The sequence below is a fragment of the Ictalurus furcatus genome, chromosome 15, assembly GCF_023375685.1.
Source record: "Ictalurus furcatus strain D&B chromosome 15, Billie_1.0, whole genome shotgun sequence".
NCBI classification, from domain to species: domain Eukaryota; kingdom Metazoa; phylum Chordata; class Actinopteri; order Siluriformes; family Ictaluridae; genus Ictalurus; species Ictalurus furcatus.
In genome coordinates this window covers 15,667,091-15,771,397 of record NC_071269.1, presented here as the reverse complement: position 1 = coordinate 15,771,397, position 104,307 = coordinate 15,667,091, and the positions used below count along the sequence as shown (strand labels likewise).

Sequence of the window (104,307 nt, the reverse complement as noted above, 5' to 3'; positions counted from 1 at the left end):
TAATGAATCTAATCTGGCTTTAGCTCATTTCTGTCAGTCACTGACTACACCTAAAAAATGTTATTGAGAGTATGGGATGTGAAAGCTTGATCTAGTCATATGACAGGAAACAGTCCTCAAGTGCAATGATCCAGGCATGAAGAGGATTACCACACCAAGAAAGTTTTGCTCAGAGACCGATGCAGACTCAAAAACAGAATGTTGAATGTCAAAAAAACAATCACTTCCTTTTAATTCCAAATATTTTATCAAATGTATATTTATTACCCTTAGCAGTTCACTCACATTACTATAAAGAATACTTTTTTAATCCAAACGAGGTTTTTCTCAATGCCCTTAGAGGTAACTTTTTGTCATAATGGAGAACACTTGAGCACGTAATGAATACAAAGTACTTGTAAGAAATTATTATATAAATTTTCATCCCATACCATTTTGACAAGGTGGTAATTTTGCTATAATTTACATGGAAATAATATAAAATGTATCTTTTTTTTTTATTAAAAATCCCCATTTACATAATTACAATCAAATTTGCAATTTTTATTAGTTAAAAATTATGCTTTTTATTGATTTATTATCAGTTGCTCTTTCCAGTTTCAGGGTAATCTGGCAAGTTTTTTTCTTTTTTTTCTTAACAGGTCTTCAGGCTGACAGTTAGGAGGAATAAGTAGTCAATCCCTCACATTAGAAACACAGCAGATTTGACTGACATTGACAGAAGTCCTGAGTTAATGTGGTAGGCTAAACAAATCCTAATGTTCTGAATGAATTGATTTTGTCATTACTAGCAAGTGTTATAGCCAGAGACTTTTTCTCTGATGAAATTTCTGATGTCTGTAACATTGCTTTCCAGCTTCGCCAGCTCATCCCGCTGCTGTTGCATTCTCTGCTCATTCTTCTGCAGTTTTCGCTCCAGCTCTACAAAACACAAAACAGCACAAGATTATTGCAGTTTACACAGAAAAGAGGGTCATGTCTAATTAAAAATAGATCCCTTTGGTGTTTGTAAAGAAAATGTGACGTGTGCACAACCTGATTGCAAAGATCCGAGTAGCCTAGCAAACTGATGCTACTTATGCTACTATAATCTGACTGTAGAATCAATCAAGATTTTTTTTTTAGGGATCGTATTGACGTTAGCTAAAATCTTATCCATTTATTATTATTATGGATTACCACTAAAAGCAGTGCCCTAAAGTGCAATGGCTGGATATACAGTTGAGGTCATAAATTTACATATGCCATGCAGAATCTGCAAAATGTTAATAATTAAAAAAAAAGAGGGATCATAAAGATTGTATTTAGATTTTTATTTATTACTGCCCTAAATAAGCTATATCAGCCATCTTTTAACAGTGAGGGCAAAATGAGGGACTCATACAAAATTATTACAAAAGGTACAAACATTCACTGATGCTCAAGAAGGCAACATGATACATTAAGAGCCAGGGGGTGTAAACTTTTGAACAGGATGATCACCATAAATTGTTATTTTGTTTAAAGATCTTATATTTTACATTTAGTACTGCCCTTCAGAAGCTACATGAGATATTTACATGTTTCCCAGAAGACAAAATAATAACAAATTACACCGGTTATCCTGTTTAGAAGTTTACACCCTACTGGCTCTTAATGTATCGCGTTGCCTTCTTGAGCATCAGTAAATGGTTCCACCTTATGTAATAATTTTATAGTGTACGAGTTCCTCAGTTGTCCTCAGTGTGAAAAGATGGATCTCAACATCATATAGTCACTGTTGGAAAGGGGTTGAATATGCAGAAGATGATGGAAAAGCAAGTAAAGTGCAGGACCTGGAGGATTTTTCTGAAGAACAGTGGGCAGTTTAACTGTTCAGGACAAACAAGGGACTCATGAAGAACTATCACAAAACATAAAAACAGTCGTTTCATCCAGGGTTACGACACACAGTATTAAGAATCAAGTGTAACTAAACTTCAGAACTGGCTCATTCAGTTATTGTGTCTTGTGGACTATATGTAAACATCTTTTATGTGAAACAGCTTATTCAGGGCAGTACTAAATGAAAAACATAATGCAAAAAAAGATTTTATATATATATATATATATATATATATATATATATATATATATATATATTTATATATATACAAACACACACACACACACACACACACATATATATATAGTGTTTATACTAGAAAGTCTAGTTGATGATTACAACTTTGTTGTTTGTGGGCACATTCAAGAGGTACTGTTTAATGATTACATCAAGGACATTGTGGTACTGAAAGCTGAGGTAACAGCCAGTGAGAGGCCATAAACACATTTGTTAGCTGTACAAAGTTAGCTAGTTTCTGTATGTAGATTTTAGGCAAGCTGCTTATTTTTTTTAAAGCAATATAGATTAGGCACATAAGCTAACTAGCAATCTAAACTTCTTAAATTCTTAGTTAGCATGCCAACTTCACTGTTATAACACTTAGCTACATAGCTCAGTAATTGACCGCTAACTGTCTTCTTTTCGCTCAGAAAGGTGTTCGATTCAGTGGTATGCAGTAAAAATGAACGTGTCTATCAAAACTTTTCCGATTCGGACACCCAACAGAATTTGCGCAAACAAATTCTGACTTGCTCTTAACAATCATTAGAGTCTCCCATTATGTTTTATGCAACCAGGAGGCATGGCTGATGTCAGAGTTACGTGTCTCACTCAAGGGTCTGTATAGACGTACTTTTAAGTGTTTCCATGTCCTTGTTGGCTTTCCTGAGAAGATCCTCGGCCTCGTTCTTCATGTCCACTGCTTTCTGGGTAATATTGCTTGGTGCCGGTCCTCCCAAAGAATCAATCTGATCTTTTAGTTCCTTATAACGACTCTCAACATGTGACAAATCCTGGTACAAACACATACACAAAAAAAAAATATAACAAGCATGTATAGTACCTCAGCCCAAGGTATAGAGATAGAAAATGTAAAGTCATAATTGTGCTTAACAAACGTACCTCTGTTAGTTCAGAGGCAGCCTGAGTGGCATTCTCTGATACCGCCTTGGCTTCCTGTGCCTGCTGTCTGTTTTGTTCTGTCTTATTTTTCAAAAAATCCACTTCTTGGGATAAATTAGCCAAACGCATCATCATATCCATAAGGTTGGCTTCTAAATTTGAGAGTTTGTCTTCCACCTGGTCAAAATGTGTTGATAAGGACAAAATATAAGAGATATGAGAAAGAAATAAAGTAACATTACAAATATTGATGTGACAATATAATTACTGTCATTACAACCTGCCAATTAAGTGCAGTCATACACGAATGAAACACACATACGCACAAACACATACACATGCAATGCATGTACACAAACTTAAGCTTCCAGCATACCATTGTAGTAACGCTCTGTGTGCTGTTGAGGTTTTCCAAGGCTTTCTCTATTGCCGTCATTGCCTTCTCTATGGCCTCCTGAGTAGTGTTCATTGCCTCTTTAGTCTTGTTAATAACATCACCAATTTTCCCTGCATTTTCCCTACACAAACAAAACCACAAGTCACTTAATGTGTCAAAAATAGCATTTTCAAAGACATCAGGCCTTATTTTCACAATGCATACACTAAAAGAAAAATATTGTCCTATGGGTCCAAATGTAGCTATGGGCTCACAGACCACTTTATTAGGAAAACCAGTACACATACACATTCATGTAATTACCCAATGAACCAATTACATGGCAGTAGCACAGTGCAAAAATTATGATGATGCTGAACAAGAGCTGGATAGGAAGAACAGGAATCAGAGGCTACAAAAAACAGTACAAGATTTAAAAAAAACAAAACAAAACGGATGATGTTTTTCCAATCTGTCCATTTTGGATGAGCCTGTGCCCACTGTAACCTCAGATTCTTGTTCTTGGTTGACAAAAGTGGAACCCGGTGTGGTCTTCTGCGGTTTTAGCCCATCCGCCTCAAGGTTCGCATGTTGCATCTGTTTACCATAGTTGTAAAGATTGATTATTTAAATTACTATAACCTTCTTGTCAGCACAAATCATTCTTGCCATTCTCTTCTCCTCTAACCTCTATCAATGAGGTATTTCCACTTGCACAACTGCCACTCACTGGATGTTCTTTGTTTTTCGCACCATTTGTATAAACTCTGGAGACTGTTGTATGTGAAATCCCCAGGAGATTAGCAGTTTCTGAAATTCTCAAACCAAAACACATGCCAAAGTCACAAAGATCACATATACGGAAAATAATGAACTTAAGCTCTTGACCTGTATCTGCATGATTTTATGTATTGCACTGCTGCCATGTGATTAGCTGACTGGATCCTTGCATAGATCTTATTAAAGTGTCTGCTGAGTGTATAATTTAATAATAGTAAATTAAATGTAACTGTTTCAGACATTTCACTGATTCTATGCAGTTCCACACATAATGGCATGTTAACGATTATTCACATTTAGGAGCTATGTGAAGAAGGCTATTTATATTAAATTGGGGTGTCATAAATCGTGTACATCCATAAAAAAAGAAAGTTATGAGAGTGGGATAGACCTTTTCCACCTTCACTTGATGTCACTTCCACCTATGCTAAAAGTAGCGCTTGACAGACAGAAACATAAACACAATTTTGGACTAAATTAAGTTTGAAAATTCCACTGCTCACAGATTTTCAATGTCACATGATCTAGGAATCACTCTGAGCATACCAGTGCAGGCAAATTAACTTCTGACCATGAATATAGCAAAATTGGTGAGAACAGGTGAGAAAATTGGCTTGTATCCAACTAAATGAGCTAAATGAGTGTTATACCACTAAGCACCAAAATTGAGAGATGTGTGTCCTTTTCTTCATGTGGATCTCACTTACTGTTCATTGGTGGCTCTATCGAGCAGGTGCTTGGCTTTGGCCAGCTGCTCAGCGGAGTAGTTGAAGACTCCATCCACGTCGGTGAGGTTGGCAATGGTGTCTTTTATCTGCAGAACTATGCTGTCCAGTTCAGTCCGATTGACTGGCAGCGTGATGGCCAAAACCTGCTGTGCCACTTTCTCTATGCTCTCTGGATCTGCTCCTTCCTCTGAAAACAACAAATAGTCACATCTATACTTTCAATCACACCACTACATGTGTGACTGAAAAGAGATCATTTAGCAGATATGTATGAATATCCAGTTACTCATAAAAGATGAAGAAGAGACATTCTAATGACATTATCATGTCACTTCACAGAGAGTAACCTGATGAAGCACCAACCAGTTAAAAAGTCTCTGATCGTCTGGATGAAATCTTTCAGTTTCTTATTGGATTTTTCAAACAACTCTTTCTTCTTCTGAGCTTTGTCCAGAGTGTTCATCGCCTGGGCCTTCACATTCTCAGTGAGTGTAGCAATGTCCTGGAGCTGGGATGAGGATTTTAAAAAGATTGCGTTTGAAAGAATATGGACACAAAATCTGGACAGGTTTTTAAAAAGGGCTGGGATGTGATGATCTCTTGATGGGAAAATGTTTGAAATACATTCAGTTGAATATGAAAAACTAGACACATTCACTTGTTGTACCACATAAACAACAAACATCAAGACAGTGTTGATTTATAATTGGAGGACATTGGGCTTCCCTAACTGTTTAGCAAGTAAAACTGGACTGAGAACAGATCGAACACGAACACATCAGTATATAGTCAATAGGTTGCTCTGCCTCTTTTTTGTAACACAGTGTAATGCCATCACAAATAGCAAGAGATGAAAAATAAAACTGTAATATCACATCCATGCTTCTAACCATAATACTAACAGATTCTAATAAGGATGCTTATGTTTCTTCACTCACTTGAGGCCTTGAGGAATGGAAATATTTCCTGCTGTCCATTTTTTTTAGCACCTGTCCATCCAGGGTCATGGGGAGCTTGGAGCCTATTCCAGGGAACACGGGGTACATTGTGGGAGGCAGGGTGCCAACCCATCGCAGGGCAAAATCATACAATTTGGAAATACCAATCAGCCTACAACACGTCTTTGGACTGGGGGAGGAAAACCCTGAGGAAACCCCCAAAGCTCAGGGAGAACATGCCCAACCCCCAAAGGTGCGAGGCAAATGTGCCATTTAGCCACTCTGCCCACCTTTCTAGCAACTAATTGTAGTGTAGTGACATCAAATTGATACCTTCATGCAAATACAGCCCTTTTTGTCTAAATCTAAAACGCAAACAGACTTAAAACTGACAGAACATAAAAAGAGAGATGTTTTGAACCAGGTACAAGCATTGTTTCTCTCAATGAGAGTCCACAAACACACTTTTGAACATATACACACACCTTTTTGGCCATGTTCATGAGGTCCTCGCTGACAGCTGTCAGGTTCTTGCTGAGATCATTGGCTTTCTCCAGCGCCCTGATTGACTCGCCAACAGTGCCGTTGCAGTGTGGCCCTCCACACACTAGTTTATCATCACTGTCCTTACAACCAACACCTCCACAAGGGCTGTCTGGACATGAACCATCAGCGCTCATATTGCCACTGCTGCCACACACCTGAGAAATGAGCACAAGGAATTTGCAAAGGTGTAATGCACCAAATATCTGTCCTAGTACCTACAGTACATCACAGTAGTACACCATATATGTTATAGCTAGTACTTCAGCATGAGTGTGTCCTTACAAATGAATTATCTACCTTTTGGCTCAGTTGATGGACTTTTCCATCCATGTTTTCTGCTTTCTTTTTGAGCTCCGACAAGGACTTCTTCTGAGCTGTGACATTGCGCATAAACTTGTCCTTTCTCTGGTCCAGCAGGGCCTCGGTCATGTTGCGTGTGTCTTGAGACTGCTCCACAGGACTCTGAGCCCCATAAACAGAAGCATTGCACCTCTGCTCAGCGTCCAAAGACTCTTGGTAGTATTTCCGCACTTCGTTTAGCAGACCTGGGCAGCCAGGGAGAAAGTATTTCAAAATTGTCTCAATATTGCAAAAGATTAGTGGGCTGATATAAAAGCGTGCATTGCCTTAACACATTATTATAAAACGCTTTCTTAATGTCATGCGATAGGAGTGATCCCGTTGTGTGCGCAGGCATGTCAGAAAAAAATCCCTCTCTATGGGTTTACCTGTAATTTCAACACTAACAGAGTTCTCCAGTTCTCTACGCCAATGAGTAAAGGTGGTGTTCAGATCCCTGAACTCTCGCTCAAGTGCTGTCAAATTGTGTTTTAGGATGTTGTTATGCTCTGTCGTCACGTTCAGTTCTCTCTCTGCATCCATCAAACGGCCGTCAGTGACAGCTATCTCAACCCTGCACCATTAAAAGATTACGATTTAGGCCCTTCATTCAATACAACTAGAAATGCTGAATGTGGCTGCCATGTTGCGCTGTAGAGGAGTGCCCTCTAGTGGTCAGTGTGACTGTATTACCTCAAGTCGTCAATGGCCTGGTTGATCAGCTGATAAATCCTGTCTCCTTCTCCATCCTGGAGCAGCTTCTGGATCTCAGCCAGCTTCCGCTCCAGCTCATGGATGCGGGTGTCGGCAACTCCGGGCACCTCGCCCATCTCCAGGATCTTGGTTATAATGAAGCGGATTCTGTCCATGTCGTGTTTGACTTGGCATACAATGTCGTCCCAAAGCTGGAAGCAGGGGTGGCAAGGAACACACTTGGGGAAATGTCCGGTAAAACCACGGTCGCACCTGTCACAATGTTGGCCTGCTGCCCACCCTTTGCACTCACATGCCCCTGTGATACGGTCACATTGACCTGTCACTGATCCCTGCCAGTGACACTTACACTCTGCCCAAAAACGAAAAAAGCAAGAGTTAAAAGCAGCCTTGACCCAAATTAACACAGCCTGTACTGCTGTGAAAACAGGTATGTTTGTTGACGTTTTCAAAAACTCTTACCCTCACAGTACACTGCTGGATCACCCCAGTGGAACGGCTCACACTCGGTGCATTGCTTGCCCCCAAAACCTTGCCGGCAGTGACACTGCCCGCTGATCTATGCACATGTGAGAAGGAAAGACATTGCTATGAGTGATCAATCCCCTCCCTTAATTTGTGTGAAATTTAGAATCTGAATATGTCCATCTCTAATCCAGTGTACCATGTTTAAATGACTAGCAGATGTGTTTATAGGCATACCAAGTTGCAATGTGAGCTAAAGCTGTTCTGTGGATGGCATTCACAGGCCTCACAGCCATCATCCATGCCCAGGTTCCAGTGGTTGGCAGCACACTGGTCACAGTTATTGCCAACAACGTTAGGCCTGCAGGGACATGCACCGGTCTGTTTGTCACAGTAACACACCTCATCAAGGCAGTACTCCTGGTCTGTTCCCAATCTCATACATGTACACACTGATGGGCAGAGGCACACAAGTCAAACACATGAGACAGTATACAAGGTGTTGTCGTTATCATTTAATACCCAGACCGCAATACTAAAGCAGATTTACACAGCTCAGTTGCAAGAGAATAACCGTAAAGCAAAGTCATCAGAGAATATTTGGTTACACTTACACCTACAATCCCTGGCCAGGGCGTTGCCATAGTAGCCAGGCTTGCACTCCGAACATGAAGGTCCATCTGTGTTGTAAAGGCACTTCAAGCACTGGCCTGTGTGGGGGTCACATGATTCAGGGTCTTCAGCCACAATGTTCCTGTTACACTCACATGGCCGACACTCTCCTTCTTCTTGCTCCGGGTGGCCATAGTAACCTGGAGCACAGCGGTCACAGCGATGTCCTGAGAGATACAATGCCACGTTAGTAACAAAATATCAATAACTAGTCTTTCAATATGTAGAGCTGAAGATTAAATGATATATTTCATATAATGACAACGCAAATGCTTTAAGAGAAGTAATGAAATTTCTAGAATGTTGGATAGGAAACTAAAAGCTATGACATTAAACTATAATAAATTAATACATGCATACTGGAAGCAGTGTTTTGGAATTGACTGGTTGACTGATGAAGAAATACACCATATGCCCAAAAGTTTGTGGGAACCTGACCATAATGTTCATATGTGCTTTTTGAATATCCCATTCCAGATTTAGTTCCCTTTTGCCATGGAATTTTAAAACGTGGCTGTGGGAATTTGTTCATCTAGCCACAAGAGCCTTAGTGAGGTCCGGAACTGATGTCAGGCGAGAAGGTCAGGGTGGTGTTCCAGTTTATCCTAAAGGTGTTCAGTGGGGTTGATGTCAGGGCTTTATGCAGGCCACTCAAATTCTTTCATGCCATGTCCTTATGGAGCTCGCTTTGTGCAAAGGGGCATTGTCATGCTAGAACATGTTTGGGCTCCTTAGTTTCAGTGAAGGGAAATTGTAGTGCTACATCCCACAAATACATCCTATACAACTTGGGGCAACAGGTTGGGGAAGGCACACATATGGGTATGATGGTATGCTGTCCACAAACTTCTGGCCATATAGTGTATTAGTGTAACGTGCGGTTATTGAAGGCAGGGTGGAAGTGTGTTAAGTCAGTTTGGTATTTATGTGGTGTGTAACGCAACTGATCTGGCTAGGCCTTTACTTCATGTTTCTGTTGACATTTTTTGGCAAATAAATTAACTCTGCCCCACCTAGAAAGCTGATCAGCTCTGCCATTTTTCTTTAAAAGGCACTACACAAGGCTTTTGTGTGGGATGAAGGGTAAAGCGTGTTTAATGCAAAATTATAAACCATTCATGTAATTTTGAATTAGGTGCTTGTTGGAAATGAAGGGAATGACTGTTGAATGACATCTCAGCTGGAAGAACAGTTCTGCAACTGACTGCTTAACCAAAAGCTCAGCTGATTGATTAATTTACTAATTCATTCATTCCGACACTGAAATCTTAGCTAATGAAACTGACCTGCGTATCCTGGCTTGCAGTGGCAGATGATCTGCTTGGAGGAATGTTGCATGTGGCAAGAATCTGCATTTGAATGTCCACTGCCTGGGTTACCTGGGCACGGACAAGGTCGGCAATGTTCTCCTGAACCCAGCACAGGGTTACCGTGATACCCATTCATGCACCTAAAGTAGTGTAATATGCTGTGTTATCTGTGCTGCATCAAATCAACACATTCTCAATTGGTGATGAATGTTATGACTAACCTCTCACACTGATGGCCTGCTGTGTTGTCTCTGCAGTCAAGGCATGCGCCAGTGTGCGGATCACAGGTCTCTGAGTGTCCATTACAATGGCACGGTCTGCAGTTAGGGAAGCCCCATTGACCAGGCTGGCATTCAGAGCACTGCCGCCCAAAGGCCCCGGTGTTGCAAGGGCACTGCCCTGTAACTGGGTCACACTGCTGAGCATCAGAGCCATCGAGGTGGCAGTTACAGGCTGAAGGAAATACAGAGGAATTTAAAAAAAAAGAAGTGTCACATACTACTAAGTTTACCACTGACGAATCTCTAGCAGGCAACGTACCAGTGCAGCCGTAGGGTCCAAATCCATATGTTCTCGGTGCACACTGGTTACAGTTACGGCCAATTATGTTGGGTTTACACTGACACTGACCTCCAATCTTTTTACAGTCGACATTCAGTGAACCCTGAGGGTCACACTGACAAGCTATATAGGGACAAAATAGTAAAGATGCAGTTACATCAAGCTACAATGTGATTTTTAACATAATGATTTACTGTATGTTGCATATTTGTATAATTTCTTTGTGATGATAATTTTCAGGGCCTTAACTAATACTACAATAACTAATGGCCTTAATTAAACTTAACTAAAGGCCACAAAAGCCTTGGATTTTGAGTCATGGTGCCTAAAAACTCACGTAATGCTCCATTATGCATGAGAGAGGAGATGCTGCAGATCAATTTGATGCATATATCAGCCAGAATCGGCATTGGCGCAACCATAAAGGAGTCCAGACACATGTAGCGCATCATTTCCTCTCGCCGCTGCACAGCCAGGGGATCGTTACCCATGAACCCTGGCAACTCCTCATACCGGGGGATTAATACAAGCTAGAGAGGACAGATGAGATACAAAGATGGAACGTCACTCAGAGAGGAATATACAGAGACATACAAGGGTCAGGGTAAGGTGAGCAGAAAATGAGTAAATTTTATTTTAATAAACCGATAACGTTTGCTTTATAACTTCAGTATATTTTGAAATGACCTTAACTTAAAGTTTGAAACTGATGAAGGCGAATCTTATTTCTCAGTAAGCAAGAGTCATTCTACCCTAATTTTAGTAAAAAAAAAAAACTTTTTCAATTTAAAATATTATTTTTCAGTAACTCCAGCATGTCTTATTTAGTGTTTCTTAAAGCGAATTTAATTCGCACCCTCACACGAGGATATGTTTAACAGCACCACAAGATGGCGACCTGCTACTATAGAATTATTAGGCAATGACATACGCACATTTTAATAACTCACAGATTAATAACTCACAGATTAATAAACATGCAAAGTTTCGTAAATTTCGTATAGGTGTCATTCTACTGTGGTGCAAAACAATAGACTTTTAATTTTTTAATAGAAAAAAAAAGCTCTTTTCTATTACGCATTGCATGTTCCACTGAAAATTTAAACATTTTCTAATAGAACTTCTAAATCTCTACTGAAATTAACAGGACACGAGCTTGTCCAGTCTTAAAAACTATTTTTGGAAATAGTTGCTTAATTTTTACAAATATTTTATATGATTTTTTTTTTCATGTAAATACCGAAATACACAAAAGTCTTTCTGCACTAAAGCTACACCCCGTTTTGTTTTTTTCAGCCTAATGATGGCCTCCTTCACTTGCACTGACACCTCAATGGATCGCATATTGAGAGTACCCATGAACACTCGGAATCAACTCCAGACCATTTAATCTCCTTAATTTGTCATGAAATAACGAAGAAACAGGCCATGAAAGCCATGAAAGTTGTCCAATTACTTTTGAGCCTGTGAAAATGGAGGGACTCTGTAAAAAAAGGTCTGTAATTCCTAAACAGTTCTCCCTGTGTTACTACAAAACACCTACAAAATACTAAAATGCAACGCTAGATTTCTACTACTTCTATTACTACTAGGGGCAGTGGTGGCTTGGCAATTAAGGCTCTGGGTTACTGATCTGAAGGTCGGGGGTTCAAGCCCAACGCTGCCAAGCTGCCACTGTTGGGCCCTTGAGCAAGGCCCTTAACCCTCTCTGCTCCAGGGGCGCTGTATCATGGCTGACCCTGCACTCTGACCCCAGCTTCCTGATAGGCTGGGTATGCGAAGAAAACAATTTCACTGTGCTCTATTGTACATGTGACCAATAAAGATGAGTACTTACTGTACTCATCTTAAAATAAGTGATTAGCAATTTTGGGCATTTTGGCATTTTATTACCATGTTTGTTTCAGTAGTGAAATTCAGTGTATTTTGTAAACCATAATGTTACAAATTATAGAGAAAAAGAGCCGGCTGTGGACAAGAAAATAGGCCAGAGAGCAGACCAGAATGACTGCATGAACATACAGTAGGCAGTGAGAATTATTAGTGCTGTCGAAAAATGTAGTAAAACTCTGCAAGTACATCAAAAGATTTTAGTTTATCCTTAATCAATTTATAATTTTTGATACTGTCCAATAGAAAGATAAAAAAATTGTCAAAGAAGAATTATTTTCAGACTTTACCAAGCCTGAACTTGTGCCACTTGTGTAGAATGACCCGTATACATCAAGCACTTTAGATCTCTAAACCAATGTTCTGAAAAGGTACTAATTAATGAATAGTGAGCAGTGAGTGTGTATCCTAACCGAGTCAGCGAGGATGTGAGCAGTGAGGTGTCTGTGAGAGACTGCATGGCGCTGAAAGCGGATGGCCACCCCATAGCGGTTGCTGGGCTCGAAGCAGAAAGGCTGGGGCATGAGGATGTGCCTGTGAGAAGTTCAGCACTGTTAGTAAATGCATAATGTTCATTCATACCCAGTGGTACAGGTGTCTTATCATGTGTAGTCTACAAACCAGAAACAATTGGAAGAGGTCTCTGTCTTTGTATCTTCCTTATCTAGACTATACAAGATTGGCCTTGGACAACAGTTGAGCAAAAACGACTAAGCAGACTTTGAGCATGAGAATCATGATCATAAAATTCATGGAGATGAGAGATTACTAAGCGCTTTAGGTAAGGGCCTTGCACAATGCAACACAAGCTTAATAACAGAAGAAGCATATATTCAAATGATTGTTGAGATAATGTTGTAGAGACTTAAAGCCTGTATGAATGACAACTCTAAACGATTCAATTTAGCTTGAAGTTGTTGTTCATATCAAGTGAACCTTAACCTCAGTGACCAAATGGAAATCCTTCAAGTCTTTTACTTATATAAAATATAACATAATAATATAGTGTTGGATAATATAATATAATATATATATGTGTATATATATATATATATGTCCCCCTCCAAGGTGAAAACTGTTCCTTTCATTTCATGACATTCTTATGGGTACATTACATTTACAGCATTTGAAAGAATGCAACTTACAATTATAAATTTTTTTACACAACTGAGCCGTTGAGGGTTAAGGGCCTTGCTCAAGGACCCTTTGGTGGGATTTGAAATCATGACCTTCCAATCAGAAGTCCAACGTCCTAACCACTGAGCTACCACTTACCACTGGTGGGGACACATATCAGTGACAAGTGGACTTAATTTATGAGTGGAATGAGAAAAAATGCTAAAAAAAAAAACCCCCACAGCATATGATCTGTACAATTATTAGTTCAATAAGTGCAATGTGCTCATGCATTTTAGGTGGATAACAGACAGTAGTAAAAGCACAATATACCATCAACCAACGATTAGCTCTTACCCAATGAAACGTAATCAAACAAAGTAAGGGAAGAGCTCAATTAACTTCTGAGATGAGTTTTTTTTTTTGGAGCCACTGTGCTCCATTGTCAGCTTATCCTAATTGGTTCTGCCTGAGCGTCACACCAGCAGGACACAGCAGCAGTAATAGCCATGCTCTAGTGATCCAATCACATCCGGACCAGAGGAAATTACAGCGTACTGCGCACTTTGATCAGGTCTCACACATGCCTTCACTTTCACACTACTCACTATCAGCATGAACAGGTTGTGGATCTATGCTTCAGTAAAAAAAAAAACAGAATTAGTTCTTAGTAATTTCAACATTGTTTATATAGTGCTTTTGCCCCATGGCAGCTCTGGCCACATATTGACATGCTAAGTCGGTAGTGTAGGGTATCAGTGCACAAACATAGATAAGGTCTAGTAATGTCGGAGTGTTTAAACCAACTTCACAAATGTTCTGAATATTTAGTACATCTCATGAGTAAGAGCTTTACATTAGAGTTCTATTTCTAATAGAATATCTATTTATAGATGCAAAAACTTGTTTCAGGGACTGAAATTGTATTATTAACTTTATTTACCATGTTGACTACAGCGGTGTTTTGGGAAACAGAAGTCACCTTCAAAAATTCCAATCTTCAGTTCACTAGTCCTGTTTTTAATTCAGTCAGTGTGTGAATAAAGGATTTTCAGCCTCTCACTAAGTTTAATTTCCTCTAAAGGCTTTGCCAGGATCCTGGTTCTGAATCAGTGATCTGATCGGCTATATTATAACACCACTCACAAGCACTCAGCTGTGCTGAAATATCCGGAAATCCTCAAAGAGCAATGCCAGAGTTGGACCTGGTTAACAGTGACAGTCAACTTGATCCTCTGTGTAGAGTAAAAAATGTCTAGCAACCATAGACTCAATCATTACAAAAATATTATACAACAGTGCTGCTGAATTCTTGATTCTGATTGGTCAGAAAGTGTTGATTAGTTTTCTACTACAGCAGTTCTGACATTTTCCCAAGTGCTTAGAGAGGAAATTATAATCAAATATTTTTAGTCTCCCACACACACTAGACAGGACAAGACCATGCCTATAACTTTCTTTAAGACTATCACCTTCTATAAAAAAGAAAGCAAACAAACAAACAAATACAACAAAATAAAAGATACTACATATCCTACACACATAGTTGGACTTTATTCTACATATTTTAGTAAAAAGCTCACAAAAGTTTTACCCATAGACACTCACACATAGTTTGTGAGCTTGCTTAACTTGTCGGTCTTTCTTTTTTGTTAAATATACATTCTGATGCATCATCTTTTTGATAATCATTGTAAAACAAGAAGCTGATAAAAACTTATGCTTGTGAAATTGCTGGTTATTTAATCTAGGTCACAGCTGACTGACAGCAGGGCGGGGAACTCCCACTAAGTCCCTTCAGTTTAGCGACCGTGTGGTAACACGTTTTAACATCTCATACATACTGTATATATACAGGGGCATGACTGTAATATTATATCTTCATAATGTTAAGAGTGGAAAGTCCAAAACAAGGTATGTGCTTTATCTTTTTACAGACTTTTGACATCTTAGCTCGGTAACTTGAAGAATTAGTAGGGCTGGTGATGTCACTGTCCGATATTCATTCAATTTCAAAGATGCATTTCAAAAATGGAAAGTGTCCTCTTGTGGATATATTATATCAAAAATACTCTGTATGTATAACCTTGCAATAAAGGTAAAATTTGAAGGCAAAATTATGAACACTATATATTGGATATACGTGTGTAAATGTCTGGTTGAGCTGCCTGTTAAAGGGCTTATGCACTCATTCTAATACTTTATTGTTACCATACAGTAATAACAACTCATTCACAGGGATTTATATGCCGGACGCGCCACAGAATCAAAGCATAATAATAAATGGATAAAATTATGTGGTGTTATTTAATTAAGAAAAAACATATGCTCGTTGATAAGTTGAAGTTTACTGTAAAGAGATGTTTATTTGACATTTATGGAAGGAGTCTCCAGTGCTTTGTAACATTCAGTAAGTTGCCACTTTAACTTAAACTATAAGTTAACTAGAAAAGGATAAAAGTATGAAGTGTTGTTTATTAGTAAATTCAGATTCTTTTTTTGGAAGATTGTTGTAGTAAAAGAGGAATAAGTCACTTAGCGACGTGCTGTTTTGGAAAATAACCACACTGTCCCACTGTGTTTTAGTCACACATATTCCTACACACACTTTTTAAATCATTAATATTAAATCCTACACACAATATTAAATCATGTGTATATAAAAGTGATGTTACCTCTTGTTGTGTAGTAGTGTGACAGTGTAGAGCTGCTCAGTGGGAAGCAGGTTCCCGCAGCGAGTACTGGTGGACAGTAACACAGATGTGACACTCACAATGGCCTCCCAGTCCTCTGTAGACTGTGTACAACAAGTGAGTATAAAAACTTTTTTTAATAAAAAGTAATAAAAAATACTGATAATCAGTTGATAGTGTATAACATAGAAAACAATGTAATAATAATAATAATAATAATAATAATAATAAATAATAATAATAATAAATAAATGTAAGTTAAATCATCATGTGAACATTACCACATAAATTGTTGTTAAGCAGCACATTAATTACAATATTAGGAGGGAAACCATGACATCAGCAGTATACTAAAGTCAGGCTTGCCTAGTAGGTTACCAACACAAAGCAATTTCAGCTACACAAAGCAAAAAAATTGGAGCTGCGAAAGGTGCAATTTATTCTTCATGTACATTTGAAATATAACTGAATTATACCGCAGTTACTACCTTGATTCTTCTCACGCATTCTGCATACAGTAGTGAGTACACCCCTCACATTTTTGTAAATATTTGATTATATCTTTTCATGTGACAACACAAGAAATGACACTTTGCTACAATGTAAAGTAGTGAGTGTACAGCTTGTGTAACAGTGTAAATTTTCTGTCCCCTCAAAATAACTCAACACACAGCCATTAATGTCTAAACCGCTGGCAACAAAAGTGAGTACACCCCTAAGTGAAAATGTCCAAATTGGGCCCAAAGTGTCAATATTTTGTGCAGCCACCATTATTTTCCAGCACTGCCTTAACCCTCATGGGCATGGAGTTCACCAGAGCTTCACAGGTTGCCACTGGAGTCCTCTTCCACTCCTCCATAATGACATCACAGAGCTGGTGGATGTTAGAGACCTTGTGCTCCGCCACCTTCCGTTTGAGGATGCCCCACAGATGCTCAATAGGGTTTATGTCTGGAGACATGCTTGGCCAGTCCATCACCTTCACACTCAGCTTCTTTAGCAAGGCAGTGGTCGTCTTGGAGGTGTGTTTGGGGTCGTTATCATGCTGGAATACATGCTGGGATCATGCTCTGCTTCAGTATGTCACAGTACATGTTGGCATTCATGGTTCCCTCAATGAACTGTAGCTCCCAGCACTCATGCAGCCCAAGACCATGACACTCCCACCACCATGCTTGACTGTAGGCAAGACACACTTGTCTTTGTACTCCTCACCTGGTTGCCGCCACACACTCTTGACACACACTCTTGACACTGAACCAAATAAGTTTATCTTGGTCTCATCAGACCACAGGACATGGTTCCAGTAATCCAAGTCCTTAGTCTGCTTGTCTTCAGCAAACTGTTTGCGGGCTTTCTTGTGCATCATCTTTAGAAGAGGCTTCCTTCTGGGACGACAGCCATGCAGACCAATTTGATGCAGTGTGCGGCGTATGGTCTGGGCACTGACAGGCTGACCCCTCCCCACCCCTTCAACCTCTGCAGCAATGCTGGCAGCACTCATACGTCTATTTCCCAAAGACAACCTCTGGATATGACACTGAGCACGTGCACTCAACTTCTTTGGTCGACCATGGCGAGGCCTGTTCTGAGTGGAACCTGTCCTGTTAAACCGCTGTATGGTCTTGGCCACCGTGCTGCAGCTCAATGTCAGGGTCTTGGCAATCTTCTTATAGCCTAGGCCATCTTTATGTAGAGCAACAATTCTTTTTTTCAGATCCTCAGAGAGTTCTTTACCATGAGGTACCATGTTGAACTTCCAGTGACCAGTATGAGGGAGTGTGAGAGCGATGACACCAAATTTAACACACCTGCTCCCCATTTACACCTGAGACCTTGTAACACTAACAAGTCACATGACACCGGGGAGGGAAAATGGCTAATTGGGCCCAATTTGGACATTTTCACCTAGGGGTGTACTCACTTTTATTGCCAGCGGTTTAGACATTAATGGCTGTGTGTTGAGTTATTTTGAGGGGACAGAAAATTTACACTGTTACACAAGCTGTACACTCACTACTTTACATTGTAGCAAAGTGTCATTTCTTCAGTGTTGTCACCTGAAAAGATATAATCAAATATTTACAAAAATGTGAGGGGTGTACTCACTTTTGTGACATACTGTATCAACTCTTCTAATATATACACATCCAGATCACGTATAGTTAGAAAGACTTTCAAAGAGAGTCTAAAATCACAGCTACACACCTCCGGTTCATAGCGAATCATGATATCATACTCCATGGCATACGGGATGTCTTCGATGGTAAACACAAGGCCAGCGCCATCTTTAACTCGAGCAAAGCCTGGCCCGGTCCAGGTGACCATCTGATCTGTATATCTCTCTCTGTGTGCAATGGTCACATCGGGCTACAGAAAAACACCCAAAAAATGAACACACAAGCGAAATAAGACAACAACCTCCAAATGTTCAGAGGAGAAGAAGAGGGATGAGGACGCACGGTCTGCTGAAGCTGCCGGATGCGTCTCAGAGCCGCCCTCTGCTGCTGGGTGATGTGCCGATGGCGTCTGTATCTCCTCAGCAAGTTACCGAGATGCTGTGTGCAGTCACTTACAGCCAGAGGGCGAGGATTCCCCTAAAGACAGACAAAATAAAGCAGAACATGGAGGTTGCATCTATCAATATGATTGTTTCATTCGTTCATCCTGAGTAACCGCTTTATCCTGGTTTGAGTCATGCTGGATCTGGAGTCTATCCCAGGTACACTGGGCATGAGACAGAAATACACCCTGGAGGAGACGCAAGTGCATACACATTCACATCTAGGACTAGTTTCGCATATCCAATCCCCCTACTCGCAAGTGGGAGAAAACCCAGACGGATACAGGGAGAAAATGCAAAACACCACACAGACAGTAACCCAAGCTCAAGCATGAATCAGACCAGAGTGCATCACTATGTTTACAAGTACAGTTAAAAAGCATGAAGGCAGAGAGATTGACCTTTTGAGTCTGGTTCCTCTCAAGGTTTATTTCTCGTATCGTCTCAAGGAGTTTTCCCTTGCTACCGTCACCTCTGGCTTGCTCATTAGGGATAAATTCACACATTTAAAATGTATATCCTGAATGTATTTATTTCTGTAAAGGTGCTTTGTGACAATGTCCATTGTCAAAAGTGCTATACAAATCAAATTTAATTGAGAGACGGTTACAGTGAATGAGACACGGATATAAACTGTGAGTGCCTAGGGGATGTATGGTGGCGTTATGACAGTCTCACAATAAAGGAATGTGTAAAAATAGGTGAGAAAGTGTCATTTGTATGGGAGAAGAACATAAAGAAAGAGAACGTGAGAGAGAGAGCGAGAGAGAGAGAGAGAGAGAGAGAGGTGATGAGTGTTTTTCTGTGTGAGGCAGGCATAACTAACACCATCTGACAGACTGGCAGACTTCTGTTTTCATAAGTTATTCCGGGTCACTTCAACTATACAGTATGGTGACATCCCAGTGTTTGTATGTGTGTGTTGCATAAACCATCACTGTCTGTTTCCTAGAACAGTATATAGTGCATAACTAGACCAGCACTGCAGCACCAGCATATTTAGTACTTGGGTTGCATAGACTAGTTGACCCATTGGGGCGGTGGTAGATGGTATTGAGATGCAGGCAAACAGTAAAGACAGTACATTCATCTTTACAGCATTTGGCAGACGCTCTTATCCAGAACGACTTACAATTATCTCATTTATACAACTGGGCAGTTGTTTCCTAATGTCTCAGCTGTTCTGTGTTATCCCCTTTGATTACATTTAGTATTTAAACCCCTCGTGTGTCTTTGTTCGTGGGCAAAGGATTGTGTGTTTCTGTGTTTCTCGCTAGACCCGTACCAAGCCTTTGATATTTGTTCCTCACTTTATGTTTTTAATCTTGCCCTCGCTTCTCGTCTATGCCTGTTTGCAGATCACCTGACCCACTCCTGTTCTTGACTACGTTTTTGCTTATTGTTTTGGATTTGTCAGCCTGTCTCTTTAAATTAAGCTTTTAATTGCACTTGCATCCGTCACCACCTGGTTAACATGACACCCAGCAGTGGCAGCCTGGCAGTGCTGGGATTTGAACTCACGACCTTCCAAAAGGTAATCCAACATCTTAACCACTGAGCATTTGAATTATGGAATTCCTTCTGCAATTACATCTGCTGTCATGTTTTAAAGCTAAATAAAATGTGAATAAATTCCTTGCACCTCGGCATAGTCAATTCTGTTGTTACTAGCACTGTTGGAAAGAGCTTTTGAAGCCGTGAGTTGCACATCACTATCCAACCCAACTCAGTAGTTTAGAGTCAGGGCCCAGTTGTTCAGGAGTAATCTGATCGGATTTTCGGCTATCGGAATGGATCTAATCTTGGAAACGGGTTGTTCAAAAGAAAAAAAAAAGGATTCTGAAATCAGATTAGAACATGTAATCCAATCTTGCTTTTGATATGGATCAAACCTTCAGTATGTGTTGTTTAAAATTTTTTAGTAGCATTGGGATACCTGTTATCCAAAAATAAATCAGGATTATCCTGATCCTAGCAAAAGGGTGGATTCATGGAGGATTTCAGGAACAAAATGTAATAATAACATAATACAACATTTGTATCATGTAATATATACATTTATTTATACACTTGATTTGTTTAATCGTTACAGTGATAAAGTAGATAAAGTATACATCAGACTACCAATTAAGCCTTTCAGTACAGTAAAGTAAAAAAGAATAAAGATTTTGTCTGCATAAATAATCCCCAACACAGCTGTCACTATCAAACAAAAATAATAATATATTTCACTTTATCTGTCATTTGTCATTGTATGTTAATTACAATGACACAATCATCAGTGATGAACCAGTCAAAAGTAGTTTCTAACAATTGCATCCCTTATTGCTCTCCACACATGAAGAACCCCATGCTGGCTAATCTACCTGTTGCTCTTTACATAGCTAGTAGTCTACATTGTGATATGTAGTCTGATTTAAAGCACTAGTAATCCGAATTTGGTCATCCTGAAAGGTTTGTATCTGGATCAAGGTGATCCAATGCAATGTTGCTTTGAAAAACCGAAACCAAATAAGATGGATTTCTTGATCCTGGATAGCAAAACATGGGATTTTCACATCCTGATCATTCTGAACTAGATTAAACTTTTTGAACAACTGGGCCCAGATCAACAGCGCATGCCAGCTCAAACAGCAGATCCAGATTGTTATAGGATACTACTGAGGCTGGAGTTGAACACGGTTGAAAAACCGCCATGATGCTGCTCTAAACATCACATCCTTCATTCATCCGCCATCCACGTTATAAGGAATTTCAGCACCGTGCTGTGCTCTCAGTTTCAGAAACAACAATTTGTTCTGAAAAACCAGCTTGGCCCACCTGAGTGCATTTTAAGAATTGGTACAGTACAGCCTTACGTATTGTATTATTTTGCACAATTAGTACACCAAGTTACTTAACAGCGTAGCCAAAAAAGCACAGAAGCTGAAAATTTCATTTGTAGCGTGTGCATAGCTGTTAATAGAAGTGCGGTTTGATGCGTCCTTTGTCGAACAAGTAAAACAGCCTAAAAATAGTCTGTTTGTGCTTTAACTATGGAAATGATGACTAGTCCACTACCTTTTTAAATTACTGGTTTAATAGTAAAAGTTATTAGTCGTGCAGTACTCTAAACACTTGTCTACAATGAAAAATAACACATTTCAGATTGGGTGACACACTGCTGCAGCACTACACCACCCGATTCCCAGTATGCCTCAGAGTTTACATTCCATTATCTGGTGTTTTGTGTGGTTGTGTGTGTCTGGGCCTGCCCTAAGGGGACATAAGTGATATAGTGACTCTGATGTCAGTGAAGCTGGGCTGTTTTGTCTATTTTTTTGAGGAGTAGCATATCCGAGTACGGGGCCCTTTTGTTTAGGAAAGAGGTTTTACTTGAGTTTTTCCTGATATCTTTGATGATCTCCTGGTCAAATGAACATGTAGAATTCAGAAAATCTGTTGGTTGATGTTGTGGTTCAGACAGCCAAAAAAAGGTTGTTTTTTTTTAGTATCATCAAACTCAGTTGAACTTTTTTTGTTTATTTTACTGCTGTTTTGCAGACAGTTTGTAAGCTAAAGTACATACCATGATACGCATGGTGTATCATTGAAATGTCCTCAAGTATCATGATATGATATTCTTGTCGTATCGCCCAGCCCTACTAGATGGACAAAAGTTTGTGGACACCTGACCATTACACCCATATGCTGGCCTTTGTGAAACTGTTGCCACAAAGTTGGAAGCACACAGTTGTATAGAATGTCTCTATATTCTGTAGCATTACAATTTCCCTTCACTAAATCTAAGGGGCCCAAACCTGTTCCAGCATGACAAACGAGGCCCCTAGAGACATGGTTTGCCAAGGTTGGAGTGAACTCGAGTGGCCTGCACAGCACCCTGACCTCAACTTCACTGAACACCTTTGGGATGAACTGGAGTGTTGACTGCCTACTCACCCAACATCATTGCCTGACCTCACTAACGCTCTTATGGCTAAATGGGCAAATCCACACAGCCACATTCCAAAATCTAGTGAAAAGCCTTCTCAGAATAGTGGAATTTATTATAACAGCAAAGGACGACGTTTAAAGGGGATGTTTAAAAAGCAGATATGAATGTTATGGTCAGGTGTCCACAGTCTTTTGGCCATATAGTATACTTTGGCATCTCAAATGTAATAAAGCAAAAATATTTTACCAAAACCTAAATATTTAAGTATATTTCACCAAATCGATAATGTAATATTTTATTTACTTCATAACTTTGCCTAGACTTTCAGCAAAATCACATTGGGTAAGGAGCAGCTTTAACACCATTACGGTGGCAAAAACAGTCAGTCTGCGTAAAGATGTCTGAATTCGTCACACAGTGAACGTCACACTTTGATCAGCTTTAGGACAGTTACATGCCACAGCAAAATGGACATAAGTCTAATCAATTCAGGTTGTAATCAGATAACGGTTGCCAAATTTTTTGCGCTGCATATGAGCCATCAGGTTTTAAATGTTTAAATGACCTAATAAAAATATGGGAAATTTAAAAAAAAAGGAGAACAAAACTCATTGAATTAATTAGTGATTATTTCAGTCCTGATGTAACAGTGAACACATGTTCTATACATAATTATATGGTCCCAACCCTTACTGTGCTCTTGAACCAACAACTTGATCAAAGCATAACATTCACTGTGTGCGAGTTATGCTTAGGTTCCTCACCTAAGTGATCAGTGCAGGCACATAACATAGGGAAGGTTAGAAAAAAACCCATTTGACATTGTTTTGGTGAAACAGATGTATTTTTGCTCTCTTAAAGAAGAGGTTTAAAAGTGTTATAGGCAGAAAACACACATTTTGGTCAAAACTTGCTTTTCGTCTTTTTTTTTGTACCAGAATTGAAGTTTTTTTTCCCAGATCACTGCACAGTTTTTTAAAAATCAATTTGCACTAAAGTTGGTTTGTAGTACTCACAGGCAGATCAGCACTATCAGGAGAGTGGCCCACTGCTCTTTCAGCTTCATATGTGTAGTAATCGAGAGCGGCACAGAAATACCCAGGCTCCACATCCGAGCACTGACGGCCAATGAGGTGAGGCCGACAGTCACACTGACCATTATCCATCCTGCAGCTGTAAACAACAGTGTAGTGGTGTTCAGTAGTCTGCATAGCTCACACTATGCTTACTCCCACTACTGGATTATTGCTCAATATGCATGCACACAATCTCACACAAATACAATGTTGTGAAAAAGTATTTGCTTTATAACAAAATACTTTTTTCACAGCACTGTCCACACATGCCACACTGATTTACCTTTTGCTGTATGATCCACCAAAGTCACAGTCACAGGGTCTGCAGCCTGCAAGGACATTACTGAGTCCCCAGTACTCTGGCTGCAGGTACACACATGCAAAATTATGTACCATTGAGGTCTAGACAATTACAGAACTGTAGATGGTATTAGACTGTTATAGAAAGAGGAGACTCTTACTATGCACTGGTTACAGTAGCGACCCGTCACGTATCTCTTGCAAGAACAGTCCCCACTTATTTGGTCACATAATGGTCCCATCATGGTGGTGCCACGTGGATCACAGTTACATGCTGTTACATGCAGTTACATGCATATTTGTAGGAATAAATGTCACAAACACAAACACACAAATACGCATCCTCCTTAAAGGTGCTGTAATATTTAAAAGTGACAATTTTTCAGGACAATTTTATATAACATAAAATTAATATCAAGTTAAAAATAAGCATATGTACAGGTGTTCCTTGGTCGACAAGTGTAATGACAAGTGAAAACAAGTTTTTAGAAGTGTTTCCAAATGTATTAACTCTCTCATTTAAATAAGTTTTCCGACTCTTTATACTTGGTATAACCTTAGTACTTGGTAGAATTAAAGTTACAGCCTTGAGTCTTCTTGGGAAAGTCTCACAAAGCATTGCACACCTGGATTTGGGCAGTTTCTCCCATTCTTCCTGTCAGATCCTCTCAAGCTCAATCATATCGAATGTTGAGAGTCTGTGAACTGCTATCTTCTGTGGCCTCTTCACAGAGGCTCTTTCTTGGGTTCATGTCAGGGTATTGATTGGGCCACTCAAAGACTTTCAGAAACTTGACCTGAAACCACTCCAGCGTTGTCTTTGCTACATGCTTCAGGGTGTTGTCGCAAAAGTTGAACCTTCACCTCATTCTGAGGTGTGCACTCTGGATCAGGTTTTCGTCAAGGATTTCTCTGCAAGTGGTCATTCATCTTTCCTTTAATTCTGATCAGTCTCCCTGCCCCTGCCTTTGAGAAGCACCTCTATAGCATGATGCTGCCACCATCATGCTTCACCACTGGGATGGTATTAGCCATTAGTTGCTGAGCAGTACTTGGTTTTTGCCTAATGTATCACTTGTTCAGTCCAAAAAGTAAAATTTTTGTTTCATCAGACAAGACACTATTTTTCCTAATGCTCTGAGTCCTTTAAATGCCTCCCATTTGCCTTTTACTCAGGCATGGCTTCTGTCTAATGTATGATAAAGAAGTATTTCTGAGATGGTTGTCCTTCCAGTAGGTTCTCCCATCTCTGCAGCAGAAGTCTGAAGCTCTGTTAGAATGACCATTAGATTCTTGGTCACCTCCATAACCATAACCATAACCCTTTAGCATGGTTACTGAGTTTGGCTGGACAGCTAGCTCTAGAAAGGGTCTTGGTGGTTCCACACTTCTCCCAATTGACTAGGATTGTGCCTTCTTTGCTCATGGGAACATTCAAAGCTATAGATGCCCAGATCTATGTCTCAACAAAACCTCATCACAAAAGTCTACAGAGAGTTCCCTGGACTTGCTTTTTGGTCTTATATACACTGTGAATTGTGGGACTTTATAAACACAGGTGCATGCCTTTCTAAATCATGTCAAATCAATTGAATTTGCCACAGGTGGTTTCCAGTCAAATTCTAGCGACATTTCAAGATAATCAAAGCCAACAGGATGTACTGTACCTGAGCTCAATTTCGAGTGCCTCAACCAAGGGTCTGAATACCTATCTAATTGAGATATTTCAGTTTTTTATTTTTACATTTCCAAAAATTTCTAAAAACACGTTTTTGCTTTGTCATTATGGATTACTGTGTGTAGACTGATGGTCAAAAGTACATTTAATCCATTTTAAAGGAAATCTATAGTGCAATAGAGTTTATACAATTGATCAACATTCAGACACTCACATTGGCACCCGAGAGGGTCGTTTTGGCTGAGGCCATAGTGCCCCTCTTTGCAGTAGTCACAGCGCTGACCCTGGACATTGGGCTTACAGCGACACTGACCACCAATCATTCTGTGATACATATCAGTATGACTGTCACATTGTCCTCCATCCAGAGAACCCTCTGGATCACAGTCACATCCTGCACACAGAAAAACAGAAAGAGACTGACAAGTGGGAAAACATTCAAACATACTGTATTTACTTAATGAAATAGCTGCTTTGATAACACAAGTGCATGAATAAAGTATTTCTAGGAACTGCGCAAATCAAAGATCATATATAAAGGACTGAAGAGTAGCAGACTTACGAACACAGATGTGGGGATCTCGGATATCTCTTGCTGGGTCCTGGTAGAAGAAGGGTTTACAGGTTTCACAGTTGCGGCCCATGGTGTTGTGAAGACAGTTGTCACACACACCTCCACTGACGTTCCCCGTGCCCAGATACACCGCCATATCAAAATGACACTTGTTGGAGTGGCCATTACAGTTGCACTCTGGTTTAAGGAAAAAAAAAATCCAACAGATTTCTTTGCTATGGTGACTCGGAAAATTGATTGTGCATGCAAATACATGTTGATGTGTGTCTTACCTCTGCAAGTGTGTGGGTTATTCACCTCGGCTGGTCTCCAGGGCAGATCGTGATAGAAATCTCTGCAGCACTCACAGTTCAGGCCCACCGTGTTATGCTTACACACACAGTGCCCGTGAATCTGTCCAATCACAAAAGAGCCTCATTAAACATTCTGTGTAGAAAATGTCCCAACAATTATTCAATCCAATTTCATAAACAAAAGCCTGCCTGCGCTGCAATCAACCACAACCTCAAAGTACAGCTAGGCTCGACCACACTCAAGCCATCCAGGACAGCCAGAAACCTTGGGGTGACTTTTGATGACCACTTGAACTTTACAGACCACATTTCAACAACTGCACGGTCCTTTAGGTTCATTCTGTACAACATCAAGAAAATCATACCCTATCTCACTCATCAGCTACTAGTCCATGCACTTGTGATCTCAAAACTGGACTACTGCAACGCACTACTCCCAGACCTACCAGGCAGCTCCATCAAACCCCTTCAAATAATTCAGAATACAGCAGCACGCCTTGCTTTCAGCCAGCCCAAAAGGAAACATGCCACACCCCTATTCGCCACCCTCCACTTGCTTCCTGTAGCCGCCCGCATCAAATTCAAAGCCTTGATGCTCACGTACAACACCTTGTCTTGATCAGCACCCTCCTACCTCAACACTTTCCTTGAGGTTTATGTTCCCTCCTGCAACCCATATTTGCAGTCCTGTTCCAAAACAACTTAACGCTTTCGATTTAGAGATAACAGTGTCAACCCACCATGCCATTGTACCCGGTGTGAACTCCTTGGACTGGGGCACACTCAGAGGCATGGCCATAGCAGAAGCAGCTGCCCCGCACCACCAGCTCATACACCGAATAATAATACTTCTGCAGCACATCGGGGCGACGATCCAGCAGGTTGTCACCCAGAGTATGGAGTTTAGTGAAGTTAATCCTCAGGTTAGTGATTCGTAGCAGGTCTACACATGAAAAACAAATGGCGCATTTATTAGACACTACACTGAACACCAGCTGGGTGAGTAAGTGTTTATTCTGTTTCATACGGATCAGCAATACACTGTGCTCACCTTGAATATTAGGACTATAAGGATTACTGACAGGGATTGCAGGATCAAGCACTTTGAAAATGACCTGAAATAAATCATATGGAGATTTTCTGTTTAATATGATATCTAAGATTTAGAATGTTTGGGTTTAGGAAAATCAGGATATAAAAATCACCAAATTTACTTCAACTGCACCCTCACCTCTCCTTCTGTGGAGGGCTCGATGTCAGAATAGCGCTCTTCACAGATCACATCATCAATGAACTGCAGAGACTGGGTACGAACTCCAGGAAAGGTTCTGGTGCAGTTGTAGGCAAAATAGCGATATGGCCTCCATGAACGCCCGAAATCCATAGAGCGCTCGATCAACATGCCTGCAGGCCTAAATGTCTGGACAGAAACAAAGAAACTCATATAAAGTATTAACCAGTATGCACACAGAACACTGACCAAACCACTTTCTGATTAATAAGGAATCAAACATCATGGGGTGTGCTGTTATAGGAACTTCCCAAAGTGTTTTATTTCTCATATACTATAATTTGCTGATAATTATTCTTTTAGAATTTATTCTTTTAGGTCAGTTTATAGTTAATGTTCTGGAACGTCTGCGAGACAAGTTAGTTCGCTTATGTTTTAGCATCTATAAACTCCATTAAATCTCTCGTCATTAATAAAACAAAAAAAAAGTGGCACAACATGTTATTAAGAAAGTGGAAGGCACAAAGTCCTGAAAACTTTCCTGTGGTGGAAAACCTACTGACCGTTACAAAGCCCTGACTTCTGTAAATGATAAATAGGCCTCTCCTTTCAGACATTTCTGCTTATAATCAATGATTTTATGTTTGTCTTTGTGAAATAACTACACAATTTGAACTCTGTTTATTATTAGTCTAGATTATGCGGAGTGTTCGGCATACAAGTCCCTCTGAATGAGCTGTTACTATAGAAACGTTAATGTATTAGAGCAAACGCATTAACATAAACCTTGTAGCCAGCACTACTGTCAGAGACATTACAGAAAATTAACAATACCTTACGACCAATCAGATTTGAGAACATACTGTAACAGTGCTGTGGTGTAATGGAAGTTGATGTATATGTTAATGTATAAGACTACACACCTTAAACTTCATGATGAGGTGAGTGAAGTGGAACTCTGTCTCCAGATTAAGTCTGATGCTAACATTCTCCTCTCCTAGGAACAAGAAAACAGAGATAATGAGGGAATCCACAAAGTCACCTTCATACACACAGATAAACAAAGACAAGTTGTTTATATGAATGGACAGTTTAACATAAAGCGGTGCTTTATAAAGTTGTTGGTGTATTGTGATGCAAGCATGGCTTGCATTTGTCCACCATCAGAAAGTCAAACCTTGTTTTCATGTGGCGAGAAAGATTAAGTTTGAGTAACAAAGAGCATTTTAACGTTCACATTAGTTCAAAGTTCACTTGCTACTTATGTAATCCTGCACTACAATTTATCACTAATTTACTACTGATACAATGTTTTATTATTATAACTTTTTAATTGTTTCAGCATCTCCTGTTTGTTTAAGATTTGGAAGATTGGGGAAGAAGAAAGCAAACAATCTTAAGAGAATCTTAAGCTTAAATCTAGCATCTTAAAGCATTAAAGCACGCATCAATACCATTTCTTTCAAGATTTAGTATGAGTACATGTTTTTGGTACTCACTGAAACCGATACTGATACCAAAATGAGTAACCTACTTAGTAATAATCAGTCAGGGGCATCATCATTTCATTTAGCTCTGTTTATGTTGGGTGATTAAGTTATTGGTAAGCATGAAGCAGTGAAGCTAGTGTGCAGAGAAGCTTCGGTTCTGCTAGCACTGAGACTGAGGTCACTTCCTCTGGACAGATCCATGGCATCTTGCGTTCTTTTTAATGACCACACACATGGATACTGCTCCATGTGCTCAGGTTGGCCACCCTTGCACTCTCTGTTAAAGATACTTTTTAAGTAATACAGGATGATGTTGTAGTAGCACCTCTTAATATATATTCACAGAGTACAGTCTACTTTGCTTTGATTGCCATGAAATATGTTCAGATTGCGATCATTTTGTTGCCTGTTCATTAATGTGACAATGTACACTAGGATTACACCAGGATACCTATACCTACATGCATTGATACCTATACACTAGTACTTCATTAGACTGTCCCTCTTGGGTAATCCTTAAACGTTCTAGGTAGTCCCCGAAAAGACATACTTTTTTCTTTCATAAAAAAATTCCTAAAAGGAGCCCCCACGAAAGCTAAACTATTTACCATTCAGAGAACCATTGATAGGCCCTATAGCCTGTAACAGCACTATTGAAGGATAAATTAGAATGGTTGGAACAAAATGAAGTTGAATATAATAATTAAGTGTCCTGTATAAACACGCTGTCTTCATACTAACCGTTAACAGATTGCCACCATGTAAGGTCTTCTCTACTATCTTTCAGGTAGATGACGTTCTCCACACGATGGCTGCTTTTGTGATGGTGGGAGTGATATGGTCTTCGAGAATCACATGTGAAGCATTTATCTGACTCCTGCAGTGGAAAAGAATTGATCAACAATCCAGATATTCATATCCTCTTAAAACATTTGTATAATTAATAGTTAATATTGCATAGACATTAATTAAACTCTACTGGTTGAAAACCAAGATAGTTTTCGGTGGATACAAGAAGTACGGGTCAAAGTCTGACAAAAAATGTCTTAATAGGATGGGAGTGCAGGAACCAGGCCCAGTTTGGCCCCCAGAGTCTGAGTCCTGAGCCAAGCAGAGAGCTTAAATGGAATACAGCCAGATCACTTTGTCTAAACTGGGTTGTTGTCCAGGGAAACGAAATCTCCAACAGTGACCTGGCTATGAAAAGCTGCACGGGTTAGAGCTACTGAAACAATGTGACTAATCCTCACCCTGGATTTTGTTTTCAAGTGCTTTCAGATACTATATCGCCTTTTGGATATATTCTACTCTGCTTTACGCTGCTGTTTACACCATGACCGTGCTAATGTCAGGCCTGCACAATGAACAGAAGTTTCTGTTCCTAACCTTGCTTTCATCATACTAATAAACCAAACAAATGGAAATCTCCATTGTAGTAAGCATGTGCCTACAGGCCCCACACACAGACAGATGCACATAGAAAGAAACATTCATCTAAGGCGTCATGTCTAGTCAACCAGCCCCCTTTAAACACTCTGAGTAGCAGAAAACAAAGTCAAACTAATTCTAACTCTGTGACTTTACACAGCTTACAGATGGATGCCCAAATATGGAGTTTGGGGTCACACATTTGACTTATGATTTAGAAAGAAGTTACTTTTTTTCATTGCCAAATGTGACTAAAATTAATACCTCCATTAAAGCTTTTCTGACATGATTTCATTCAGTAATTTAGAAATAAAGTAGATATTATGGCATATGGTACAGTAGATATTCAGAAAAATATAAAATGCACCAAATGATGACATATTCTCGATGTGTATGTGGGAAAGGAGGAGACAGTTACGGAAGTCTGAAAACAATTGAGATGACAGACGGCTGACAGGCCACACCTGGAGCAATGAAAAGTAGTGCTACCATGTGCCTGTTTGTCTGGGCAAACATGGCATACATTGCGAATAGGCATACATACACACACACACACACACACACAGACACACAGACACCTATATGACTAGGAGATTCTCTTACCCTTTGTACCTTTAAGGAATAACACACAACAGGCTATGTTCTTACACAAAAATAATTCACACCTGAGTGGTGTGATACGTTGTGGATTATTTTAATCAACTACACTCCTGTTATCCCTTATGTTATAGCAGCTATAAACTCTTTTCTGTTGCTTAATGTTAATAAGACAAAAAAAATTGCAGCCAGTCATGTTAGCAAGAAACCAGGAAGAGTAAACTCCTCCGTCTTGTAGGTTCTCCCATGGCAGAAAACTTACCGAACGTTACAAAGCCCTGACACCCAAGACCCTTCCATAAATGTTAAAATAATGGTCTTCACCATATCAATGATTATACATTTTTCTTTGTTAAATAACAAAAAAAAACTTTTAAAAAAATGTGTTTATTTTTTCAACTACGATTACGTGGAGTGCCCACCATACAAGTCCCTGTCAATAAGCTGTGACTATAGAAATGATAACATGCTAGAACGAGCACATTAATATTAATCATTCATGTTACAGCTGGAACTACTACCATAGCAGCACTGTTACAGAAAAATAAATCACCAACTTCTGATTTGAGAATTCAACAGTGCTGTGGTTTAATAAAGTACATAATTAGACCATAATGACCTTTTATAGTAAAACTATACAGACATACAATATGCAGCTTTCTAGGTATAAGAAATATACTAAAGGTGTAACATTTTTTTCTGAAAATGTAATGTAAAATGTGCTTCTAAGAATACCCTGTAAAGTGAGATGAAATAAACATTTCCAGTGAGCACACCAGATGATGACATCACATACTAGGCAAGATCACACATGAAGGAGTGTAAAAAAGGAGGAAGAGAACAAAAGGGGACTACATTGTTTACAAAGAATGAGATCAGAACACATTGTACAGAACAGGCGAGTGCATTCAGTAAAAGAAAGAAAGCAAAATAGAAAGCATACAGGAAAGAAAGAACGAACGATAAACAGACAATACACTGTTTTGCGAGGATGTTAAGGAACATGTAATGTGTGTAAATATGTTTAATGTACTCCAGGTGAGATTACCTGCAGGTGGCTAACAATGCAGTATTTCTCAGGTGTTTCCAAGCCACAGGTGGAGGTGCTGGACAGGTTAACAGCTCGCCCGATGAGGAGGTTCCCTGTAGCTGGATAACAGCTTCCGTCTGTGCAGCCATGTGGGCCTGACGGCTCCTGTGCCAAACTATGGAGAGCTACAGAGAGAGAAACAAATCATTCACATTAGAGGTTGACCGATTGATCGGAACTATCGGTTATAAGCAAAAATCCACACTGATGGTTGTCCCCCGTTGCATCCGATGCAGGAGTGACTGAGAAGGGTTCGCTGTCATTATACAGTACGAGAGCGGCCTCTAGAGGCAAAATAAAAACTATCACGGACTAATTTTGTTGTGTTATTTGAAGTGTTTTTGATTCATTTTGAATGTCTCTATATTTATTTGTTATTTTGGATGTATATCTTTTATTTACTTTAATATTTATTAATTGTTAATATATATATATTACTATTAATATATTTATTTCATTTAAAAAAGTACAGTACATTTTCATTGTAGAGCAAGGTAAGTATGTAGATCAGGCAACACAAAAATGCTTTGCTAAAAAGTGTTTGTTCAAACTGTGTTATAAAATCACTGAAAAATGTACATCAAATCATATGTATATTAAGTAAACTAAAATGCCTTTCATAATGAAATGCACTGTGTGCTTGCAAGAACAGAAGAAGAGCATATGGCATATATCCTATTGTTATGAGATAGCGAGTTCAAATCCCGATGAGAGCACAGCCATCTGAGAGCCAAGGGAGCAAAACTGGCTGTGCTCTCTACACGAGAGGGATGGCATACTATCTGCCCCTGTCAATCACAGCAACACGAGCCAATGGTGGTCTTCTGTGAGCTCATGTATGCAGAAGAAGGCAGAAAGTTCCAGGGTTCTGTTCTAAAACCTTGTTTTATCAAACATTGTAGAAATGTGTAAATACATCAACAGTTAAGTAATACGTTTGCATGCAGAAAAGTTTCACGGACTGGTTTCAGGAAGTTTCAGAAGTAACAAAAATGTCCAATTATGGTGGCTTAGTGGTTAAGGCTTTGAGATACTGATCGGATGGTTGGAGGTTGGGCGCTGCCAAGCTGCCACTGTTGGGCCCTTGAGCAAGGCCCTTAACCCCCTCTGCTCCAGGGGCGCTGTATCATGGCTGACCCTGCACTCTGATCCCAACTTCCTGGATTGCTAGGGTATGCGAAGAAAAGAATTTAACTGTGCTGTAATGTATACATGCCAATAACGAGTCATTATCATTATATTAGAACTAAAATAAAAGTCTGCAACACCCTTTCTGAATCTGAATCCAACCTCTTTTGTATTTTATGATCAGCTTTTGGATCTTCTTAGTCAGTTCACTTGGCCAATATTCACTCAAATCTTCTTGATATACAGTATCTGCTTTAACTATGCCACAAGTTCCTTTTGGAGTTGTCAAGCAAATGTCTTTTCTGATGATTTTGCCTTGTTTTGGATTATTGTCTTGTTTCAGGAACCATGTTTCGCTTAAAATATTTTGTACTATTCATTATGTTTTGTAGTTAAATTGTAGCACAGAGTCTATATTTTCATGGGTAATGAATATTGAGCTAGATCATTGACTAATACTTTAGCAATGTAGGGAAGGTGAGTTGCTTAAGGGAGATGACGCAACACATTACACACTACACAGTCCCTGTTAACGGTTCCACCCAGGTGACAGTATCACATTTTTCCACAATACCTACTCCACAATACCTGGCACTGTTCCACAAACCTAACAATGCAATGGTAAGACACTGGATACACACTGCTCAGTGATACTAGTGCAGCTCAGGTGTTTACAACTGTTACAAAACTGGACTGATTTACCAAACAGTGAGGAGCTACACAATGCCATCTTGAGCAAGGATAATAGGGAAGATGGAAAAGGGAAATGATATGAAAAATGTTGGAAAACATTTACGGTAACTGAATAGTATAAGATCCGATGTAGCCTCTTACTGGAAAGGTTCCAATAATGGACAAATCTAAACCCCCAGGTAGAGCTTAATCGTGAGTAGAGCTAATCTAATACCATGACCAAGCACTTGCTGCTAAAATAATTAAAGATATAAGACAGATACATAGTGATTTTGCTGCAATTATGATGTTTTAATCTTATTAAGTGCTATTATATTAATGTATAGGCCAGGGATCGTCAACTGGTAGACTGCTGTCACGATACAAACCCTACAAAGTATTTCAGTGGAAACTATACATATAAATGAAAAACTTGGCTGTAGTTCATCAAATTAAGTTTTCTAAACATGAGCCACCACAGCTTCTGTAACAGATCCTCTGGTGCAGTTGATCTAATCACATGCATGTAATTATGTATATTATTAAAGATGGACAGCTCATCAGACCAGACTACTAGCTACAGGGCTAATGACATTATGTAAGAAAATGAATAACTATCAAAGACTTTTCATTTTATTTATATAACAGAAAAGTTTGCATTTATTCTCCCCAGTCAAATTCACAATAGATACATTTCATCTGTTCAGACTCTATGGTGCTAGTCGAAAGTGGTAACATTAAGTGCCAGTATGAAGCAAACCATAGCCATTGATGGTTAAGTATTAAAAGGTAACTCTTTCTTTCAGAACATTCCAACTTGTTGTATTGGCCATGACCAATGCCTCTGATTGATTTTCCCTCTTTTCTCAACTTCAAAATGGCTTGCTTTTCTCCCATACACAGCTCTCTGGTCTTCATGTTGGCTTATCCTTTTTTAACAACAAATGCAGTCTTCACAGGTGAAACTAAAGGCCAAACCCAAGAGTAGTTCAGAGCTATTAATTGTTTAAACAAGCAATCTAACAGGACACAACTGGGTAACAAGAAACACCTGTCAGTCACATGTTCCAATATTTTTGCTCACCTACAAATTGGGTGGTCTGATACAAAATGTGCTATGTTCTATGTTGTTTAACACATCTACATATAAATACCAGAAAATAAAAGCTGAATGTCTGAACTCTCTTCTCATATTCATCTTTTGATCTCAAACCCAAATGTCTTCAGTCTAGAGAAAAAAAATTAATTGGCCTTGCCAATTAATGGTAAATGATTCAATAACCCACTTATGTATTACAAATATACCTGAATAGCTGAGACCTGCCCATTCTCAGATATCAATTTAGCTGGAATACATTCCACAGATTCCACCGGATAACAATAAGGCACGATGTGAAACTAAAGTGCAGTTTCTAAGCTAGTGAGAAACTAAAAGAGCTGTAATGCTAACTCTCAGTATCTCAGTGTACAATGAACCCATAATGCTCGAATAAAAATCTCTGACCTTTGGAATGCAGCAATGCACACATCGGACTCTCCTTGCGCAAACAGTCATGGAAGCAACAGGGCAGAAAATGGCCTGGTTAGTATGAATACCTGAGAGTCATTGGGGCACGAGATGCAAATGTAAGGGCTTTTCACTGGATTTGAACTCCCCCTAATTCCCCCTTCTCCTTCCTCCACTCACATCTAATACAGGCAAGGTTAAAAAAAAAAAACAACTTTGCCACTAGTCCAAATCACAGATACTACAGTGAGGGTGTAAACATGTGTCAAAATTTTCATCTAAACCCAAGTAAGAGATTGAGAGTAAGGTGAAATTCCTCAGGTGAAATTCCTGCAAATAACTACCAACGCAATAAGTAAAAATAAAATACAAGCGCGGAAAATGCCTTCATGGTTAAAAAACGTGTGTGTTGTGAAAAGGTGTGTTTTGCAGTAGTTTGCTGTGAATTTAGGTTGGATAATTACAGGCTTGTTGCCTAAAGGATTTTCATAGGCTTCACAGGCCACACACACACACACCAGCGAATCATGCTGACTTTCGGCTTGTGATGCATGCACCACAACAATCTTCCTCTGACAAAGGATGTGTTTAACAATTCCACAACACAGTTTCTCGTGTTCAGACTGGCAAGACAGGGAATGTGATAATGCACCTGTGTATTTGCATGTGTGCCTTTTACCGGGGAGGTAATCAAAAGCATGCTATGTTATCTTGAAGCCTTTTATTGTGCGTCGACACATTCCTTACCTGCACACTGTAAAATCAACACAACAGAAAAACACAGAGCGTACTCTACGTATAAAATAGGTCACAAGTATTGTACAGTGGTGCTTGAAAATTTGTGAACCCTTTAGAATTTAATATATAAGTAGACAAAGAGATCCCAATTAAACAAATAAGACACAAATATTATACTTGGTCATTTATTTTTTGAGGAAAATCCAATATTACTGTCATGATGTGGGTCCATGGAGGCGGTGCAAATAGAGGACATCTTGATTTACTGACAGACATCGGGAACAGATTCAGGGAAACATTCTCAGGGAAACAGGCTCAGGAAAACAAACACGAAGGAAGACACACTAGGAACCGGCATTATCAGAAACATAGGAACTAAAAAATAAACCCTAAGTAGAACTGCTAAATAATCAAAATACAGCACATAAAAACCAATAACAACCATGAACAGCCAAATACAAACATGGCCCGACTAGAATTAATGCTCCAGCAACTGAGGAAGAAAAACAGGCAACTTAAATCGAGCACCAATCAATCAGGAAAATGAAAACACATGAGAATAGTTAAGACATGAAAAGGAAGGAAACAATCGAAGAAGTTCTGCTTTCACCACATTCTGCGACATGACACATACACACAAGCAGTGCACAACTGTTTGACGGCAAACAAGAGAACACGGCTGCATCCAAAACCGCGTACTTACCTACAATATAGTAGGCGAAATACATCTATTTTGGCTACTATATAGTAGGTAAGTATGCGGTTTCGGACGCAGCCAGTGGCTACAAGCAGTTGTCAATTTGTATGTATAGGATGATAAATAATTAACTGCACTTGAAGCTTTTGTAAAATAAAAAATAAAACATTTTGAAACATTTTGGACTATGCATAGTATATGTGATTGTGGTGGTGGGGGCATGGTCGAACATCAGTTGTGGATGGAGAGGTAGCGGGTCGAACCGGCAGGTAAAGCATGATTCTGACATGTGTTGGATTATCCTGAGTTTACTTGTGTGTCTGTTTGTGCTTTCAGTGCTTCCTGTAAAAAATGAGAGAGAGAGAGAGAGAGAGAGACGACCAGACGTGTGTGTGTGTCGTTGAATGAGTCAGCTGAAAAGCGAAAGTAAAAATAGAGAGAATAAATTGTTTTTTTAGTTATCCACGGCCTCCCGCCTCCTCATGCCCGACCCAACCCAGATGTGTTACAGCAATATATTAATAACAACAAAACAGTCAAGTCACATGATTACATTTTCTTTTCAACACTATTCAAAATAACAAATGGCAGTCGTGGAATTAGCGTCTAATAAAACGGTCCTTCAAAACAAAAACGTTAAACTGCAGTTTGCCATATACATGATCATTTACAAACCAATATTAAAATAACAAAAAACATAATTTCCCATGCTAGTTTGTTTCTCTTTTCTGCGATTTTTTATGCCAAAGAAGCATTCTGCTGCCGAAATGAAATCAGATGTGTCCAGTGTTTCTCTGCAGCTTGAGATGCGCATCAACCTGGTTTTAATACAACCTTCTTACGGTGTGTTCGTCTAACATATGTCTGCTTCGTGTTAATCTTTTTACCGGACATTGTGTCTGACAGTTTTTATTTTATCTGACATTTAGTATTTTTAATGGTCAAAAACCGGTATTTACCGGCTAACGGAAACTCTGCTCTATACTCATAACTACATGCATACACACACAGTTACAGCTACATGGTCTTGTCCAGGAGCACCTGTCTGATTGCAGGCCAAAGGCGCACAAACAACAAATTATCCCATTATCCCATTAAAGTAACAGCAGATAAAGAAGCCTTGCATCTGGACAAAGCAGCACTATGGCAAGTATGCAGGCAAATTAAGGAAAATGATATTCATTACAACAAACATTCCAGGTGTCAGAATATCAATAACTGCTTCCAAACAGCCCTTTCTTTATTTGCGGAATGCTGTACTGAGCATGAAGAGGGCTAGTCCTCACATGCACTGGGTTGTGCTATAGGATGTCAACAGAGGCCCTGACCATCAGGTTAAAACAAATGGATTGTGCCCACAGAGAATAAAGTGTTTAGCATTGCCGCCTCACATCCCTAGGGTCCCGGGTTCGAGATTGTTTTACTGTCTAGTTATGCACGTTCTCTCCATGTCCAGGTGTGTTTCCTCTGCATTTTCTGGTTTCCTCCCACTGCCCAAAAAAAGTTGCCTAAGCTATATTCCCCCATGTATGAATATGTGTGTGCATGGAGCCCTGTGATGGTCTGTCAACCCATCCAGGGTGTATTCCTGCTCTAAATCCACTGCAACCCCGACCAGGATGAAGTGGTTACTGAAGTGGTAAATGAATGAATGCATATCACTGAAGGCGGGCTTAGTTGTTAGCATGTTTTCCTCCTGCCTCTGAGGTTCTGGGTTTGAATCCCGCCTCCGCCCTTTGTGTGCGAAGCTTGCATGTTCTCCCTGTGCTTTGGGGGTTTCCTCCGGGTACTCCAGTTTCCTCCCCCAGCCTTTAGGCTGATTGCCATTCACAAATTGTCTGTAGTGTGTGAATGGGTGTGTGAATGTGTGTGTGATTGTGCCTTGCGGCGGGACCCTGTCCAAGGTGTCCCCTGCCTTGTGCTCTAACTTCCCTGGGATAGGCTACAGGCTTCCCCATGACCCTGTGTATGATAATCGATATGGAAAATGGATGGATGAATATCAATGAAATTAATACAATACAATACAAACTAATACAAACTTCTTAATGCACCTAAGCAGTGTGGCCTAAAATTTAATAGGAGACCACAAATCAGAACATCTGATATAGCGGTAACCCTGCTTAATTGATTTGACTCTTAACAGACCCACAGGAAAACAGGAAAGCACACAAACGTACACACGCGCACACACACACACACACACACACACACACCCTCAGACTCTCTTGGATGACCTTCCTTGGACAAACATTAATATGTTCAGAGTGTTCTTCCTGACTCAGGCTGGTGCAGGTGAAAGGAAGTGAGCACACACTCATGAGTTCCAGATAATAAGCTGCTGCCAGTGTCATGGCAAGCCTTTGGGTAAGGACTATCACAAGACCCTGTAATCAATCTCCATTAGGATTACAAGCAAATTCCTGAGAAAACAATGGATAACCTAAGAAATGCAAAAGAAAAACATTCACATCATGGGGGAAGATTTTTCTAACCAAGCCATCTTTCATCTCCCTTGTGTTTTAATATTTTAATTAAAACGCAAAGTCGTAAAGTAGATGCTTTTGGTTTTATTCCAGACTGCTTAAATTATCCTAGACCTTTATTATGAAGAATAAAACCGGAAGGATTTATAATGGAGCCTCTTGTTATCACTGTGTAGACAGTGTGAATCAGATGTAATGACACATGAGATATAAAAAGTACAGAGAAGAAGAGAAAAAGGTGAAATTATATATCATACTGTTTCCAAATACTTGCTTATATATTACTTTCTATTACCTTCTATTATAAAACCACAGGAGAAATAACCAGGTGATAAAGAGCAACAACAAAACAGGTGGTTCTGGAAGACGGGAAGTAGTGATCATACAGTAGATCATTGCTGGTAATTAATATTTTATTTATTGTTACTAAGTATTAGGTCAAGTGATCAGGACTTGAAATTAACTTTGTAGTTCACCTGCTTCAATGGTTAGTTGTTATCCAAATTCCAAATACAATTCATTACTCTGCCTTTGTGTAGGCATATAAGCGTGTGCAATTTAATGGCATGCTGAATTTATAAAACACACGACAGCCTAATGTCAAATGATATCAAATGAAAATGATGTGTTTGTTACAGTGTACTATTCATTTCTGGGATGCTAACGGTTCTGTCACTATATGACTCATCTTTACACACCATCAATGAGTTATGAGTTGCTACATTTGGCCTACTGAGGTGAAAATAGATAAAGCGTGTAATCCACTGGGAAAACGAACAAGCTAAATGACGAAAATACACAATGAAAGGAGATATACTACAAAAGATACTTTTCATCATTACATTTTTCATTCTTCACCAGTAACCAGGTTCCTGATCAGGGTTATGGGGGATCCAGAGCTTATCTTGGTAGCACTAGGTGCAAGATCGGAGAAGACACCCTGAATGGCATAGCCAGTCCAACACGGGGTAACATGTACAAACACACTCACATCTATGGGCAATTTAGCGTAACTAATCCACCTACTGACATGTATTTGGACAATGGGATAAAACTGGAAAAACCCTACATGAACATGTAAAAACCCTACGCGAACATGTGAAACTCCACACAGATAGTAACTTGTGCTTAGAATCGAACCCAGGACCCCGGAGCTATGAGGCAGATGAACAGCACTGTAAGACTACCCATTAAGCCATCCATTTTCATACCACTTATCCTGCACAGGGTTGTGGAGGAGCCTGGAGCTTATCCCAGGGGACTCAGGGCACAGCCTGGACAGAGTTCCAACCCATCACAGAGCACAATCACACCACATACACACACTATGGAGAATTTAGATATGACAATCAGCCTACAATGCATGTCTTTGAACTGGGGGATGAAACTAGAGTACCTGAAGGAAACCCCCAAACCACAGGGAGAACATGCAAACTCCACACACACACAGAGCAGAGGCGGGATTCGAAATCCCCAGCCCCGGAGGGAAAATGTGCTAACCACTAAGCCACCAGACTACCCATTAATATGGTTGGTAAATCAACCAATCTGGCCCTGAGTTAGCCAAATTTTGTTCATGTTTGGTAGGTGCCAATATTTAAGCCCAGCAGGTTACTCTAAATATAGAGAATGACTACTACAAGGATAGATTTAACCTTGACTCAAAACTACCACTGCTTGCCTTATGAAGACAAGACACTTTGCATGTGTGTGTGGGGGAAAAAATTCACCTTTTAAATAATAATTTTGTTTTTTCAGGGCTTCTTAAACTTTTTGTAGCCAGGGACCCCTTTAACTGTAAATTCTACAGATCCCCTCAGTACATATTTATTTTATGAACATCATTTAAATGTGTACAATCATATTTTGTCTATTTATTAGAAACATAGAGCTATCAACCTTACATCAACTGAAACATTACGTCCAAGTTGATATTATTCGTAGGCCTAATTGCTATTGAGTTATTGAGGTTTGGATAAAACACATTCAATTCAAGTGCTCAGTCAAACAGTCTAATAGCTATAAAAACTCAATAATAACTTAAACTTTGATAATGATGGATTTTGATTATTGCTGGTATGAAACACTGGAAGCCTAAATTCAAGTTCAGAGCTTGTGGTCTCTTGGCATTCTCTTTATAATATCTTTAAGGCAGTGATACTCTAGCGTCTATGAACCATCCCTCCATTTTCTGTACCGCTTATTCTACATAGGGTCACAGAAATCCTGGAGCCTATCCCAGGGGCCTATCCTCACACACTTATTCACACACTACAGACAATTGAGAAATGCCAATCAGTCCATTTCTTTGGATGGGGGAGGAAACCTGAGTACCCGGAGGAAACCCACGAAGCACGGGGAGAATATGCAAACTCCATACGTGGAAAGCAGAGGTGGGAATCGAGCCCCCAACCCTGGAAGTATATGGCAAACGTACTAAAGACTAAGCCAAAGTTCCCCCCTTGTATCTATTTTATTTGAATCCTTTTTCTCTCATGAAAAGAAGTTTTGACTGCCCCTCCTCATTCCCTCCCAACTGCCCCCACGTCCTTTACACTATTTTATCTTCTTGCTCCTTACAGTATGTCACGTCCCGTTGTGTTCCTTTTGCTCAGTAAAAGCAGGTTGTTTGTTATTATCTACAGTGTTGCTTAAAAATCTGTAACACCATAGACTTCTAATGAAAGTAGCTGCTTTTTACACTGCAGGTCCAGAGGGTTAAGCTGATTCTAACCCCAAGCAAACTCCTGCTATGTTTGGGAAAGAAGAGATTACTGTGACGGCACATGGGGACATAAATAGGGAAGGGAGACTACGTTGGCCCATAATTGCAGAACACGTTAACAAAACAAAAATACTATGGCAAATTAAAAAGCCGTATGTGAACATGATCCAGAAACGCAGCCATCTTCTCTGGGCCAAAGCTCATTTAAAATGGACTGAGGCAAAGTGGAAAAGTGTTCTGTGGTCAGATGAATCAAAATTTTAAATTCTTCTTGGAAACCATGGATGCCAGGTCATCTAAACTGAAGTGGACTAAAGAGGAGAGGGCCGTCCGGCTTTTTATCAGCGCTCATTTCAAAAGCCTGCATCTCTGATGGTATGGGTGTGCATTTGTGCCTATGGAATGGGCAGCTTGCACATCTGGAAACGCACCATCAATGTTGAAAAGTATATACAGGTTTTAGAGCAACATATGCTTCCATCCAGATTCTATCCCATCTTTACTTCTAAGATACACTTTTTATACCCAATCATGTTACTGACCTGTTGCCAATTAACCTAATTAGTTGCAAAATGTTCCTCCAGCTGTTTCTTTTTAGTAACACTTACTTTTCCAGCCTTTTGTTGCCTCCGTCCCAACTTTTTTGAGACCTGTTGTGGCCACCAAATTCAAAATTACCTTATTTTTTTCTTAAAATGGTACATATACTAATTTATTATGTTTTCTGTGTTCTCTTGTGAATAACATATGGGTTTATAAGATTTGCAGATCATTGCATTCTGTTTTTATTTACATTTTACACAGCGTCCCAACTTTTTGGAATTGTGGTTGTACATTAGACACAACAGAGATATGTTTTACAAAGATATATGTGGGAGAAAAAACTGTAATCTATGAATCGAGTGCTTATTAAGATTGCATGTGTTGTAAAACATCAAAGACTTAAGCAAGAGCCATGACATCATAAAACTAGTGAGTGCTTGCCCTAACATTAGAAAGATACCTATGTATAGTGTTATGAGAACATTTCAGTGTTTGACACAGCAAAAGTCTATTCACTTAAACAAACTCTGAGAGAATATATTCACAATAGTGCTTGCATGTGGACTGTTTTACTTCTGTAACTACACACCTTTCATCATCCAGCAAAGAGTAAGAGAGAGAGAGAGAGAAAGAGAGAGATAGAGACACACACACACAATTGTCCTGATTGCTTTTCATACGAGAACATGCTGCCTTTGTGTCGGGAGCAGAGCAAATTGAGGCGGCGACATTACAGAGAGCAGAAAGGTGAGAGGCAGGTTGTGTTTGCCAGTTCTGTTAACTGCCTGGGCTGTTCTGTGTTTGAAAAAGGCTCTCACACGACAGACAGTCAAGGTGATCTGGCTTGGAGGGAAGTGGATAGGTCTCAGCGTGTATGAACCTTTTCTTTTCATAAGCAGCTTATGTTCCTCTCAGTTCACAGGAGAGTCGCATTCGGAAAATCGTTGCAGCATTGTCATCCGCAATCAGTCCTCTTAAGCTGTGGTTAAACTTTTGGTAGTGAAGCCATCATCATATTACATGTTGTACACAAATCTACAACTCACCTAGAACGAGGAGACCCAGACATCTGGCCATGATGGCTGTCACGCAAACAGAGCAGACACCTATCCAGAGGCCTGAAATGAAACGAAAGGATATTATAAAAGAAAATTTATATATGTATACTGTAAAATATGTCAGTCCCTCCAGGATTTTGTGATTGCAGAAATTCAAGCAATATCAGGCAAACTGCACAATATTCAGTGGAGCTTGCACTTTTTCAAAATTACCACAGATTTTCCTCAGATTTGGGCCAAGAAACATCATGTGACATCACCACAACGCGCATTCAGTCAAAGCCCTCTTCGATTCATATGTTTCAAACATGAGTACAGTTAAAAAGACTCATTTACCAACAAACAACACTGCGAAATACCGTACAAAACTATTTTGTGCAATTGCGATTTCGCCAATTCAAGTAGTTTTCTGCAAAAAAGCAGAAAACTCAAAAAAGCTTCGCACATTTTGGCCACAACAATCACAAAAAAAAGTCAGCGAAAGATAACAGTGAACTCCTCCCTAGAGCATGTTACAGCATTTCTGTTTCTAAGTAACCTAAAACACCACTTTGTGTCTGTAACACGATCAATATAGCATTAACCTTCTATTTAAAGCAACCATCCTCACAGTTTTTGAATTAATTGGGAACATCTGTGCTCGTTTAACAAACAGAATACAAATGCATTTATTCGTAAAATTTGCAGGAGCTTTCACACAAAAAATATGGTATTCCTGAAAAGGCTGGAGTCTCCTGAGTTTGAATTTGAGGAGGTGAACTAATGTGGCCCTCAACTGATGGGCTTGAAATCATATAACTGGCCTGAGATACTGCAATTTCCTATACACATTAACTTGAATTCCGTTATTTATTTCAATTACACACACAAAAGTTTGTGAAATCCGTCATTTCATATTACGGTTTAGAAAGAAAGTAATCCAATAAAATCCATAAATGAAGACTAACAACACTAGCTATTAAATTAATAGAAAAGAAATGGCACCCTCTAAAAGATGGAAAATTTGTCTGTGTTTACGACAGACGAAGTGCTGCACTAGCTGAACTGCTTTCCTGGAACATGCAGTGCACAACATGCTTAGGAGGCGCCCTTTCATTCATTCTGCATCATTTCGTCTGTGAGCATTGCCTTTTATGCATGTCACTAAATCAAAATCAGCTGTGCCATGAATGCGCTGGCTAATTAATGCATGACTGGCATTTATCAACATGCACACTTCAGTATGAAACAATGACCAAACCTGCTTGTTTGGCTTACAAACATTTTTACACACAACATTGCTACAAGATTGATAAAGCAAGCCCATTATTTGTTGTTAAAAAAAAAAAAAAAAAAATGTATATATATATATATATATATTTTATGTAATGCTCATTTGCTTTAAAGTTTTTAAAATGGCCCCAGACTGACATTTAATAAGGCAGAACTGGGAGCAGTTCAGGCATATCAGTTGCGTCAGTTGTAAACATTGTAACTACCATTGGCTTTGCACTAACACTAAAAGAACACTCTCTAAGCACACGATTTGTGTACACATCATTACCACTCTTTGAATACAAGAACATTTTTGTTACACTAATCCATTAATGACAAAAGAAGAAGCAGAAATGAAAGAAGGCCATGACGGTGGTCTTGCTGCGAGGCAAGCATGCTGTGAGGTCGTGCGATGAAAAGCCGGGCTCTCCAGAGGAGCACCGCCAGCTCCCAAACAGCACTGCTGCAGCCTCTTCATCCTAATGGATGAGTGTGCTCCTCTATACAATAACACCTCCAACATTTCCCACACTATTAACAGCAACAGTAGTCCTAGCTAACCACAGCACTAACACACATCTGTTAACACAATTGTATGAGTTTCACTTTGATGATGATGATGGATTAATCCTAATGTAGAAAGAAACAAAACAGTTCACTAGAAAACCAAGAGGAACTTTGCCAATGATTGGGGTCAATTGTCCAAAACAGAGATACCATAACATCTGCACTTCACATTGGAAACTAAAAGATAATTACAGTTTTCATGATCAAAAATCATCTTATATTTTATTAGACACCATGTTCAGAACAAAAATGCATTTTATACTCATATAGTAAAAATATACCATTTCTAGCAAAAACAGAAAGACAAAAAAATAACGATTTTTGAGATTTTACAGAACGACCAGCTATAGGAATTATGGCACAGAGTCAAAACTATCTGGATATGTGGGACAGTGTACCTGCAGTGCCGAACTGAGCATCTGCATATGTGTAGTCTAGCAAAAGCAGCACACTGGCTCATTATCTAAAGAATCAGATAGAGAAAAGTTATACTACTCACGCAAGGCAATGTGAAAAATATCCCTCTGCACAGAGGAGACCTTCTCTCGCGCGGAAATTTCACTTCAGTGTGTGTGGTTAGATGGAAAGGGACAGAGGAAGAAAGAGTGGGTGCGTGAATAACGGGAACCACAACTGGCTTTTGAGGTGTAAAAACTGAACGGTCACCAATGACCAATCAGGAAGGCTGGAGTCATGACCCCCCTGCCTTTCCCCATGTCACTGCAGCAATGGGCTGATTGGAGAGTGATTCTTATTCAAATGTGCCTGTCAGTTTGAAAAAAAAAAAGATCCTGTTGAAAAAGGGCGAGCTGGTCTCTAGGCAGAGGGAATGCACTTGTCTATTATTTGGCCACGGTTCAGGCTGGTTAGGGGTGAAGCAGGGAGGGAAACATTGCCATGGTCTTCCCCAGGACCCCATGGCCACTCTTTCCTCCAAATAATAGTGGAGATGACATGACGGTCATGTACAAATGTTTGATAGTATAAAAACAATGAACCAATTACATTCATCATTATGTGCAATTGGAAGTTTAACGTAATTCTATAAAAGATCCTAAAGTGAATCATCCACAAAGTCTATATGCTAATATGGATTTAAATGCTTTTTAAAAATAATATTTTGACAACTGTATTTTGACAATGTTTTGACAAAGAAAACATGACTGAATAACTGAGCAATCGTTTTATTCAATGGTTCATTAATAATAATAAAAAAAACAACAACTCTACAGATGCACTGGCTACAGATGCACTGTCTTTGATTAAAAAGTTGATAGCATAGCCTGGGGGTGAGCAATATGACAAAAATATCATATCAACGTGACTTGTATCACAAGAATAGGTCTCCTAGCAAGCTGCCAGCAATACGGTAGTGTTGTGTTTAAAAAAAAACAACTGTATTTACAAAAATAACTTTATTTCAAATTATTTCAAATATGTTTAAATAAATGTACTTTTACTTTTGAGATGCTAGTATATACTGTGTATATGTGTGTGTATGTGTGTGTGTGTGTGTGTGTGTGTGTGTGTGTACCTCTACACACTAATATTATACCAAAAGTCCTATGATAGATGACCCCATGCACATGAACTGTCCCTCCAAAACTGAATAGCTCCCTCACGCAACACTTGGTTAATGAGAAAACTCTGAAATTTTTCCCAAACATTGCCCTGGTTTCAGCTCAATAAAACACTTCAGATCATGCATAAGCCCGTGGTCTCCAAGACATATTACACCTTACAAATGCAGTACTGCCTCATTCTGACTCTGAAATTCAGTGTGTGATATCAACTTCCTCTGCCACTATGAGCAACACACAGTGTGTCAGAGTGATAAGGAAGACTGCAGCCTTCAACTGCATACCATTTTCAATTTATTCAATTACCTCAAGTATTGAACACACATGCAGAGAAAGAGAGCATGTGTGTAAGAGAGAGAGAGAGAGAGAGAGAGAGCGAGAGAGAGATCAAAAAAGGAAAAAAAACATTTTTTTTCATTGGGGATGTAACACAAGGCCACTATCTGTATCTGTTCAATTCTTCAAATATTATTTAAATTAAATATGATTTGAACCCAAAGTGGGCAAGGCCTAAACCTTTTTCCTTTTTTAAATTAAATATAAACCTTACTACTATGCCCCTGAAAACACTGCAAAGAGCTAGAAAAGAGGTAGAAATGCCACAACTGTCAGCATACTTCATACCTTCATACAGGCTTCACTGAGCGATGTGGGCAGGACTGTTTTAATCCCACTCACACAGTTATTATTTTTATTTATACCTGCCCACAATATTTTCTAATGAATTCAGTTGGTTCTATTTCCAAATATAAACTAGTAGCCCAATTTAAACCAACGTAACCCTAACCAAGCAGTTACTAAGAACCGCCATTTTACAGTAACGCCAGGATTTTGTGCTTTTGCAATCGCAGAAATGAACACAAAATCAACCAACTCCGCAATATTCAGAGGAGCTTGCTATTTTTCAAAATTACCGTGGATTTTCTGCAGTTTTGGGCCAAGAGAGTCATGTGACATCATCACAACACACACAACGCGCATTCAGCCAAAGCCCTCTTCGATTCATGTGCGTCATGTGCAAAACAATGTCGTGCACTTGCGATTTCGCCGATTCATAGTTTTGTGCAAAAAAAGCACAAAAAAACTCTGAATTTTTTTTTAAAAGCTTCAGCAAAATCAAGAATTTTTTGGCCACAACAATAAAAAAAACTCTGCGAAATCCTGTACAGACTAATTTTAATTTTATGCCCGCACGAATGTAAAAAGCTTCCAATGATGCAACTTTTAGACTTTTGTTGTTTGTGGGATCCCTGTCCTGATGAACTAGATGCCCTGTGTAACTTTCTGGGGGAAAAAAGAAGTATAGTGTGCCTCTTGTTCGTATCTGTATTTGTATCTGGTTAGAACACATTATCACTTCAACCCAAATAATGTATTTGCACTCTGTTACATCCCCAATCTGCATGCATCCATGCAGATATCTAACTTTTTAGTAGATCTTTCTTTCTAAATGACTTATCACACCATGTTTGAGGGCATATGGGCATTCAAGGGGTATTTAAAGGGCATTCAGAGATTAATGAAACTTTTTTTTGAATGAATGCATTATAATAAAATAATTAATAGATATGTGTGTGTTTGCGTAACATAATGAAACATCTCACTGATCTCATTACAAGGCTATTTTTATATCTAGTTATCCCCTTTTGATACTTGCTGGTACATAACTTTCCTATTAGCATCCCTGTAGTCAAAAAAACACAATAAAACACAATAATAATCCAGCCTTCTAACCATATGCCACATTGTCACACACTATTACTTTTGCCTATTTACTGCTATGACAAGAAAGCACATAATGTGCTACAATTCTAGCTTTTGTGTTGTATAATTTCACACAAGCCACTATTAGCACAGAATATCAGGGAATTGTCTCCAACCTATACAATAAATGAATATGCCCTGTGTCATGGTGGTGCTCTTTCTAGTGCACCTAGACCTCTTAGGTAATAACAAAATGTCTGTATTGTTTGTAGAAAGCAGTGTTTTAGACAGTGTTATGGGGACGTGCAGAATGTGAACTAACAACAGAAAGGATTGGACTCAGGAAATAGCACAATGGATGTTTATTCATGTCTCTGATTGTCCCTGAGCTCTTGATTAGATGTGCCTGCGCTCTGTAACCTCCAGACTAGATATCACAAATTCTAGGACAATTTTTAAATAAATAATAAATAAACAAATAAAAGGAATTTTGTTTATGGAATTGGAAAATTCTTATATAAAACGTGCTTTTGTGCTCTGCATTGCAGTCTCTGTAGTGCCGTATCTATACATGGATATAATAATAGGTGACAAGACACAAAGAAATAATCATTTTCACCACATTTGTTGTGTTTTACTTCCAGAGAACATGACCAAACAGCAGTCAAGACCAAACTTTCCACCACCTTACTTCCTGGCTCAACTGCTTTACTTAGAATCCACAATTCAACCCACTGCACTGGGCTGGAGATAACATGCTCTGGTGTGTTTAGCAATATTTTCTGCAGGTGTGTATGGATATAATGATTCACCTGGTAAACAATACGGTCTGAGTCTCTTTTTCATGCTGAGTGGTTCTCATTTCAGGATCTCAGCAACGCAATTGCAATCCAATTGGGTTGCCAGTATCAGCTTATTATACATGACTACAAACTAGTAGACGTCCATTAGGATTCCAGTGCAATTGGTATGATGACTAGTCTACGATTTTGCTTGATGTTCAATTTTGAACTTTTTTTTTTTTTTTTAAAGCTGTCTGCTCTAATAGATTTAAATGAAAGACACATGCATTCTTAGGAGGTATATTACATGGAATTTTTGGAAAAGTGACGAGTGATGTTCTGGAACACTGTAATTCCATGCATTCCCTACAAAATGCCTTAGACTCAGAGTATAGTACTCACTGAATACAGTTCTGACAGCATGTCAGTCCCAATCAGCCATGCTGAACCTGTCTATAGACTATATATATATGTTTTCTAGAACGTTTATGTTTTTGCTGATATAAAAATACTCTTTTCATAATGTAAAAGAGCATTGCCAAGATATAACACCTTGGAAAGAAGAACAAAAAAATACATTCATTCATTCTACTTTAGTAACCATGTTTTGCTGGCCAGAGGCCATCCAGGGAGAAATGGCGCTAGGCAGGAAGTGGGGAATATGTGAATACCTAAACAAAGCCTAATTCTTCTAATTGTCATATCCTCTAATATTATATTCTGTAGTGTTTTTTGAACTCTCCTTTTTTACTGTTTGTAATTAAGTGCCACTGTAAATTAAGACTTAAGATCTGACTTACATCAAAATTTACATCAGTTAAGAATGAGATAAATCATAGATCAGTAGAGAGACCTCAGAATGGCTTATTCCAAACTGTCTTTTTGTTTGCTAGTTCAAATCACATGCCATATTGTCCACAGAGGAAAACAACACCCGGTAAATAGATGGCAGACAGGATATTTTGACAACTTTTTCTTTAAATGGGTGTACATACTTCCTGGTTATTAAATAGATACATCCTACATGCAATTACACCCTTTCCAAAGAACATGAACATATTGAACACACTCTCTAGTGATTGTGTGTGTGTGTGTGTGTGTTTGATAAAGCAGCTAACGACACTATAAGCTACTTAGAAAAAGTAGCTAACTACATGGATGCAACTTTGTAACACTGAGGAAAATGAACTGGGGCATTATCATTTTATTGTGCAGCTAGTTTATTGCACAAAATAAAATGTACATACTTTGTACAGAGTAAATCAAATAGATTTAACTTTTCTATCTTTAGACCAAGAATCAGTTAACATTACAAAATTTCCAAAATGCACATAAAAACGTATGTGCTCATTGAGGTGGATAATTGTTTTTTACTGGATAATAAGACGTGCATAAACTACGATGGAAACACGTTTACTGTATAAAATCCTCAATACGCATCAAAAAAGTCATGTGACTTTGAATCAACAAATCAACAAACAAATGTGATTGGAAAATTGGCTCAGAGAAGTAAAAATGGCAGAGAGCGAGAGGTATGTTTGGAAAGATGAGCGCCAGTTTCCCGGGAAGTGACGGTTTTGTTCTCTTGAACACATGATATGGAAACGGCGCTTTATTCGCAAACGTTTTATGCGATATTCCAATTGTTTGCATAAGTTAAATTTGCAACTTGGATAGAAACATAGCTTCTATGCTGGAATAATATGTTTCCAATGGTTCTCTGCTCCAGATATACTCACAAGGTGTTTGTGTAGATATTAGACAGTGCAGCAGTTCCTGATCTTCTATCAACCCTTCCATAAGCTTTTGATATATAAAAAATATTTTGATTACAGCTTTAATGCCTTAGACAGTTTGACTACTAGAAAAGTAATAACAGCTATTTGAAAAAAATGAAGGAATGTACTTTCAGGGCTTGGATTCAAATCCAGTTATTGTCTTTTGCAGAACTCTAAAAACCTTTAAGGCTGAAAAATATGAACAAAGCTGGGGACAGCACCAGGAGCCATCAACATAAAGACCTAAGTCCACCCAGATGTTCAGTCATCATAACCCACAACCCTTCAAATGCACACAGTACTACTGTATGCTTCATAATATGAATCATACAATAATAATAATCATTATCATACAATAATAATATGAAAAAATCCCAACTTCACTGTGCATCAATGTACAAACCTGTACTCACAGACACAACCCAACACATATAATCTTTTCTAAGATCTGAGAGAAATGGCGGTTAACCTGCAAAGCTTTAATTTGGATAAAACTAGCAATTCCGTAGTCCCGAATCGGGTGCTCTGCAGAAACTCTACACCTTTTATTAGTACGAGTTCAAATATCTCATGCAGGCATCACAAAACCCAAATGGTGAAGAAAGAGCTCTGTGAAACTCACCTACACACCTTTACAATCAGTGCTACTGCAGATTACACACAAAAACACTGCACTAAACAGAACTGGCAGATCTCACATCATGTATATAGTTTCACTTATTATCCCAGTTCATGCTTCAGGTGTATCTGTAATATCTTTTACTGTGGAATAAGTACTGTTTTTTAATGCATTTTTACTGTATGACCAGGCCTGGGTTTTGTTTTTATCCTGTGTTTTTAATCCACTGAAAGATATATTGCACACATATATTGCTCACAAAACTCCTATACAGTCTCTATGACCATAATAACTTGTAATGATGCTTTATTAACGTTTGCAGTAATTGCCTTTTTATTATTTAGCTTTTATTTTGAATCTATTGTAGCAACTGTCAGAACTTCATTGAACAAGGAAGCTCGTGCGTATGACAATCTTGAAGCTCTGATTAATCCATTTTGCCAGTTCGTGCGGAAGAAACATTTGACTAAGTCAGCAATATCAGCGAACTTCAGACATGTTTATAACGGGCTATGTCGGTTTAGATTGCATAACGAAAAAGTAAGACGTGAGCGCTCACCTGTTCACTTGAAACAGTGCACTGACAGCTCCTCTCTCTCCCTCTGTGTGTGTGTGTGTGTGAGCGGGGAGCAGTACAGTACATGCTAAAGGTAGCTGTTAAGGGGGCGGGGCCAAGCAGAGAGCCATTCAGTTAGAGCTCACAAGTGAAAGCTGTCAGAAAGATGACTCTTCTCTTCTCTATGGGGTTAGAATTGTTTCATAATTCCAAATGAAGAGATTACGATCCACAAATAAATGCAGTAAGATTTACAAAAAGTAAACAAATTCACAAATGCATTGAATGAGAGCCAGAAATATATGTTAGTAGTTCCACAAAAAAGTATTAAATTGACAAATAAATAAAATGAGATTTGCATATATATATATATATATATATAGTCACAAACACAACTCTGCCTTGCATTCATTTGTGAATCGCGTCCTGTGCATTTGTGGTTTTTTTTAAATAAAACATTTCTAGCGTCAAGGGTACACACAACTCCACAAATAGTTAGACTCCGGCCACTCAAGCCAATCGGTTAACCGCCACATCGCACTGACCAATCGTAGCACGGTCTCGCTCCATCCAATCACGTTTAGGACTGTTCGGAAGTTCGGACCATTTTACTGACTCGGATCTTTGAATCTCGTTCAGCAAAATATACGAATCTTTTTTCGATTCATTTCGTTCATTTCAGCAGAATATAATTAAAATGTTACATGTTAAATTCCCAAACACGTCTAGTAGGGTACTTAATAAGCTATAAAATAAACTATAGGCTAATGCAACCAAGGCCGAATTATGACATTAGGCTTAACATTAGGTCTTCAGGCTACGCAATCTGTTATTTCACCTCACCTCCCGATTCGAGCCGTTCTTTTGTCACGTCACATTTGTCACGTCTGTTCCCCGGAATCAGAAATGATTAGTTCACGGGTTCGAGTCATTCGTTCATCCCGTTTCCGGTATTGCATGGTGCATTCAGCCTATTGAGCGGTCACAGGAAGAACGAACGACCCGAACCCGAAGACTCGAGAGGTGAACTAATCATTTCTGTTTCCGGTACAGAACCTATGGGGATGTTGCAGCGCATGCGCGGTCAAAAATGAACGAATCACTCTCTGAAACAACTCGTTTTTTCGGAGGCATATTAAAGATTTATTCTAAATGAACGACACAACACTACAGGGCAGGAACAGAGTTATACTGCACTGAACTCGAATATTATGAAAGCTCTCCAACATGGACGATCAGGAGGAATGACGACAGGAGAGTGGTTCTAACCATCTAACAGCATCACTGTAACAACATGTAAAAGAAAACAAGCAACATTGTGATCCATAAATTCTTTATTGTAAGGGAATATATGTGTTTTCATCAGTGTTTCCTGCATCAGTACCGAATCCACTGCGAAACCCGAGTTGTGATTTTGCAGTAAATTGAGTGTGGTGAGATTAAAAGACTGTGTATTGGGAAAAGATGGCATTAGCAAGAAAACGCTGTCCTCACAGGCAGACTGCCAAAACACAGCAATAGAAATAATAGAAACAATAAAAGAGATCATTGAATTGTTGTTTGTATTGTATGGCTATCAATACAATAATTTTTGCACCAGGAGAAAATTGGAAGAAAAAAAAACAACAAAAAACAAAAACAATTACTGTAAAATAAAATCCTGCCCCATGCATACTAAGCATTAGTAAAAATGTAATATTGAGTGACACATTTTGTGTCATACCTGATAATGGTTTCTATTTTGGATCTTTATTACATAACTGACCTGGGGTCCTAATAAACATAGAACGGCAAATAAAATATATATATAATAAGTTATATAATGAATAAATAAGGCTATCAACTTGAAGACAACAATTATTGTTCAAGAAACTGAGAACAATGAAGAGAACGTTGCAATGTTCCTCACTATAGCAACCTTCTGCCACCTTGTGGTAATGAGGTGCTAACACATGCGATGTATTTCAAATAAATACACTGAAGTCCATACACACTGATTACATACACACTCTCAGTGCTAATTTGTATTTAAGTTTGACTTCTAAATGACACTAAAAGCTAAAAGAGCAAGCTATAAAACACAAAAAGAAATCCTGGACCATTTTCTAAAGGTGAAACAAGCACCTCATTTAATATATTGCCTTCTGTGCTAACAGTAAACATAATTTGATACCACATTACACACCACTGTATAGTATTTCATTTCAGAATGTCATTAACATGAGAGTTGAGTAGCCTTCTTCACTAAAGAGAGGTACTCTAGGTGCACATGCTTAGATAGTAAGCTTATCTTCTTATTCTGTCAGTAGTGCGTTCTCTGCTGTTAGAGATTGACTGGGTCCTTCAGTCATATCCAGGTTAAAGTGAGGAGACTGAAGTCTCTGCTGCAGGAGGAGGGTGGAGTATGCTTGGTTATGCTGGGCTTTGCGGTACATGAATCTCAGACCTGAAAGGCGTAGCAAATGGTCCTGTCTCTTTTGCAAGTTCCAATCAACTAGCATTCTCTCAACCTGCTGAGGTACAGTGCAGCAATGTTTAACCTTGAACATGCTTAGATATCAGTGTATTCTCTAAAATGAATATTGTTCATTAATATTAATATTATTCATATAATTCATATTCATTACCAAGCTGTCTGTTTTATAGTATAAGCTATAGTAAATAAGACGTGTTCTAAATTTCTCATTTTCTTTTGTTTAAAGCGCACCTGAGAGGTTTCGGTCTCCATTTCCTCCAAAATCTTCGTAGATCGCTGTCTTAGTGCATCCCATAAAGCATTGGCACTTACCTGACCTGGAAGAAGCGTAGGGCATTGGAGATGAGAAAACACAGTTATGGGCCAGTACATCCATATGTCAAGTCAAGTGAAGTGTGTTTTTATTGTCATTGCTGTATATGCAGTAGGTTGTATACATTGGAACGAAATATTGTTTCTTCAGAAGCATGGGGTGACACAGAATAGTATGCAAGACTACATAAAATGCAAATATAGAACAGTGTGAGACAAGTTCAAGACAATAAATACACAGAACATCATAATAAATATACAGGACAATAAATACATAGGACATGGGCTGTAAACTGTAAACTACTGTGTAATGTAGCAGCACAAATATAGCAGCAATATTGGCAGCAAAAACGCATTCCATGATATAAAAGTGACTGATGCAGCTATGTAAAGTGCGTTGTGCAGTGGTACTGAGTCATACTGGGTTAGGTGTTTGACTAGCCCAGGTGAGCATTGGGAGGCAGCAGGGTGGTGAGTAAATTGACTGCCTAGTGGAAGAAACTTTTGCAGAGTCTGACCAGATGGCAGGAGGTTGAAGAGTCTATGAGAGGGGTACTGTGGAATTATATTATTATATACAATATAATATAAATACATATACAAAAATATAAGTTAGGTGACAAATGAATAGGTCTACTGCAGCTCTTCTCTCACCAAATGTGTAATATACAAGCAGAGGTGTAAAGTATGTCATTGTACCTTGATACTATATTTAAGTATCTTTAGGGGATTTACTTGAGTAATAAAAATGAATACTTGTACTCAATTACATTTCTAAGTACAAACTTTGTTATAGATTTTTATTTTTATGATGTCTACATTATCCAGACAATACAAAAACGTTTTTACATTACCACACATTAGTTTACCAGCATGAAATTAAATGTTAAGAAAAATGTTTGTATGTCAGTAAAGAAAGCAGCATATTATGTAAGGCTGCTGGGATTTGCTGCAGAATTAAGAAGCAAGTGCGACAGTCAAAGTCTCCAGAAGAACCCTGGCTGGTTCTGAAAAATGCTGGTTTCTTATAAAACTGTACAAATTGTACCTGAAAGTGCCCTTTTTGTTAAAGCATAGGGTCATCACACCAAATATTGCCTTTGTTTCATTTATTACTGTTTACTGCTCTTTATAGTATTTTTTTAAAACATAGAAACATGTCATTTCATTATTTCTGAAAGCATCTTTGCCCTACAGCATTTCTTTGCATGTGCCTAAGACTATCGTACAATACTGTAGATGTAAAATCAGCTACTTTTTACTTTTAACTTGCGTGCATTTAGTTTTATTCACTTTAACTTTCATTCTGACTGCCTGCTTTTAGATTACTTTTATACTGTATATCCATGCTGTTCAGGTAAGCAACTGCCATTTCATGAAACAGCAACTTGAAACCAGTAAAGAATTTTAACAACATAATATTTTATACTATAATATAAAGTAAATCAGTCTGTATTGAATGTACTACCTTTCATTTTGTCTGTTATCTCTGAGTACCAGCCAGGAGGGTTTCTGGGTAGGTAGGACGAGCTGAGGAAATACTCGGCAATTGATTCCCCAAACAAGCTGAAAGAAAGAGAGCCAGCTGATCAAACTTTCCCTCTCATCCATCAAATGATCTCCACTTCTTTCAGACCCACGCCCATGTTTCACTTACGTCAGGCAAAGCTGGTACCTATTCTCAAAAGCCGCTGTTTTGCAACAACAGCCATGTGGGGACCAGCTAAATGTCCCCACAAGGTCAAAACTGGGAGATATTCCTACCCTATTCACTAAGATATGAACATAGGTCCTGCCACTCCAACACACACACACACACACACACACACACAACTATTTTGTGCACCAGACCTGTGTAGGTATTGCTTGTAGTACTCATCTGAGTCAGGCTCCACTGACTTGACAGAGTGTTGATCTGTGCTCAGGTCAGTCATCCGTAATGTTTAATGGCGACTGCTCTTCTCAGCCACAAAAAGACGATCACTGCAATGGACAGCAATTGTAAGTTTCAATGATTTGATGTTTAGCTACTGCAGCAGATAATGTTCTGATTCAGTGGCTTGATACTTGACCATCAATGGACACATTTTATGATTTGGTGACTTGCTACACCTTCCCTACTACTTCTGTCCATTTTAGGCTAACTTCGAACTGATCTATTTAACTAAAAATAACAGGCAGATTAATAGAAAGACTCCTGGGTCTTCTGTAGCACTCATTTTCATGTCGTCTAAATCAAACTCATAAACCAACAGATAAATGTGAATTTAAAGCAAAGAAAATTGTATTCTCTTACCTGTGGCTGCAGCTACGTGTTTGACTACGACTTTGAGACTCCAAGTGCCTCAGTCTAATCCTGCTGACGTCATATCTACTGACTTCAGATCAGCTTGACTTGGCACAGACAGGCTGATGGGCTGCTTGTGATGTCCATGGAGACATGGTTACCCAGGTGACAAACAGCACCTGATTCCTCCAGGACAGACTCCCTCCCGACTCCCACTCCCGCTGCCCTGGGACTGTGTGGTACTGTGTGTACTAGTGTGTGTGTGTGTGTGTGTGTGTGTGTATGCACATGCATGTTTAATGATTGACTCTGAAACCATGAGCCCAGTCCTACCGTGTTAATCCAAAACGTTTTGTGAAGTGATGAGTGGAGGAGAGCAGGAATGAGGTAGTTAATGGTGATGCTAACAGCAGGGAGCGACTTTTAATCTTCTCTGACATTTATTGCATGTTAAAATGTCCATAGCAACATGAACTCTGGCATGTTCATTTTTGCTAAAAGGTAAGAAGTGGAAGAAGCCGTAATTCAACCACTTTCTTCAGGGTTCAGGGCTTTTCAACCACGTCCTTCAGAGATACCAGACTATAAAAACTAAGAGAAATAAAGATTTCCTGCTGATCTTTCGCCCTGCTCAACATCGAACTGGACAAACTTCATTAATACAAACCAGTGCACTGCTGAATTACTGCACTGTATCCTCACAGCTAGTGCAAATTCACTCAGACTGTATGATACTCTACTCATAATGGTGCCCATAAAGTTATATTTGCACATGCTCAGGGTTATTTATTTGCTGCACTGAATTACTGCACTGTATCCTCACAGCTAGTGCAAATTCACTCAGACTGTATGATACTCTACTCATAATGGTGCCCATAAAGTTATATTTGCAGATGCTCAGGGTTATTTATTTGCTATTTTAGGACTGTTTATTCTGAACACTCTACTTATCTGAACTTTACAGATTGCACACACTGTAGAGTTGTATATATTCATCTTTATCTTTGCCTTATATTTATATACTCTATATTTACATATATAATTCTTTGCACTTGTCTAATTCACTGTCTAATCTGTGGCAATGAAGCAATTGTCAAGTCAAATTACTACTAAGTGTAACCATATATATCCAATAAAATTCTTTCTGATTCTTTTTTTTTTACTCTGATTTGGTTTTATGGGGAGCTACAAAGGCCAGATACATGTGGTTACTCTGAAGTAGGGTTGTCTTATGATTTATGAAAGTACCTTCACTATCTTCCTTATTGTCATGAATGGAGTACAATACGACGCAGGTGCAGGTTCAGCTTTTATTAACACCAGGATGCTGTGGACACATTGGGAATTCTTTCTATCAAACCAATTAAGGCCAGCAGAAAGTGTGTGCACATTTGGTAGTGTACAAATCAGGGTTGCCAGATTCAACCCACTCTTCAATCCAAACTTGGTTTAAAATCTTTCCATTTAAGGCATAGCTTACCATATCAAACTGTGGCAAAAATCTAAACTAAGCAAAATACTTCCATAATATTATTTGTTTTCAGATCATTAAAAAAAAAAAAAGTCTACTTGTACTTGTGAGACATGATCTGGCTCCAACAATAAAAAAGTCACTTTTCATTTATAATGCAGTGTTAAACAGTGTAGCACCTCAGATTCAACCTTAAGGAAAGGCAAACACATAGCTACAACTGGATCTGTAGACCTTTTTTTAAAAAACAAGCAATTTCTGTAGGATATCCATATGTTATGCAGTGAAAGATATCCAGAGTAAATGAAAATATTTAATTGTACTGTTATTTAATTAGGGTTGCATTGGTTAACTAGCCAACTGATTAAAATGGGTTTTACCTATACTGCATTCTATCTTATGCAAGTGATTTCTCAAATGAACATATGGGTATGTAGATCTACCACCAGGGATATAGATAGTTTTAATGAAATGATAAAAAGTATAATTATAAGAGCAGCAAAAAAAAAAAACAACAACAACAAAAAAACACAAAAGTAACAGAAAGGGAAAATAGAAACCTGGGCTGAATTTTTTTTTCTAAACTAGCAGTCAAAGATGGAGTTTTTAGACAAGTACAGAGAACACATTATCCCCAGAACCTGATGGAAGGCAAAGGAAAGTAGAATGATGAGACAGACAAAAAATAAATTTTGGGGAGAATGTTGTTCAAGCATTGGCAGGACAACACCCATAAAGTAGATATGGGGTATGGTTAGGAAGAAATGTATCATTATTCATTTCCAGAGTGAACAACTGAAGACCAACCAAAAGGCATCAGATAGACAGTTTTATCAACACTGGAAGATCTTGACTATGCATACAACTTGGTACTGGTCTCCCACATCCATCAGCACATGCAGGCAGGGAAAAACATTTCTCCTGAGCATTTTTGCACGACAAATATACTTGAAGATAAGACTGATAAAAAAACAAAATCAGAACTGATGACACTGAACACTCCAAGCCCAGCTCCAGTACAAGTAGATGGAACAGATTTGCCTATAATCGAAGAATTCATCTATCTGGGCAGCACTGTCAGAGGAGCAGGCAGTGACATCAAGAGCTAACTTTAGAATACTGAACAATGTGTGGTGGTCACCATAGTATAGTATAGGTGGGAGTTATGTTCTTCAAAACAAGGTACCTCCTGTGAATCTTCTCTTCTGGCCCAACATCATCTCCAACCAGCAACTACCTGGCCAGTGCAATCAAGAGAGCACTGACACTTGTATCATGAGAAGGTGAAGAAATGGGCCGAGCATGTCATCCATGGAAAAGAGGACAACATCCCACAAACTGCCTTTTACTGGACACCAGAAGGAAGATGCAAGAAAGGAATGCCTTAGAACACCTGGGTGTTGTGCAGTGGAGGAAGAACTCATAGACCTGAAGCACACTTGGGGAAACATACAGAAGTTGGCCCAGAACAAAAATAAGTGGAATCCTTTGTTGTTCTCCTACATGCTAGTACAGTAGGTGTTAAGAGCAGTCAGTCAAAAAAAAATGCTAACACTTATTAATAGCATATTTTGTACAAATTCTACATTTTTAAGTAGGAACCTCAATGATCACCCATAACTTTAAAACCACCTGCTTAATATTGAGTAGGTCTCCCTTGTGCCCAAAACAGCACTTACTCATCAAGGCATGGACTCCACAAGACCTCTGAAGGTGTGCAGTGGTATCTGGCATCAAGACATTAGCAGCAGATCTTTTAAGTCCTGTAAATTGCGAGGTGGGGCCTCCATGGATCAGACTTGTTTGTCCAGCACATCCCACAGATGTTCGATCAGATTGAGATTTGGGGAGTTTGGAGGCTAACTCAGCACCTTGAAATTTTTGTCATGTTTTTGAACATTTTTTGCAGTGTAACAGGGTGCATTATCCTGCTGAAAGAGGCCACTGCCATTAGGGAATACCGTTGGCATAATGGAGTGTACTTGGTCTGCAGCAATGTTTAGGTAGGTGGTATGTGTCAAAGTAAGATCCACATGCAAGGACCCAAGGTTTCCAAGCAGAACATTTCCCAGGGCAGTCGGCTTGCCTTCTTCATCTCTTCCTCAGGTAAGCAACACATGCGCACCCGGCCATCCACATGATGTAAAAGAAAACATGATTCATCAGAGCAGGCCACCTTCTTCCATTGCACCATGGTCCAGTTCTCATGCTCACATGCCCAATGTAGGTGCTTTCGGCATTGGACAGGGGTCAGCATGGGCACTCAGAGTGCGTGGCTATGCAGCCCCATACACAGCAAGCTGTGATGTATTGTGTTTTCTGACACTTTTCTATCATAGCCAACATTACATTTTTCAGCACTTTGTGATACAGCTGTGGATCAGACCAGCTGGGCTAGCCTTCGCTCACCATGTGCATCAATGAGCCTTGAGTGCCCATGACCCTGTCACTGGTTCACTGGTTGTCTTTCCTTGAACCACTTTTTGTAGCAACTATCCCAATCATCTAGCCATCAAAATTTGGCCTTTGTCAAAGTTGCTCAGATCCTTACGCTTTCCCATTTATCCTGCTTCCAACAAATCAACTTCAAGAACTGACTGTTCACTTGCTGCCTAATGTATCCTACCCCTTGACAGGTGCCATTGTAACAAGATAATCAATCTTATTCAATTCACCTTGTTCTTATTTTTAAATAATTTGCACTTGTTAATATGCTGAACTGACCCCATTTGATGAACACCTCACCTGCATGTGCCTACAAACTGCTCACCTACGTTGAGTGTCCATGTGTGTTCAGATAGTCATGTAAAAACTGCTCAAATTCAAACCCAAGTGTACTTTGTTGATGCTACACAATGCTACTCCAAAACTACTCCACTAGCAGTTTGTAACTAATAAGCTCTTTGAAAAGAAAAAACACCATGGAAACTAGCCAGTACATAATGACATATACAGCAATGACTCAGAAACAACTCACTGACACATTTGACCTAACAGAACAATGGAGGAGAGACTGGTGGTCAGCAGCAGTGGTTAACCACAAACTTGTGAAAGATCCTGAAATCTGAATGTCCAGTTTTGATGTCCCTCATGAACAATGGATGCTACTAAACCACTTTCACACCAGTCAAGGTCAGTGTGATGGAAACTGATTCCTCTGGGGTCAACGCATCACAGATAAGTGTGAATGTGGTAGCATCCAGTCACTGACACACACTGTCAAGCATTGTGCTCTAATCAGACTAAAAGGTCTTTCTACACCACAGATTTAGTAGCACAGCCATTGCTACAAAATGTATCCAACATACAAATGTGGCCAAAAACTGCACTGGTCTTTAAGTGTTAGTGAGTCACTGCTTGAGTCGAAGACAGCATGCCTTTCAGCACAACCGATTTCAAATGGTGCTAGAAAACTCAAGTCCACTCTGAACACCAAAGGAAATCAGTCATACTGGAAAAGGGCAAACATTTTACCTTCCGTTGTGTTTATGTGGCTCTAAAGTAAAAAAATAAATAAATAAATTACAGGATCCAGTGGTGACTTGCCCATAGGGGCACATGAAGCATATCAGCCATTTAACAAATTTCTCCTCATTCACAACTCCATAAATTTTAAACTCTGTTAAGATACTAATAAACTCGTTTGAGTGACCTATTTTAAAACGTGTCCCTATTTGACACATAAAAGCAGATGTTCCATTGATTTGCTCACTGTCATGGATGTTGTGCAATCACAGGATAGAGGATACTCACTGCCCCACTCAGCTTCTATAGAGTTATTAATGCACCTAGTGGTCAAAATTTGTAAATGCAGCAAGAGATAATAAAGATCCATTGGAGATGGAACACTGCTGCTCTCACACTTGCTTTTCAGTGGAAGAAGAGCTGCAAACAAGACAGTTATGACAGGGTTACCAGATTGGGCTAGTTTAAAAACACGCCGTGGCCAACAAGAGTGTGTTTTTATAACAAATAATCAGAATTAAATCTAACAAATTTTCATAAAGATGTAAAGATTAGAAGAAGGAAAGGGGGATTATGAGGTAATGTCCATTCATCAGAAATGTATTTGGAATTTCCACATGATGAGAAAGGCCAAGAAAATGAAAATGAATGTCTTCCTGCTCCACCAAAATCAAATGGATCAAACATAGCTGTGATATGTCAATAATTCTTTTAGTACAGAGCCTTTATGGAGCAAAGTTAGGAATGAGCTGATTGTCTAATTCATTTTGTGGATTCAAAAAAATAAAGAAAGACAGAGGGGAAAAAGAGAACGAATATGTGCATTATACATTGATATAGTGTTGGGTCCACGTCTAGTTTTTAATGCACGTCTATACTTTTGGAGCTTCCAGCTGTTCTGAGATTGAGAGAGGGCTTTCTTAAGGCTCCTCAGTGTCCGGCAGTTGTACCCTTGTCTGGGGGCCTGAGGGACGCTGAAGTATGTCGTAGCTGCTTAGCCACGGGTCATCAGAGTTGAAAAGAAAGGAGCTGCAAAATCTAGCATGACCAATGGACCTATGTAAGAAGAGGGGAATAATGAGTGTGTATGTATACACGGCCACACATGACCAGACACAATTACACACTTACATACAATAAGGGACACACAAATATGTACATGCTCCAATTGGCTGTCCCATTATTTTTAGCATGATTGTCTTCATGTCCTCATGTTCCAAATGTTTACATTTATTATTAATAGTATTAGTATAAGTATTAATAATAGTATTAGTATTACAACTCCAATGCAATGATTTGCAAATCTCATGAACCCATATGTTATTCACAATAGAATATAGAAAACATATTAAATGTTTAAACTGAGGAAATGTACCATTTTAAGGAACAAATAAAGTAATTCTGAATTTGATGGCCGCAAAAGATCTTAAAAAAAAAAATTTGGGACGGGGGCAACCAAAGGCTGGAAACGTAAGTGTTACTAAAAAGAAACAGCTGGAGGAACATTTTGCAACTAATTAGGTTAATTGGCAACAGGTCAGTAACATGATTGGGTATAAAAAGAGTATCTTAGAGAGGCAGAGTCTCTCAGAAGTAAAGATGGGATGGAATCTGGATGTTGCTCTAAAAACTGTATATACTTTTCAGCATTGATGCTGCCCTTCCAGATGTGCAAGCTGCCCATTCCACAGACAGTAATGCACCCCCATACCATCAGAGATGCAGGCTCAGAGATGGACCTTCTCCTCTTTAGTTTAGAGGATCCGGCATCCATGGTTTCCAAAAAGAATTTCAAATTTCGATTTGTCTGACCACAGAACACTTTTCCACTTTGCCTCAGTCCATTTTAAATGAGCTTTGGCCCAGAGAAGATGGCCGTGTTCCTGGATCATGTTCACATATGGCTTCTTCTTTGCATGATAGAGCTTTCACCAGCATTTGTGGATGGCACGGCGAACTGTGTTCACATGCAGTGAAATCTGGAGGTGTTTCTGAGCCCATGCAGTGATTTCCATTACAGAATCCTGCCTGTTTTTAATGCAGTGCCACCTGAGGGCCCGAAGATCACAGGCATGCAATATTGATTTTCACCCTTGTCCCTTGTGCACAGAGATTTCTCCAGATTCTCTGTGATTCTCAGAATCTTTTGATGATGATATTATGTACTGTAGATGAAGAGATATTCATAGTCTTCGCTATTTTACATTGAGGAAAATTATTCTGACGTTGTCCCACAAATTGTAGACACAGTTTTTTCACAGATTGGTGAACCTCTGCCCATCTTTACTTCTAAAAGACTCTGCCTCTCTAAGATACTCTTTTTATACCCAATCATGTTAACTGACCTGTTGCCAATTAACCTCCAGCGGTTTCTTTTTAGTAACACTTACTTTTCCAGCCTTGTTGCCCCAGTCCCAACTTTCTGGAGACGTGTTGCGGCCATCAAAATAAAAAAAAAAACCTTATTTTTGCCTTGTAATAGTACATTTCCTCAGTTTAAACATTTGATATGTTTTCTATGTTCTATTGTGAATAACATATGGGTTTATGAGATTTGAAAATCATTGCATTCTGTTTTTATTTACATTTATTTACATTTTACACAGCGACCCAACTTTTTTGGAATTGAGGTTGTATTATTTACTATCTTTATTACTATAAAAAAAAATATTTTATGAAACACTTTTCGAAAATGTAAATGTAGCATAGAAGCTAGACAAAACCAGTCTTTTTTTTCTTTTTCTTTTTTTTTTTTACAAAGTCAAGCAGCTAACAGGTAATAATTAGTGAAAGTGTGTTTGTATATTTGTTAAAATCACAAAAAGACAATTGAAAGTTGGAGCATAATCAGCATAATTTGGCATGGGTGATGAAATAAATCTTGCTATTTCAATCAAAAGATTGCTAGTAGAAATGTTGTTAGTGTGTTGTTAGGAAAGATACAAAGATATTTTATAGTCTGGATGGATTTTTAATATAATAATATGTCAGAATATGATCAAGGAGAACATCACATACACATACAGAGAGCATTTTCAGTAAACACCAATTACCATTTTTCTTGCTATTTCTACCCAGGCACTTCAGCTTGAATTTATATGCTACCATATAAACAGATAAATCAATATGAGACAACTTTGCAATGTTTAAAAATCTGCTGAATGTATCCAGAATCACACGTTTCTTCTACGATGTGTCTGTGTTGTGAACTCACACATGACTACAGATCAATAAATGATCTGGTTGTAGCTTTGGAAGTTAAAGCAGCTTTAAGTGCTTTAGAGTGTGAGGGAAATACACTGCAATAAATGACAACTTAGCAAGTGGAAAAATCTTAAATATAGTCAAATGTATCTAGTGTTTCCCATTATAAAATGACACTAAACCAAATATAAGATTATTAAACCTATTTCTATATAGGATAGTTTTACTCATTTCAAGCTTGAAATAGTCTTGTTCTATTGACAGATATTCTTTTGCTCATTTTAAGCATTTACTTCTAGAAAGAAGCTAAATTTTCTGCCAAAGGAATAAGAACATTTAAATCTTGTCTAGAAATAGGTTTGATCATCTTATATATGGTTTATTTGTAAACTTATAATAAGAAATACTAGATATATTTTACTATATTCAAGACACTTTGACACGCCAAGATGTCATTTTTTTTTGTAGTGTAGAAAAAAACCACCAGCAAACACGCTTACTTCAAAGCACCTACAGAAACATTTATCTAATTACAAATTTGATTTTTCATCTGATTCAGTTCATATTAAATAACCAGCTTCAGCTTCCTTCCTTCCAAGTGGTTCAAGTGGGTTTAAGAATATCTGATCCACTAACTGACAGCTTTGAGACAACATAGAGTACATGCAAGTTACCTTTGAACCTTTTGTTAGCATCACATGGTAATAATAGAATAATAATAGACATAATTGAAGTCTACACCATCATTTGCAAATTAAATTAATTATTGGTTTAATATTCTACTAGAAAATACAGTCTTTAAAATTGATCATGTACATACAGCAGTGAAGATGCCATGTGGCTGGTTTGGTGAGCGGTGGCATGCTAGACTGGCACACTGCTATGATTTATATTAAAAAGATTACTCGATACAGACTTACAGACTTACCTCTCGATACAGTGTGATGTTCGCCTCTAAATTCTTCTCTGAATCACGTGAGCATTACACAGTTCCAAAAAAAGGTTACAGAAGTGTGTGGTCTGGCCATGTGCTCACCACATCAGCACTGACTCAGTCTGTGTGTGTGTGTGTGTGTGTGCGTGTGTGTGTGTGTGTGTGTGTGTGTGTGTGTGTGTGTGTGTGTAAGCATGAACAATAGAGCGATAAGAAGGATGGGAAATCTACATGAAATGGAGAAATTAATTGGAAAATAAAATCTTGCATTGAGCAATGAACAGATGAAAGATTGGGTGAAAGAAAGGAAGATGGGTTAGAAGCTTGCTGAAGTGATTTTGAGCCATGACAGCCCCCCACCTACTACTGACAACACTCCTGCAGCCCCGAAATACCCCTCCTTTTTCTCACTACTGTCTGCATGCTGGCTGTAATGGGAGTCTGTTTGGTCTGATTTACTGAAAATGCATGTAATTTCCTTAAGCTGCCAAACTTTTTCTTTTTCAAAAATTGTCTTCTTCATTTTTCTTAAACACACCAAGGTTTCATTCCTGCAGACATGTACTGAATCATTGGCATTGATAGATGCATAAATGAACATAACACTATAGGCAATAAATGCCTGTGCAAATGGGGGTATGGGGATGATTTTACCTTTGTGAACTTCTTCTTCTTCTTCTTCCTCTTCTTCTTCTTATTATTATTAGGGCACATTGGCTTAGTAGTTAGCACATTTGCCTCGCAGCTCCAGGGTTTGGGGTTTGATTCACACTTCTGTCCTGTGTGCACAGAGTTTGCATGTTCTCCCCATGCTTCCGGGGTTTCCTCCAGGTACTCCAGTTTTCTTCCCCCAGTTCAAAGACATGCGCGGATTGTAGGCTGATTGGCATCTTTAAATTGTCCATGGTGTGTGTGTGTGTGTGTGTGTGTGATTGTGCCTTGCAATGGATTGGCACCCGTTCAGAGTGCACCCTACCTTGTGCCCTGAGTCCCCTGGAAGAGGCTCCCCACGACCCTGTGTAGGATAAGCAATATGGAAAATGGATGGATTATTATTATTATTATTATTATTATTTATAGTAGTAGTAGTAGTAGTAGCAGCAGCATTAAGGGCAGGTAGCATTGCCATCTCACCCCTCCAGAGAACTTGAAGCTTGAGATTAATGTTTGTGTGAGTTTCCCATGTTCTCTCTGTGTGGGTATCCTCAGGGTTTTCTGGTTTCCGCCCACCCCCCAAAAACATTCCAGTAGGTAGACTGTCTCCTCTACATTGCAGATAGGCATGAATGAGTGTGTGAATGTGTGTGTGTGCATGGTGCCCAGTGATTGACGTAGATTCTACACAACATCACACCTAATGTTACACCATCAGGGTGTAGTCCCACCTCTTCCCAGGGTTAGACTCTGGTTTTACTGTGACCTTGACCAGTATATAGTGGTTAAGATGAATTATTTAATGAAAGTGTAGTTTTGTACTTTTTTCTTTTGAAAAAAAAAAGTTGAATCACTTGTTATACTTTGTCACACTGCCCTCTATGGTCATAAAAGTCTTCAACTTTGTAGACTGGTGCAGGATGCTGAAAGAGTGTGTCTGTTTCACTCAATCATTACTCTCACAATTCTGTAGACTTACTATTATATGGCTAATAAGATGAATGTGAGATTGATATGATGGTGTATATCTGCTAATGGCACTTATTTATATGTTTTTCTGAAAATATCTGGAATTGTATATAAACACCAGTTTATTCATTAGTGCTAGTTATCAAGACTTTTGGCATGACACTTTGAACAACACATTGAACAACACAAGCCAAAGTAAACATATAAATGCACTATGCAATCCAAAAGGGGAAAAAAACAACAACACATCAGACATCAAAATCCCATCAATTGCTCCTTCAGTTTACTTGATGCCAGCCATCAGGTGGATCCACCAATTAGCCTGAACAGTCCAGCCCTTTTGCTCACATAAAGCAATCTGCTGCAGGAAGTGCTGCCGTGCCTCTTCCTCATTCTGGTCTTGCTGTAACGCATTACGTAGGTAGCGCATGTCCTGTGATGTGCTGAGCTCGGGGATTCCCGTCAGCAACATGAGGGAGAAGAGTGTGACCAGCAGGCGGGACTGAGAGCGCAGAGACAAGTAGGCCTGTATACAAGTGTCCTGTGTGATAAGAAAAGGATAGAAAAAAATAGCTGCTTGTCCCTTGTGTTCTGTTTATCATACATGCACAGGTTGTACATCTGGTGAACAAAAACAATCCAATTCTCTAATACTGTAAAATCCAAAGTGCAGAGGCATTTAGGACAAATCACAAATCATTCACAACATAGAGCATATAGCAAGGAGGTAATTAATTAAATCATCCTTAGTGCTAGTTATCAAGACTAGTTATAAATTGTATATTTGAGCACAAACAGGTACAAGAAGTAAAAAAAAAAGTGACATTCTTTTTATACAGTTGTGTCCTGTGAGAGACCGGAAACCCCAAACGCAGTTAGAAAGGAAAATCACCACCTTATAAATATAACAACTTTGTCCGCTACCGGTGTAATAAAGTATACAGAATGAATGGGTCTGATTTTTTTTAAATCATGAGTTTTTGGACGCAGCCATGCTCTCTTGTTTGCCGTTAAACAGTTGAGCACTGCCATGTGTGTACGTGTCCTGTCGCAAAATGCGGTGAAAACTCTCACATGACGTTAATAATGTGATTAAGGTGTGTACATGTCTGTAATACATGTCAATAATGCGACTAAAACAGGAGTACTCCACATGTCTTAATTCAATTTGTGTTTACTTCGAGTATGACTTTAATCAGATTAAGGTAATAAAAAATTGCTGTTTACATGGTAGTTTCTTAATCAGAGTATCGTCTTAATCAGGTTAATATCAGATTATTGTTGTCCATGTAAACGTACTGATTGTTGCTCTTAAAAGAGATTCATGTTAGAGGAATTTACAGTTCAGTAGATTCACTGAATCGTTTCAGTGTGAACGCCAGGTTTCACATGCACACATTTCACACACAGTTCACACCCCTAATTATACTACAGTGCTGGAGATATTTTGAGAAGTTGCACAAACCTTAAACCTCTGGAAGTAGAGGCTTGAATGTTTATTCACTCTACCCATAACATACAGAAAGTCAGGAGTGAGGACAAAGGGGACCCTCTCTCTGCTCACACCCAAGAAGCTCTTGGTGTTGCCCAGGATGTGTCCAAAATCAATGTGGAACAGATTCCCTTTGAATGACAACAAAACTTACATCAAGAACTGAAATGAAATCATTTTGAAGTGCATGACTATTGCATTGTGTGTAAATGGTTCTCCAGACTAGATCATCTTTTATTATGAGTATTGTCTCTACTAGAGCTTTTCCTTACCTTGGTTTGTTATCATTATATTGTCATTGTGCCGATCACCAATGCCCAACACATACGTGGCCACACAGTAACCAGCACATGAAGTGACAAACTTCTCCATTGCTTGATAGTGCTGGAGCAACAATGGTGGAACATGGAACACAAGAAAAAAGAAAAGATTTTTTTTTATTATTTGCGAACAGTAATCAGCATTGACTGTTTTATCACAATTTAATAATAAATGAAGATTCTCAGGTTTAGGGGGAACATAAAAAAATGAATCATTTACAGTAAAACAACAATGTGGGTATGGATAATAACTTGAATACCAGAACTATACCTTCTCCTGTAGGGGACACATTCCCTTGAGCCACTCAAACAGGGCGTTATTTTTGAATGCTCCTGTTGTCCCACCTTGAATCCTCTGAATAGCAGCAATGGTAACAGCATCTCTCACAATCTCAATCATACCTACATGAGAAAAAAACACATAGAAGAAGAGGTTTACATAGGTTGAATTTGATTATAACTTAAACTATGAAGATAATATCTGTGTTTGAAAAGTAGGATTGTTCTTATTAGGCAGTCCCTGCAGGATCTGGCAAATTTGCAGATCAAAGAAATTAACGCAAAATGAAGGAAACGCCGCATTATTCGGAGGGGCTAGCATTTTTTCTAAATTACCGCAGATTTTCCACAGGTTTGGGCCAAGATGTGTCATGTGACATCATCACAATGCGTCCTGTGACGTAATCATAACACACATTCGGCCAAAGCCCTCTTCGATTCACGTACGTCAAACGGGATTACAGCTAAAAGGTCTCAGTTACCAACAAACCTCACCACGAAGACTGTGAAAAACAATTTTATGCAATTGCAATTTCGCCAATTCAAATAGATTTCTGCAAAAAAAAGCACAAAAAGCTCCACAAATTGCATCACAACTTTTGAAAAATGCTGCCACAAAAAAATCAATCATTTTTGGCCACAACAATCACAAAAAACTCTGCAAAATCCTGTACGGACTGATTAGGGCTGTATCTGAGTTGTTGTCGTTCTTTCTGCTGCTCCCGTTACGGGTCGCCACAGCGGATCACCTTCCATTATCCACATATTGATTTGGCACAGGTTTTACACCGGATGCCCTTCCTGACGCAACCCTCCCCATTCATCCGGGCCTGGGACCGACACTGAGAGTGCACCAGCCTGTGCATCTCTAGTGGCTGGGGTTAGTGATCCTCAGATCAACAGTCCCATGCTCTACCAACTGAGCAAGCAGAGCGCTATTCTGAATGAACAGATAACATGTTTAAATGGATAATAATACAGAGATGTATTACATATAGGAGGTGCACTATTTGTTTTCTAAGAAAGCTTGCCAGAAATGTTAACAGGGCATCTAGTTAAGACTAACAGTGTGCATCGGGACTGGGATCACATGGGATGGGAGAAAAATATTGCTTGAATGGAAGGTTTTTACTTTCATTCAGATATGATACTCAGCGAGTGCTCAAATACACTTCAGATTTAGGTTTTCAGGTTGGTTTTAAATACAGATACAGATATGAATATTTGGAGAACGAAACAGGTACAGACACAGATAGCAGCAGTGAATTACACCTCTAGGTCATATCTACTGTACCTATTTGATATCCTGTTGAGATACAGCCATAGGGCATCAGGTTGAGATCCAAGCAGTTTTCCTGCCAAATTGAGTCCATCACCATCAGTGTCTATAAAGCAGTATGAAACCATGTTCAACACGTTTCTAATATTTATGAGACATGGATATAATAAAATGAGAATTAATCAGAGTATGAATTAGCACTTAGCAGACATATAGATGATTTTTTTTCCTACAGTTCGGTGTAGACTGAATTATGAAATTTACCTGAATGATGAGCATGTCCTGTCTGAGGTCATCGCCTTCCTTAAAGATGATACCCACTGGACAACCAGCTGAAGCCTCTGACTCCACATGGGAGAACTCAAGCCAGAGGGGCTTCTTTTTGGAAGCCATCACTTTACACTCCTTCAGCTGTAATAGGTGTTGTTTGTCTGGTTAGGAGCTAACACTTACAATGTTAAAAAGTTTAAGCCTTAAATTAAAAATGTGACTATTTCAAATCTCGCTATTAAAAAAAAAAAAAAAACAGCTGTATGAAACTCACAAGTAATGCACCTGCCCTGACCCTTGGATCAAAAGGCACCTGGAATTCAGGAGGAAAACTATACTCCTGCAGTATTTCTTGAAGTTTCTGAGCAGCTGACACAAGAGAGACATCAGTAAGAATTACATTCATTTTATTATGAATTTTGAAATAAACTGTGTGCTTATTACCTAAGGGTGAAAGAGTACTTTTTTCTGGATACATTGTTTTCACCCTGATAGCCACTTCATGGAGGATCTTGACAACTTGAACTTGATGCTGTAAACTCGTCAGCATAGCCTCACCACAGCCCAGGAGGTACGCTTCCAATATGACCGCCATACGCTGGCGGAAAAATGGGCAACCTGCGACCTCACTCCGCAAGTACCAGAAGAAGAAGTGTCCTACTCGCTTGCTCTGTGTTACAAATTTTGAATGTTAAAGCATGACATCATATACACTAACCAGCCACCTTATTAGGAACACCTGTACTTCTGCTGTAATCAGCCAACCATGTCGCAGCAGTGCAATGAATAACATCATGCAGATACACAGTAGGTCAAGATCGCAGTGACGGTGGCCTGGTTGTTAGTGTCAGACAGGCTAGTTTGAGGGTTTCAGAAACTGGAATTTTCAAGCACAATAGTCTCTAGAATTTACATAGCATGGTGCAGGGGGGGGGGGTGGGGGGGGCGCTCAACTAGAATTTGACTGTGTCGATAGGGATGCCTCCACCAATAATTCTGATCCTTCTTGTTACTAATTTTATGCCAGAAATACCCTTCAAATATTGCTTATTTCAAACAGAAAGTTGATGAAAAACTATTTCATTTGACCCTGCTGTGACCTTGACACTGTTAGAATTAAATCCAAAATCTAATCAGTTTAACTACTGCTTACAATGATAATTCCATATATAAATCCTACAAACATTTAAGCTCTTGAGATATCACACCAACATCTCGGACACATGGATTCATGGACCCAACGTGCCTTGTGCCCTTAATACCAAACAAGCAACATGAGTATTGCTGCTGACCACATGCATCCGTTAAACCCGTTACACCCCCCCCCCCCCCCAGAAAAAAAACAACAAACATTAGAAAGATTGCAGCTGTTCAGAGAGCAAAGTGAGGTTCTACCCAGTATTAGTATGCTCTTCCTAATAAAAATGGCCGGTGAATGTAAGGTCCATGCTAATATTTGCAGTGCTATCAAATACTTTTTTTTTTGCTTTTTACACAACAAACCAAAGCAGCTGACTTACCCTGAGTGCCCGTTGAATTAGGAATCTTGCCAGATAGCTGTCATGGTATGGTTCTACCTTGAGGGTCTGAAGTAGATAATGTGGCATGACATTTTCTTGATTTGTACAAAGGTGAATAAATAAGCACTCATAATATGTGTTTAATATACTGTATAACACAGCTAGGAAGTAACACTTGTATATTTGCTCCACTAGAATGGTACATTAATGTCTAATTGATCAAATGTTCTAGTACACTTTAATATTTGTAATTAGGTCTTATAAAGCTAAGAAGGCAATAGCATCAGGTGAACTGAAAAAATTTGAACACAGATGTCATTTTGTTGTTTAAGTCCAATCTTCTAGTCCAGGATATAATTAAGTAGGCATTCTCACTTTAATCACAACATCCTAATTCAGTTTTGTAAAGTGTGTATCTGGTGTATTCCTGTTAGGGATTGGGTTTAATTTTACATATATTTGATACTTTAATAAAGTAGCTGATCTATCAATGATCTTGAAAGTGACTCAGAAACTCATCAGGTGGGCTTTTAGACTCCATATGCCTTCTTACCTGTACTAGCTGCAGTAGGTATCTTAGCACCTCCTCATTGGACATCATCTCCAATCTTTGGACAGCCAACCTTCGAACCTTCTCATCTGTGTAATCAACACTAAGCAGCTCCAAAGCAACAGGCAGTTCCAAGTCATCAGGCTCCCAGTGACTCAGTAGCCAGTGAACATCCTGTACAGCACTGGGCTTCAACCAGTCTACTGTGCGAAGAAACTGAGGAAGGTTTGAAGCATAACGAACACTCTCTTCTCTGAACCTTTTTAGGGAGTATTTGTTTAAAGAGTATGTTTGCAAAGTCATATGACCTGGCGAGGATTGGCTGGATGCTGTTACATGAAGAGTAGAGCTGGGATTGGATGAAGTAGATAATACAGTAGAGGGTGTGATGTTGGATGACACCCTGCTATGGGGTAGCACAACAGGGAAACTGTAGCGATCAAGTAGAAATGTGATTGCCATGGATTTGGCCACATCAGGGTTGGTGGCAGTAGAGAGTTTATCTGCCTCATAGGTGAATGCTTCTTCTTCCTGTTCTGGGAAGGACCACATATGCAATGTGTAGGACCCTTGGCTTAGGAGAGATCTGTGGTCAATCAACTGAAGGTTTACAAAATATAATACTTTGCCTTTTCCTTTCTGGTAATCTGGAACTTTGTATCCAGGGTAAGAGGACTTGGATTCTCTAGTGGGGGCTGTATCCATACTACTGGCATTAATTGTGAAGCCTAGTTTAGCACCACAAGGGATATCTTTCAGAGGGAGATCAAACTCCAGCCAAGTGTTCCACAAGACCTCTTCTACAAATTCCTTTGGTGAGGAACAAACTGATGATACCACCTTACTGCCATAAATAATTGAAGCCTCTACGTAAATATACTGAGGGGTTTTGATTGGCAACTCAGGAATATCAAACCCAAGGAGCTTCACCCGTAAGTTCCTCTCACAATCCCAAAGGGATATCATTACAATTTCTTCCATTTCTTTCCCCTCATATGAGATTTCTTCATGGGAACTAGAGAGACCCGTAAGACTGTCAACCTGGGGCCAGTATTCCTTTTTTACTGTATCATCTGGAAGCGAGGCTATGGAAACCACTTTGAGGTGAAGCTCCTTCACGTTTTTCAGGCAGTGTCTGACCCAGAGAAAGTCAGAAAGTTGGAAATCTCCACAGAGAAACTCCTCTCTGCCACAGACTTTGAGAACATGATTAGCTGACCATTTTAAAAAACATTGGTCTTTTGATGGCATTGATTCCCAAAGAGCCAAAAGGAGGTCACTAGGAGTATTAAACAAATCAGCTTTAACATGCACACTTATATCATTGTGATATAGAATTATTGATAGCTTGCGTTTGAGTTGATCTTGCTGCTCTTTTGGAATTGGTGCAGAAGTTGTCCAAGGCTCTGTAGCATAAGCCACAGGATCCCGCTGTTGTAATTCTTCCTTACGTGGTGTGGCAAACTTTCTGCGTGTGAAAATCAGCTCACTCAAACGATTGCCTGCTGCACAGTCAAAATCATAACCAATTAGTTCAGTTAGAATCTGCTGGTATTCCATCCTCTCCTCCGGGTTATCCTGCTTTGCCAATACTGTAATCTGGACTGTTTGGTATCCCTCATTGTTTTGAAACCAGGGTGCATCCAGCGTTTTCAACACCTGACAGTCATCATAAATTTCATATTGATCTTCCCCTTTTGTGTACAATAGACTATACTTTTCAGGATCAAGAAGCCCGAATGGATCTTGGAACTTCTTGGTCTCCTGTACACACATGCAAAGCACCAGGCGAAGCTGCTCTACAGTGCACTGGGCTGGGAGTTTCACTTCTACAGCTTCTTGTACCCTTGCAACCTGAGGTCCCTCCCTGGTGGGTAACTTGCACATAAACACCAGGCTGTGCTCAGCGCAGTGCAGATGTTCAGAAGTTACTTTAGATGTAGATACTTTTTGCTGACATTTCTGTGATTTCATCGCCATACCTGCCGAAATGATACAATAAATTTAATAGTATTCATACATACATGCAGATAGTGGATATACAAAGTCTTTAAATCCCTATTAAAATCTCAGATTTTCTGTTATAAAAATTTAAGCCAGGATAACTCATGTCTCATCTTTTTCCAGCACCTAATGTGATATTGCATCAATTAAATTCAAGTGAAAACAGAAAAATGTTTTAGGAGAAGAAAAAAAACCTGCTTGCACAAGTGTGGACACCCATATCTAACACGGTTTCAGTTACCACTGTTATGCTGATAACATTCAAATCTATACAGCTTGTAGATCTGCTCCCACTCTCCTGACAGGTCCACTATCAGCATGTGTCACTGAAATAAAAGGATGGCTTAACTCCAGGATTTTAAAACTTAACATGGACAAAATTGAGATATTTTTAACGGAACACCAACTCTTACTAAAAATATCCCTCATGACCTTACTTGTGACATTGATAGGACTCTCATTAAACCATCTAGTACTGTTGTCATATCACAGCAAATCAGCAACTCCATTTCCCAGGAGGCACCACTAACTACAAACATGGCCGCTGAGGACTACACTTCCCACACACGCACATGCTCGCCTTCGCCGGAGTACTAACTACACACACCTGCACCCAATCTCACACAACACATACGCAGCATTTAAAGGACTTTGTGAACACTCAGACTTTGCGAAGTAAACGTTCAGCTGACTTGTCTCTGTCGTTATCCAAGCATTATACTCGTGTTTTGCCTTAGTGATCTTTGACCATTGTTTACGTTCTTGACCTCGATTCTCTGCCTTGCCTAGTTTTGCCTGTTTGCCTGATCGCCCGACCTCTGCCTGTTTATTGACCACGGATTTTGCCTTACCCTTGGAATTGTTATTATATTCTGCCTACCTGCACTTGCTTCCTTCTCTGCCTCCATTTTGTGACAACTGTAAAAAATTCAGGCATCATTTTTGATCCCTCCCTCACCTTTAAAGCTCATATAAACTCTGTTTCTAAAATCGCCTCCGTCCCTTCATTAGCCTCAAAGACGCTGAAACATTGGTTCATTTATATCCTAATGTCTTGACTACTGCAACGCGCTCCTCATTGGTCTACCTGCTAATTCTATTGCTTGGTTGCAATATATTCAAAACTCTGCCGCTAGACTTCTTACACATACCAAGCGCTCAGCTCACATTACTCCAATCCTGTCTGAACTGCACTGGCTACCGGTTTCATTTCACATTAAATATAAAATAATTCTGCTTACATTTAAATCACTTCACGGTTTGGCACCTTGCTACCTTAGTGAATTGCTTCTCCCCTACAACCCGATCTGCTCTCTCAGGTCCTCTGGGCTCGGACTCCTCTCTGTCCCTAGATCTCGTATCTCTACCATGCAGGCAGGTGGGTCTTTCAGTGTAGCTGCACCCAAAATCTGGAATTCACTCCCGCTGACTCTTCACATCATCACTTCCATCTCCGCGTTCAAATCTCAATTAAAAACGTATCTGTTTTCTCAATGTTATCTGTCCTAATCTGTTGCTATGCATTTTTCTCAGTGACTGTACTATCTGTACTGTGTATTTCTCTGCTGTGTTTGATTGCTCATTGCTTTTCACATTTTGTGTTTTTCCAGGATTGTTCATTGTTCATGTATCATTGTATTACTATTCTAAAGCATCCTTGAGCTCTGGAAATGCGCTATATAAATTAAACATATTATTATTATTATTAAATGTGCTTGTAGAAAGGGATCAATTGCATTGCATCTTGTATAACACCTGAATAAAGTGGATCTTAGAGCTATTAGCGTAGTCTGAGAAATGAATTTTATTCTGTTCTAAATGCAGCATGGGTTTTTGTATCATGTGTTTTGCATTTGTTTCTGCATTTTTATCTATACAGATCATATAATCCTTTTTTTTTGCACTGTAGTGACTAAATTTTATATGTAACAAATAGTTTCTGATTATTGTTAGATATAGTAAAATGTAAACTAGTAAAACTAGTCCTGTAACATTTCTTTACACTGTGTACCAGACTTATATTTAAATGTAACCCTTCCCTACTATCTATCAATCTATACAGTGACCAAACATGTTATTAAATAAAGTAATAATGTATCATCCCTATTCTTTACAGCTATTTAGCAGGTAAAATTTATCTTTCAACTTTAAGTTTAAAAAAGACAAATAATAATTCTTACCTGCGATTTTGTCAGTCCGTCTCTGGCGTATGTGCATATCATTTCCCTTACAGTGAGTTCAGTGTAATGGGGATGTTTGCCGTGTGGGTTTCTACTTCCTCATTCCTTACACCTGCAAGGAAGAAAAATCTCATAATCTTCTTCCTCATTCATTTCACATAAAAACACCTCTGTTACGTTTATGGTAAATCTTGATTTTTAATCACATGGGTGGTTCTACATAAAGGGAGCTTCCCAACACTATAATGCTGGTTTAAAATACTTTGCTGTATGCAGTGCAGTATATTTCTGCCTGCTTTGTGTTTATAACCAGTTCCACTTACTGGCCACTGTGTGACAACGAATGTAGGATTCATAACGATAACAAAGCTCCCTCCTAAGCATATGAAACAATAAAGCAATTTCTTGCTCTTGCATATGAGCTAGTCATGTTTACTCATGGACCTAAAGGTGGAGCCAGCAATTTTTAATAAAATTAAACTTTTTCCAATATTTGTAAGTAGTTTTGACATTCTGGTAGCTGTCAATAAAATATCTGCTCAGAGAAAAAAAAAACCCTATTATTTCTGTTGCAACATGTTCTCTGTAATGTAGAGAACAAACAAATAATATTTACAACCAATATCAAACCTGTTCCTGGTAATTTATAAAACTTTGTCAACAAAATTAAATTTGAGGCATGCTTTAGAGGAAACAATAACGAACCAAATTCCTGTCCAGGTGGTAGCAAAACAAGAGGAGTTTGTTGAAAGGTAGTAGCAGTGTGATTGTGCTATATTTTTCTTTGATGAAGATGTCCGAACCTGAACAGCCTGTACACACACCCACACCCAGACAAGTCATGTCAAGTCATATCCAACATCCAATTTTTATACCATAAATCATTACTAGCGTGGGACATAACTGATCTGAGCAATTTAAAATGGCTGAGGAGTTAACAGTGGAGATAATGAAGTCTAAATGTACATCATACACTGCATCATGGCTGACTCTAACGTCCTAACAGGCTGGGACATGTGAAAAAATAAAGTATATGTGAATAATAAAGACTTTTTTCTATAGGGAGATAGATATATATTAGGAAGATCTGTACAACTGCTCATTCATGCAATTTTCCACTTAACCAATAACGTGGCAACAGCACAATGCATAAAAATGTTCTGTGGGTGAACAAGCCTTGTTGATGAAAAGGTTATATGGGAATGGCCAGACTGGTTCAAGCTGACAGGAAGGCTACAGTAACTCAAATAAACACTCTTTACACACAAATCAATCAAACATATAAACAAATGTAAATTTGTACTGAAACTACAGGTACCTTGAGCATTCAGTGCAAATGATGTGGTCAACACTTTCAGAGAAGTTAGTAAGTAAGTAAGTAAATTTTATTTATAAAGCACATTTAACACAGCGAACCTGACCAAAGTGCTGAACAGAGTAAAGAAAAGTAAAATTTTAAGCCTCTGTTTTAAGCCTCTTTTTAAAAGTGGTAATTGAAGGTGCAAGGCGGATGTCCAGTGGCAACTGACTCCATAAACGAGGGGCAGCAACTAAAAAAAGCTCTATCCCCCTTAGTTTTTAACCGGGATCGAGGGACATACAGAAGAAACCTATCAGAAGATCTTAGAAATCTGTTAGATGAATGTGGTGTAAGAAGATCTTTGAGATAATAAGGAGCTTGATCATTAAGAGTTTTAAAGACAAGCAACAGAATCTTAAACTGAATCCTAAAATGGACCAGGAGCCAATGGAGCTATGCTAAAATTGGGGTGATATGATCAAATTTCTTTGCCCTGGTCAACAGCCTTGCAGTTGCATTGTGAACCATCTGGAGACGAGCAAGAGATGATTAATGAAGCCCCAAGTATAATGAATTACAATAATCTAAGCGCGATGTGATAAAAGCATGAATAACCTTCTCCAAATCTTGGAAAGACAAAAATGTTTTAAGTTTAGAAATAATCCGTAATTGATAAAAACTATTCTTAACGACCGAATTTATTTGCTTGGTTAAGCGTAATTCTAAGTCCAGGATGATACCAAGGTTCCTAACCTGGGAAGAAATTGAGGGGAAATGGTTACGAAGCTCATTTGGGAGACCATCTCTCAATCTCAGGGGACCCAAAACAATTATTTTGGTTTTGTCTTCATTAAGTTGGAGGAAATTATTTGTTAACCATTTTTTAATATCGTTCACACAGTCCAACAGTGGCTGAATGGAGTCACCAGCCTTCAATGGTATGTACAACTGGGTATCATCAGCATATATATGAAAAAAACATTGTGTGCCCTAATAATATTCCCCAATGGACGCAGCTATAAGTTAAAAAGAAGTGGGCCCAGAATGGAGCCTTGAGGTACACCACTAATAATAGGAGCAGAAAATGAGTAGAAATTACCCAACGCTACTGAAAAGGACCTGTCTTTAAGATATGAGCTGAACACTTGTAGGGTGGTACCCTTGATACCAATCAAATGCTCTAAACACCCAAGAAGTATGTTATGATCTACAGTATCAAAGGCAGCTGTAAGCATCGACACAGTATTTTTACCAGTATCCACTGCAAGTAAAATGTCATTTGACACTTTTAACAAAGCAGACTCTGTGCTATGATAAGCAGTGAAACCAGATTGTAAAGGTTCCAATGACTTTCTTTAACAGCTTTGACAGAAACAATAGCTTAGAGATAGGCCGATAATTATTAAAGCAACCTTCATCCAAACCCTGTTTCTTAAGCAAAGGTTGAACAGTAGCATGCTTAAAATAATTTGGGAACAGAGAAACAGGAAGCACTGTTGTTTATGGTGGTTGCATTGACATTTCTTTTTTCTGCCATGTTACTTCATTACTGTAGGCATAAACTACTTAATTATTGTATGAATGGTTTTCAAGTACTTCATGCTTTTTTTTTTTTTTACATTTAATTTGAATACTTTTAAGGTGATTGTTTTGAATATGGTAGCTTTTCTTGCAAGATGAATAAAATTCCTAACAATTTTAATCAGTGAACAAGGAAACAACAAACAAAAACTTCCTAACAATTTTAATCAGTGAACAAGGAAACAACAAACAGATAACAAGCATAGTCATACACTACACCATGAAGGAGGGGGAAACATAAAAACCTGTGAGCTAATATTTATTGCTGCAAACAGGGCTGCTAGATTTTTAGCATGCAAGCTAGGTAATGTTTACTTATGTTCTTGGTTCCTTGTTGGCAAAAGGAGCAATTACGGTTAATAACCAAAATCAGTGTGTGTGGTCAATACTTTTCTCATTTGTGACTCTTTCTTGCACTTTTAATTCCATACTTTAATTAAATGTCAATTTAAAATGGTGGAACATTGCACTTTAAGTATTATGCTCAGTCCAATGCTGCACAACAACGTTTTTGCACACTGTTCTAACCTGCGTATGAGTGTAGCTGCTTATATTCTGTCTCATTTTACATATACATCTATATTTATTATATATATTGATATATTCTCTACAGTTTTTATATATTTGCAGTTGTTCATTCCTATTCTTCAATATTATTTATTCTTATTATTAGTAGTAGTATTTATTTATTTATTCGTAATTTATTTTTTATGTATTTTTTGTATTTATTTAAATACTCATCTGCTGCTATGCTGTTTTGTATACTTTTATTTTATCTTAAACGACAAACTTCTGGTTTGAAAATAACTTGCCTGAAAATCATAATTGTGTTTAGGTACGTCTTTATATTCTTTCTTCTATAAGTTTATGGCGGATGATGCATCCATCCATTTTCTATACCGCTTATCCTACAGGGTTCCGAGGAACCTGGATCCATTCCCAGGGAGAATCAGCCACAAGGCAGGGTACACCCTGGATGGGGTGCGAATCCATCACAGGACATAATCACATAAGATAAACCTATTCATACATGTCATTGGACTGGGGAGGAAACCCCCGCAGCACGGAGAGTGAGTACACACACACACACACACACACACGGGAATCGAACCCAGGAAGTGTAAAATGAATGAGCTAATGTGCTAATTCTATGGATGATGATGATCAAAGATTGAATGTGCATACCGCCACCTACTGGACTACTGTGGGAAATAAGTGGAAAATTTGAATAGTTGGACGGAGCTAACCTGTAGCGCTCAATCACAAATGCCTAATTGATTACTAATTGATTTCACGGGTGTGGTGTGATTGGTCCGTCATGTCGGCTGACGCAATATATACGCTGCCCGAAGCTTGGACTAAGGCATTGCGGGGAATTGAGTATGGCAGGTAACATGGCTGAAAACACCGCAGGTCTTTATGCTGGAGATGCTGTGGGCTTTGCAGGTTGGTCTCTTTAAGTGTGAGCGAGCGCATGCAAACTTCTAACACAAACAAACCGATTATCTTCTGGTGCTTCTCCGTTTCTTTAGAGCAGGAAAACGCAGGTACGACTGGTCTTTTGCGGCCGAAGTTTCAGTGGGACAACAAACCCTGTCTCAAAATAGCTGCTGTCCGCCCTTTACCGAGAAGTAGCAGCTCTGAAATGAGTACAGTACATCAGTTAGCTACTACCACTAGCTGTTTATAACTCTCTTCTTTTACACTTATGCTTTATCTGACCATTTTAACGCATTGTTGTAGGTCAGAATCGGCCGCAGTCTCCTGCTCAAACGTCTTCGTTCTCACCCGCAAGAACAAGCCCAAGCATGTCCTCATCACCCATCAGGTCAGAGCTCAATTTTTTTTTTTTTTTTTTTTTTTTTTTTTAAATAAATAATTGATTTGGCTCTGAATTGTTCTGTTTATGGTCCAAAAAAGTAGTATAGCTCTTACAGAATACAAAGGCTTGGGCTGAACTTTGCTGTTTTAAATTGCAACTTGAAATGTATGCTCTCCATCCACTATATTAGGAACACCTAATAAATACACTTATGCAGTTATCTAATCAGCTAGCCATGTGGCAGCAACAGTCAGCATGTTTACATGGACAATAATCCACTATTAATCAATTATGAAACTACCATGTAAACAGCAATCTTTAATTACCTTAATCTGATTAAGATCATACTTGAAGTAAACACAAATTGAATTATGGCATGTGGAGTACTCCTGTTTTAGTCACCTTATCAATGTGTATTACAGACATGTAAACATGTTAATCACATTAACATTGTGAGTTTTCACCGCATTTTGTGACAGGACACATACACATGGCAGTGCAAAACATTTTACAGAACAAGAGTATGGCTGTGTCCCAAACTGCATACTTGCCTACTCTGCTACTATATAGACGGTAATTACGTGGTTTGGGATGTAGCCCACGGCTTCAAGCAGTTGTCTATTGTCATGTACAGCATGACAAAAAATAACTGCACTTAAAGCATTCATAAAAACACCCAAAAACTATATACGGTACCATAACGGAGACAAACTGCATGTTGATGTGTGAAATTCTGGGGGGACGGTGTGGTGCGTTGACACTTTGTGTGCCGTTAATCTAATTATGTTCTATAACATGTAAAACAGATTCATGAAGGGAGTCTTCTAAAAGCAACTCATGTAAACGCCTTAATCACGTTATCTTACTCAGAGTAAGGTCAATAGATTACTGCTGTCCATGTAAACGTAGTCAATGCATACACATTCAGGTACAGGACAGAGCTTCTGTTAATGTTCTCAAACATTAGAAATGTGATCCCTGACTGTGGTTGTGGCATGGTTATTTGTACCAGAGGGGCTGGTTTGATTTTCAGAAACTGCTGATCTGGGATTTACACACAACAGTTTGTAAAGTTTACACAATGTGGGGGTGAAATAATAAAAATGTCTTGTGAGAGGATGATCAGTGGGTTTCAGGTCAGGGCTCTATGCAGTCCACTAGAGTTCTTGCACACCAGGAGCATTGTCATGCTTGAACAGGTTTGGACTAGCCCCTTTGGTTGCAGTGAAAGGAAGTCTTCATTACACAGCATACAAAGTTAATAATAATAATAATAATAATAATAATAATAATATTATTGACTGTATTCTAGACCTTTCTGTGCTTTAAAACTTGGTGGCAACAGTTTGGGAAAGACTTGTATGGGTGTGATTGTCAGGTGTTAACAATTCTTATGTAGTAAGGGTATATTCAAAAACCTTGTTTTATTAGGGAGGATAACTGGAATGTATTTTGTAATGTTACAAAGTAGACTGTCAACCTAGTCTTGTTACAAAGCAAATGCTTACAACTGGAGGGGAAACCGCCAACACTTCAAAAGCATGTACTTTAGTTATTGATCACTTGCAGCTTTCTGTTGTATTACATGCCTTACCTTGACTGTACTGAATCACCATGTACATTCTAGAGCCAATGTGACCCCTTCTCTGGACCGAAGATCAAGGCCCACATTCAGATGGAATTGTACTCGGCAGTGTCCCTTCTCCTTTGATTTGCGTGACTCCAGGCGAAGAGTTGCTCGTGAGCAAGAGCTGGAGTATCTGAGGCTGATGGCTGAAAGTCGCCTGGCGGTGGTTGGTTTTTCTGCTGTCAGTCACTTGCATGTTTTTCACGTGTCTTGCTTTCCTGTTGCTGTGGCTTTTTGGTTGTAGGGGGTTGGGGTATCTTAAAATCCTCCCCTGAACCCATTGCCTTGCCATGAGGACTAATTTGGCCTTGTCTTGTTGCTGTTTTAAAGGATTTCACTTTTAGAGCCAACCCGGTGAGGAGGTACAAACCACTGATACTGGAGCAGAGCACGCGTCCACTCACAATCCCCAAATCGCCCTTCTCCAGTCGGTACACAAGAAAGTAGAGGAAAAAATAATTTTTTTTTTTAATTGAAGAGATACTATTTTTATAATCTGTATAATAAAACTTTCCAAGAGACTGTTGTTCAAGCAACATCTTTTGAATTATTTTTATTTTGTATCTGAAATAAGGAAACAGGAGGGATGGCTGCTACTTGTATTCAGTTTCACCCAAACTGAACTAATGAGTGTTGGGGTATCTTTATTTTATTTTTTTTTTTAAATCAATATTTGCATGTTTATAATGTCCATGCTGTCTTAAAGGCAAAGCTGCAGCATGGATTTAGATGGAAACTGATCATGTTCACTGACTGGACAGTGTAACTTAACTGGTTCAGTTTAAAGTTGAGCTGGTAGGCTGCTTCACACAACCAATTTGTAATATGAATTTCCTAGATCTATTTGTACACCATGGTTATTTGGATTTGTATTAAAATCTGGTTCCATTTCTTCAACAATTAAAATAATGTTTAATATTTTGACTGTCCTTCAAAAAGCTGTTGCTGCACGGCTTTAGCTGCAATTAATAAAATCTGTAGAATGGTGCATTTTAAATTGGAAATGTTGCTAACCCAGTTTTTGCAGAAATAAATATTTGGCTTAATATTTTTATTACTCTGTAACCAAATCCTCTGCCTGCCTTCACTCTGAACAGAGGCTCTGATAACCTCTAGGTGCACTGCTTTCCTTAGTCTATTATTGTTCATGGCAATTTCTCTCTTTTGTTGTGAATGGTTGGTTTGACCTGTTCATTTCCACTGGTTTATGTACAGTGTTGAAGGAAAGTGTGTTGATCTTGCTCAGTTAAAAGTGGAAATTTTGAAGTACTCAAATGAAAGAAGTACACTTGAGCACCACTCTATATTTTTCAGCTAGCTTTTTAATTACATTTAGTGTTTCATGTGGAGACTCATTAAGTCTTATGGTAAACCTGTGGTTAGCTTTTTATTATTTTGTAACACCATATTAGAATTTTGCATCAGACATTTTAATAACTTCCTGTATGTGAAGGTAAAATTGACCATGTAAGTGAATCTTTTTTTTTTTTTTTTTTTTTTTTTTTTTTTTTAAAAAAAAGCTTTTATAATGATCTGCAGTGTGGTAAGTAGGGCCAGGAGTAAACCAGAGGACCTTACCTGCTACATCTATACAAGACTAAAAGTGAATGAGCAAATGGTGGCACCGGAGCTCCTGGAAGGGCATTTGTTTGAATTCTTGCTAATTTTCTGACTGATGATCAGACCATTAAAAGATTATTTTGCCATTTTGGACTTGGCCCATTTATTTTGCCCATATGTCTGTCTTGCTCTTGCAAAGTATTTTCCAAAGCATTCAAACACATTACTGAGTACAGCATAGCAGTGCTATTAGTTTAATGTGCATATATTTTATGTTCCACTTATAATTAAAAAAAAAGTACATATGATAATCAAATCCATGATGCATGCACACACAAATGCACACATACAAGATATAACATTACAACGTGTCCTCGCAATCAGTTTTATCATGGTAATGATGCAATATTTTCTCACCCATCTCAAAGTCTTTAGTTATAACTAAAATGTAAATCCCTCAAATAGCAGTTATTGGAATCAAGTACATTTGTTGGCATGAATAAGCTCATGACATCCATGTGCTCCCCTGTTTATATTTATGGCAGCATTAACCTTTATTGGCCTTTAACTTTTGTGAGATGGTAATGAAAGCAGTGTTGGAGATTGTGAAAGTTATGAAAAAAAATATGCAGCCAAACAATACATTTGAAAATTAAACGTATAGGTTGTACAAAAACTGGGCTTACAAAGTCAGTCCTCTTTTCTAAAAGTCAGTGTTCAGGTAGTGCTTATCCATCTTGACCCACTCTTGCTACACTGTTCACTTCAAGGACACGTGTGAAATTGTATGTGGAGGGGACGAGGTGACGGGTCTCGACTCGGCTTCCCTTATTTAGTTTGAAACATATCTCAAGTTGGTCTCCAGGCTACAGCTGCTCCTTTCAAGAATGTCCAAGAATAGAGTGCAGAAAAAAGGTGGAGCGTTGAGAGAGAGAGATCAAGTGAGATTGAGTTAGTGAGTGAGTGTCGATCCTCCACCTGGTGCTGTCAGTCACCTGAGATTAAGCCTCTGAAATGGCTGGAGTTACAGCACCTACTCTAGGAGACAAGATGCCTGTTAACCAAGCTGTCAAATCCGTCTCTCCCACGTACACGGCTCCAAACAGCACATGAGTGTTGCACAAATACATTAAGTGACAAGCAACTGAGTATCAACTGAAAAAGCTTTACTTTTCCTTAAACCCACCTGCTGCTTAGAGACTTACATTCATTTGTACTTATTCATCAATATCTTTTGGTTAATCTGGGATCAGGTACACACTGAGAGAAACACTATGCCTAAATGTCCACATAACTAATTTTATTGTACATAAACATGGCATGTTTTGGAAGATAGAAGGAGTCGAAAGGCCATGCGGCATGTCAAAACACTTTCCATGTTGGAGTCAAAGCTTTCAAGTTGTGTTTGGTGTTCTGCACTCCTCTATGTGATTATTTAAGTACTTCAAATGAAACTCATGCTTAAATAACACAAAGAATGTGGCTATATGAAGGCTACTAAATGAATCTAGCATGCAAATTCAACTCTACCATGTGAACAACCTGGACAGTTGCAACAGCTACAGGAAACCAAAAGCTTTTTTTTTTTAAAAAAAGGACTGCATACTGCAAATATAATTATACTGTATGTAGTTTTTCCACATAAAACTACTTAGGTATTAACAAACAGTTTGTGTTAATATTTTCATTAAGTCTTAACTGTAATTGTCAGTGTGACAGAGGCTGTGAACTGGGTTACTTATTAGGTATGAATATTTGTTGTTTTTCAGGGTACAGTAATCAGTTTAATGGCCGGTGGGCAACCAGAGTAACTTAATCTGGACCTGCTGCCAAAAACATCATTAAGACATTGTGTTAAGTATTAGCCTCACTTAATATTGGAATATCATTCAAATACTCGAATACGCTTCTGATTTTTGAAAGTTGATCCCACAAATCACAGCTGTTAAAATCTTCAACTTCAATACAAAAATGTTCTGGATATCAAAAACATCCAAAACAAATGTAAAAGTCAGAAACATTCTGGTCTTTCTGAGTGCTAGGATTTAATAAAATCCGAGGAAACGAGAAACACTTGGAAAAGACCCTCTGCCCTAAGTATGAAGCATGACATTAGAATTATGTCTTCTGGCTAAGTAGCAGTAAGTGACACAGAATATACATATCTGCAAACTCTTGAAGCAACTGTCTCTGAATCACTGAAGATACTGTTCTTGCAAAGAGGTTAAACATTTCAGCATTACATGCAGCACTTTAAATTCAACTGTACATACATCAACAAATAATTGAACTATTCAAATTGACCTCTGCTTTCTCATTCACCAGATCTCTTTAAGCTGGTTTCAAAAACATTAACATGGAAATTTACATTTGAGGTCATAGGTTTATATATGCCTTGCAGAAGCTGCAAAATTACTCAAATTGAATTTAAGTGATGGTGAAAGGGTGTCAGTAACTGACTGGAAGCAGTATCTGGTGGCAAAAAAGAAAGAAAGAAATATTTTATGACCCTACCAAAGGAGTATTCATGAATTAACATAACAAACATACAATGTCTTCGATTATTTATGTCAGATAACATTGTTTTTTGCAGTGCTATTTATCATAGTCCAATGAACAGTTCCCTTACACTGTTTAATCTCATTTCATTGGTTACCAGACTGAGGAAAGGTACACAATTACCCAATCAGAATCATGCATTTGTTTTTAGGTAGATCTGGTTTTATTAAATAAATGTCATTTCTGTTGTGTTATTAGCATGTAATGGTGGAAAGAGTATAAAACACACAGACTTGAGTAAAAGTACTGATACTGTAGTGATAATTCACTTAAGTAAAATTAATGGTCATGAACATTACCTTAAGTTAGACTAAATAATTCTTCTGGTGAAAAAAAAACACTTCAGTAATTACTTTACAAATTAGTAGACTCGTCTAAATCGAGAAAAAGTGTGCTATATCTGAGGAATTCATTGTTCAATGATCAATAATGTTAACCAAACAAGTGAACAATGTTGAATTGAACACCACCTCCATTATCAACCGTATTTAGAAAAGGTACAGTGCCCTCCACCAATATTGGCCCCCTTGGTAAATATGAGCAAAGAAGGCTGTGAAAAATTCTAAAAAAAAAAAATCACTTTCTGCTCAATTTAATACTCTGCTCTCATGGATATCAAACAATTGCAAACACAAAACAGGTTTATCAAAAAAGAAATCTTTGTTAAATATAGGTGAGCCACAATTATTGGCACCCTTTTAGTCAATACGTTGTGCTACCTCCCTTTGCCAAGATAACAGCTCTGGGTCTTCTCCTTTAATGCCTGATGAGGTTGGAGAATACATGGCGAGGGATCTGAGGCCATTCCTTCATACAGAATCTCTCCAGATCCCTCAAATTTCGATGTCCACTTTGGTGGACTCTCCTCTTCAGTTCAGTAAACCATTTCTGTGTTGATTTTGATGTATGTATTGGATCATTGTCCTGCTGGAAGATTCATCCACGGCCCATTTTAAGCTTTCTGGCAGAGGCAGCAGGTTTTCATTTAATATCTGTTGATATTTGATAGAGTCCATGATGCCATGTATCCTAACAAGATGTCCAGGTCCTCTGGCAGAAAAACAGCCCCAAAACATTAAAGAGCCACCACCATATTTAACCGTGGGCATGAAGTACTTTTCATATGGCTACCTCTCTGTGTTCATGTTAATTCATACATGTTTCTAGCTACATAGTTAGCTATCTAGCTAAGACACCCCTTATACATTATCCTGAGTATAACCTATAAACTATAGAAGCTCTTAGATATATTTAACACAACAGGCAATCTCTACCAAAAATCATGTCAAGTGACATGTTAGGTTTAATGCAGAGCTGTACTTTGTACTTTTTTCATACTGTGAAACATCAGATCTGGTTAGCTAGTCTATCTCCATGTGTTCTGGTTTGAATAATTTGCAGATCATGCTATGTCCTTTAAAGTGTTTAAAATGGAAGGTACCTGATAAATTGGGTCAGGGATGCGCTTACTTCTCCACTGTCTCAGACATTGTTGCTGGTGACTAAAGCACTTGCCACCTGACGTGTAGACTTTCTTGTGGAAACTGCTTTATTTATAAGTAAACTGAGGTCCTGAAATTAAATTATTTAAAATTTGTACATGATGTCTTGAAATTTGCTTTTTAAGCAAATTTGCTTACAGTCCCACATTAAATGCATACATATTTTTTACTCTGTAATGGTGATCAAAAATATATGTAATGAACTTGATATTTTTGTTGTAATGCTAAATGTACTATGATTTAATAATAATAATCAATACAACAATTCATGTTATTAATATGGACGCATGAGGGGTTCACACTACAGTTCACATGGTAATTTTATTTAGCATGTTTCCTGAAATTCATTCCTGGCTATGCCACAAATGTAGACAATCAAATAAATTAAGCTAATTACAGTCCATTTATTGGCTGCTTTATAAGAGGATGTTTTCATTATGGGTTGGTCCATGTATATGTAGCTAGGGAACACCTAGTGACTTCATTATTCTTTTCAATCATTTCATTATTAATGGCCAGAAATAAAATATCCATTTTTTTTAAATCAATATGAATTTTACCCCAATAGTTATGACAAACCCTAATTTGCTTAGGCAGAGAGAGAGAGAGAGAGAGAGAGAGAGAGAGAGAGAGAGAGAGCTGTCTGAGTTAGATCATAATTATCATACACTCTTGGCATCAACGTCCCCACACCCCACATTCACAGCAAGTGATTATGAACTCATTACACTGAAGAATTATTTCTGGGCCACCATGCTAGTCCGTGGCAGTAATGTGTTCACACCATCAGAATTTATTTTTTATAATATTGAGACTGAGCTCTGGGTCTGAGATAAATGAGCAAAGCAAAGGAAACTCTATCTAAGGATCACTGCATACTAATGATGTGGTGAAAAAGATGAGTGGCTGATAAGTAACTTCTTTGCTGTGGTACTAAATATCTCAAAGACAGTGAAAGTGGACAATGAAGAATTTTGTATTAAAACTTAACACTGGGATATTGTTAATATAATATTGGAGTCAACATTACTCTTTAGATTTTTAGTTACTCTACTCTCACACTAGCTTACTCAGTTGTCATTTGCATTTATATACAGTATGATCAACTGTCTGCAGAAGTGCAAACTCAACCAATATATGACACTTGGACCAGTTTTAGTGAAAAAAATGTAAATAGCAAGCTCTAGAAAACTGTACAATACTGCGTGCTGTGCAATAATGCTTGGACTGTACAAAGGTGTCAGGCTGTGGAATATGTGTGTATGTACTATATGTACTATATTGTCAGGATACTTGCATGCTGCTGTCTAAATGTTTGTTGAGTCCAACACAAATTTCCCTGACTGGAGAATAAGATATTGTTGTTGTGACTCGTGGGGACATCCCTTTGTCTCCACTTCAAAGTATTAATGCAGAAGCTCTAACTATAGTCTCAGAGACACACCTCCATACACACAGCTGGTTGGCAGATAAGGCAAAGAAATGTATCATGTGTGTAATGCCACAAATCATACCCATCTCCTATTTCACTGGATAAACGCATGTGTATGTGTAGTGTGTGTCTGTACGTGATGACTAGTGTCTGCTAGTATCTGCTGTTGGAAGAATCTCTGTTTATCCACTGCTAAAATAACCTCTCAGTGCCCCCCACCCTGCCCTCAGCTTTTTTTTTTCTTGATAAATGGCATTGGAGCATTATCTAAATATGGGTCAATAGAGTTTTCTCAGGGGACGTAAAGTATTAAAGTAGGATGAAGGACAGGGGTGGTGCTTTTGATCAAAGCAGGGCTCACATTGGTCAATAGATCACAAGTCTAGAGCTTCTAGACCAATCGTGAACTTTCTGGAAAACAGGTAAACGTCGTGAGAGGGTACTTATTAGGGGAGTGTGCAGCTCTTTGGTTGGACACTTGTGGGAAACAAAGATCCTTTTCTTTCTGTTGTTCTTCTTTAATCAAACTCACTGTAATCAACAGGCCCTCAACATGGTAAGAGCATCATATTGGGCTACAGTTTCGTGATTTGGAGTTCATACAAATGGAGAAGAACATTCAGAGGAGCTTTTACTGCAACTATAAAGGTTTTTTTAGGTTGGGACTGTTTTGAAGATGTTGAATCTGAACATAGGATGGATAGGTCTAAGAATGTCTCACTGTTTTTAAGGTCCTACACCAAATTATCATAGCTGTACTATTGATTTCTCCTCAATGTGCTATTTGTGTTGTGTTATTGGTGTTATATTGTCATTACTGTCATTATCGTGATGGAGGCACGTACACCACAGGATGTGTAATTAAACAGTGAACAGGCTTTTCTGGGGTTATTCTGACATTTGAGTTCTTGTTCTCCTCCTGATGATATGATGATGTTTTCGATGTGTGAGGCACAAAGGTAATATTTGCATGAAGAGGAAATGTCAATGTTGGACATTCGTTTGAAACTCTTCTAAGTGATGTAAAACAGTACTCAGTTGTTTTGCGAGACTTTTTTCCTCCATCTGATTTAGTAGCACAAACATCAGAAGCTTAAAGCTACAGGTTTAAGAAAACAAGTGTGGAATCAGAAGAAGAATAGTAAATAATTTGACTGATCTACAATAGTAAGAGCTTTAAAGCTTAAAGTGGCAGAAAACATTTATTTGCTGTTGAACTAAAGATTTCTTTTTGTTTGTCAATGTGGTGTCTGTTACATTTGTGCAAACTGAAGATGCATGTGAGCCTCTGTGTGTGTGTGTGTGTGTGTGTGTGTGTGAGAGAGAGAGAGAGAGAGAGAGAGAGAGAGAGAGAGAGAGAGAGAGAGAGAGAGAGAAAGCAGTTTGGCAGTTGTGCTGTGATAAATTGTAGAGATGAAAGACAAGAGGACATGTGAGGAGAAGGAGCATTATCTTAATTCCAGTCTTCTTCTGGAACACTCCTCGGCCGCTGAGGGAATTAATTCGAGCTATATTAGTGCACTGAATACACAGTTGTGGAATGTGCTCAAGTGTTTCAGATTCCAAGAGTGTTGAAGGTTTATTTATCTTATTGCATTTGGTAATATTAGTAGGGTTCAATAGGAATCTGTTTGAACCTGAATGTGCAGACTAATTGTCATCAAGCCAAAAGCAGGGCAAAAGCATTGCACCTTTCCCACTGAAAGAGAACAAATGCAGCTGCATGTCTGTGCTGTAAACGTTAACAAGGTACGGGATGTCTGGATTCAGTGCAACTGTTGAATGTTGATTTGATGGCATTTTCTAGCAGAGCATTTTCTGGATTCACAAGAGTAATATATGAAACATCTCTCGTTCCAAATCAAGTGGGCTCGTTTCACTTTGGTGGTGTCAGTGTAAAATATATACTGCATTATCATTCATGCAAATCAGCCCTGATCATTTCATATTTGCATCACTTATGGTTTTGCAGTTTGTTACAGTAGTTAAGTAGAATTCACACAGAAATTCATGCTGTTGAAGTAACATTTTTTTTACCCAAGTTAGTATTTTAATGTACAGTAGGTGTTAATTTTACACTTCAGATCTTGATGTGTTGGCAGTATACACTAAACATCTAACTTAAGTCAGATTATTGGTCTTCAAATACAGTATTAAATTGTCTTTACTTTTTACTATAACTCACATACTGTAGTTGGTCAAAGAAATATTGGTTATCTGTGGAAACTTCAATCCAGAGCTTCAGCACTAACTGTATCTTAATTAAATGATGATTGCATCATCTATGCAAATAGTCTGTAAGTCAAATTGCACTATAATTTCATAATGGTTTATCATACTGTCTTGCTATCACTCTTTTCAAACACCACCATTTTGTAGCCGACTGAAGCCCAGACCGATGCCCGCTCCTTCCTGAGCGAGGACATGATCACTGGTGAGTCATGGTCATGGTGTGCATGACAGGGTCTATGGTTATGGTCACATTTGTTAGCTCTAAATCTAACTACATGATTAATACAATGCAATTTTTGGATGGTGGAAGATACACCTCATCTTATTAAGATACAACAAGCCATTCTTACATATACACAAATCATGCATATATATATATATATATATATATATATATATATATATATATATATATATTTGCATATGGAGACAACACTGTTGATTATGTATGATTGAGTAGTAAATAAAGTATTGTATCAGGGATAACATGTTGTCACATATTATCTTATCATATTGCCATGCTTTGATCTGTTCATTTGTTACTGTAGAGTTTAAAGCAGCCTTCGATATGTTTGATACTGATGGAGGCGGTGACATCAGCACCAAGGAGTTGGGAACCGTGATGAGGATGTTGGGTCAGAATCCAAGCAGAGAGGAGCTGGATGCCATCATTGAGGAGGTTGATGAAGATGGTATGGTTTTACCCGAATAATCAGATTTCAGTCTTTTTTTTTTTTTTTTTTTTAAAAACATGGCAGTTCTCAAAATACTTTCCCTCAAAATTGGGCAGATGCAATCTATGCATTGTTTTTCATCTGACTATGAAACAAAATGAACTGTGTTGCATTAGGCAGTGGCACCATTGACTTCGAGGAGTTCTTGGTGATGATGGTGCAACAGATGAAGGAAGATCAGGCAGGCAAGAGCGAGGAAGAGCTATCTGAATGCTTCCGTATCTTTGACAAGTATGGAAACTACTTTTACAGAGATAACAGTCACCGGATAGACTAATTTTGTTTATTCAACAAGAGGTCAAGAAAGATTTTTTAACTTAAATGTTTATTTATGGTTCTACCACAGAGGCAGGAATTGTATAAGCTCTCATCAGATTTTTGGTTTCTGGACTGAATTTAGCCAGTCATAATGCTAACCACTTCTTGGATTGGATTTAATCCAATCCAATATTTTTATCAATTAAAATACAAATGCGTGTATCATAAAATTATGTTTAAGTTTGATATTACATATATATACACACACACACACACACACACACATTATATATATATATATATATATATATATATATATATATATATATATATATATATATATATATATATCATAATCATCAGATTTTCACACAAGTCCTAAAAGTAGAACCCAATTAAACAAATGAGACAAAAATATTATACTTGGTCATTTGTTTACTGAGGACAATTATCCAATATTACATATCTGTGAGTGGCAAAAGTATGTGAACCTCTGAGATTAGCAGTTAATTTGAAGGTGAAATTAGAGTCAGGTGTTTTCAATCAGTGAGATGATAATCAGTGTGAGTGAGCACCCTGTTTTATTTAAAGAATAGGGATCTATCAAAGTCTGATCTTCACAACACATGTTTGTGTAAGTGTATCATGGCACGAACAAAGAAGATTTATGAGGACTTCAGAAAAAGAGAAAAAGAGTGCTCATCAGGCTAGAAAAGGTTACAAAACCATCTCTTAAGATTTTGGACTCCAAAGTCTTAATTTAAGACCATTGTTTCCCTCCTAGGAGTGGTTGACCAAGAAAAAGCAAAACGTGTAATAGTTCACGACATCACAAAGGAACCCAGGGTAACATCTAAGCAACTAAAGGCTTCTCTCACACTGGCTAATGTTAATCTTCATTAGTTCACCATCAGGAGAACACTGAACAACAAAGGTGTGCATGGCAAGGTTGCAAGGAGAAAGCCACTGCTCTCCAAAAACAACATTGCTGCCTGTCGGCATTTGCTAAAGATCACATGGACAAGCCAGAAGTCTATTGGAAAAATGTTTTGTAGATGGATGAATAGTTTAAATGAGAACTGTTATGTTTGGAGGAAGGAAGACACTGCATGCAGCAAGACAACAACCCCAAGCACACAAGTAGTTCTACAAAGAATGGTTAAAGAAGAATAAAGATAATGTTTTGGAATGGCCAAGTCAATGTCCTGACGGTAATTCTATAGAAATGTTGTGGAAGGACCTGAAGCAAGCAGTTCATGTCAGGAAACCCACCAACACCCCAGAGTTGAAGCTGTTCTGTACGGAGGAATGGACTAAAACTCCTCCAAGCCGATGTACGGGACTGATCAACAGTTACCGGAAACATTTAATTGCAGTGATTGCTGCACAAGGGGGTCACACCTGATACTGAATGCAAAGGTTCACATACTTTTGCCACTCACAGATATGCAATATTGGATCATATTCCTCAGTAAATGTGCGTATGTATATGTAATTTCATGATCTTAGTCGTATATGTTGTCTTGAGAGGGAAAGAGAATCTTCTAAAAGCCAGTCACAATATGCTATTGTAATGTTCAACTATGCTGCAAAATCTGTTATTATATGTTCAGAATAGAAGTTGTTTTTTTTGTAGAATTGGACTGCATCCTTATTCAAAATGTTTTTTTTTTTTTAAACTAAGGGCCAAAACACTGTAAGCTCCTCATTCTTGACGCTAAGATTACATGTATAAGGGCAGGACAAGCATGAAACATCACAGCCCAAATCACATCATTAAATTATAAAGCAAATACATTAAATTTCTACCAGGTGATATTTTTTATCTTAATTTTATACTGCTTCTGGGCAAGTGGGCAACTGTGCACTGTGCGATGATGTAAACTGTGACTAGTGAGGAGCACTGTTCAAAAAACCCTTTCATTCTTTCCATCTCTGATTAGTTTTATAAAATGGAGTAGTTTCCAGTGACTGTTTGTACTAAGGATGTGTGCTTTTTGTGGGGTTTCACTGCTGTTATTTGTGGAATGAAAAAACAGGAATGGAGATGGTTTCATTGACCGTGAGGAGTTTGCTGACATCCTACGTTCCACTGGAGAACCAATAACAGAGGAGGAGATAGAAGAGCTCATGATAGATGGTGACACAAACAAAGATGGCAAAATTGACTTTGATGGTAAAATGAACACCAGTCATGTAAACACACACACAAAGCTAATTCTTATTTCCTTTTTATTGTGTATTTAATTTGAATGAATACAAATTATGTTTGCATTCTCATATCTTAACAGAAAACACATGCCTACACACACACACACACACACACACACACACAGACACTCTCTCTCTCTCTCTCTCTCTCTCTCTCTCTCTCTCTCTCTCTCTAGTAAGTATTCAAAAGTAAAATCATCTTGAAGGTCACTAAATCTTGGAATTACATATGCCATATTTTGTTCACTACAAAAGGTGCAATAATACACAATAAACTTTTGAAATTCATACAAGGATGGCAAAGATGTAATAACATCAATGTAATTATCATTTTAAATGTATTTTTCCTCTTCCAGAGTTTTTGAAAATGATGGAGAACATTCAGTAAAGATTCCACATTCCACCCTTTCATCTTTGACCTCCAATCATAATTCAACAAACTTCATGAAACAACCTGGCAAAAAGTCATAGAAGAAAGCTTGTCTCATGGACAATGTGGAATGGATGGGAGAACACAGTGGCAATGTCCTTCTGGAACTTTCTCTTTGGGACATTGGAAATGGCTATAAATAACTATCAAACCCTTTACGTGGAATTCACTGTCACCTCACCCACCCCCACCCCCACCCCATTGCCCCATGCTCCAGCTTCTTAATGACATATGATCTACCGCTCCTTGAAAACTTGACCCTTCTTTTGCCCTACATGCCCACCCTGTACTGTTCCTAAATAAACCAGACTCAGTCTGACTTTATGTCTTGGTGTCATGGTAAATGAGGTGTACCAACATTTATTGGTTACAGTACAAGTTCAGAAGTTTGTGCAATGATGTGCTTTTTCTAAGATTTTCTGTTTCACTACATGACAATTGTCATTCTCAGTTTGAATAGCAGAAGCAGATATTACTATTAAAAATTACTGTAAAGAATGTGATCAAACAATGCTCCTATCTGATCAAAACTCTTCAGTCCACCATAATCAAAGCTTCAAGATAATCAGGTTTCTGAAATTATGCTGTACAGAGAGGTTCCATGGTTTGTCCTTCCCCAGTGCTCCTTTGTTTCTTCCACTATAACCATTAACATCATGGTCCTTGTCCTTATAAAAGAGTCTCCTTTTCCAATTAGGGTTCTAAAGGCAATATTTAAGTTTTCTCCACCTGTACTTACCTTCTGCAGTAACAGACTTTCAGGGATCTTCATACAGCCATTCATGTTACTATGCGAAGAGTTTACCGTTGATCCCCAGAGACTAAACTTACCAAAACAGCACATTAGGTTGTGTGTTGAGACTATATTCATCCAAAATGGAAAAGGGGAACGTAAAACCCAAAATGTGTTCTTTTTTTTCTCTTCTTTGTGCTGCCTAGTCATAGGATCCTTTGCATTTGTATGTCTTCCTCTCATGTGAATGATGATTCAGGCACCATCTTCATGAGCGTCCTCTTTGTGGAATATTACGATGCTTTACAACGGGTTGCTATTACGCTTATGGTGCACACCACCCTCAAATTCTCTTTTTAAAACATTGCACTTCTGATGCAGGGTATATGATTTTTACCTCCTCCCATTTCTCACCCTATTAGATTTTAGCTGCACCTCACAAAACATACACACATGTCTGATCACCCCTCCTTCTAATTCTCCAATAGACACTCCCCACTCAGGAAACACATGCCATACAAGGAGTGTGATGTCTTGAGCTAGCTACCTGCACTGTTTGTTTGGAAAGGGTGGGACGTCGCTTGAGACATCCTCACATAGCGTTAATATCATTTGCTATTCAGGGCACACTGAAGTTCTGCATGACAGCACTTTTGGACTGGGGTTTATTTCTGCTCAAGGCACAAGGCAGAGTACCTCCCCTGAGTTCATGTTCACGTAACAAATAATCCAATTAGCATATTATTCGTATAAATAGCAAATACCAACCATGAAAACATGCTACACTGTTTAGTTATCTTTACTAGTGGAGTGTCTTTAGAGCATTGCATTAGTCTGATCAAATCATGGCAGGGTAGAATAAAGCATGCAGTGAAAATTTTTCAAAATCCCCTTTCAGTCCGGTATGAAAATGCTCCCAGTTTTCACATTGCTTGGATCCAACAGTTCTCACACTCCTGCCATAGTCAGTAAAAATAGACTAGTTTTTTTGTGTAATTGCATCTCACATACCATCCACACTATATTCCTAGCTTGTGCTCAGTGCTCCTAGGAGAGGCTCTGGATCCACCCTAACCCTGACCAGAATAATTTAATGGTTAACGGTTATCAATGGATGAATAAACAGTTACCAGTTGGTAGTTTTGTAGGCCTACTCTGTGACTTGTGGGCAAGGACACTATTACGTATCATCTCCAAACTCTTATCACAACTAACAGACCCCTTTGATAATTTGCTACTTATTTAACACTTTAACATCCCCCCTTTTTTAATCTCCTGAAGATGTAAGAATTGCTTTTTTTCCCCCCTGTCAAAAACAAGTGACTTTTCCTCCAATCTTGTAGACCCGACATTTCAGATTTAGATTTAGGCTCCTCAGAACCCTAAAAGTTCAACATTCTAATTCTGGCCATCCGTGGTGGGCGTGGCTTCGGAAACGCGTTCAACACAGTGTATCTGGATGGTCGTTGACGGCAAGTGGGCGTGGCCTCGCCCGACCTGTTTAAAGTGTGTCTGAACTCTCCACTGACGTCTAGTCTATCTGTTGGGGTGCACACGGATTGACCACTCCTTTGGGCTTGATTGGTGGATAATAGTGGGGAAAACTAATCCACAACCATGGTAAGAGATCACAGAAATCAAGCATGAAGCAAAAAAATAAATGTGTCTAAGATTGCTAATAGTTTATAGACAAAATAAAATTGAATATGTAAATTATAGAGAGGAAGCATTTCTTTTCTAAATGGTTTCAGTTTAATTAAGGGGAAATTGTGGCATTCAATATTGCCATACTACTATATATATATATATGTATATGTGTGTGTGTGTGTGTGTGTGTGTGTGTGTAGGATACTTGTATGATTAAAGCATGTATCTGTGGGGTTGTCAGTGCAAATTTGAATGGGCCTATTTCAGGTTTTAGAAAAATAACAGGGAAAAATGTATAGAGCCTATACTTGCCAGATTTTTGGACCATTAATAGTAAATTGTAACTTTGTATTTGAAAGATATCATTTAATTATGGAATATGACAGCTGTTGTGGTCATAATGTAGTGGTGTCAGGAGAAAAAAAATTAAGCAGGATGGAAGAGTGATGCCAAAGTGCCACTTGATCCAGACTCGGTCAGCAGACTTGGTATGTGAGCGGGTGACATGCTTAGGCGACACATTCCAGGAGTTCAGTTTCGGAGTTACCATGTACAGGCACAGAGTTATGAAGATAAAACCTGTTGATCCCTAAAATAGCAAGAAGGTTTCACCAACTGCTTGTGCGCAGTGGTTTAGAAGTTTTACGCGGCTGCTGAATCAGCATGTTTAATAAACTTTTTTTTTTTTAATGAGAATATATTTTCCTTCATATTGGCGCACTGTTAATTACCTGGCTCAAATGTTTTAAACATGTCAAGCCATGAAAACTATTTTTTCATCTAATTAATCATCATCTGTGAAATGACTATAAGGATGCACAATTGTGGAATTAAAAAAAAATTAAAATCCTAGTTGGTGCGTATTTCAGTAAAGTGCCGTGTTTTTTTTCTTCCTTTCTTTCATTGCACCCATCTTATTGCCGGACATAGGCTTACAGAAAGATGGATAGATTAAACAAAGAAAAACAATAATAAGAACAACTTTCTGTCATGCTGTTTTGTAGACTGACGCGCAACAGGAGGCCCGCTCCTACCTGAGCGAGGAGATGCTCGCCGGTGAGTGGAAAACAATGCGCTTTATTCCCACTGAATATATTTCATGATTGCAGTAAATCCTAATCTTATGTCCCGTTTCACAACAGAGTTCAAAGCTGCCTTCGATATGTTTGATACCGACGGTGGCGGCGACATCAGCACCAAGGAGTTGGGTACCGTGATGAGGATGTTGGGTCAGAATCCAACCAGAGAGGAGTTGAATGAAATCATTGAGGAAGTCGATGAGGACGGTAAGGACAACCAGGCATACTTTACTTTATGTCAGGGGCTCTCAGACTTTCTTTTGCAGCCAGGTAAAAAAGCTTTAAAAGAAAAAAAAAAATCCACTGAGTGTCTTCGTACAGATTTATTTGATGAACTATTCAGAACCCATAAAACTTTTCATTCATGACCTTTCCACCCACAGAACACATGAGGTCCAAGTTGATATTATTTATAGCCCTATGTGTTTTTGAGTTTGGATTAAAACAATTTCGTTTAAATGACCAGTCAATCAGGCTAATGACAATAAAAACTTTATTCCACTTTGATAATGGTGGATGTGATTTCCACCACTGTAACAAAAACAAACATACAAACAAAACAAAAAAAACACAGACCATGACACCCCTTTGCACACATCTTATTATTACATTTTTTTTAGGTTCACAATGCCAAATATTAACACTCTAAAATCCCTGAACGAGTGAACGTACAACATTGAATTAGACACAAAAGAACACTGTAAGAAGTCCTTCAGCACTGCTAGCCTATGTGTACATTGGTAACAATGGCCTTATGTTGTTAAATCCTAGGCAGCGGTACTATTGACTTTGAGGAGTTCTTGGTCATGATGGTGAGGCTCCTAAAGGAGGACCAGGCCGGCAAGAGTGAGGAAGAGTTGGCAGAATGCTTCCGTGTGTTTGACAAGTATGTACCATAATACAACTGTGTGTCTTTTACTGTAAAAAAAAAAAAAAAGATCATCCAGCATCTTATTTGCATCTTACTCTCTGTTTGCTCACAGGAACGCTGACGGCTACATTGACAGAGATGAGTTCGCCGAGATAATCCGCAGCACTGGCGAGTCTATCACAGATGAGGAGATTGATGAGCTGCTGAAGGATGGAGACAAAAACTCTGATGGCATGCTGGACTTTGATGGTAAGACACCTTTTGTGAGTGATTGTGCCTTTGATAAGTCAAGAATTAGTGTATTATAGACTCTTATTGAATGACTGCTGTATGAGGATGTACTCTTATGCATAGACCTAGTATTTGTAATCTTTTAACAAGATTGTGTGTGGGTTGTTTTTTTTTTTTCCAGAATTCCTCAAGATGATGGAGAATGTGCAGTAAAACAGAGACTCATGGACATTCCTCTACCCTTTGACCCCCCTGTCAACTCAATCCCATCCCCTTAAACTCACTCATGACCCTTTACCATCTGGTCCGTTGCCTCTCATCGTCCATCTTGACAACTTTGCCACTTCAACAGACATACAGACGAACATCCGAATAAGGTCTGCTAAGGTGCAACACATGATGCTCATGCTCCATGGAGAACCCTGCATGTTCCTGCAAAAGAGCAGAAGAGCCAAGCAATGGTGTGTGGTTTTCAGCACCATTATATTACATTGCGAAATCAACAGCTCATACTGTGGTAGACCGCACATGGCTGGGCATTTTAGTCTACATTTAGACTAGATCAGCAGCTTGTTATCGCTGCCTAGACCAATGCTAAAACCTCTTACACGTCACCATATTTAAACAAATGCTTGAAAGAACAGAATAAAAAAAATAAAACACATGCTCCTATTTAGTTGGTCTGATGTTTGTAAATTTCTGTTTTGAGGAGGTTGCCAATAAAGCTTTTTTTTTTCTTTTTTTCTCCCCCAGTGTCATTGAAACAAATAAAGTTTAAGCTTACTGGTTATTTAAATGAATGGTTGCTGCTACTTTGTTAAAGAAGATTCAAAATGAAACCATGCAATAATCTAAATTGCATTTGGTATAACTTCTACAGTCATTTCCAGTTTAAAACAATAGTTATTTACACACTACTAATAGTATGTACGAGCCAAGAGCTGTAAAAAGAATAAAAATTGAAAAAAAACCCTACACTTATAGAAGAGATTGAACCTTTGAAGTTCAAAAAACAACTTGACAGTGCAAATATGAACTTCTAACTATCAAAAAGGTTCAACACGGAACTTACAGGTTGTATAATGATCCCTTGGTTATTTGGCATGTATCATCAGTTCTTTTTAGAACCTTTGTTATGGCAAAAGTGTTCTTATTAGAACCTGGTCTGTTGTCAAGGTTCCTTTATGAACCTTTTCGACTGTAAAGGTTTTACTACTATTTTGTTATTAGCTGAGGTCCATGCTTTGCTTTTAGCCCTGGAACATATTGAACATGCACACGAATGGAAATTTTTTATTTTTACAGATTCAAAATTTTGCCTTCAATCATTTGAATCATTAAAGACTGATCACCCCATAATTGTTCATATTTTAAAGTAGACCTGTTACAAAAGCAAAACTACAGCATTTTCTGTTAGATTCTGGGTTATATATATATTTTTTCAATGAACAAACAGACAAACTGTGAAACCTATCCATTTGGACTGTTCTGCTTTTAATGTTAATAGACAATGTTTCTTATCAGGAAATACTTTAAAGTATATGTTGTGTATAAGTTAATTTATTATTATTATTATTATTATTATTATTATTATTATTATTATGTGTTCTGATTGTTTGTACATGTTATAGTACAATTTGTAAAAATGTTTATTACATGCACAAACAATCCGAACACAAATGAAACCCCCATAATTTTCTCATCTTTATTATTTTTTATTCACTTTCTGCCAATATTGACAAATCGCTAATAACAATTCACTAGTACTTTCTTTTCACTTAAGTAAACATAATTATTCAAATTGTTTAGATTTTGAGAATGAAATAAACAACATTTTAACCAGGTGGATGTGGTAGGCTACTGTACGCAACGTAAATCTCCAAATGTCTGTCTCATGCAAAAACCGTTACAAACTTTGAAGCGCGAGCTGAGTGGACTGAGGTAAGACAACATAACCTATCAAAAATAACTATGACCTTCTTGAAAAGCTAAGAAGATAACATGGACTTAATGTCATAGTTACATTAAGGTGTGTGTTACGTAAGGAATAATTGAGCACACATGACCACT

The 104,307-nt window shown here is 38.5% G+C and overlaps 6 protein-coding genes across 11 annotated transcripts; 3 read left to right on the top strand and 3 right to left on the bottom strand.

The window, feature by feature from the left end:
• Nucleotides 1–200: 200 nt before the first annotated feature.
• On the bottom strand, nucleotides 201–52,832 carry lamb2l (laminin, beta 2-like). Its single transcript, XM_053643197.1, has 35 exons — nucleotides 52,766–52,832; nucleotides 43,911–43,982; nucleotides 32,327–32,493; nucleotides 29,995–30,130; nucleotides 28,687–28,760; nucleotides 27,764–27,952; nucleotides 27,584–27,647; nucleotides 27,273–27,475; nucleotides 26,512–26,632; nucleotides 26,228–26,416; nucleotides 25,880–26,059; nucleotides 24,149–24,261; nucleotides 23,971–24,050; nucleotides 23,628–23,784; nucleotides 18,577–18,711; nucleotides 18,323–18,484; nucleotides 16,097–16,218; nucleotides 12,719–12,839; nucleotides 10,753–10,945; nucleotides 10,395–10,538; nucleotides 10,076–10,307; nucleotides 9,831–9,994; nucleotides 8,487–8,711; nucleotides 8,110–8,324; nucleotides 7,870–7,966; nucleotides 7,387–7,759; nucleotides 7,083–7,267; nucleotides 6,652–6,899; nucleotides 6,294–6,509; nucleotides 5,234–5,378; nucleotides 4,850–5,057; nucleotides 3,363–3,504; nucleotides 2,987–3,163; nucleotides 2,718–2,877; nucleotides 201–921 (listed from the first exon to the last, which is right to left on the bottom strand). Exons 2-35 carry the CDS (start codon nucleotides 43,939–43,941, stop codon nucleotides 788–790), a joined length of 5,502 nt encoding a protein of 1,833 aa, XP_053499172.1. The 5' UTR covers nucleotides 43,942–43,982; nucleotides 52,766–52,832; the 3' UTR covers nucleotides 201–787.
• Nucleotides 52,833–55,056: 2,224 nt separating this feature from the next.
• On the bottom strand, nucleotides 55,057–57,139 carry si:rp71-17i16.6 (uncharacterized protein LOC100148415 homolog; the record flags this gene model as incomplete). Its single annotated transcript, XM_053643675.1, has 4 exons — nucleotides 55,057–55,312; nucleotides 55,551–55,555; nucleotides 56,069–56,091; nucleotides 57,019–57,139. Coding segments are annotated over 4 exons (405 nt in total), but the record flags the coding sequence as incomplete, so codon positions are not given.
• A 10,121-nt stretch (nucleotides 57,140–67,260) lies between these two features.
• On the bottom strand, nucleotides 67,261–78,771 carry si:rp71-17i16.5 (phosphatidylinositol 4,5-bisphosphate 3-kinase catalytic subunit gamma isoform). Of its 2 annotated transcripts, XM_053643827.1 has the most exons (11): nucleotides 78,429–78,770; nucleotides 74,248–76,226; nucleotides 73,695–73,760; nucleotides 72,619–72,844; nucleotides 72,449–72,543; nucleotides 72,169–72,315; nucleotides 71,920–72,010; nucleotides 70,618–70,748; nucleotides 70,299–70,410; nucleotides 70,000–70,157; nucleotides 67,261–69,075 (listed from the first exon to the last, which is right to left on the bottom strand). In XM_053643827.1, exons 1-11 carry the CDS (start codon nucleotides 78,463–78,465, stop codon nucleotides 68,818–68,820), a joined length of 3,300 nt encoding a protein of 1,099 aa, XP_053499802.1. In that variant the 5' UTR covers nucleotides 78,466–78,770; the 3' UTR covers nucleotides 67,261–68,817. The 2 variants fall into 2 exon arrangements, with proteins under 2 accessions (XP_053499802.1, XP_053499801.1); XM_053643826.1 differs by having other exon boundaries at nucleotides 72,449–72,844; nucleotides 78,429–78,771.
• Nucleotides 78,772–81,134: 2,363 nt separating this feature from the next.
• Nucleotides 81,135–86,723, top strand: sinup (siaz-interacting nuclear protein). Of its 5 annotated transcripts, none has more exons than XM_053643830.1 (5): nucleotides 81,135–82,698; nucleotides 82,842–82,958; nucleotides 83,053–83,137; nucleotides 84,759–84,939; nucleotides 85,089–86,723. In XM_053643830.1, the coding sequence occupies exons 1-5, from the start codon at nucleotides 82,692–82,694 to the stop codon at nucleotides 85,203–85,205; spliced, it is 507 nt and encodes a 168-aa protein (XP_053499805.1). In that variant the 5' UTR covers nucleotides 81,135–82,691; the 3' UTR covers nucleotides 85,206–86,723. The 5 variants fall into 5 exon arrangements, 4 of the variants coding, with proteins under 4 accessions (XP_053499805.1, XP_053499804.1, XP_053499803.1 ...); XM_053643829.1 differs by having other exon boundaries at nucleotides 81,135–82,755; nucleotides 84,759–84,924; XM_053643828.1 differs by having other exon boundaries at nucleotides 81,135–82,755.
• Nucleotides 86,724–92,252: 5,529 nt separating this feature from the next.
• Nucleotides 92,253–98,143, top strand: LOC128619795 (troponin C, skeletal muscle). Its single transcript, XM_053644236.1, has 6 exons — nucleotides 92,253–92,367; nucleotides 94,191–94,245; nucleotides 94,592–94,735; nucleotides 94,894–95,008; nucleotides 97,075–97,211; nucleotides 97,603–98,143. The coding sequence occupies exons 1-6, from the start codon at nucleotides 92,365–92,367 to the stop codon at nucleotides 97,632–97,634; spliced, it is 486 nt and encodes a 161-aa protein (XP_053500211.1). The 5' UTR covers nucleotides 92,253–92,364; the 3' UTR covers nucleotides 97,635–98,143.
• Nucleotides 98,144–99,870: 1,727 nt separating this feature from the next.
• Nucleotides 99,871–102,981, top strand: tnnc2.2 (troponin C2, fast skeletal type, tandem duplicate 2). Its single transcript, XM_053644202.1, has 6 exons — nucleotides 99,871–100,029; nucleotides 101,061–101,112; nucleotides 101,199–101,342; nucleotides 101,907–102,021; nucleotides 102,119–102,255; nucleotides 102,419–102,981. Exons 1-6 carry the CDS (start codon nucleotides 100,027–100,029, stop codon nucleotides 102,448–102,450), a joined length of 483 nt encoding a protein of 160 aa, XP_053500177.1. The 5' UTR covers nucleotides 99,871–100,026; the 3' UTR covers nucleotides 102,451–102,981.
• Nucleotides 102,982–104,307: the final 1,326 nt, after the last annotated feature.

Bases quoted from the DNA above. Each gene is read 5' to 3' on its own strand.
- lamb2l (XM_053643197.1), bottom strand. From the start codon at position 43,941: ATGGCCAGATGTCTGGGTCTCCTCGTTCTAG. The intron at 10,946-12,718 runs GTTAGGATACAC...TGTCCTCTCTAG, and splicing joins CTCACATCCTCGCTGACTCG to CTTGTATTAATCCCCCGGTA. The intron at 6,900-7,082 runs GTAAACCCATAG...CTGGCTGCCCAG, and splicing joins TGTTAGTGTTGAAATTACAG to GTCTGCTAAACGAAGTGCGG.
- si:rp71-17i16.5 (XM_053643826.1), bottom strand. From the start codon at position 78,465: ATGCACATACGCCAGAGACGGACTGACAAAATCGCAG. The intron at 76,227-78,428 runs GTAAGAATTATT...TCATTTCGGCAG, and splicing joins ACGGACTGACAAAATCGCAG to GTATGGCGATGAAATCACAG. The intron at 70,411-70,617 runs GTATAGTTCTGG...TTGTTGCTCCAG, and splicing joins TGTGTCCCCTACAGGAGAAG to CACTATCAAGCAATGGAGAA.
- sinup (XM_053643828.1), top strand. From the start codon at position 82,692: ATGGCAGGTAACATGGCTGAAAACACCGCAGGTCTTTATGCTGGAGAT. The intron at 83,138-84,758 runs GTCAGAGCTCAA...TGTACATTCTAG, and splicing joins ATGTCCTCATCACCCATCAG to AGCCAATGTGACCCCTTCTC. The intron at 84,940-85,088 runs GTCAGTCACTTG...GCTGTTTTAAAG, and splicing joins CGGTGGTTGGTTTTTCTGCT to GATTTCACTTTTAGAGCCAA.
- LOC128619795 (XM_053644236.1), top strand. The intron at 94,246-94,591 runs GTGAGTCATGGT...TTGTTACTGTAG, and splicing joins GAGCGAGGACATGATCACTG to AGTTTAAAGCAGCCTTCGAT. The intron at 95,009-97,074 runs GTATGGAAACTA...ATGAAAAAACAG, and splicing joins TGCTTCCGTATCTTTGACAA to GAATGGAGATGGTTTCATTG.
- tnnc2.2 (XM_053644202.1), top strand. The intron at 101,113-101,198 runs GTGAGTGGAAAA...GTTTCACAACAG, and splicing joins GAGCGAGGAGATGCTCGCCG to AGTTCAAAGCTGCCTTCGAT. The intron at 101,343-101,906 runs GTAAGGACAACC...GTTAAATCCTAG, and splicing joins TGAGGAAGTCGATGAGGACG to GCAGCGGTACTATTGACTTT.